The sequence below is a fragment of the Schistocerca gregaria genome, chromosome 3, assembly GCF_023897955.1.
Source record: "Schistocerca gregaria isolate iqSchGreg1 chromosome 3, iqSchGreg1.2, whole genome shotgun sequence".
NCBI classification, from domain to species: Eukaryota; Metazoa; Arthropoda; class Insecta; order Orthoptera; family Acrididae; genus Schistocerca; species Schistocerca gregaria.
Window position 1 is genome coordinate 793,470,335 of NC_064922.1, and position 144,179 is coordinate 793,614,513.

Consider the following 144,179-nt stretch of genomic DNA (forward strand, 5'->3'; position numbering starts at 1 on the left):
ACTGCGGAGCTTTGATTGAAACTAAGTGCGAGGCTGTGCTGTTCACACGAAAACTGAAACATCTACACAAACACCAAACCTGCAGAAAAATATCACTACACACAGGCCTAATACGTTTCTGTATGAAAGTGAGAGATCTCGGTGTCTGTCTGGAGCAGAAACCAGAGATGGGGGGACCACACTGAATACGTAACCAAACGAGCAAAGGCGAGGCTCAACCAGCTTCACCCCATGCTCAACAGGCAAAGCGAACTGAATAGCAGGGTGTCGATGTCCACGTACACAAAACTAATTAGACCAATGATGACGTATGCAGCTCCAGTTTGGGGATATGCACTTCTAACACATCTGAGCCGCCTGCAGATCATACAGAACAAAGTGATACGTATCATAAGCAACATTCCACGTCACACACGGACCGCGGTTCTTCACAGAGAATATCGCCTTGAGGTTCTCACTGAGATATACAAAAAACTTGCCACACAACTGAATAAGAAAACGAGACACTCGAACAATCCTGTCATCCTTAACCTGGGTAACTACGATCACAACTACAGCTGTAAACACAACTGCCCAATGACACTACCACTTAGGGACAATTAACCGTCTATGGATACCACCAAGACACAAATATGGAAAATATTGGTGAATCCCTGCAGCACGGCTAAATTAACTGGCAACGTCAGTTGTAAACTAGCAAACCAACAGGCAACGGAGGTAAGTCATATTGCACACAAACAGCAAACAAACCCGACCAAAACCCTTAAACAGTGATCGATTTATGACCAATAGTGACCAGTAGACCATTTATGTAACAATCTTGGGGTACAGACGCTGCAGATGACCCGGGAGACTTCGCAGGTGCCCAGCCCAGCAGTAACCCTCCTCGAAAGGACTAACACTCTTTATGATGACCTAAGCTATGACAACAATTGTCCTATACCCAAAACTAATAACCACCATACTCTTGCATGATTCGTTGCACACAGCAAGAAACTGCTGCTGTTCTTACTACCTGAACAGACCATCGCAGTTTTTTTCCTTGGCGCTTGACTTGACACTTTTTCCTCTGTCCTTGAAACTGCTACCCTTCGTTCGTTTTTCTTCCACTACTTATCTCCTCGTTGCGACCATGTTAGTGGGTAATCCAATCCAGATGCACGGATAACATCATGGTCCTACATCCCATGAAATCCTCGATGAGTAACTACCGATACCGTGGTGACAGTATATATTTCGAGATAGCCACCATGTCGGTGTGAGCGTGGAGGGTCTCCACCCTTAACAAAAAATGTCCCAGCTGACAGCTGCTGTTGTTGTTGCTGCTGTTGTGTTACAGGTAGGAACTTTTGTGTGTCCTCATCTGTAACAATCATAGCAAAAAACTAAACACAAACGTTGTTAATTTATTAAAATAGGTCCGTGTATCTGTAAAATATAAGTGCATTAGAGCGGTATAACTGCAGCGTCGCATTGGAGTGCGGTGCACACGTACTCACAAAAGTGGCTGGTTTCTTACTGATAATAACCACAAAGTCAAGTCATAACAAATATATATATATATATATATATATATATATATATATATATAAGAAGTATTAGCCTTATATATATATATATATATATATATATATATATATATATATATAAGAAGTATTAGCCATATATATATATATATATATATATATATATATATATATAAGAAGTATTAGCCTTATATATATATATATATATATATATATATAAGGCTAATACTTCTTGGTAGGCTTCTGCTTCGCTGCTGTTGTTGGTGGTGCTTCAACTGGAATGACTTACGGATGGTAAATTATGTTGCTTGTGAAATAAACCTGTTGTTGTTGTTGTCTTCAGTCCTGGGACTGGTTTGATGCAGCTCTCGATGCTACTCTATCCTGTGCAAGCTTCTTCATCTCCCAGTACCTACTACAACCTACATCCTTCTGAATCTGCTTAGTGTATTCAATTCTTGGCCTCCCTCTACGGTTTTTAACCTCCACGCTGACCTACAATACTAAATTGGTGATCCCTTGATGGCTCAGAACATATCCTACCAAACGATCCCTTCTTCTAGTCAAGTTGTGCCACAAACTCCTCTTCTCCCCAATTCTATTCAGTATCTCTTCATTAGTTATGTGATCTACCCATCTAATCCTGGGTATCCTTCTGTAGCACCACATTTCGAAGGCTTCTATTCTCTTCTTGTCCAAACTATTTATCGTCCATGTTTAACTTCCAAACATGGCTACACTCCATACAAATACTTTCAGAAATGACTTCCTGACACTTAAATCTATACTCGATGTTAACAAATTTCTCCTCTTCAGAAACGCTATCCTTGCCATTGCCAGTCTACGTTTTATATCCTCTCTACTTCGATCATCATACTTATTTTGCTCCCCAAATAGCAAAACTCCCTTACTACTTTAAGTGTCTCGTTTCCTAATCTTATTCCCTCAGCATCACCCGACTTAATTCGACTACATTCAATTATCCTCGTTTTGCTTTTGTTGGTGTTCATCCTATATCCTCCTTTCAAGACACTGTCCATTCCGTTCAACTGCTCTTCCAAGTCCTTTGCTGTCTCTGACAGAATTACAATAAACCTATAGAAGCTAAAATCGCTCAAAGAGTGGGGGTGGAGCTTTCACGCCATTGGCCACTCAGTATTTTTGTAAAATGCGTGAGGCCATTGGCAACAGGTGGAGGGAGAAGGGGGATGCCAGGAATAATGTCACTGTCCCAGCGCCGGATGCTTGCGTGGGAAAAAAGTTGATGCTGATATCATCACTTTCAGGAATGCTGATGTTGACATCAGTGATTTCGGGCCAGAGCCTGAAGTGCCCCTCAACTTCAGTTCTCATTATAGCAACGTATGCATAAGCTGGGATTACATGCAGAAATATGGACGCTTGCCAGATTCTACAAGATCAGAACTTATGGCAAGCTGACAGTTCTGCAATAATAACCCAGGCACTGGGCCAATAACCAGCTTTTCGAGACGTTTCGACAGGTCTTGTCTTGAACAAAAGAAGGCCATCTGGGTTTGTCAACACAGCTGGGCTACGAATTGGCGTCCACTGTATGTTACCTTCTGCCAATGTCGCTCAGACATCTCACGGGGACCTTCTGCTGGGGTCCGGCTGCAGCCTGAGTGGTTTGGGGGCCACCAGTCGGTTGACACCTTGGACTCACCAGTCCAGATTCAGGCCCTGGGCCACTGCCGTCTACTGCTAAGGCAGCATGTCAGCTATTTCCGACTGCACTTACGAGAACGGAAGCATCCGCCCCTGGAAATGAACATGACCGAAATAAGCACTGCTAGCAAGGTCGCCACTTTGCACTATTTACAGGAACGATGACAATGGTGCCTCCTCAACTGTTGCCCCGATCAGAGTCGCTACCTTCTGCCTCCGTCCACCTCCTTTGGACACTGTAAGATGCCTGTCCAACCAAGAAGTCAATAAATTGTTTGTCTCCAGTGGCTGCCTTCATGTTCTTTACCAATGCTCCTCCATCACCAGAGAAACACTTGTTAGAAAAACTGTTGGAGGATTGGAATGATGACAGTGACATTGGAGGTACAGCAGTAGCATTCTACAAATATGTACAATTAAGATCTGGTTTTCAGTTTATTTTTATATGGGCCTGCTCGTTAATTTCCTGTCTTTCTTTTGTTTCTGTTTTGGAGTATATTTTACGCTCCCGGCAGTGATAGATGACTAAGAGGACAGTAAGTGAAAAAGCATAAACTTGCGAAACGAATCAGCAACTGTTGAATCAGTTATCTTACATTCGAGTTGACACTGAGGACTTGCTTAGGGAGGAAGACCGTCTACAAGCCCCCATATTGACTTCATTCTTGAGTAAATCTGGGGAGGCTCGTGATTCGTTTTAACATTCTGCGTGGTGTCTGTTGTTCTATATCGTGTCTCCCTACCACTTTCGCGCAACGACGCTCTGAACGTGTTTTTTAGGGAATTGACTAGTTTGAACCTGGGACCTGTTGCTGGTAAGGAGACGTCAGACCCCACATGACATGTAGAGTTCAGAAGAGTTCAGTGAGACTAGCGATGATATAACCAAATACCTAATGATTTCAGCATCAGATCCACTGTACTCCCTGTAAAAGAATCTTAATACTAACTAAATTTAGTGGAAGGGGTTCAAGGCTTTCCTATTTTTAGTTAGCTGGTAAAATAACGTCGAAAAAGCAGTTAAGTTTACCATTGGAAATTTTATTGTACTCACAAAACATAGTTTATAAATTGCACTATTGTTAAAAGGGAATGTTTTAATACAGGATGGTAAAAACCAACTGCGTTCAACAAAAATATGAACGAATATTCCCTGAGTGGGTTTCCAAGTTCTACAATGGGTCGAAGGATGACCTATGCCATATCACATTTATAATCTAGGTGTACATTAAGTTTCACAAGAGAGAAAACTATCAAAATGGTCTACAGTGACCCTCAATTATCTTTAATTACTTATCTAACTTGTCGTAAATTACAGTGGCTGATGTGGCTTCTCAATAACTATATAACAGAAAAATCATCGCGTTTCAGATTTTTACTTCAAGTGGCAAATGTGAACACCATGAGCTTTAATTGACGATCGACAGTAGTATTACACAAAAATAGGATGTAACAGATGAGAATTTTGCAGTTCTGAGTGAAGCTTTATGCGCTGTTATGCGGCATCGCGTGTGTTCATTACCTTGTCGGTGTTCGTCAGGGGGCGGCGGGCAGCACAGCTCAGCTCACCCCGCCATCTCGGAAGCAACTCTCTCTTAACTTCTCCTTACTACAATTTACTGAAGTTGGTTTAAAAAAACCTATCTGGCTGTTTTTTCATCTGACCAATCAGGGTCTCAATGTTAACCTTAAGCTCCATCTACAAAAATTGTCTATCCAATGAGAAACGGTATACTTTTCGTGGTGGGGCAAGGTTTTTAAAGTTTGCAACGTAACAGAGACGCGAAAAAGTTTTACGCTAAAACTTGCGGCTGGGGTGGCCCCTTTAGTGTTATAGTAAGATCTATACTGTTCTTCTGGAGGGCTCTAGCTTTCAACATGGGCTTCTTCTGGAGGGCTCTAGCTTTTAACATGGGCTGGGGGTGGTCCTAGCGGTTAGCTGGCGACGTGGGTGTCCAGTCCGTCCCTTATAGTAGGGCCTTCTAGCTTAACACGTTTCTGCTCTCGGCTTCTGTTCTCGTTTCTCCCCGAGGAACTGCGTCTGTCTCACCGTGGGAAGGTATGACATGCACTTAGGCATTATTGTGTTAGTCTGTGGTATTCCATTTGCTCACTCGTTACTCGTATTACTTTGGTTAATTTAATGTCACGATTTATTCGGAGCTATGTAACATACTACTGGATTTGGTTATCATGTCAGGGTTTCCATGGAAGGTGTTGGATTTGCCTGACACCTTACACCGTGATCATTTTTATCAAAACTTCCATACATCATAATCAGACCCAATTAAATTGGTAAACACAGGTAATCTAAATTAATTTCCATCTAGAAATGAAAGAACAAGTATTGATAAAGATAATGTCAGTTATTTCCATATCTAACTACTTAAATTCCACACTAATTTCTTCTCCTCGAAGGCTACTTAAATGAGTAGGTGAGAGTCCTGTTGAATTCATGTTGAGCGAGGCCTCACAGATCAGATACAGGAGAACCAATGTCGAACTATAAGTCCCGAGCAGCTACTAGTTCCTTTCAAAGTGCATGTGGCGCCGCCACAGAGGGAAGTGGGATGCCAGGTGGGAAGTTGCTAGGCCCACGGGACAGGCGTCGTCTGTGCTAACTCGAATGGCAATGGTGCGTGTGTTCTAAGCAACGGAAGACTATTCAGTAATAAAAGACTATTTTAACGTGGCATGCCCACCTGCCTTAGGGACACCTTCTGACTTTTCCCGCAAGTTAACAGCGACAGGACATGCGCAATTTTAAATAACCGGATTCTGAAGGGGCTCTGCATTCTGGGAAACGTTGGGCAGAGGCCGGTTCAGAGATAGGATGTAAGAGGAGGAATGAGAAGAGGTTAACTTGCACCTTTGTGTTTGGTAACCTGGCACTAGCAGCCAAGCTAATTAAAGTTATTGATTTTTGGTAAGAAACTATAGGAGCATCTACCATGGGTGTTGTTGTTGTGGTCATCAGTCCTGAGACTGGTTTGATGCATCTCTCCGTGCTACTCTATCCTGTGCAAGCTTCTTCATCTCCCAGTACCTACTGCAACCTACATCCTCCTGAATCTGTTTAGTGTATTCATCTCTTGGTCTCCCTCTACGATTTTTACCCTCCACGCTACCCTCCAATACTAAATTGGTGATCCCTTGATGCCTCAGAACATGTCCTACCAACCGATCCCTTCTTCTAGTCAAGTTGTGCCACAAACATCTCTTCTCCCCAATCCTATTCAATACCTCCTCATTAGTTATATGATCTACCCATCTAATCTTCAGCATTCTTCTGTAGCACCACATTTCGAAAGCTTGTTTTCTCCTCTTGTCCAAACTAGTTATCGGCCATGTTTCACTTCCATACATGGCTACGCTTCATACAAATACTTTCAGAAACGACTTCCTGATACTTAAATCTATACTCGATGTTAACAAATTTCTCTTCTTCAGAAACACTTTTCTTGTCATTGCCAGCCTACATTTGATATCCTCTCTACGTCGACCATCATCAGTTATTTTGCTCCCCAAATAGCAAAACTCCTTTACTACTTTAAGCGTCTCATTTCCTAACCTAATTCCCTCAGCATCACCCGACTTAATTCGACTAGGTAAACACAAATAAATTTTGGAGTGGAAGCATGGATTTCGCCTGTGTGTATATGGAGGAGGTCTCATTGGCTGGAAAATGGAAACGAGCGTACGGCATTGTGGGCCGAGAGCCCCCATTTGGGGAAGTTCGTCCGCCGACGGCAAGTACTTATTGCATTCGTCACCACATTGGTCGACTTGACCGTCGGAGATGGGGATGAAACGATGATGACAACACAACAGCCAGTCCCTGAACGGTGAAAATCTCCTGCTCCAGCCGGGAATTGGCGTGGCATTGCGCCGCGCTGACCACTTTTTTTAACTTATTTTGTTTTGTTATTGGTCGTTATATCCCATGGAGCTTGTTCAATTTTATCGATTATCCTTTCACTCGGTTTTTTATTACAGAGGGCATCTAACCCTCTGACCAAACACGCTCAGCTAACGTTTCGGCTTACTCAACTAACAGGGGCGGACATTGGCTAGAACACAAAATAAGGCAGATAGTGAGAATCAGATGTTAATTGGTTCTGAGCCCTAGCACTGAAAACCCCGCTAAAGGGTAATTATATTAAAACTGAGAATGGAAGGGCGACTGCTGACTTATTAGAATGTATCTGATCGGTTGGCACTCGGAAGAAACATACACAAAACCATTCGCATTGCTCATACTCAAAAAGATAGTGAAAGTTAACTTCTTGCTTGGAGTGCTCTGCAGAACATTTCAATCTGAGACTTGACAAGTGACACTTCACCCGAGAGACGAACTTCAATTCTATGGGAAGCGATCTGTTTATCAGTACAGTCACATGATAAAATTCAGTCTGTCACTATTTGTCGAGAGACGAATTTCGATTCTGGGCTCTGATGCAGAGTAGCCTTTGATGCAAGACAAATGACTTACGATTTTCAGCAGCCACAGCAGCCACTCATAGCCTCCGGTAACTCCAAGTATGATGAGAAATAACAGCATTGGCAGGCCAAGCTGTAGGATGTACGTGAAGACCACCAACCAACGTTAGGATTTACACATTTTAAAAATGAAGTACGCTTTTTAATAACCACAGGCTCGACATGTGCTCAATCGAGGCAGCAGGTGCATGCATGGTTCTTTCTGTTGACCTTTCCTTCCTTCTTGATTATAAAAATAATGGTTCAAATGTCTCTGATCACTATGGGACTTAACATCCCAGGTCATCAGTCCCCTAGAACTTAGAACTACTTAAACCTAACTAACCTAAGGACATCATACACATCCATGCCCTCTTGATTATCAATCAGCAGTCACTGTTTGCTTTTTGTGAAATTAACTGCTTTGCTTAATGCGTGCTGATTTATTTATTCCAGATCCATTATCTGCACTTTGCCAAGAAGCTGTCTCTTTAATTCAGTTGTAAATTGTATTAATATTTCATGAACGTAGCTGTTGAGTGTCATTTGTGCACTTTGTGTTTAATTTGAAGACTGCAAGAACTTGTATTAAATAGGGCTTTATAGTCACCATTGTTTCATTTGGTTTGATGACTCCCCCATTTCTATCATCTTTGTGAATTACAGCAACCGTGTTTCATGTATGTAATGGCCACATTTGTTTAATTAATTCATTTAGTTCAGTTATCCATTGCGAAACACCTGTAAAGAAATTCACATGAGCCTATGGGAAACGATCTGTTTATCAGACAGTCACACGATAAAATTCAGCCTGTCACCCACAGGGGTATGTTAATTGTTAATCCATGATCTCTCAATAGCATTTTTATGTAATCTTCCTACAGCTGCAAAATAAGGGAACTGGAATGACGAGCACTTATTAAGTATGGTTAGACTGAAACTGGTAGTTGATGACAGGCCATACATGATATGTCACGAAAAACAGCGAAATGCTCAATCCTTCCAGGTTTTGCAGGAGTAGTGGAACATTGTAGAAGAAAACACAGATCCTGATACTATCGAGACCACCTTAGTGGGATAACTCATGGACAGGGAGACTCTGTGATGAGTTATGTTGATCACATAAGAATGATAAACATTAATGCATACAACTAACAGATGATGACAACACCAGTAAGACTATTCCACAGGAGGCAGAGCCAAGAGCACTGTCTTTGTGTGTCTTTGTGTGCCTTTGTGTGGGTTGCCTACTTAGATGTAGCATAAAGCATATATGGAGTTTCCTCAAACAGTAAATGGTACTGTAATGTCCATAGCAGCATTAGCAGAGGTTGATGCACATACGAAGCTTAGGGAGAGGAAAGTGGTTTTTAATACTGAATTCATGTGTTGTATATGTTTTCAGCCAGGATTCTATGTTACTGTAGGAAGTCTCAAACAAAAAGTGTAAACAGGTCGGACTCTCTGAATGTAATAGCGAGCGCTGCGATATCTGAATACAGGGTTCAAGTCTGCAGGATAGATCTAGCACCCAAACATTAAACAAAACAGAGAACGCTGCAGCGACTGTGCTGCATTCCAATTGAAGGTTAGTACGAGGCACCTAATGCAGAAGTAACGGCAGACTATTGGTTAATTGGCTTTATAGAAGGAAGAGACTGCAAATTTTTGCTAGGTTTAGAATCTCAATCTTGCAAGACCAGTCAGATCATACTTAATGTAAAGATTATGAACCCACCTCAGTGCAGATTGAGTGGTGTGGGTGGAGGTATTATTCATCCACTCAGATTGGTAGAGTTAGAATTATGAATGCGGGAATAGACTTTCAGGCTTGCTTAGAAGTTCTCCCTGGTGTAGGCTTAAGCTATGTCTTCGTACTTGGGCTACGTTTTCTGATTCAACATCATGCCAAAGTCGATCTGCAAAAACACCTAGTGGTGCTGGTTGTGGTGTTGTTCCATCTCTGTTCTACTCTCGAAAGAACTAAAAAGAGGTAAGGCAAACGGCATGCACAGGGTAGGGCAGCTAAACTGTGTTCTAGGTCTCTTAGACTCGACTCATAGGATATAATAAGGAGAGGTGCAGAAAAGGTGACCTGAGTTCATGTAGGAGCAGATGTGTCAGTTTATAATGCGTGTCTAGTTGAGCCATTTCTGGAAATTGAAGAAATGGATACGGCACAGTGTTTTATTAACTGCACTCTATATGTAAAGAGTAACACAGCCAAGCGGTGCCTAACAGGTTGGACAATTTCAATTCACCAGAAGTGGGGCATCACGAAGTCTGCCGGTACCTAACTTGGAAGTTTCTGGATAGGAAGAATTAGGTACAGATTTTACGAAAGAATATTCGAAGTCTTTATACTCTGTCAGCTGAAACATATCGTCAGGACCAATGTGTCACATTTGGAATGGAGAAGATGGACAGATTATTAGAAAAATGTGCACAGTTGTTTAACATTATTAGGCTACTGAAGATGGATACATTATTAGAAAAATAAGCAGAGTTGTTTAACATTCTTGGACCACTCCCGTACACCGTTCGTGCAATATAAGATTCCCAATGGGAAACAATCACCATTGCATAAGAAACCATATCGAATCCACTTCATCTGCCACCAAAAACTCCATTGCGTTATTATCAAAGAGAGTGCCAGTCCGAGGTCAGCACCAACAATAACTGTACCGAAAACGAGCCCAGACAGGTGTGAAGCTTTGTAGAGATTACAGATATTTAAATCAAAAGCTAATCACATACATGTAGCCAACACCTAACATCACAGAAACGAAAGATAACCTGGGGCATTACCATCACTTTACGACCACAAATATCTGGAGTGGGTACCATAAGCTGGAGGTAGCCCCAAAGAATTGACTCAAGCCGACATTTACCCTCGCATCTGGTCATTTTAAGTAGAAGCAAATCCCATCATCATTGAAGAATGTGTCGGCAACATTCCAGTGCCTATTGGACATTATACCACATGGTTTGTATTGTGTTCTGCCCACTCGTCTAATACAGAGTACCTAGGAAGCTGTTTTCTCGGATCGCTAGGCTACAATTGAAGCAAATCGTATTAATTAAGTTTATTATAGTAAGTTAAATTGGCAGTACTCCTAGAGAGGGATTCGTCAGTGTACTATTGTCTGACGACGTCTCACAGCCCTCTCTACTCTTCTGTTCTTAATCGCCGTGCCAGCGCTTGTCGTTATACCGGAACAGTTTGAAACCAAAGCACTATGTGATGTACCTGGATCACACTGCAGTCTTCTCTACAGACTTTCAGGAACTCCTGGTATGATTACGTGACGTATCAGTATGACTAACGCTTAACTTAACAAAGGGTCACTTTGTGCTAAAAGACGTTAGCTGTTTAGGCCATATTATCTGTCAACATGGAGTGTGAACTGACGCTCAGCTTGTAAAAGCCATACTGCATTAGCTACATCTAGAACAGGGACTCTGATGGAACTATTTAATTGATTGATAATGTTGGCAAAAATTAGTGTACTAACAACATTTTATTTTTTTCAAACAAGACAAATTATACTAAACAAGTTATAGATTGAATATCCTAAACAACTAACAGGTTATGTACTACTCCACTGGTTGGATCCTGGTTGGCAAAGATAGTTTACCTAGGTGATCAGTGAGTGAAGTACTCTGGTCCTAAAAATGTGGATAATGCAAGGTGAATTGGTCAGACACTAAGCAGACTTTGTTTGATCAAACATACTGAAGTTTCTATACACAGGTGCAGCTGACAGCAAGTGGCGATTGAGATCTGTAGGCCCTGACAACGCCGGAGCTGCAGTACGTTACACTTTTTTTTTAAAAAAAAAAAAACTTCTTTATTTCCAGAAAAACGTATTAATTATACAATCTAGCCCACTGCCTTATCTGATTAGTGGGCCTAAAATAGTGATACAGTGATATAAGTTGCAGCTATTCTAAGTTATATTTTAGTAACTAGTTAGTGGGTAAGCTATGAGGAGAAAGCAATGGGCAAAAATTAATGTGTTAATTTACTACAAAGCAGGTAACCTAAATATAGACTAGTCACTAAGTCCTACAGCGTTACAGATGTGTCAGCTGAATAATATAAACCTACTATAGAGCCTTGCTCATTGAGCTAACCCCAGAGAGCGTGCCCCTGACACTGGGCAGGCCAAGATGTTAATTGCTGCAGGCTTCTAAGGATAATGTCTAAAAACTAAATGCTACAACTAACTTATCCTAAGGTCAAATCAGGTGCGTTGTCCAAATCAGTAAGGTTGTACCCCACTCCCCCAAAAACCCCGAGGCGCGGCGGATTCAAGACTGAGGAAGTCGGCCTTTCCGCGCCCAGGCGGTTTGGGAGTAGAGTACCAGACTCTATGGGTGTTTAGGTAGGTCTCGTACAGGTGATAATTTAGTTCTCTCAGATAGTCCTCTAAGACTTTTTGTGATACCGCGTTCGCCAGTTCATTGATAATCTGAAAAGTGTCGTGTTGTCTGAGCAATATATATGTGTCATTGTGCGGTAGTTGGTCACGTAACACTGAAGCCACATCATTGAAAAGGGGGCACTCGTAGACTACATGGTCAGGAATACCCTCCGGAACACCACAGTCACACACAGGTGTCGCCTTTTTCCCAAATCGACATAGGTATGTCGAGTAGGGTCCATGTCCAGTGAGAAAGTGTATTAGTCCCCTGGTTGGTTCTAAATATGACATTCCCATCCTTTCCCTGACATCTGGTAAGAAATCAAAGGTTCGACGCCCTGTTTCTTCGCCTTCCCACGAATGTTGCCATAGCTGATCCCCGTTTTGCCTAATATCAACCTTGTTCACAGTCCTGCTGCCTAGAATTTCCTCTGTTTTCTCCAAATTCCCCTTCTTTGCCCAGTACCAAGCGGCCTGCTCCCGAATTTTGATATCTAACGGGCAGAGCCCCATTATGAATAACAGGGCTCCTCCCGGTGTAGTCCTGTATGCTCCCACTGATCTCATAATCATATTTCTTTGCACTCTTCTCACTGTCATGGCGGGCATTACCCTCGTGAGCCTGTGTGCCCAGACTCCCGAGCCGTAACCCACTATTGAGGTGAGTATGCTATTGTGATAAAGTTTGATGAGATGTGGTGGAAGATGAAATCGTTTGTGTCCAATGGAGATGAGGTTGTTGAGTACTTGTAGGGCTCTTTGAGTTACGGTTTCGATGTGCCTGCCGAAGGACCACCTTTCATCAATGATGATACCGAGATAGCGAGTCTCACGTCGTCTGAGAACTAGTGAGCCCTCTATCCTGACGGTTGCATTTCGAACTAATTGTCCCTTTAGAAGAAGGTATGTGGACTTTACTGGTGAAATTTTCATCTTTGTGTTTCGGCATCAAATTTGTAGTATTTCTATTGCTCTTTCAATTTTAGGCTCTATGTCTTCTCGGCTACAGCCGCCGACCAGTAGGAGGAGGTCATCCGCGTAGGCTATCACCTCTAGCACTTCACCACTTTGCTGTAGTTTGTTCAGTAAGGGATCCATGTGGATGTACCAAAACAGGGGACCCAGTACGGAGCCCTGGGGACATCCTTTTGTGATAGTTTTTCTTACTCTAGTACTAGGGGATGATAGCCAGACCTCCCGATCTTCGCAATATCTCCTCAGACACCCATATAGCGGCCCTGGACACTCATTCTCCCGTAAACAGGAGAAGAGCGAAGGCCACCACAGGTTGTCGAAGGCGCCACTTATGTCCACCATGATGCCGACAACGTACTTGTACGTGGTAGAGCCGCAGACCTCAGCCGCCAGGGCAATTGCATCAGATGCCGATCGCCCAGGCCTGAAGCCGAACTGCCTGCTGCTCATCCCGCACAGCACTCGGTGCGCAGCCAGTCTGTCAGCCAGTAGTCTCTCCAGAACCTTCCCAAGCAGATCAAGCAGGCAGATTGGTCGCTAGGATTTTGTTTCTGCTGGGTCTTTGTCAGCACCTTTCTTGATAATTACGACATTTGCCCTCTTCCAGATTCGAGGGATCTTTTTCTGCCTGAGACATTCATTGTATAGGTGAGTTAGAGGGGCGACTATCTGGGGGGCCAGGAATTGCACCACCTCCGCCACAATGCCGTCTGCCCCGGGAGCTTTCCCTCTCTTCAGGGATTTTATATGGGCAGCTACCTCCTCTTCAGAGAATGGGTAAACTGCCGTATCTTTTCCATATACGTTGTTGTTGTTCTCACGCAACTGCCGTTGTTCGTCTGTCTCTCCATCCGAAGTGTCGTTAGGCAGCAGGGATTGGAGAAGGACCTCAGCAGTTTCCTGCCAAGACTCCGTCATCCCATCCCCATGCCTGACGGTAGAGAGCTCCATCGGAGAGCGGATTTTTTCTCGGACAAGCTCGTAGGGGACTCCCCAAGGGTCTAAAGCTAGTTGGTTCAGAACAAAGTGTTCCCAACTTTTTGTTCTTACTTCTCGTAATTGTTTTTGGAAATTGTCTTTAGCTTCCCAGTAAAGCTGCACCCATCTTTGTCTTTCTAGTCAGACGACACTGCGCTGGTAGTGCCTCCTGAGCCTTCTAACAGACTGGCGCATCCCCTCCAGTTGAGCTGACCAAGGTGACGGAGAGGCCACCATGGCCTTCCTCCTAGTAGGTACGGCGGCTTTAACCACTCGAGTTATTACTGTCACCAGTTCCTCGGCTCTGTTGTCTACGTCAATGTCCAGGTCTCTGACACCTTTTGGCAATGCAGGAATGTCGTACTCCCTAGCAAGTCTTTCCCAGTCGGCCCTTTTGTAGTTGTATTGTACTTCCACCCCATGGCCCAGCGGCTCTCCTTGTCTCCAATACTGAAGGTGATGAAATTGTGATCGCTAGTGGTGGCGTTCTCTACTACTTTCCACTGCTGGATGAGGTGCGCAGCATTAGGTGTAGCCAGGGTCACATCAATGTTTGTGCCTTGGCCGCCTCCTGCCACGTAGGTCGGAGGGTTGCCTGGCTTGTTTGCCACCACCAGCTGCAGGGCCATGATGGCCTCTTCTGCCTTCTCTCCATTAGGGTCCCTGGTGCCGCTGTACCATAGGGGGGATTTGGCCTTTATATCTGCAGTTATAATTGCTTTTCACCCCCGAAACACCGTGATAACTGTGGTAAGGTGTGCCAAGTGTCTCTCAATGTCGTCACCATATTGAAAATAAATGTTGATGAAGACAGTTGCTCCTGATGGAGACTGCAGCTCCACGACGTTGCAGTGGCTAGTTGTGAACTGTGCTAGAACTGTGGCCCTTATAAGTTTATTGGTTATTATTATTGCCGATCTTGGGTCTTCCCCTCTGCTTACTACTTGCCAGGTCGCAGCTGTGAAAGCTATTTTCCCATTTAGGGAGTACGGCTCTTGCACACAGACCACATCTAGTCTCCTCTCCTCCACTTCCTAACGTAGCTCCTGTATCACTAGTCTTCTGTTGTGAGTGTTAAGTTGGCCAATGGTGATTTTCGTCATGTAGTTATTTATGGAAAGTATGTATGGATTCTGTCATTAGGCCATGTCTTATTCCAGTCAAATGTGATGCGTCCATTTGCCAAAACTGCTTGTTGGTAGATATCGTCCAGATCGAATTTTTCGCCACGTCTTTCGAAAACTTTCTTTAGTAGGTCTCGCAGGGCTCCGAAGTCGGTGGGGAGATTCACTGACTTGAGTTGAATTCTGTCCACAGCCTCCATTACCGAGAAGGTGACTCTCCTACCATATTCATGTCCCACCCGAACCACGTGTCTCAAGGCAGTGGTCAGGGTAGTCGGCTGCTCTAGTCTTGTCAGTTGCATCGTGAATTCAAGATTAGGATGGACTCTGACTGGGTCGACTGGTAGCAATCTCACGACACGATCTATTGTGGTAGCTGATTCACTTGAGCTGGTTATTCGTTTTCCTGAACTTGTTTCTTTGTAGTTCTCTTTTCCTCTATTGACACTGCCACAGTCTCTGTTACAGGATGCCATTTTCGTTGATCTTTAGTCGGCCTTGTCTCCCGGCTTTGGGAGGAGGGGAACGTGACTGCAAGAGGCTCAGTTTGAGTCCCTCTGTCCGTTGTGGTGGAGTCCGTTTATGTGCCTGTGTCATTGGTTTTGATTGTGGCGACCGTGAGCGACCTCAAGAATGACTTGAAGGCACTTGCCCTCATGGCATCCCTCCTCCTTTTGCTCGGGGATATTCTTTTGGGCATACTATTGGCTTTAGTTTGATCAGCCATAGTCTATCCTTGAAATTAGTCTTTGTTCCAGGAGTCTAGGTGGGGCAGTTACGTCCAGTGGTGCCACACGGCTTTTTACCCCGTCTCTTACAAGGGATGCAGATTGCTGCAGCCCTACAGTCTTTCCTCACATGACCGTCCTAGCCACATTTTGAACAGGCCGACCCCCTGGTACAGTGCCTCAGAACGTGGTAGAGATCTCAACAATTGTGGCAGCGCGGTACCACAAGATAATCTCGTGTATTTATGGCGTGAAAGCCGATGTATAATTTGCCCATTGCAGTTACTTTTTTCCACATTTGAGCGGAGACCCCGGCGACGTGATGTACCACATCTCGGTCCCGAGGCCCCGTTTTGAATTTCAGTTTGAAATTTCCTTTGAATTCTTCATCTGTTATGTCCTCAAAGTTTTGTGCCTTGACAGTGTCTTGCAGCTCCTCATTAGTCATGATCGTTGGTATATCATATAAGATGACTAACGGGTTTCTTTTCCTTGGTGGCTCACATTTGACCACGTAGTTTAATTTGGCATTGTTTAGTAATTTATCTTTGTCCTCTTCCGAGGCAACTTCAACGATTACTGAATTCTTACTTGGTTTAACTTTGTTGATTTTGATTTTATCCTTAGCAGGATTTATTGTGGTAGTGAGCAGCTCCTGTATTTTTTTCACGCTAGTTTCCTAACCACGCAGGGTCCTTAGAAAGACCGTTGTGTCTGATCGTTTAGTGACTCTGGCAATAGTATCCTTAGTTGTTTGCGGTTTTGGTGGCGCTTGTGCGACCACTCCCGCCCCGGTCTTAACAGGTTGTTTCCTTAATCTTTCATTTTCTTTTTCCAATTCTTCTACGCGGCCCTCAAGTTTGGCGTTAGCGATGGCCCACGCCGCCAGCTCGTTTTTAATTATTGTTAATGCCGCCTGACTAATCTACCCATTTTTTATGTTTTGCTCAAGGAGCAACGTGATTCTCGTATGTCTTTGTAGCACGTTTTCTTCAGTTGCCTGTCCCAACTCGTCCTGAGGAGCGGGTTCAGGCATCAAAGAATCTCGCGATGGCGCACTCAAATCACTCGTCTCTGGTGTCGCCATATTGAACGAGTGATAAAAGAGGGGTGGGAGCCCGTCTCTTGCCCCGGAACGGCTCCTCTGGAATGGGGGGGAGGGACGACGACGACTTGTGCAGCTCGCCCACCGACCTCGCCCCTAGGTCAAGTGCACTCCAGAGCTGCTGGGTTCAGCGCACCGTTCCCAGCGCACTGGTCCCCCTTGGTGCCTCCGTCATCGACGATTTCACGCGATGCACCCCGCAACTGCACCCTGCACTCCGGAGAGGCGGATGCACCTCTCGCCCTTCGCCGCCTACTTGCCCGAGTTTCCACCTCTCGGCCAGGGACCCACTCCTACTCAGGTGGCGGGCCGATCCCCCAGACGTTCGGCGGTCTGGACCCATCTAACCTGGCCCAGGCGATGTTACCACCACCTGGGTTTGGCAGAACACGCCCCGGTTACCCAGGGGCGCGGCGAAGCACCCTTGCCGAATCGCGCCGCGATCCCACGCCGACAAACGAGATCGCCGGCATGCAGAGCACCTGTTGGTCTGTGCCCTGCGAATGGAAGGGACTGGTGTTCGGTCCCTCGACACAGCTCCCCCTGTGCCACGCACACTTCGCTTTCGCACCGGGTTGGGTCGCAGCTCTCCCTTTTGTCGCAAGGCAGAATGCTAAGCTTAACATCTAGCACCACGGGAAGGCGGAAAGAGCCACTTGGGAAGGAGAGGCTATGAGAGACGCATCACTTCCCCTGCGAGGACGGCCGCGGCACGCCCTACTGGAAGCGATACGCCCCAGTGCGAGCTTCCGTGCCTTACGGCGCGCCGGCAACGGCCGGCCCCCCACCTAACGCGCCGTCAAGCGACCGACCTCACGCCAGACACGTTACACTCTTTACTTCGTGACTCGTGACTTGCAGCTGGCGAGATGTGAGCAGCGGAGTAGGTGAGACATGGAGGCGGCACCTGTGAATCGATCGCGGCCACGAAACAAATGCAAATATCTCATGGTCTAGCGATCAGGCAGATGGATCGCAATTTACTCTCTACCATAGCCCTAAAATCACGCTAGATTTCAGTGTGTTACACACCCATTCGCTGGTAGCACTTATACGACAGAGCACACAAGGATACCAACCATCAATACTGGTAAACAAAAAAAACGGGTAAGAGTGCCCTCAACAACCGAGGAGTCTGAGAAGTTTGAAATGGCTCTGAGCACTATGGGACTCAACTGCTGTGGTCATTAGTCCCCTAGAACTTAGAACTACTTAAACCTAACTAACCTAAAGACATCACACACATCCATGCCCGAGGCAGGATTCGAACCTGCGACTGTAGCAGCCTCACGGTTCCGGACTGCGCGCCTAGAACCGCGAGACCACCGCGGCCAGTGAGAAGTTTGAAGTCACTCTGTTGGTACAGTAAGAACTCCACAACAGGCTCCCACTTCTAAACTACTTGCAAGTGAAGTCATTCTCAGGACAGGTCTGAAGTAGCAACCATACATGCCAGAACTTCGACCAGAAGTGTTAATAGACCAAAGTCCCACACCTGAGTGGTTCGCATGTCTCTAGAAAAAAAAAAATTCCTTTTTCTTACAAAGTGCACGAACGACACAGTCTTTACAGTCTTTACACAGTCTTGAGGCGCTAAATCTCCCCTCCCACACGACAGCACAAACTCATGTTTAACCAGGGCAAGAGTTCAGAAACAAGTGTCTCTAAAAAAAAAAAAAAAAAAAAAGAAACCGTTAATTACTGGCTTTTTTAAGTTTTCGTAGAGAGGAAGAGATGATTCTTTTCGAAGTCGTGTCTCTTCCCACAGCAACAAGCAAACAGATACCATCTAAAAGATCTTTATCTAAATCACCTGTGCCTTGGAGCTTGTTAGTCCCAGCTATGAGATGTAATAAAGATCCTATCACTAACCGTTTCTGAGACACCGGGTTTTCTTATACAATCAAGGCAGCCAAGGAAAGTGGTTTACTGGCCTATTTGCACTATCTGCAAACATAAAAGCATGTGAACTTTTATTACACATGACTCTGCACACAGTGCCAGGTTTATGACTCCACTGTCTAGATGTGTTCTTTTAGACCATTGCCCCAGCCCAGACTTGTGCTGGCACTGCGGCAAGTATCATGGCATTGTTCTGCTGGAGCCCTGTTTTGATGAGGGGCTACCCTGTATGGTTGTGGGCCTGTCCATATGATTTACTAAGGGATGGACTCACCGTCAAATGCTTTCAACTCCCAACAAGCCATTTCTGTGAGTTAAGAATCATAAAAATACCTCATGCTTTTAGCGCCCTACCAGGTTCCATCAACGTCAGCTCAGGTCGTTAACTTCCTAGAGACTCGTTTAAGGTGTGTCAGGTTGTAATGAAATCTTTAATAATTTTCCGCATGTGAAAAATATGTGAGAGAGTAACTTGTCCTCTCTCAATGGTTGTAGTCCTATCTTAGGATAGCTAATTATTATAGGAGATTTGTGCTGAAATTTACAGAACTAGGAAGACTGCCTGATACATTTGCTGAAAGGGGGTTGAAGTTTCAGTGGGCTTCAGAATGTGAAGGAGGCTTTGTATGATTAAAGATTTTGTTGGCAACTGGTCACAATTTCACATCCCTGGTTTGTAGGAAAGAATTTATATCATTGTATGATTCAAGCAACCATGCCTTGGGTGTTTTCTTGAGTCAATAAACAGATCGAGCAAAGCACATGGTACCTTATTTCTCTAGCCAGTTAAATAAGCCATTGGAAACCTACTCAACCACAGCTTTTTCTGATCTATGGAATCACATATTTCCATTACCATTTTAAAGTTACAACAGATCACGCAGCAGTGAAAAGGCTTCTGGACATTAAGGATCCTTCTACCTGCCTGACATGGTGGGCTTTACAGTTAAGTGAGTTCAACACCATAGCCATAAATTGTCCTGGAAACAATCTAGTAACGCAGACAGTCCAAGTTGGAAGATACACTCTGTAGAATGTGTTGGTATATCTGTGGATGAGTGGTGAAAGGCTCAGGCCATGGACAAAGACTGTCAACAATTCATTATGCACATTCAGTTCAGTGCTGATTATGAAGTATTATACAAACAAAGTGTGGTTGATGAATAGTCATGCTGGCAATTTTATGTGACGAACTATTGAGGAAGGGCCATGACTCTATTTTAGCAAAACATGGATGTTGATGAGCTACGAAATGATGTGTTGCACAGTATCTTTGGAGGAAATCTGGAGACAAGATATGATACACTTCGTAAAAGAAAATGCATTCCATGTGCACAAACAGTTAGTATATTCCAGTGGCAAGGTTGGCTGAGGCTAGTAGACGATTCCAAATGATCGCTAGGGACATTCTTGGTCCCTTTGCACCAGCAGGGAATCGGTATGTGTTGACTATAATTGATTATTTTTCACAGTTTATGTCCATAACTGCAGTATTGAATCAGCAAGTGGAATCAGTAGTTTAGGCAATGGTTAACCACTAATTATTAAAATCTGTGACACTGGCGGCGTCATAATGGATTGGAACACTTCTGACGAAGCAATTTTTGTTGAATTTAGAGAATCAGGAAGCTGCAGATTGGTGCACTATCTCCATAAGGCAATGAGAGAACAGAAAAAAGAACATACAATGGTAGGGAAAATGTTAAGTTATTATGTGTGAATATTCATCATAGGGATTGGGATAATTTATGACAATATATGGTAGTGACCTATAATTCGAAGGTACATGAGAGTAAGGGGTTGTCGACACGTTAGGTTGCTTCTAGGCAAAGGATTCCATCCCCTGTTAAGGTTTGTAAACTATCCCCTGGAGAAGATGTATTCTCCATACAGAATTGTGCTACAAGACTGAAGGGTAAATGCCAGATTCACAAGATGAATGTGAAGGCGTTGGTGGGTGATGCTGACAAACTCCTGCCTACCAAAAGAGAAAACTAATAAGTCTGTTATATAGTACCAGGAGCCTTTTCAAGAAATTGAAATGATTTCTCCAGTTAGTATAAAACTGCAGCGCCCACCTTTCACCACAGATGTTCATGCAGGGAGAGACTATGTGTTTAAGTGCACCCCAGAAGCACTTCCTCATTTACCAGCAGCTCGTTCGCAAGAGGAGAGGGAAGAGGTAAGGAAGGTAAGATAAAATGGAAGTCACAGGATACTCCTGTGGTTAGTGTAACATATCCTGTAAGGCGTCCGAATTTTACAGACCTTACATGAACTTGATCTATAACGACAGGACGATGCATTATGAGATACCCAGAAAATAATAATTACATTATATCAACAAAAGGCAATTGCAGTTAATCTCATGTACCGAAAACTATCAAACCAATACCTAACAATATATGCACTGACGTGAACAAACGAGTTAAAGTCAAACACATTTTGGAGACGAATCGAGCAGGTGGTTAATGATATCATAAAACTCCCATTTAGCAAGAGAACGGCGAGCTTCAGCGCAGAAAGGGAAAAGGCCAGAACAATACATTATTCCTTTTAACGTAAATAAGGCTGGGACCAACGGTAAGTGGCTGCACGTCATTAACAGAGCTAGGCTGCGACCAAGCAAGAAAAATAAAAGTGTTTATTCACCTTAGGGAGACGGTGATTGGCTGAAGCCATACTTCGCGACGGAGACGTGACACAGTGGAGAGATCCCCATTATATAAAAGTATTTTGAGACCTTACGACTCTATCTCTGTCTCTCTCTCTCTCTCTCGTCTCGCAGCGGAAGCACAAGTATGTGGAAATAAGTGAGGGCATTGAGAGCTTCGCGTTCGGTGAAGTGAGAACGATACGCTGTGATGAAAAATTTTCATGTCTAGAGATAACGATTTTAATAATCGTCATTTCAATATGTCCAAGACTTAAATAATTTCTTATTGTGTGTCAAAAGTAATTGAACATGATTGTTGTTTATCACTTAACCCCTAAAAGCAATAATTGATAAATTATATGTGGAAAAAAGGGAATAACTGTGCTTTATTTCTAGAATAGACCCCAAACTCTCACTTTTATTAATTCATGCATTCTAGGTACGTGACAGCAACATTTCTAATGGTGTTCGTACGATCCGCGCCTGATATTAGCTGCTTTATAGGGCCAGTGTCATATTTATTTAGGATGTCGGTTTGACACCCTGGGTTTGAGAAGACAGTTCAGATGTTTTGTCCATTTGTGCGCTTAGTGGTAAGCTAAGTTTGCACACATTAGTACACTCACTGTGCAGATACAAAGGTTTGACATACAATCCATATGCACTAATGTCACCCAACAAAGATGACCGCTCCTTTATGCACAACGAAATCATAACAGTAGCTTATTATTTGTCTATGAAAAGGAAAACTCATGTTGGTTTTAGCTAATTCAACATTCAATTAAACGCAACATATTGTAGCCCACTTTGAAGAATAAAGCCATGCAGTATTCTAGGTGTGAACATCCTGTTGTAGTCCACTCAGAAGAATAGAGCCATGCAATATTGTACGTGTGTATATCCATACTCAGACGAAAAAATAAAACATCGTTTTCTGCACTGGAAGAGAAATAAAAAGGGCTAAAAAATCAAAGTCGAACAAATGTGCTCTCCTTCTCATAATCTATGAGTGCACACGGTCACAGAGGTACGGATTCTGCGTTCTGGTGCTGGGCTGCACTTTACCTAATTAACCCAAAAAATGTAGCATTCAAAATACATTTTGCTGAATTTCAATTATGCCAGTCAGCACCAAAAACAGAATCATCAAAATAATGTAATAAATCCTTGAAAATGAACAAATGTAAAGTTTCAAAACAAAGTATTACAGATATTATCAAAGCTGAATAAGGATTTTTTATTCTCTGTAGCTTTACTTCATAACTGTTTCGATGGCCTAGATTTAATGGTATGATCATGTAATTTCAGATCGTCGAATCGAAAAAAGGTGGCATCCATATTCATGCAAATAATATAAAAAGATCTACTTGCATATACTATTGAATTATACATACTATTTTCTACCAAAGTGATCTATTTAAATAATACTAAATAGATAATTGTCAATATTGTGAGATACAGTAAGTTTTCTGTACACAACTGACAAATTAGTTCTTCAGGCATAACATATTTTCAAACTTATGGCATGAGTTACATCAAGACAGGCAAGTTTTGAATTTTGTCCCTCCTGGAAAAATTCACACCAACGCCCATGACGTCAGTGACTGTGATATTACCCTCAACAGCAAAGATATTTTTCCCCATGGCTAATACTTTTGGGAAGGTCACTCATGTATGAAGGTAAAAAAATAGTACCTCTAAAATGTTATGTGAAAACTCTTAAAGCTTTTAAAACTAAACATTTTTTTAACATTTTCTATATTCTTCGTGTCTACAAATTCATTTCCCAATATAGTCAGCCTGACGATGAACACATTTCTCTGAACGAAAGACCAGTTTTTGTTACCATTATTGTAGAGTGGCTGATTTTGTTGGTGGAGCCACAACGTCACCTCTGCTTGCACTGCTTCATCACAATCAAAGCGAAGTGTTCAAAGGTGTTCTTCTAGATTTGGAAAGTGATGGCAGTCGTGTTGGCCAAGTCATGACTGTATGGAGGATGATCGATGACAGTGAACCCAATGTGGCGGATTGTTGCGGATGTCGCAACACTTGTGTGGTCTGGCATTGTCATAATGAAAGAGAGCGTGCTTCATAAGCGGACGAAGTTTTCTGTGGTTAGAAACTCTATTACAGCACGCTGTTTATCAAGCACCAATATAGTTATGGTACGAAACAATGATACACGCTACAATTCGGATCCCCCTTGTGATAGAGGCTTGCAACCTGCTTCAGAAAAGTGGGAAAGTCGATCGAGTGATATGCATGACATGTAATGTCTCAATTGATATTGAGAACAGAGTAATAGATTCGGAGACATTACTCTTCAGCACACTCTCGTACATCAGGAACAATACTAGTCCTGATATGTTACCACAAGAAACTCCTATACTGGTGTATTGTGGCTCTCATAAGTGTTTCACTGACAGCTTCATTTACTGTTTGTGTTATAGATACTCTTCGTAACCTATATGCTAAGTACAACCAGGAACCAGTAATTAGCTATAACATGAGTACCATGCGAATGTGGAATCGAAGGGTTCAGGTAGGCTGCACTCAATGCCATGCAGTATCCCAGTTTAGCTTCATGACTAGTCCTGAGAGAACAAGCATATTGTTCATTCGGCCATAAGGAATCATACAGTGACACATGTGTCCTGAATAATAAACTGGCCCATTTTCAGCTAGATAGCTATCCACACTGATGGCATCTGTTTTAGCTCCTTTGGCCCAGCTTCAGAGAGAGGCGTGTCAACAGTAGTGTACCCGATAACGACTCAGAACTGGCACCATGTCATCTTTTCAGTTGAGTCCTGATTTGGCCACACCTCCATAATAGATGTGTCCATGTATGGAGACACCAAGGAGAGTGAGCATTGTTGTGCAACATTCGTCATTGTTATACAGACCCAGCACCTGACATGATGCAATGGGATGCCATTGAGTACACAACACCATCACCTCTAGTCCTGAGCTGGTAATTTGCACATGTAGGTTTCCGAGTCGTCACAGGAGGTGGTTACACTCTATCTTCCTTGTGCCATTATTGTTCAACAAGGTAACAGAAGACACATGTGACTGTGATGTACTGCTCTACCTCAGTAAAGAGGCTGCTCCACTGTTGCCCTGGTCAATATATTCCCCAATTTAGTTCGATTCGTTAGACAGCCGGATTAGAGCCGTTGTTGACGCCAGAGGTGGTAGCTCTGTGTACTAACTTTCACTCCTTGCGTACCCCAACTCACCTACGAATTTAATAATGTATTCTTCCCCGTACTTTTTATGCACATTAAGTAAAATTTCCTTATTTGCTGTCCTCCTGTGTTACAAATTTCAATGTCAGGCTTTGGCTACAGTTTAGAACAGTCACATGTGCGATCAGCTTCTGTTTTCGTAACATCTCAACACATTATTCATTACTGTTACCGCTGATGCACTAAATAAGTGATAAGTAAAACAGCTGTTATATCTTTAAATGTTTTGTTATAATCAAAAAGGGCAATACCACAAGATGACCTCGTGTACCATTAGAACTGAAACTTAGGAAATAGGCTCTATTGATTTTGTAAGTGTTTGTCAAGGGGAGAATGTTAATGTTTTAAATTAGGTACCAGCATACCATTTCAACATGCCATTTCTCGTTATCGTAAATTACATCACTAAAAGATGTTAGTGATATAAACTGTCTTTGTTATTCAATGATTATCTTGCAAATTACCTTATTATTAAAAGTGATCATATCAAAAGAAAGGGTATTAATTTTTTAAGTGAATCAATAAAGCGTTAATTTAATGTTGATTATAAACCATTCTGGGCAACAAGTGTTTATCTTCATTGGATCTTTAGTTTATTCACATATCATACTGTTGAGAAAAAAGTATTATTTATTAAGACAATATGTAACGATGCAATGGAAAAGTGTATCGAAAATACAGTCTCACTACTGTTTGAAATACTCATGGCTGTGTGGGCTTGATGCTAGGAATATTAGAGAATGGCATTGACTTTTCTATTACAGCACAAATACTGTGAAGTTTTCCATTGAAATCGTACTCTTAACAGTTATTTCTCATTATATATGGCGTATTTCAATGACCTATTTGTAGCTTCAAATAATTTTCACCTATTGGGACTTATGGATTACTAAGTGAGTAGTACAAGTAAGCAGCTAGAAGCACAGAGGTAATTTAGCCAGGAAACCTACACTGTTAAGTTAAGGAGTAACTGTATCATAGGGCAAACAACTAAATATAGAGTGGCTGGAAATTCAAACAGTAATGTGGCTGGCAAACTGTTCTCCTTATGTAAACAAACCATCTATGTGGCCGGGCCTCATTTATGTCCATTACGTAAAGAAACTGATCATTTATACACTAAATCAGTGATCATTCAAGTCAAATGTATTACCTTAATTATTAGAATTTATGACCCACTTTATCTTAATAACTGGTTGCCCAGACACTTTGGAATTACAGTGTACGTCAGAAAAAGTTAAGAAAACCAGCACCGGGCAATTGCACAATTATAACTTTTTAAAGGAAGTATAGAACTTGTTCCTGCATAATCAGTGTGTTAAAATACACTGTACTGCACTCATACTATGTGTAGTACTATGGTAAGACTGGAAGAAGTATTTACTTACGTTTATTAAACATTTCCATTTCCAGATCATGCACTGCGGCACATCTTAAGACGTGTGCTTGGTATGCAAAACTTCTCACACCAGGCCGCAGCTGCTGTTACTGACACTTGGCCTCCAGTTCTGCCTCACCATCACTCACTGCTGTCACCACCTATCATGGCTAAAACTCTCACATTGTAAGCTATGCTAATGCTGCTGGATTATAAGTGATGGCGCGACCACACCATGTGAAATGAATGACTGCAGCACTGTGCTAGGCTACAGTAGAAGGCACCCATGCACTTGCATAAACATATAAATCACCCACCACCCCACCCAGAAACAGAAGATAAAGTGCATCTCTTCCCTCCACATGCCAGAGGTAGCATCTAAGCCAAATGCTGATGCTCTGAACGATCTATAATGCTTGACGAAACCATGTCTAGATATAAAACTTATTGAAGAAGTGCGCATTTGCTGAGTTGCTTCCACCTTAGCAATGAGCGATCTACATAGTGCATACACTATCCTATCAGAGGTATCTGAACACCTACTAGTTGAAATTAATGTTGGATTCATCTACTGGTCAAATCGCACATCGTACTGAAGAAGAAAATTGATACCGGCAAAGTTGAGATATGTGCGTGGAATTTTTGAAGCACATTATGTTTCATTTCGAGGTATAGTAGCAGAATATTCTTGGAGATTCAATCGGAATCCCATCATGAAGCAACAGTACCATTACATTTCGAAATTACTTTTTGTATGTCCAGGTCTCAAAACCCCGATACTTCACCTCATTCTGAATATGGAACCGAATTGCAGCTTATAGCTCTAGGAGATGTGTTCATACAAGAGATGGTGTGCATTACAACTGTCAGTTCCGTTTAGAGTGCTAAGGCCTGATACTGCCTTTCCCTATATTCTCTGGTACAAATGGATGGTAATAGCCCTCCAACACTGTTACTTAAACAACTGGTGTGGTAAAATACATGTGAAATTATTACTGACACATATAACTGTAATTATGAAGCGAACGTCTGTAGCAGAGTGATGGCGAATTATTTTGTAGGTAAAACTTAGCGATCAGTAACATTTCATTTTAATTAGCCAAAACTGAATATAATCACGAGATGTTGGATGAATTGGCAATCAACTTTATCATTAACCCTCTCCACTCTAACGTCGAGTGCAGTACAGAATTGGATGAACCACGTGCTACCCTTATGCCACACATACAAACCAATAACTCGAGAACGAAGTTAGATATCGCTTTACGGTAAACTCTAAATAAAACTTTGATATGTTAGCTAACATTTCAAAGCCAATAATGTATGGCCTAACTTAAATCAAAAGTAAACTAGTAGCAACGTGAAAAATTCACTGTAAGCACATGCAATGGTTCACTTTATTTCAAAGCTCAACAACAAACGTAACGAATTGCGGACAGCTTGTCAGTTCAATGTCAAGATAATATATTTTAATATGAGATGTCTAAAGTTTCACTTTTTTGTATTGAATAGTTTCCTTAAAAACGGATGAGTATTTCTGAGAGGCCGTCATTTTTGCGCAAGCGAAGTTCTTGCTGTAAAAATATCACACCATGAAATGTTTTTTTCTGTAATGATTCTGTGAATAAATTTGAATGAAAGCGAACTTCTTGTTTTAATATATACCCTAACTGTGAGACGGTGGCCTCATTGTTTCCACAACGTGATCCGCTCAGTTTCCTGCAGCACGCGGAGATTTAAACAAGAGTGCACGATGCCACCCTGTGTCTGCTTTACGGAGTTCAAATGGTGAAATATAATATTGTCTATGTGATCTACAAAGAGGAAACTGGTCTCATCTCAAAATAAAAAGCTGCCATTGTCAAACACATGTCATAGTGACGCTCTGATTTTGTAACTATGGAAGGAGTTTACCACTATAAAAATAACAGAGAATGAGTATACTGTTGGACAGTTGCCAGATACTGATGTAACAATTACAGGAAAATATATGCTGATGACAATAGGCAAACTGCATTTCAAAATCACGAAGGCAAAATTTGAGGGACGTTGTGTGTGGTATATCATGAAGACTGTAGTGTTAATGGAACGTTTATTAATGGTAAGAACACAGTACGTCTCAGACTTTTGGGTCACATTGGAACAGGTGATACTAGATTCATAATCAATTACACTGACATAGGGAACCAATGATCGGAAATGCATATTTATTGTGTTATGGGCATACACAGCATACACCACATAATACCAATGCAACGCATAGTAATTATTTATAGGGACGAGCGCCAGTCTCAATACATGCGCTGAAAAAGTGCTTGCAGTTGTGTTGCACTCTGGAAAAGATCCTATGTGTCTGTTGTGCACGGGAACAGGCAGCAGGTGATAAACAGCATAATGTACATACTGTACACAACTTACCTCACAGCACGTGTGTCATGTGATAACCAAATGCTGTACACTCTGACGCATTAACCTATGCTATACACAGCCACTATCCCCAGTGTCAGTTGTCCATTGCTTCAGACGGCTTGTGATATGTCAGTGGTGAGGTATGTTACTGTTTACAGTGTATGGCGTGTAGCCAATGATAGAATGATAATTGTCACAGATTTGGCAGACAGCCATTTAATGTACAGTTTGGTAACATGTAGTGGCCATAACGCAGCATGAATGAACAGAGAATGTTTCTCTAACAGGCATCATCCTAACTGGAAGAAGTTTATCACTGTGGCTACAAGCTTGTCAGAGATGGAGTCATTGAGGCCACAGAGGACTGGGATAGATTTCCTCCAAAGATATGTCTGACCATTCGACTCTGAGGGATGGTATTGCATCATGTGGCCAACACCCAGCAATATGCACTCATCATCTTGCCTATGAAACACACACTTTGAAGGCTAGTGTGGAGAGTGCTGGTGGAACAGGTGTTTGTCATAACAAAAGTGTGCAAGCACTGGGACCAAACGATTCTGAGCACCACATTCACTTCTGTCTGTGGATCATCCACCACAGTGCTGTAGTGCTAAACTTCATATTGTTTACAGTGTTCATGGATAAAGCCTCATTCATCCAATGATGGTGTTTTCAAGAACTGTAATATCTATGCCAGGAGTGAGGACAATCCCCACGCCACCCACACAGGTGGCCTCCAGCAACGATTCTATGTTAATGTGTGGGTGGGCATTGTCCAAGATCACCGATATGATCTTATTTCCTGCTCCCTCTTTTGACTGATCCACATTATCTAGTGTTCCTGCAAGACATATTGCCATGTTTCTTGGATGCTGCGCTCAATGTCAATATCCACAAACACCTGGGCAGCTTGTATCCTTGTTGTTAGGTTGGAAGGGGAGGTCATGTCCCATGGCCAGTGCAATTGCTGGCTCTCACACCTCTAGAATTTTTCCTGTGCTGTTATGTCAAGATATTGGTGTATGAAACCCTAAGAAACAGATGAAGATTTGCTTACTAGGTTCAAGCCGCCTGTTCCCTGGTGCAGCAGACACCAGTGATCTTTGAGAGAGTGTAGCATAACTTCATGCCTCATTCTCATGCAGACACTGAGAGTGGCGATTGTCATTTTGAGCAACTACTTGTCACTAAGCGGTGTATGCTGTATATGTTGATAGCACAATAAATATGCATCTCTGACCATTGGTCCCCTATCTCAAGATAAGCTGTTGTGGACCCAATATCGCCTGTAATAGTTCGATCCAAAAGGCTTGAGACACCTGTATAGAGATAGGCCAGATTAACTGTTCTTTTTTTACGTGTGACGAGGGCCTCCCGTCGGGTAGACCGTTCGTCTGGTGCAAGTCTTTCGATCTGACGCCACTTCGGCGACTTGCGCGTCGATGGGGCTGAAATGACGATGATTAGAACAACACAACACCCAGTCCCTCAGTAGAGAAAATCTCCGACCCAGCCGGGAATCGAACACGGGCCCTTAGGATTGATAGTCTGTCACGCTGACCACTCAGCTACCGGGGGCGGACATTAACTGTTCTGCAAAGCGATGATCAAAGAACCGTTGCTGCTGCACCTTTAATTAAAAATTTCCTAGTAAAACATCTGCAGACCAGTATTATTCTTACAACAGTATCTTTCCATGAGGTATCTTTCCATTGTAGAGCTACTTTAAGAGTATGGAAAGATTTAGGGGTCTAGTACATGCATTGTTGTTTCCTTCATTCTGTTCCAGAGTGGAATGACTTTGATGTCACATTAGGCTAGAGTAGCGTATGCCTCACCCCACATGGGCTGTACACATGCGTGCAGTGGTAGTTATGTTTGGAATAAACATGTCACTTACATTGCTTTCTAAAGATGAAGTCGCATTATAGTCCAGTCCTTCTAGATGACATGTAGGTGCATCTATGTATTATAAATGGATTTTGTCCATTTTAATTGTTTTGTGTCGTGTTACATTCTTGGAAACTGACCATGATGTAATAGATCCTTTCCATTACATAGTACACTGTTTGACCAGCAATCTGTGTGGACTGATATCACAACAGGAATAATAAAACCAACTGTCTTGAAGCATCAACCACAGGAGTCACCGTTAGGTGAATGATCACTCTGCATTGGGTAGTCTCTTCATTCAACTTGGTATGGTTCCAAAGTTGACAAGAAATATCCAGAAAAAAAAAACAGACAAATAAGTGATTTGTAAACTGCTTCTTTATGGATGAGTTACATTTCCTTAAGATTCCTCTGAATGAATCTAAGCACTCTGAGTTATTCCACTTTAGAACACTCCTAGGTTTGTATGGCAGTTATTATGTTCACCGATGGTATAAATATACAGACAGGATTTCTTCTCCAGCGTGTGATCGGTAAACGATATTCATTCAGACCCAGTCTCTGTACCAACCGTTTCGCAGTACTTTACTAGTTTCTTCTGATGATTCTATCTGCTTGTAGACAGTGGTATCGTCTGCAAACACACTGTATGTATGCGCTATAAATGGAATTCAAAAATCTTAGGAGTAATCCACGCGCTTTAAAATCGAAACTGAAGAGTTTCCTCAAGGGTCACTCTCTCTATACTGTTGAGGACTTCCTTAAAAAATTAAGCCGATTCCTATATTATATTGTTGATAGCGTTTACTCAAGCTTATGGTTTGACTTTCTTTGGATTCACAAACATTTTATTTTTACCTGTTATTACTTTTATGTTGTAATTTCATGTACTGACATGTTCCATGACCTTGGAGATTTGCTCTTCAGTTTGGTCATACGGACCCTGCCGTGTAAATAAACAAATAAAACATCTGCATTTAAACACATGCTCTGCAATCCTCTGTACAGTGCGTGGTGGAGGGTACATCGTAACAGTATTGTCGGTTTTCCCTCCTATTACACTCTCACATACTGACTCTGCAATTCACTGTACAGTGCGTGGTGGAGGGTACATCGTAACAGTATTGTCGGTTTTCCCTCCTACTACATTTTCACATACTGACAGAGGAAAAAATGTATGTCTGTATGCCTCTATACAATGTGAAGAAAGCGGCTCTCATAGATCGACTTTGTGTGATTTTGAGTGCGAAATTTGATTATTTATACTCGAAAATTAACCATTTTACTTTCAAAATTAATCAAAGAAACCAAATCATAGTTTGGTAATAAACTCCAAAAGAACATAAAACATACAAAAATTCCAGAAATAATTTCGTAAACAGTGGGGCTATAACTTGGTTCAGTTATAAATGAACAACCAAACAGACTGGCACTTGGTCACGAGTATGCGGTCTTATGACGTCCTACTAACTGTAAAGATAGTTTACATAGCTGATAGCTCTCAGATTTAAAAGTCCCGCCGTTAGCGGGTCGTGCACCAATTACGAACGAGCAGCCTTGCTATGATTGGCCGGCACTCGGAAATCCAATGACGGACGCCACATGTTACACCACTCCACAGTGTCAAACTGTCCAAACACCTGTTCAAACATCTACCACAGCTCACACCATTGAAATCTTCCCCCTCACTGCGTATAATGTGGCGCAAATCATAAAACTGCAGAGTGCACCAGACAATACAAGATAATCCAAACCTGTGCAAGCTGTAGCATTGAACACACTGCCAACTGCAGAAAGTGTCCCAAATACCTAGAAATCCTAATTGGTAGGAATTAACGCTGGACGACCCAGCATGCCCCACTATCACAGCTATAATTTCGGGCTACAATGGTCAAAATTCAGCCCGTGTAAAGCAATCCGGAAATGTACCAAATTTTGCTCCATCCACATCAGACAACCGCAGTACCCGACAACAAATCCCCATAGCGTCCTCAGTCCCAACAGGAGCCTCATTCAGTTTCCCAACTAAACATCCAAAAAGTCGTCACCACAGTGATAGAGACAGTCCAACGACTTTGACAAGCACCAGACCTATTTTTAAAAATCAACATTATTTATTCAGCAGCCATGAAATTCTTTGATGCATCAGATTAATTATAGCAAATCGTTCATACTCACGAACTGGAATGACAATGGCATTCATTATGAACGTTACATTTTAAAAGAATTCCTCGACACACTTAGAGTAGATGTCTCGCTCACAGAGACGCATCTCCAGCTACAATAAAGGTTCAAAATACTGAAATACATAATGCTCAGAACCTACCAACGTGACAGAGAATGCGGAATGGCAATACTTATAACATACCGGTTTGCACATATAGTGATGCCAACCCTGACAAAAGTGGAGTCAACAGCCATAGAGCTGCAAATAAAAAAATACCACAGTGACATTAATCGCGAAGTACAGTTCACCAAAATGACCCAGTATCCAAGGAGATGACCTTCAAGTCCTGACAGTCCTAGCATGAAACATCTCAGTCGGTGGGGGGTTGAATTCAGAACACCTCAAATGGCACTGTATGGCAAGAAACAGAAATGAACAGATCCTGCATGGCTTCCTCCATGATAGGAGGGAAGTATTTGCACTTCTCATGAAATCACCAACATAGAGCCGATATCTTCTAATTTTTATCCTCAAGAACATCTGCTGGAATACCAACACATTGTCATAAACAACTTTGATTCCGACGACAACCCTGTACTCCTCACACTGGGAGGAAATGTCCACCATTCTGCTGATTGGCGAACAATAAAATCATCCCATACAAACTAGGACCCTTTCAACACATCTGTGAAAAACAACATCCCAGATATTCCTAATGTAACAAACAATGGATCAATAAACCAAGCTATCCAATCACTTACAGACACCATCACAGAAAACAGCAAGAAAACCACCACACCGGTAACCTGTCATACCAAATCCTCCCTCCCATAGCAATTACAGAACCTCCCAGCTCAAAAGAAGTACTACAGATGTCGATGGTAGGCATATAGGGTCTGTGGTTGGTAGCCCTGGACAAGGCCGCACGTATGGAGACAGGGCTGTCGTGAAAGAGTCTTGCTTGGAAGTCTTGCTTGGTTCTTTCAATCTGAGATCTGTCATTAATTTTCCTACTCAGGTAGTAACGAACAGCAGCACATTGATAGATCACACTTTTATAAACCAAGATAGGTTTAAAAACATAAATTCTTGTCCTGTTGAGAATGTGATTTCTGATCTTGATGCTCAGCTAGTTACAGTATATGACATAGCTCCATTCAGTAATTCAAAACTACGCTCCAAAATTGTGCATTCAATTAATGACTCAGCAATTAGAAATTTCAGAAAAAATCTTCAGCGGTTAGACTGGGATGAGGTGTACAGGGAACCCAATGCTAATTTAAAACATAATTTATTTCATGATACACTTGTAACAGAATTCAAAAACTGTTTTCCCAAGAAAGTAGTTAAATCTAATTATAAGAAGCCATGCAAAAACTTTAGCTTACTAAAGGAATAAAAATATCTTGTAACCACAAAAGGGAACTGTATCTAACAACAAGAAAGAGTAATGACCCGGAAACAGCAAAATATTATAAAAACTACTGTGCTACATTAAGAAAGGTTATTAAAAAGTCCAGAAGCATGTGCATCATGTCTGAGATTAATATCTCTGATAACAAAATCAACACAATTTGGAATATTATGACAAGGGATACAGGGCAACCAAGAGTACAGGATAACGGCATCACCATCAAAGTGAATGGAAACTTGATAAACAACAAGATGGAAGTCAAAAACATTTTGAATAATCATTTTTTAATGTTGTAGAGAAAATAGCATCTAAATGTTCATTAGAAGAAGCAAGGCAGTTAATGGAAGAGGCCTTACCCACACCACTTGATACAATTGAAATTCCACCCACCTCTCCTTCTGAAATTAGGGATTTAATAAACTCTCTCAATAATAAAAGCTCACATGGAATTGATCGCATTTCCATCAGGATAATAAAAGCTTGTTCCCAAGAAAGAAGTGGAATTCTTAGCCACATATGTAATAGCTCTCTGAAGCAGGGTATTTTCTCAGATAGACTGAAGTATGCCATTATTAAACCACTGCATAAAAAAGGATACGTCTGATGTCAACAACTACAGCCCAGTCTCTCTTCTGACTGCCTTATCCAAAATTCTTGAAAAAGTAATGTATTGTAGAGTAGCTTCACACCTTTTTAAAAATAAAGTTTTAACAAAATATCAGTTTGGTGTCCAAAAGGATTTTTCAACGGAAAATACTATTTATACTTTCACTAATGTAACATTAAATGCTCTGAGTTACTGGAAGTCACCTGTTGAAATTTTTTGTGATCTATCAAAGGCTTTTGATTGTGTAAATCATGGAATACTTCTAGATTAGCTCAAGTACTGTGGTATGAATGTGACAGTGCTCAAATGGTTTAAATCATACCTGACTGGAAGAGTGCAGAAAGTTGAAATGAGCAGTTCACATAATATGCAAAAAACTGGTAAAATTGTAAACCATATTTTTCAGAAAATCATTAAGTGGTTCTCTGCAAATGGGCTCTCATTAAACTTTGACAAAACACAGTAAATGGAATGACACCATTAATAAATATAGGCTTCGATCAGAAATCGGTAGATAAGATAGAATATTCAAAATTTCTAGGTGTATGCATTGACGAGGGGTTGAACTGAAAAAAAAAAACTCACTGAGGATCTGCTGAAACATTTGAGTTCAGCTACTTACGCTATCAGGGTCATTGCAAATTTTGGCGATATACATCTGAGTAAATTAGCTTACCATGCCTATTTTCATTCCCTGCTTTCATATGGCATCATATTCTTGGGTATCTCATCATTGAGTAAAAGAGTGTTCATTGCACAAAAGCGTGTAATCAGACTAATTACTGAAGCCATCCAAGATCATCCTGCAGAAACTTATTTAAAGAGCTAGAGATCTTCACTGTAGCCTCACAATATATATATATATATCAACACTAGGAGAAAGGATGATTTTCACTTCTCAGGGTTAAATCTAACTTTGGCTCAGAAGAGGGTAAATTATGCTGCAACAGAAGTCTTTGGTCACTTACCTAAGAGCATCAAAAGTCTGACAGGTAGCCATATAGCATGTAAAAGGAAATTAAAAGAATTTCTTAATGGCAACTCCTTCTACTCATTAGATGAATTTTTGGATATAGTAAGTTGGTAATATCCCCAAACCCCACAAAAAATTATTAAGTGTCATGTAATATTTTGTGTAATGTAATATCTTGTATAGACACATTTTATTAACCTGACACGTTCCACATCATTACGAAGTGTCGTATTCATGATCTATGGAACAAGAACTAATCTAATCTAATCTCTAGCCGACTGTCAATACACTGACTGACTGGGCAGACTAATAAGATCAGAGCTGCAGGAATATAGGATAAACTGTTTGGAGGTGACCTACAGTAAGCCAAACGATATCCTGAAAAATTCTGGACAATAACAAAAGCCAGAAAATACCAACCAATCTGTACCAAACCACCACATGGCCCAGTGAGCTGGTATATGACTCAGACAGCAAGGTAGAAGCAATAGCCGGCACCCTCAAGTTCCACTTCATCGACCTCGTCCCTTCGCTTATAATCCCAACACTCCGACACTAGGAAAGAGGCTGAATTGTTCCGGGCCTTGAAAGGCAGGGGTCTGGTACCCGTCCTAAGCAGTAACGACGATCTTACACGGACTGCCACTTACCACAACAAAACACGTAAATTTACATCACAGATACACTGCACACGTGCACAAAAACACTCATCTCTCCAAAATATACGTTTAAACACATGCAATAACAGCCAAAATAAAATAAAAAAGAAATTTGGAAGTAGCAAATAACAAAGACTACTGTTTATGGCAAATCAACTATGTCAACATAGAAACACTCATTGCCGAAACTATATGTAGTTTAAAGAAAATATATATTAAGAAAAGTTTGTAATATAACAGAACGAAATTACAATTGATTCCATATATAATGCTTTGAAGCTTTACGGGGGGATAGCTCTTGGCGTTGCACCTTATTTGTGTGAGTGATCTTTGCACAGTGACGTCGACGGCCGCTCGTTGATGCTGGTGGTGTAATTATTGTGGCTCCATTAGCCATAAATTTCCATGGATACATCCTCTTGCTTAGTATATGATTCTCCTGTCATTTCTTTTGTCATAAGTCGTTGTTGTGTAGATCCAGTTTCCTATGTGCAAAAAAAAAAACGCCTCTTATACACGATTCCGTTATCGGTGACCCGTACACAGCTTTAGAACAGTATGAAATTCACCTTGACTCCGATCAGTCCAGGCGCTTTTAGCAGTCACGATCTAGAGTTCACAGTTCTGGTGAAAGCAGTACCATATGTCATAAACAGCTTACGAGTCTCCATGACAAATGTTTTAATTCGAGCGGCAGTTCATTGACTTGAAACAGGACAAAAACTTTAAAGCATATTAGTCTACGCAACTCAGTTATATGCAAACAGTGCGGTTGCAGCAATGGCAATCACTGTCCGATCGCGCGTACTTTGTCACTACTAGAGCTGCACGAAGCTGCACGAAGCTCACAGTATTCACAAAGTCTCACATTTTGTTTCATAACTTCCTCTGTAGAAATTTAGTTTAAACCGTGGCCAAACAATAAGAACGTGGGCACAAATTTTCGTGTGTTTCTATATAGCATGATTACACAACACGTACGTCCACGCAGTAATTTACATGAATGATTGCCTGTCGAACGCGCGGGCTACTAACGATATACACTGATCAACCAGGACATTATGAGCATCGATATACACCCGTCCACGCGATTGCAGCGTCAGCTGGCGAAGAATGACTGCTAGTCAGACACAAGCACGGTGCATGTAATACCACTGAGAGAGCTGACCGAGTGTAGATAGGTGAAAGCGCGCTATTGCTGCACATGCTGAATGCTGACACAATTTCGCTGTCAGTGTGTAAATTAATATAACCTGTGTAAAAGTTTGTGAAGTGATATACCAACTGACCATCAAAATGGAAGCAGACAGATCTACACTAACGAAAAAAGCCGTCCATACTGTCGCACCCCGGCACCCAGAATTATGCTAAAAATAATGATGTAACCTCTAGAAACCAACTGAAGATGAACCCGATGAGGTTCGAAAACCGGTTCATGGAATAAAACATAATTATCCAAAAAAAGTGACTGGTTGCAGTTTTATGTAACTTATTTACATTTAATTAACAGACACGGGCTCTTAAATATTCGTAATAGATCAGGTTAACATTTGTTTAGGTAACATATTTCAGTGATTAACATTGCTGGATCACAGGTTAATGCAAGTGCAAGGTAAGTCATTGTAAATATGAGATGCTAGTGCTTTAATAACCTGAGAAACCACCACAGGGTTGACTGCAAGCATGCACACATGCATCTGTTGTGTTTTACAGGTGCCGGATATACGTTTGGTTCTACCATTTGTAGACTTAGAGAAAGTTTTTGACAATGTTGACTGGAATACTCTCTTTCAAATTCTAAAGGTGGCAGGGGTAAAATACAGGGAGCGAAAGGCTATTTACAATTTGTACAGAAACCAGATGGCAGTTATAAGAGTCGAGGGGCATGAAAGGGAAGCAGTGGTTGGGAAGGGAGTGAGACAGGGCTGTAGTCTCTTCCCGATGTTATTCAATCTGTATACTAAGCAAGCAGGAAGGAAACAAAAGAATAATTCGGAGTAGGTATTAAAATACATGTAGAAGAAATAAAAACTTTGAGGTTCGCCGATGACATTGTAATTCTGTCAGGGACACCAAAGGACTTGGAAGAGCAGTTGAACGGAATGGACAGTGTCTGGAAAGGAGGGTATAAGATGAACATCAACAAAAGCAAAAGAAAGATAATGGAATGTAGTCGAATTAGGTTGGGTGATGCTGTGGGAATTAGATTAGGAAATGAGACACTTAGAGTAGTAAAGGAGTTTTGCTATTTGGGCAGCAACTGATGATAGACGAAGTAGAGAAGATATAAAAAGTAGACTGGCAATGGCAAGGAAAGCGTTTCTGGAGAAGAGAAATTTGTTAACATCGAGTATAGATTTAAGTGTCAGGAAGTCATTTCTGAAAGTATTTGTATGGAGTGTAGCCATGTATGGAAGTGAAACATGGACGATAAATAGTTTGGACAAGAATAGAATAGAAGCTTTCGAAATGTGGTGCTACAGAAGAATGCTGAAGATTAGATGGGTAGATCACATAACTAATGAGGAAGTATTGAATAGAATTGAGGAGAAGAGGAATTTGTGGCCCAACTTGGCAAGAAGAAGGGACCGGTTGGTAGGACATGTTCTGAGGCATCGAAGGATCGCAAATTTAGCATTGGAGGGCAGCGTGGAGGGCAAAAATCGTAGAGGGAGACCAAGAGATGAATACACTAAGCAAATTCAGAAGGACATAGGTTGCAGTAAGTAATGGGAGATGAAGAAGCTTGCCCAGGATAGGGTAGCATGGAGAGCTCCATCAAACCAGCCTTAGGACTGAAGACTACAACAACAACATACAATCCAGGGCTGGTTAGTGCTGGTTGTGGATAACGCTAGTGTTGTTGTGTGATGATGTCCCTTACGTGCTCGAATGCAGATAGATCTGGTGATAGAGTAGACGAAGACAACATGTCGACTCTCTACAGAGCATGTTGGGTTACAACAGAGGTATGTGGACGAGCCGTTATCCTGTTGGAAAACACCCTCGGGAATGCTATTCATGAATAGCAGGGCTACAGGTTGAATCACCAGACTGGCGTACAAATTTGTTCCCAGGCTGCCTGGGATAACCAGCTGAGTCCTCCTGCTGTCATATGAAGTCACACCCCAGACTATAGCTCTAGGTGTAGGTACAGTGTGTATAATGCAGACAGGTAGGTTGCTGGCCGTCAACTGACCTTCTTCTAATCAACACTCGGCATCAGTGGCACCGAGGCAGAAGCAGCTTTCTTCACAAAACACAACAGACCTCCACCTTGCCCTCCAAGGAGCACTCGCTTGATACCACTGAAGTCACATATGGCGGTGGTTTGGGCCAGTGGAATGTACGCTATGGGGATTCCAACTTGGAGCTGTCCTCGAAGTAACCGATTTTTAACTGTTCGTTGTCTCACTGTGGCGCCAAATGCTGCTCAAATTGCTGCTGCAGATGCATTACAACGCGCCAGAACCATACGCGAACATTGTAGTCTTCTCTCTCGGTAGCACCACACGGCTGGCCGCCGCCATGGTTTCTTGCGACTGTGCATTCTCGTGACCACCGCTGTCAGCAATCATGTACAAGGGCTACGTCTTTCTGCAACATCGCAGAAAGAACATCCAGCTCCTAGTAGCCCTATTTCACGAACTTGTTCAGTCTCAATGAGGCGTTGATAATGGCGTCTTTGACGCTTAAAGGCGTTCTTGACTAACATCAACCCACCAGTCTCAAAGTAACTAACGCTCTCGACCGTTACAGCGTGTATTTCAATCAAACCTGATTAGCCTCCTCACGGTGGCTCTACTAACGCCATTCTTATGCGACTGATGAGAACACACGGTATTTGACTGGCATGCAAGTAAACTTTCCACACAATCAAGAACGGGCAAAATTTATAAACTATGCTCTGGCTGAATATAGTTTTAATTATTTTCCTATACTGTCCATGGAGATTGGTAGCATAGGCTCCAAATAGTCGCTATACGTATTATACAGAAGTGCTCTATTAATGGCGCGCAGGATTAGCCGAGCGGTCTTGGGCGCTGCAGTCATGGACTGTGCGGCTGGTCACGGCGGAGATTCGAGTCCTCCCTCGGGCATGGATGTGTGAGTTTGTCCTTAGGATAATTTAGGTTAAGTAGTTTGTAAGCTTAGGGACTGTCAAGTCCCATAAGATTTCATACACATTTGAACATTTTTTGCTATGTTAAAGCTGGAGGAACATATTTTTCTAAATTACAGAAAACTGTTCTGCACAACACTGTCGAATATAAATATTACCTAATTAGGATTGATTCGTACAAACAATGTTATCCCACAGGTCTTAATAAAAAGAACCAATGCAGGATTTATGGTACAAAGCACATGTGTAACACTACTGTGAAACTTAATTGTTCTATAAAAGCAAAAAATACACATGGTTCACGTATTGCCACCCCAGGGTAGCAGGTATCAGCTCATGCACAATGGTACTAATGTGACATTGGCGATATGCATTAGCTTACATGATGCTTCAGACATGACATACTCACATATAAATTTAAGCAGATAAACCCCAATACTCGTCTTCCTAACTAAAGAGCAAGGTATTAAGCTAGACATGAAATATAGCATGCATCTAAAGCTGGAAAGAAGTTTACCAAGTTTTTAAAAACTATGCAGTAACTAAAAACCACTTGTTTTTTGAAGTGGTTAACTTAGATGTAAATTTTGTGGAACTCAGTTACACGTAGACTCCAACACCATTTAAGATTCGGTTGCCGCCATGCCAAATTTATAAAGTGCCCTGACTAAAGAACATGATAGTATTAAGCTATGATTTATAACTACAGTGTTTTTCTTTATTTAATCGGATTGATGATGTCGCTGTTTTAATTTCCATTGCTTGAAAGTAACACTAGCTGAGTTGAAGGAACTAATGGATACAAATTCTATGAATCACTGATGTGGAATCGAAAAATGGGACATTTCTAGCCACAGTCTAGCACTTGACACAGTTGCCTATACTGTTGAGGTTCAAATGGCTCTGAGCACTATGGAACTTAATTTCTAAGGTCATCAGTCCCCTAGAACTTAGAACTACTTAAACCTAACTAACCTAAGGTCATCACACACATTCATGCCCGAGGCAGGATTCGAATCTGCTACCGTAGCGGTGGAGCGTTTCCAGACTGAAACCCCTAGAACCGCTAGGCCACACCGACCGGCTAAGTATGATTCGGGTTAGATGATGGAAGTACTCTCCACCTTATGGTGGCATCTGATTTCCGGTACAGCATACGTTAGCACTTCTGGCAAGAGGTTTGTGGAGTTTACCTATGATGTAATCTATTGTAAACGGCATAGGGAGTGGAAGTATGGATTAGGTAAGGCCGTGATTCTTTAAGGAGCCATTAGAACACTTTACTCGTCAGTCACAGAACCCTGTGTGGGATCACAGCCATTGAATATGTCGCAAATAGATCGATGTTTTGGTGTATGCACCGTTTTACTGTGCAATGACACAATATAGCTGTGAAGCTACAATGTAAGTGTCACTTTAGTACATGTACACTGCTAAATTTACTACCTAATAATGTGTTTCGGGGCAAACAGTAGTGATGTGTGTATAAAAAACATGTGTGACGTATATTGTAAAATGCAAAGGCTGTGGTTATCTATGAAAAGAAAATAGTGCTTGTAGACTGTAGCGAACTGCAAAGGATCAAAGACTGATGCAGAAACTGGCTGTAAATGAGTATAACCTATTGTTCAGACATAGGAGAAGAAATTCAGTCTACTTTATTACACTATTGCTGGACGCAGTAACTACCGTAAAATACATAGGAGCAATCATCTGGAGCTACAGATTTGGAATGACAACACAAATAAAATTTTAAGGAAATTCTAATTCACCCACGAAAGAAGTTTACAAAACACTACTACTGTTAAAATCGCGTTAAGTGATTGGCTGTGGCCGACTTGCGAAACAGCTGCATTAATATGAATGGTCCAGTGGGTAGTATTGAAGTTCCATGAGGCTGCTATTACAGTATCAGGTTCGTATACCTCATTCAAAAACACGTAACAGAAAGCTGTGAAAGCAGGCGTCATAATTCTGGTGTAACACTCTGGAAAATTTTCTAAAAAACTGCATTTAAGGAAGAGTAAGATACCGTTGTACTGCCACCATCATGTGTCCATCGGAGAGATCATAAAAATAAAATAAGAGAGATTAGAGTATGCGCAGAGGTATGTAGACAGTCATTTCTTCCTTTATCAGTATCTGAGAATGGAAGAGGGGAGAAAATCGATAATACTGTTACAATGTACTCTCCGCCATGAATTGTACAGTGGCTTGCAGAGTATGTGTTTAGATGTAGATGTAGGCCGTTTCCAGACGATTCCATTGTCTACACAAAGATAGAAGTACCAGAAGGTAGTACTGAACTGAAGAGGATCAATGATTGGTACAGAGACTGGATCTAATTAAATATCGTCTACTGTTCACACAAAGAAGTATTGTTATATTATTGGCGAAAAGAGTAACAGCCATATAATACCGAGGCGTAACCGCTTCCTATGATCAAAACTGGGATGACTACATAAAGCGAAAGCATGTGTTTGGGGGGGGGGGGGGGGGGATACATTCAGTTGGAGGAATATTGATGGAATGTAGCCCAGTCACGACTGAGGCACTCTGTAAAACACTAATTCGACTAATTTATTTGTGAGTATTGCTTGTCAACTTGGGACCAATACCAGGATGAATTAACAGAAGATCCAACGCAGATTGACAACTTTCTGTCTAATGGAATGATACTTTTGCGCTGTGACCGGAGTCTGAGAATTTTGCTGAAGTATCTACAGTTCCTCATTGACAACGGCACACAACTAGTTACAGCGGCGGTCTGCGGTGAGCTGAGTACTGGAATTACACAATCGAGAGAGAACATTAACTGCAGAACACAAGTCCAGATAGAGTTGGATCACATGCTACATCGTCCTATAGTGACACCTAACTATACAGTCTTTGAGCCGAATGTTCACCTGGCACTGGTGATGCACTGGAGAGCACTCACTGCTCACTGTGCCAATGCGGTCGAATGAAGCAGGCGTCCTCGTATTGCCTTCTCATGAAATGAGATAGTGTTTGGCATCTGTGGCTGGGATCCCCCTTCCGGGGAGCGCGGCCGCCTAGTGAAAGTCCTTACAGCTGACGCCACTTAGGCCGCTTGGGCAACCTGGATGTCGATGCTGGTGAAGTAATGATGAGGACGACACATACACTCCCAGTCCCCAGCGACGAAATTCCCCGACCCGACGGGGAATCGAACCCAAGGCCTCCATATCGAGAGTCAGCAACGCTAACAGCAAGACAACGAGCTACTGATGCCTTCTCATGAGCGACACCGAATACGAACGTTGCGGTCGTGGTAGCAGCATATGTAGGCGCACCACCACAGTTAGGCTAAGCAAAACAGGTAAAACGCACAGAATAGCATTTATAATGCATAGAAGAGAAACCAACACTGGAATTCCATATTTGTATGTCAGAACAACTCTCAGGTCGACTTCTGTGTACCAGGCAAATAGTCGTAAATCCAATCTGCATGTCACCTAGAGGCCTTAACTACAGTTCGATTCCATCTTTGGAAATAAGTGTAGGTAATGGGGTTGTTTCTAAAATAACTGCCTCTAGACTCTTGTGCACTGCCTACGGCAGGAGAAACACGCTATCCTGCCGTAAATATGATATCGAAGCCATTCCATAGCATCCGGTCTGTGCGTGATTTACTAAGCAATGTGTAATAGAAAGTGCAGAAGCAAGGTTTATTTTATCATTTCTCAGGAGAACATTTAATCTAATAGATATGAACTGATGGCAATAAGCAAACACGATTTCAAAATCAGGAAGACGACAGTTGCGGAAGGCCACATGTTGTATATCTTGAAGACTAGTTTTAACCTAACATTTATTATTGGTAAGAACATGGGAAAAGGAAGATTAACTGTTACACGAATAATTAGGGTGAAAGGAATGGAAAGGAAATGGACGTGCCTGACAGAGCAGAAATCACTCATATCGGTAATTCTATGGGTGTGACGACTGTTTTAGGTAAAAGTCTCAGTACTGATGCACAGCCAACGTCCGAAGTCATATGGGAATCAGAAATCTGCGAGTAGGGGATTAATGGGTGGTCCTTGTGGTGCAGCAAGCGGGAAGTTGGGAATTTGGGTCTGGCAGAAAGCACGTCCGGATGGATGAGACAGGGAAAGCAACTGTCCTAAAGAAGTAGAGTAACAGGGTTCGACACCTGATCTAGCACAAATTTTCAACTCTCGCCGTTGCATTGCAGCTATGTCCTGTGTGGCTGGAAGTCATTATTTTCTTCTGTTGGATATGCGCGACAGGACAGACGCCACTCTTACCTATAAATCTATGGACATTATGGCAGTCTGATGAGATAGTTTCAGGGCGGATGCACAGCCTACGTCCGAACCCCTACGGTAATCAGAAATGTGCGGTATGGGTTTAATGGGCGGGGGTCGTTGCACTGCGGCAAGCAGGAAGTTCGGAATTTGGGTTTGAAAGCCAGTATATCTGCACAGTCGAAACGGTTCTGTAACAAAAAACTGAGTAAAGTAATAAACGATCACCTTGAACGGATGTCTTGTGACTTCCTCCCAGACCAACCGCAACGAACAAATACCGGAAAAAAAGGCGGTTGAGCAGCCATGGTAAAGAAGTGGAGCATCTGAGTTCGAGTCCAGGTCTGGCACAAATTTTCAACCTTTGCTGTTGCATTGCTGCAATGCCGTATGCAGTTGGAAATCGTTGTTTTCTTCTTTTCTCTTTCCCAAGCCATTTCCTTTCCATTTCTTTCACCCCAATTATTTGTGAACAGTTAATCTGCCTTTTCCTATTTTCTCACCACCAATAAATGTTCCTTTAAAACTACAGTGTCCAAGGTTTACAGCATGCGGCTTCATCCAACTGTCTTCTTCCTGTTTTGGAAATGCTTTTTGCTTATTGTTATCAGCACATATTTTCCTGTAGTTGTTACGTCACTTTTTCGCCGTCGTCCAACAGTGTACACGTCCTCTATTATTTCAATAGAAGTAAACTCCTTCCATAGCTACAAAGTAGGAGGGCCCCTTCGGCATATTACTGAACCCTAAGTTTTACTGGAACAAATACAACGCTGTCGCTATTTGCTGCACATTCGCTTCCTAACTACGGTTACTGCACGTTTAGTCTATCACACCAGTTGCTTAAATAACTACCTAATTTTGCCAGAGGTCATAGGGAAAAGCAGTACCACTCGTCACTACTCTGGATGGGGACTGACAGGTGTATTGTAGTCGATCTCTTCGGTGCACCTCATCAAGAGGCCGTAACGTGCAATTCGGTTCCTTCTTCGGGATGAAGTGAAAGCATTGGGCTTTTTAGAAAACGAAACACACTAAGCAGTTTCGAAATGGAATGGTATTATTGCATGGCGACCGGATTCCGATAGAATCGCCGAGAATATTTCGCTACAATACCTCGAAACAAAACGCTTAAGACGCATTACAAATACCGCACACAGTCCCAGACTTGCCAGTCACGATTTTCTTTTTAATGGTATGCAATTCGACCTGTTGATGTACCCACATTGACCCATTAATAATCCCCTGCTAAAATACATGTGTTATGTCAGCTTTCTGAAAGGCTTAGAGGACCACGAGCACGTCTTCGTTTCCCAATATCCATTGCAGTTCGCCAGCAGTTATTCTGCACCTCAAGCTACACAGCGCCCACATTTTACGAATTTTATTCGATTTTTATGTTCAATCCGCAAATAAATCATTCTTTCTTTGGTATCTAATCAAGGGACGATAACATATTGTCGTAGATTATTGGAAAAAATTGTTTTTTTTTAATAACTCCTTGTCCAAACACATACGCTATTCTGATTGATTTAACATTTGGCAGTAATATTTTTCACAAATATTTTTCCGTCCTACTAAATAAACTTATTTTTCTGTCAGAATGGTTCGCATTAGAGAAAGTGAAAGAAGGTCTGGCAGTCCTGAACCCATCCCACCAACTTCCTTAGATCCCATGCCTTCGGCGTTAGCACCCTTGCTCTAGACTTTCACTGTTCCCCCTTGGACGTTTTCTGTAGCAACCAGGTTTGTGAACGTGCAATTTTCAAAGATTATTATTACTTTTTTGTATTCTGGCTGGCGGTTTATGATCAGAGTGAACCAAATACTCGGATGGACAAACAGATAATATTGCAGTTGTCACAAAACCACATCCTAAGTGTTCTATTCCTATTTGTACTCTATTCTTATTAGTGTCTTTTATTGTAGGTATTTAACTTGAAAAATATTAACTTTTTTTGTAAATATGGCTGGAAAGCAAGTATTTGTTTCGACTTCCTTACTTTGGATCCGATTTTGCAGGCTATTATCTGGAATAAACAAGTCTGAATTTACGGATGGGCTTTAACGTATGTTCATTTATTTTTGTTTAGTTCCAAACACAGAAGAGTTGAAATTGAGGACCACATTGTGACGAAAATTCTCACTGACAATAAACTTTTGAGGATCGCGGGAGAAGACAATTAAGAGAACATCCTGGGAAACATCAATGACGACGATGATGAGAAGTTCCTTGAGGAGGAAAATTTTGTTTTACTTCCTGAAGGGGACGAGGAATCCAATGAAGATGACGAATCACACGTACCTGACTCGGCACCTCAGGTAAGCGTCCCTTCAGCCCCCCCAATCCGACCTCCTAGACAAAGGAACAGGCAAGCAGTAACACCACTGACGTAAAGTCCTGGACTAACTGTTGACATTACTTATCTAGATACCCCATTAGAATTCCTAAACCTCTTACTAACCGACGAACTCCTTGGCTGTATTGAGACACAAACAAATCTTTATGCCCAATATTTAGGTAGAATGGCCACAAATTCTAAAGCAACAGTAAAAGATGGAAGTTTCTGGATGTGGATGGATTCATGATGTTTCTTGATTTACTATACCATATGGGAACACATTACATTGAGCAGAATGTCTGATTATTGGACCACTGACCCTGGAATCTTTGGATTACCATGCTTTTGTCGAGTTATGAGCAGGGATAGATTTTTTGGACTCTCGAAAACTTTGTATTTTGCAAAAAAAAAAAAAAATCCAAAATCCAATGAACCTCATCCTGATGACAGGCTGTACAAAATTCAATCCATGTGAGGCATTTTTTATAGGACTATGGACAGACTTATGTTACCGTCCAAAAATTTGACGATCGATGAATCCATGGTTCAGCGGAGAGGCAGACTCACATTCCGACAGTATATAAAGAATAAAACTCACCTTTATGGAATTAAACTTTATATGTTGAATGTGATGGCTAGAGGACAAATGTAAGGATGTAGAGGCTTACCTCACTAGGGGTAAGATAGGTACTGTCTACAGGAAAATTAGAGAGACCTTTGGAGATAAGAGAACCACTTGTATGAACATCAAGAGCTCAGATGGAAACCCAGTTCTAAGCAAAGCAGGAAAAGCAGAAAGGTGGAAGGATTATATAGAGGGTTTATACAAGGGCGATGTACTTGAGGACAATATTATGGAACTGGAAGAGGATGTAGATGAAGATGAAATGGGAGATATGATACTGCGCGAAGAGTTTGACAGAGCACTGAAAGACCTGAGTCGAAACAAGGCCCCGGGAGTAGACAATATTCCATTAGAACTACTGACAGCCTTGGGAGAGCCAGTCCTGACAGAACTCTACCATCTGGTGAGCAAGATGTATGAAACAGGCGAAATACCCTCAGACTTCAAGAAGAATATAATAATTCCAATCCCAAAGAAAGCAGGTGTTGACAGATGTGAAAATTACCGAACTATCAGTTTAATAAGTCACAGATGCAAAATACTAACGCGAATTCTTTACAGACGAATGGAAAAACTAGTAGAAGCCGACCTCGGGGAAGATCAGTTTGGAATCCATAGAAATGTTGGAACACGTGAGGCAATACTGACCCTACGACTTATCTTAGAAGAAAGATTAAGGAAGGGCAAACCTACGTTTCTATCATTTGTAGACTTAGAGAAAGCTTTTAACAATGTTGACTGGAATACTCTCTTTCAAATTCTGAAGGCGGCAGGGGTAAAATACAGGGAGCGAAAGGCTATTTACAATTTGTACAGAAACCAGATGGCAGTTATTACAGTCGAGGGACACGAAAGGGAGGCAGTGGTTGGGAAGGGAGTGAGACAGGGTTGTAGTCTCTCCCCGATGTTATTCAATCTGTATATTGAGCAAGCAGTGAAGGAAACAAAAGAAAAATTCGGAGTAGGTATTAAAATCCATGGAGAAGAAATAAAAACTTTGAGGTTCGCCGATGACATCGTAATTCTATCAGAGACAGCAAAGGACTTGGAAGAGCAGTTGAACGGAATGGATAGTGTCTTAAAAGGAGTGTCAACAAAAGCAAAACGAGGATAATGGAATGTAGTCGAATTAAGTCTGGTGATGCTGAGAGAATTAGATTAGGAAATGAGACACTTAAAGTAGTAAAGGAATTTTGCTATTTGGGGAGCAAAATAACTGATGATGGTAGAAATAGAGAGGTTATAAAATGTAGACTGGCAATGGCAAGGAAAGCGTTTCTGAAGAAGAGAAATTTATTAACATCGAGTACAGATTTAAGTATCAGGAAGTCATTTCTGAAAGTAATTGTATGGAGTGTAGCCATGTATGGAAGCGAAACATGGACGATAAATATTTTGGACAAGAAGAGAATAGAAGCTTTCGAAATGTGGTGCTACAGAAGAGTGCTGAAGATTAGATGGGTAGATCACATAACTAATGAGGAAGTACTGAATCGGATTGGGGAGAAGAGAAGTTTGTGGTACAACTTGACCAGAAGAAGGGATCGGTTGGTAGGACATGTTCTGAGGCATCAAGGGTTCACCAATTTAGTACTGGAGGGCAGCGTGGAGGGTAAAAATCGTAGAGGCAGACCAAGAGATGAATACACTACGAAGATTCAGTAGGATGTAGGTTGCAGTAGGTACTGGGAGATGAAGAGGCTTGCACAGGATAGAGTGGCATGGAGAGCTGCATCAAACTAGTCTCAGGACTGAAGACCACAACAACAACAACATGTTGATTGTGTCGTCTAGGTTAGTCCTGAGGGTTATTGTATATATGGGTGCCTCACATCAAGAGGTTGGTGGAAGAGGACATTCTAGTTCAGCTGTCCATAAATCAATAAATGAAATTTTGAGGTTGGACATTCATTATTTGCAGATAATTTTATAATGATATCAACCTCGTCCAAGAACTTTGGAGGAACACGTATGTTACAGCAACTCTAAGGAAAACCAAGGAGATATTCTGTTACAAGTGGTTACTTCAGACCCAAAAAAGGAGGAAGTATTATATGTTTATAATGAAGGGGGAATTCGTGTATTCAGATGGAAAGACAAAAAGGAGTACTGATCATCAGCTCAGATTTTACTGGGAAAATAATTTATACCACGACTTGTCGAGGCGTTGTAATTCAAAAATATGAGATGGTTCCGAAGCACAACGAATCAATGGACGGTGTCGGCCATTTCTATCAAACGATAGCGTATTACCCGATTCAAAGAAAGAGTCTCAAATGGACGAAAAGCTTGGAATACACTTTCTCCATTTATTATGTAATGCGTATGCAACATATGACAAATACAGGCTAAAACGAAACCTTTACAACTTTCGTAATTCAGTAATAAAATCCCCACTACTTCCAGTTACACAAACGCCAACAAAGAGTCGACCTTCAAAACGAAATGGATCAACGGACTCTCTGATCATTTCCACACAGAGATTGTCTGCACAATAAGAAAAGGCAGGAAACTTACTGTTATTGCCCTATCTGCACGGATATGCCAGCGTTATGCACAACAACCTGTTTACAGCATTATGATAATGCAGGATATATATTTGTTAAGATTTGATAACGACTGAAGTAAATTATAATTTTTGAGATATGATTTGCCTTTTTAAACAAAATCCTTATTTCAGTTTCTAAAAGACATATGTAATAACTGGCTCAATGGTACTTTTTAATTCATAAATTTGTACATTTCAATTGGACTACGTATTTTCGATGAAGAGTCAAACATAACGCCCTAGTATGCAGGACTACAATTCAGGTCACAATCCCTCTCAGATATGGTGAGTGCACGGGACCGCTGTCTCAGTCATTGAGAAGGTGTGTGTGTGTGTGTGTGTGTGTGTGTGTGTGTGTGTCAGTGGGAGTGGGCCAATACACCCTCCGTTACTGTCTAGGGGCAGGAGGAGCATGCTGCCGAACTCGTCGTATTGAATTGGTTTACTGTTAACCAGTAGACATCTGGATGCTTTTGATCCGATAGTGTATGCATATTGCAGACTGCGCACCACTGGGATGTAAGCAGCCTCACGTACCCACACTTCTCAGATAAGTTTTATAATTAGATGAGGTGTTGCTAAGCAGTATACATCTTCCCAGACTATCTGCGTTCGTTTTTGATGCCGCCTGTCGCATGTGGAACAAAGCGATGAGCTACATCTGTTACAGCTGGTGACTGAGGTGGTGGGCTGTTTTTGTATTTACACCCATGCACTCGTGGCTTCTCCCTTAGCCTCACACTGCACTGTAATCATTCATTCTACAGTGGATGGGGGCGCTATCACTCACGCTGCAGTAGCCTAACTGAGCTTGTAGCAGGAGTACCCTGTACATGATAAGCAGTGGCAGCAGCGAGCAGTGGAGGCTGTCGGTGGTGGTGGCTGCAGCCTAGCTTGAGAAGCGTTGTGTACTCAGAAAGTGTCTCTTGACATGTGTGGTGGTGCATGTTTTGCGACTTGCAATGTTTAATAAACGCAAGTGCATCCCTCTCATATTTCTGTCGTACTGCTACACAATATAATGATAATACAAGAACAAGTTCTATACATTGTGTATTAGCAGTGTGCTGACGTGTTTTTTTCTTTTAACACAATACTGGTAGATGCATGCTATATCACTTAGAGTTTTGGAATTTCCCGCCGTTTTCTCATATTCACTATAATGCCAAAGTGTGTGGAGAGCCATGTTTGACTGTGACGTCATTTTAAGTTACAACTTATAATAATTAAGATAATTGGATCCCACACAGTGAAGGAAACAAAAGAAAAATTCGGAGTAGGTATTAAAATCCATGGAGAAGAAATAAAAACTTTGAGGTTCGCCGATGACATTGTAATTCTGTCAGAGACAGCAAAGGACTTGGAAGAGCAGTTGAACGGAATGGATAGTGTCTTGAAAGGAGGATATAAGATGAATATCAACAAAAGCAAAACGAGGATAATGGAATGCAGTCGAATTAAGTCGGGTGATGTTGAGGGAATTAGATTAGGGAATGAGACACTTAAAGTAGTAAAGGAGTTTTGCTATTTGGGGAGCAAAATAACTGATGATGGTTGAAGTAGAGAGGATATCAAATGTAGACTGGCAATGGCAAGGAAAGCGTTTCTGAAGAAGAGAAATTTTTTAACATTGAGTATTGATTTAAGTGTCAGGAAGTCGTTTCTGAAAGAAAGAAGCTTTCGAAATGTGGTGCTACAGAAGAATGCTGAAGATTAGATGGGTAGATCATATAACTAATGAGGAGATATTGAGTAGTATTGGGGAGAAGAGAAGTTTGTGGCACAACTTAACTAGAAAAAGGAATCGGTTGGTAGGACATGTTCTGAGGCATCAAGGGATCACCAATTTGGTATTGGAGGGCAGCATTGTGGGTAAAAATCGTAGAGGGAGACCAAGAGACGACTACACTAAACAGATTCAGAAGGATGTAGGTTGCAGTAGGTACTGGGAGATGAAAAAGCTTGCACAGGGTAGAGTAGCATCGAGAGCTGCATGAAACCAGTCTCAGCACTGAAGACCACAACAACAACAGTCAGTGGGATACCACACATTTGAATTTCATGCCACCCCATTGTTCTAGTAGGAAGAGGGAGGGAGGAAGGGGAGGGAGGAGAATGACCTTGAATGTGAGGCTGCCATTTTGCATCATAGATTATAGTAACTAGGATAATACATTCGACTTAAATAAACACTGGATAAAAATGTAAATGGTCGGCTTGTCTACATAAGGATTGTAATTAGGCTTTTTGCATGGTTGGTTTGTTTACACAAGGAGGCCAATGAGCCCGTATTTCTGATCCCTGCTCTGCCACACGACTGTAAGAATTTCTTGCCTTTTTACATTTATTAGGTGCCCTTACGGTACAGTTGCCTCTTAGTTTAAACAGCATGTTGCCTATCTACAGTACCATCGAACGAAATGGCGCAGTGGCACACTGGACTCGCATTCGGTTCAATCCTGTGTCCAGCCATCTTGATTTAGGTTTTCCGTGATTTCCCTAAATCGCTTCAGGCGAATGCTAAGGTGGTTCCTTTGAAAAGGGCATGGCCGACGTCCTTCCCCATCCTTCTTTAATTCGATGGGACCAATGCCTAGCAGTTTGATCCCCTCCCCAAAACCAACCAACTATATAAATTACCACTGTAAAACACTTATTCAAGAGCGCCATGAGTTACAACGAGTTCATAATTTGGCTAGTCAAGAATGACAAGAAGTAATCTACTAGTAAACATATGTCTCTCTTCAGTCCAGTTCAGGTTGATTTTTTCACATACTGCTCCAGCTTTCCCTCCGACATTACTTGGACTCTTTGTAAAAGAACTTTCATTAAAATCTTAACCTAGTAATTGTGGAAGTGTGGTTTTCTTTAATTAATCTTATTCCAGTGCTAAATATTAGAAGAAGGAACAATTGCTGTTTAAGTTAAATCTGTTCAAGTGAATGGAAAAAATGAAATTATGTATTTCTGTTTCTTTTTATTTAAGAATGAAAATTTTCAGTTACATAACTTACAAATTATATCACTTCCCATCGGAAAAGCTGGGACATAAATACGAATAGTAGCATCTAATTTTACACTGGTGTTGTAAATAACTGAAACTGTTTAACTGCACAAATTTTAAGTTACATGAGAACAAGAAGTTACTAAATTTCAGAAAATTTGCTACGAAAGTGGTTGAAAACTGTTCAAAATGTTAAAAATTTTAATTTATGTTACTGCAAAGGGAAACACAAATTTATGCATGGTACAGAAGACAAATATAGTGTTAATAAAATGTTGTGTAGTCAACACACCGAATGCTCCTTTAACAAGTACACATGTATGGCCTATAAATTGTAACATGTTGTTGTTGTTGTTTTGGTATTCAGTCCAGAGACTGGTTTGATGCAGCTCTCCATGCTAGTCTATCCTGTGCAAGCTTCTTCATCTCCCAGTACCCACTGCAAACTACATCCTTCTGAATCTGCTTAGTGTATTCATCTCTTGGTCTCCCTCTACGATTTTTACCCTCCACGCTGCCCTCCAATACCAAATTGATGATCCCTTGATGCCTCAGAACATGTCCTACCAAACGATCCCTTCTTGTAGTCAAAGTGTACCACAAATTTCTCTTCTCCCTAATTCTATTCAATACCTCCTCATTAGTTATGTGACCTACCCAGTGGTGGCTGGTAACCGCACATTACAACATATATCTCACTCTTCCAAAATCGTTATGGTTCGTTTAACAATACATGAGGAACACCATTAACCATCATCACTTTCATGAACTCCCAATGTTGCTTATTATCGCACAAACGACTAGTTTGAGCACACATGTTTCTATTATCATATAAAAACACACGTGTCAGTTTCTGCTACTAGTTATGAAACACCGTGCGCAAAAATTTTGCACTGGGGTGCCTCTCATTATGGCACCCCCAGTAACGGCTCCTGACGCTTGGGTCTTTGGGCTTAGACCAGCCCTGATTATCTGTTCACTCACTTCCCTCTAGCTTTCTAACAGAAAAATGCATTATCTATGCTTCAGCGGAACTTCGCAAACCATGATGTGAAGTAACACGACCGCTGTTGACCGGGAAAGATGTTTCCAGGAAAGAGTTCCTTACACGGTGCACTCGGTACTTAACAATTAACCAAGCAGTATTGGTTTCAAGTCCTGGAAATTTATGTGATTTTATGTGCTCCATAGGTATACCCGGTGAAATTACTTGTGCATTAATCTGAGATGCCTCCAAAATGTCCGTTTTTCACGTCAAACACAGTGATCTTGTGCAGCACATCGAAAAAAGGCGCTTTTAATTGTCTAGTACATTTTCGTCAGAAATGTCTTGAACATTGCAAACTGGAACTGTGAGATAGAAAGTTGGGGATTAGACAGCCTCAGTGCTACTTTATGTACAGACAAACTTCTTGCATACCGACACCTCATTTTTTCGTCTAGTTTTGAACGATGCGTGGGCACGAGTTTTAAAGTTATTTTAAGCTCAGACTGTTGGAAGACTTAAAAGTTGAATTAACTAATGAGGGCATTGCAAAATAAACTGGAACATGGCTGAGTACCGCATAAAGCTGTACGTGTAGGAAGTTCATCAACCGACCAGAACTACAATGGTTACACGAACATTGTTGCATAGACAATGCTTTACGTTGCTTCAGTTGCACTATAAACAGCGGTAGGCCATGAAAGTTACACCGGACCTGTTTTGATAGCGTGGTGATATTGCTGTCAATTACAAAAAGTATTTGTGATCGATGATCAAGTCAATACGACACAAACGTTCTACAAAATATGCGGCTTTCAGACATTTGCGGAGGCTGTAAGTTTTCCATTAAACGTCCATACCATATGACGAATAAAGAAAAGGACATTGTCTTAAAAACAGACACAGGTAGCTCTTAAATTTCAGATGGATGTACTGTTTAGAGATTTATTGAGAAAATAGTATTGTCTTCAACATATACATTAAAGGAACCCAAATACAAATCATCAATGACATCATATAAGTTTCTGATGCAACATTGTGACAGGTGGAAGCAATGACATTCGCACAAAAAAGTAGTCCCACATAACAAGCGAAACTTGTATTTTTGGCATGCACTTAAATGTTTCATATAATTTGCTGTAATAATTACACATTTTTCATCCGATCATTTTTGATTTTGGGAAGCTGTTAAAGTAGTATTTGCCACGAATACTGAAGTAGCACGCGGAGGAGGGTCACTACATATGAGCGCTTTAGTATTCATCCACCCATTCGTCCCCATGATACGATACAAGAAGCACGTGAAAAATTTCTCTCGTTCTATATCGCCGTAAAAATGGGGAACTAGTCGCTCAAAAGCGTCGCGCACCTAGTGTGCAGGAGAAAGTTTACGAAAATGGAGTAAGTATTGCCATTCCACGAATTTTAGTGATAACATTATTACTGTGCATACTGGTGCGTCCTTCCGCGTATGCCATCAGGAAGGGTGCCCTCTGTAAGTATGTGTACTTTCGAAAAATTTTATGTGATGGAGGTAAGCAGTTTATAAAAAAGTGAATATTTTCATTATACTAACATGTTACTACATTTCTGTTCGCACTTACCACACATATATCTTTGTTTGCTGCTTACAGTAGATGCGTCTTGTGTTTATGTGATATTATGGTTGCTGATTCGAACCCTATGATTTGACAATATTTCGTTTCAGGCGAAAACATGTTAGTGTTTGTCATAATGTGTTCGTTTTTGTCGCTCTCTCAAAAAAATACAGGCTTACAAAGATTTCGTAGAGTATGGCCTGTTGAATTAAATATAAACAAACCTAAAGGCGTGTCTTTGTATTAAATTTTCTTTGCGTGTATCTTGAGAATACGGAACTGAGTGTTATAGAAACATAGTTGATAGTTGGGTTACTGATACAGGTTGGAAAGGTATATAGAGGGATTTTTATAGGATTGTTAATAATATTCTTGTTGGGTATTAAAAGTTTAAGCAACACTAAATATTTAGAACATAATTCCATTACCTTTAACATAATCTAGGCGAAAAACTCGAGTGCAGCATTTAATAATGCATGACATGTGACGCGCAGTCTTGGTAATTGATGTAATGACAAACGAAATAATCCCGTTCTCAGCCTTCTACTGATATGTGACAGCTGAAAACTGTGTACTTGATTGGGTTTGAAACATGGATTTCTGTCCTCTGTGTGCATAACAGTAAGTCACACCCTAAAGCACAGCCCACATTGATCCAAAGCTGCAGCTTGTCAGGGACATGTCCCATTGCTTTACAGACTCAGTAGAGGTTCACAGAACATCTGTTAACGATTTCACAGTTTTCTGGGAGGCATGTTGTGATTGCACACTTGCCAACACATTACCTGCAAATTAAAATGATCTTGCTTATTACACATTCTTCTCACATACTTTGAGTGCAGCATATATTTTGCTTAGGGTACCTTGTGTCCTTTTTCTTTTTACTGTTGAGATGGTGTAGATTGCTGCGAGTTCTTGTTCAGAGAAGTGAAATTTCATCCAGTTAGTGTGTGGCCAATTGGTTGGTTGTTCTGCTAGTTGTACTGTTAGCTGTTCATTTTAGTGTCATTCCATTGTAACTATTCTGTTATTTTAGAATGATAATATTATGAGCAATCACATTGAATGTGAAACCCTTACTGTAAAAGAGGAGAATGGTTCAGTTGCCATACATTAAAGCATGGGATAGTTATATACCTCTTTTAGTGGATGTTTGGGAGATGACCATATGTGTGCTTCAAACTATCCAGATTTCAGTTGTTGTTTGATTACCCTCAAATAGTGCTACATTCAGGACGCGTGGGAACAAACGTAAACATCTTAGTTTTTGTTTACAAGCTACCAGATTTAAGATATAGAATCCCGGGCACATGGTGTGGAATACACGACAAGGGCCTACATACATAGCTTTGAGTGGAATTCAAAGGCATTCCTTTGATTTTCAAATGTGGAGGACATGATAGTTATATGCTCTTACTTTATACACTGAAATTAGGGCTTCTAATAGTCGCAGCAAAATTTAAAAGAGGGAAATTAACTAATCACTGGGATGCTTCATGCAGAGATTAAAATGCAAACTGCTGTCTCAGTTAATGGGACTAAATCAAAGAATAGCGACAGTGCCTGTCAGGATGCCCATATATTGACAATGTGTTACTTTTATATAGCAAATTGCATGGATTCAGTATGGTTTGGAGTACCTTCCTTGCAGCTGACCATTTCTTGAGATATATATTAGTGCCTAAGGGTTTGGAAACTAGGACAGAATATAATTGTTTTGTTTTTGATTTTGCACATAACAATGTTACTGTACAGTTGAGACATGTTATTTTCAATTTGCTGCTCTGTAATATGCAATCTGCCTAATACTCTCTATGTGGTTAAAAGGAAATAGCAAAAAACAACAGTTTTGAAGTGTTCCCATGCTTTCCGCTTCACACCTTATGACAAGTGCTGCGAAGATTGTTCTGCCAGCATGTAATAAATATAACTTTCTGTTTTCTCCACTTCTACCAGCTGGAACGTCGTGGAAAGGGAATGTGAAGAGTATCATGAAGAGTCACATCCACATTACAAAGTTTCGCGCCCAATACAAATATGTAGTGTCACCATACTGTTTATCAATATGCAGTATAGAAAGAGATTACGGATTTCTCATCACATACTTGATATGTGGTCTGTGATTAATAGGCAAACTAGATCTAAGTTACATGGAGACAGTTACCACAGCTGTGTAAACAATAAGTGTGGATTAAATTATTGATGAGTAAAGATTTCATCCTTATAATTTCTAGATTACTGTGTGCCTGTATTACAATTTATGTTAACTTCAGAAGAAGTTGTAAGTGAAGAATTGCAAATTTTATTCCTGAGAATGTTTTTTTAAGTTGCTAGGTCTATGTGAAAGATTAGTAATCCATAACAATGAAGAATTTGTAAGATTAGTGATTTGGTTGTCTGGAAAGTTGATTGGTGGTGGTAAATAATTTTTTTTTCTTTTTTTTTTTTTTTAATTTGTGTAAGGTTTTATAATGGCTAAAAGAGAACTAGAGGCAGTTGGAATCTACATTGATTTAACAAAAGTGTTTGATTATATTTTATATTCTTGTGTAGTCAGAAAAATATGGTACTACGGTCCCCCCATGAACCATGGACCTTGCCGTTGGTAGGAAGGCTTGCGTGCCTCAGCGATACAGATAGCCGTACCGTAGGTACAACCACAACGGAGGGGTATCTGTTGAGAGGCCAGACAAACGTGTGGTTCCTGAAGAGGGGCGGGCAGCAGCCTTTTCAGTAGTTGCAAGGGCAACAGTCTGGATGATTGACTGATCTGGCCTTGTAACAGTAACCAAAACGGCCTTGCTGTGCTGGTACTGCGAACGGCTGAAAGCAAGGGGAAACTACGGCCGTAATTTTTCCCGAGGGCATGCAGCTTTACTGTATGATTAAATGATGATGATGATGGCGTTCTCTTGGGTAAAATATTCCGGAGGTAAAATAGTCCCCCATTCGGATCTCCAGGTGGGGACTACTCAAGAGGATGTCGTTATCAGCAGAAAGCAAACTGGCGTTCTACGGATCGGAGCGTGGAATGTCAGATCCCTTAATCGGGCAGGTAGGTTAGAAAATTTAAAAAGGGAAATGGATAGGTTAAAGTTAGATATAGTGGGAATTAGTGAAGTTAGGTGGCAGGAGGAACAAGACTTCTGTTCAGGTGACTACAGGGTTATAAACACAAAATTAAATAAGGGTAATGCAGGAATAGGTTTAATAATGAATAGTAAAATAGGAATGTGAGTAAGCTTCTGCAAACAGCATAGTGAACGCATTATTGTGGCCAAGATAGATAAGAAGCCCATACCTACTACAGTAGTATAAGTTTATATGCCAACTAGCTCTGCAGATGACGAAGAAATTGAAGAAATGTATGATGAAATAAAAGAAATTATTCAGATAGTGAAGGGTGATGAAAATTTAATAGTCATGGGTGACTGGAATTCGGCAGTAGGAAAAGGGAGAGAAGGAAACATAGCAGGTGAATATTGATTGGCTAAGAAATGAAAGAGGAACCCGCCTGGTAGAATTTTGCACAGAGCACAACTTAATCATAACCAATACCTGGTTTAAGAGTCACGAAGAAGGTTGTATACATGGACTAACCTTGGATATACTAAAAGGTATCAGATAGATTATATAATGGTAAGACAGAGATTTAGGAACCATGTTTTAAATTGTAAGACATTTCCAGGGGCAGATGTTGACTCTGACCACAATCTATTGGTTATGACCTGTAGATTAAAACTGAAGGAACTGCAAAAAGGAGGGAACTTAAGGAGATATGACCTGGATAAAGTGAAAGAACCAGAGGCTATACAGAGTTTCAGGGAGAGCGTAAGGGAACAATTGACAGGAATGGGGGAAACAAATACAGTAGAAGAAGAATGGGTAGCTTTGAGGGATGAAGTAGTGAAGGCAGCAGATAATCAAGTAGGTAAAAAGACGAGGGCTAGTAGAAATCCTTGGGTAACAGAAGAAATATTGAATTTAATTGACGATAGGAGAAAATATAAAAATGCAGTAAATCAAGCAGGCAAAAAGGAATACAAACGTCTCAAAAATGAGATCGACAGGAAGTGCAAAATGACTAAGCAGGGATGGCTAGAGGACAATTGTAAGGATGTAGAGGCTCATCTCACTAGGGGTAAGATAGATACTGTCTACAGGAAAATTAGAGAGACCTTTGGAGATAAGAGAACCACTTGTATGAACATCAAGAGCTCAGATGGAAACCCAGTTCTAAGCGAAGAAGGGAAAGCAGAAAGGTGGAAGGAGTATATAGAGGGTCTATACAAGGGCGATGTACTTGAGGACAATATTACGGAAATGGAAGAGGATGTGGATGAAGGTGAAATGGGAGATACGATACTGCGTGAAGAGTTTGACACAGCACTGGAAGACCTGAGTCGAAACAAGGCCCCCGGAGTAGACAACATTCCATTGGAACTACTGACAGCCTTGGGAGAGCCAGTCCTGACAAAACTCTACCATCTGGTGAACAAGATGTATGAAACAGGCGAAATACCCGCAGACTTCAAGAAGAATATAATAATTCCAATCCCAAAGAAAGCATGTGTTGACAGATGTGAAAATTACCGAACAATCAGTTTAATAAGCCACAGCTGCAAAATACTAACACGAATTCTTTACAGACGAATGGAAAAACTAGTAGAAGCCAACCTCGGGGAAGATCAGTTTGGATTCTGTAGAAATGTTGGAACACGTGAGGCAATACTGACCTTACGACTTATCTTAGAAGAAAGAATAAGGAAAGGTAAACCTACGGTTCTAGCATTCGTAGACTTAGAGAAAGCTTTTAACGATGTTGACTGGAATACTCTCTTTCAAATTCTAAAGGTGGCAGGGGTAAAATACAGGGAGCGAAAGGCTATTTACAATTTGTACAGAAACCAGATGGCAGTATTTGTATGGAGTGTAGCCATGTATGGAAGCGAAACATGTACGATAAATAGTTTGGACAAGAAGAGAATAGAAGCTTTCGAAATGTGGTGCTACAGAAGAATGCTGAAGTTTAGATGGGTAGATCACTTAACTAATGAGGAAGTATTGAATAGGATTGGGGAGAAGAGAAGTTTGTTGCACTACGTGACCAGAAGAAGGGATCGGTTGGTAGGACATGTTCTGAGGCATCAAGGGATCACCAATTTAGTATTGGAGGGCAGTGTGGAGGGTAAAAATCGTAGAGGGAGAGCAAGAGATGAATACACTAAGCAGATCCAGAAGGATGTAGGTTGCAGTAGGTACTGGGAGATGAAGAAACTTGCACAGGGTAGAGTAGCATGGAGAGCTGCATCAAACCAGTCTCAGGACTGAAGACAGCAACAAGGACAAGGCCCAGGAATTACAAAGTTGTTCATTGGCATCAATCATGGAACAAATATGAAGATTATTGACATAATTATATTTGAGATGGTGGAAACTGGATTTTGAGAAATGCGGAATTTTTTGTGAAGGATTTAGTTACTGTAGGAGCATTAGCACATGAGGTGCCGGAAATGTTATGTTCGCATAGTATTTTTGGCGAAGTTTTTTGTTTGTGAGGTGTTACCATAATTAGATAATCAAATAAGTGAAGGCACATTTTGAATTCCTGGCACTATACCTTAACTGTATAACAAAAGTTATTGACATCTGGTTGTTTATGGTACAACTATCAGTGCACAAGTGTGCCCTATTGCCAGTGTGACAGAATGTCAATCCTAAGGGCCCGGGTTCGATTCCTGCCTCGGTGGAGATTTTCTCCACTTAGGGACTAGGTGGTGTGTTGTTCTAATCATCAACACACAAGTCGCCAAATTGGCGTCAAATCAAAAGACTTGCGCCTGACGAACAGTCTACCCGTTGGGAGGCCCTAGTCACGTGATATTTACATTTAGGTACCAGCCAGTTGAGGCCAATAACTGTGGCCTTTAATGTAATTGTTGTGATTCTTTCTTGTGTATTTTAGGTTCCTTTGGTTGGTACATGTTTCTTTTAAGGAATGTATGATGTTAACCATCAAATAGTGAAGAAAGTCTTAAGACAGCTATAAAGTCTTAAGACAGCTATAAAGTCTTAAGACAGCTATAAAGTCTTAAGACAGCTATAATCCTGCAGTGTGAACTTAACGATGCCTGTTAACAGAAACATGTGACCTTATTCTTGTTATATTTGTGATAGTTGAAAATGGTCATAATGGCTAAACACTTTCAGTTCAGAAAGTAAATATAGACAGTATAGTATGAAATTCATTCTTCCATCCGATACTTGGTTTAGGTTTGAAAGGAGTATATATTTGACTACCTGCTGACTTGCTAGACCTAACACTGGTGAGGATTTTCTTTCAGGGTTTACTCCCTTAGTCTTTGAAGATCCCTCTCCTGCACAAGGCAGGGGTGTCCTCTTCTAATTACCCTCAGGCAGGATGGGTTGCCTCTTCTGCCATATCTGCCATTCCGAAGGTCTCCTGCTCTGCCAGAGATACTATTAAGGTCTTTGCCCTCAACCCAGGGCAGGCTTCCAGTTTACACCCCATGAAGCTGCCTTAACTTAGCCATCCTTTCACACCAGCCTACTGATGTGGAGGATGCCCACTCCACAGCGTGGATGCACCAGGCAAGAATTACTGAAGTGGATGATAGGGAAAGTGACTATCTCCTTTGATCCTTTGAGTTGGCTTATTGATTGTGTACGATGCCACAACCAAGGCAGAACAGAGGAGAAGACTGTCGTTATGGGCGATCTGATTGCTCGAGGTGGTAAAGAAAGACAGAAACCCGGAAGGAGAGAACCTAATTGATTTCTGTGTGAGAAACAACTTAGCCATACACAACACACAGTATCAAAAGAGGGAAAGTCATAAGATAATCAGATACAGCTGGGATGGCAAGCTCAAGATTACGAGTAGACATAATCATCACTGATAGAAAAGCTGGTCAGTATGTTACAAGTGTTAAAATGTACCCAGTGAGTGTCTTAAGTAGCGGCTATCGGGTATTAATTGCTGACCTAAAAGATGTTCAAATGCCAAATCTGAAACAAAACAGAATGTCAGAGATTAAGACTTGGTTATTAAAGGACATAGGAAAGCAAAGAAACTATAGAGCACGAATAATGGCAAAATTATCCAGAACAAAAAGGGAAGGAGAAGAACAGTATTCAAAGAAACCCTTGTTAAAGAAAGCCATGGATATCTGCGGAAAAATGAGTGCCACACCAAAAGAGAAGAAACGCTTTGATGGAATGATCAGGTAAAGACATGAATTAAAGATAGGAACATACTGAAAAGAAATGGAGACCATGAAAGACAGAAAAAAGAAGATAGACAAAATGAATTGGCAATTGAACATCCAGCTCAGGAATACAGGGGAAAGAAACTAGCTGTAAAAAGACTGATCCAGGAAGAAGAGGAAAAGTGCTGGGAACATTTTATCACAAGGTCAGTGGACAACTGTCAGGGAATTGGGAAATTTCTGTAAAAAGTTCCAAAAATGAAATGCAGAGGAAATAGATGATGGTAACTTACATGAACAGGGGGAGGGATTAGGGATGAAATGGAAAAAGTGCTTCAACATGCTGCTAAATGAAGATGGGGACACCACAACTATCAGTGGTTGTAGACTAATTAATGAAGTCCAAACCAATGGACACCCATTAACATGATGTGAGGCAGAAACAGCATTAAAGAGCATGAAGAATAGAAAGTCGACAGGCTTTGATTATCTCAGTTTAGACATGATAAAGATAGCTGAAATGTTAGGCTTAAGTTGGCTATAAAATGTGTTATCACAGATTTTTGAAGAAAACAATTCCCAGAAGATTGGAGTAAGGGTGTCATCATCCCTGTGTTGAAAAAGGCAATTGATGAAAATGTGTAAATTACAGAAGCATCATGCTGCTGTCACACAGCTTGAAGCTGTTAGAAAAGATCATAGAAATTAGCCTTAAAACGATAGTAGAACCTTTGCATGAGGAAGAACAACATGGGTTCAGGAAAGACCGAGGTACTATTGATCTAATTTTTACAATAAGAATGCTGACAGAAAAGTACTGGGAATATGGGGAAAAAAAATCTTGTGATTTAATTTGTAGACACCGAAATAGTGTACGATAGTGTTCCTTTAAACAAAATATGGAAATCTTGCTGTACAAAAAGTATTACAGCTGTGTCCAGATAGGCAATCAAAATGGTTTGAAACAGAGAGATTTCCAACAATGAAGTGACCTACACTGCTCCTGTTTGTAATAGTAATGGAAAAGATCACAAAATCCATCAAGAAAATAGTCAACCAAATGCTCCGGTTCTTGCAGGTAATTGGATAGTATGGGCAGAAGCTGAAGCACGGAAGAAACTTAATGATTGGAACATTACATACAAAAATTTTTGACTAAAAATAAGTAAAACAATGACAGTAGAAATGACCGTCAATAGTCAAGGAACGACGACTAGTATATTTCTAAAAGGTTTCAAAAGTAGAATCTGTTTCCCATTTCAAGTACCTAGGAAGCATGATCTCAAGAGGCAACTCGAGTAAGCAGGAAATACTCAGCACAACACAGATAACATCCAATTTTTTCGATCAAATCAGAAATCATCTTCTGAAAAAGAAAAGCGACAATATACCGCACCTATTTCATACCAGTCCTAACATATGGTGTAGAAACGTGTACCCTACTAAGTAAAGACCTCTGTAGAATTCAGGCAACAGATATGATATTAATTAGCACTATGAACCAAACAACTAGAAAGGACACAATCAGGAATGAGGTGAATAGAAAAATATCTGGATTAAGGTTCATGTCAGCAGTGTCATAAAGAAACGCAGGCTTCAGCGGTATGGGCACATAATGAGTATGAACAGCGGGAGATCTGCCAAAAGGTATTCCAACGCAAATCTCATAGCAAGAAGACCACAGGGAAGACCAGGAAAACACTGGATAAAGACTGTACGATAAGATGTGGAGGAGAAGGGACACAAATGGGAAGCTGTCCTGGAATAGATGATGTATAAAGGCGATGGCGAGTGCTTGTACACAACACCTGGGAAACTGGAATTGGGAAATGATGATGATGGTGTGAAATTCTAATTACCTGCAAGGCATGACTGTGGAAAACACACTACAGAACAAGATATGAGTCTGGTCTAAATTATAACTACAATTCAATTACAATACTTTGTGATTGACATGTCAGTTTTGGGGAGTGGAGTTGCCAGCTCATACACAACATGCCACTTCCTCATCTGATCAACAGTTGTGTGCACACCAAGAACTTGTTTACCGAATTTTGTCACTATGTTCGTGGTGGGGAGAGCAGTCGTTGTGGCTGCAGCAGTGATGTATTTGGTCTCCATCCCTTCCCCTCCTGCCATGTGTGGACAACTGCAATTGGTCCACTACAATTCAACCTACTGACCATGACCCACAAAGTTACTGTAATTGAAGTGTAATGGTGCTTTTATGCTACAACAACTTGTGAAGGTGGGTTGTGTAAACCTCTAGCTTTGGTGCAGATAGTTAAGAGGGAGGGGGGGGAGGGAGTGCCATTAATTTCTGGGGAGTTGATTGATTAAGCAGTATCCTTTCTGGTTGTAGAGGCAATACAGACTGATCTAAGGGATTATTTTGTTTTGTTGCTCATACTAATTCTGATTTTATAATATCTTCTGTGCCATTTGACAAGTAAATTACCACTGAAAATATATGGGAAATTTGTATAATATATGCAGTGTTCTATTTAGATATCTCATTCGTGTAATATGGTATGCTTGCATCTAGCTGAATTTAATTTACTTTTGTGTAATGGCTGCGAAGGAGTCCAGCACCAGTTCACGATAACTTTTCACAAGGTACATTGACTTTATTTATGTACAAGCTACGAACGTTAATTATGAATCAATGATTACCCCATAACATGCTTCTGTGAGATGTAAAGTGTGTATAAACATTGCAAAGAAAGCTGCGCATTTCAGTATTGGAGACGGTATTCTGATGTAACAGCAGATTAAAGATCAATACCAACGTTTGTCAAGCAGGACTCTATATTATATTTGAAAAACACTGGTGTAATCAATCAGATATTAGGTAAGCAAAATAAGATGGACAGCAGCTGTTTGGTCTGAGGATTCTACAACTTTCTGTGTATTTTACTCAGTTTAAATTTATCTATTTTATGCATGAACATAAAGCAGTATAGTGATGGTTTATTGTTGGATTAAGTTCCAACAAGTAGCTTCTCTTTTGTTAATGAAGGGGTTTACTCCGATTTGTTCCACACCCTCACAGTTTTTTCTTCTTGTTCTATGAAACACTATGTATGAGTAGATGAGTTAGGATTACCTCTGTTATTATACTGATAATGTATGATTTAGCCAAAATGTCTCAGTGTATGTGTAGTGTATGGCTATCTTTTAATGTGATATAAGAATGGTAAACAGTTAAATGTAGGGTGTCTGTATATACCAGATCATCAATCCATTTCACTGATCACCGTTAGCTCTGAGATGTAGAACATAGCAGTAGACCAAAGTTAATTTATTGTTGCTTGGTTGAGGGAGACATAAAACATTTGGTTTTATTAAAATGAATGCCACTTACAATTCTCATCAGTGAGTTTAAATATTTTATTAATGTTGTAGTTATACTGAAGATTGTTACAATAAGAGTCTTAAGAATAGGGCTGTGGCTACCTACGTGTTTCATGCAGCAATGTTGTCAATGGTCACTGTGAGATGTCGTGGGAAAGAGAAGGGTGTGTCAGCTACTTGTTCTCTGCAGCCATTCTGAGAGCATCAGACAGATGTGTTTTGAAGCAGGAGACAAAGAAATGTTACTTAAAAACCGTTTTGATTGCAATTTTTTTTTTTTTTTTTTTTTTTCATATGACGGTTTCGGTTCATTCAGAACCATCTTCAGATCTGTAAAATTAATGATACTAATTTACTATTTTACGGAAACAAATCTTTTTCATCCTATCTAATCAACATCAAATGTACCAGAGCGTACCTGATATTTCAGTTACAGGAGTAACCCGTCCAAATCCAGCAATTTTCACATGCTACGTCACATAAAATTGGTTGGCAGAGTGCACGTCATTTATATTAATTATAACACTATTACCGACAAGTGGCGTCTGATACATTTGTTACATTCCATTTGCACATACTGTATTCAGTAGATCTTTTTTTTTATTAAAATATGTAGATGTCAAGGTTAAAATCTGTACTGGTCAGCATTAATAAAAAAAACAGTAAAATTTTAATTTTTATACGATCTAAAAACATAGGGCGATTTATATATCTGTGGTGATGGTGTGAACTTTTTTTCCTCTACGGTCTGCTTCCGTATTTCCCGCCATTTCGGTGTTGTGCCGTGGTCCGCTCAGTCGTCTGACGTCCATCGCCGCAGGCAAGAGGGCCGCACAGGAGGGCCCCATCAACGATGCCAGGCACTGCACGCGTTTTCCGGCTTCTCCACCGCGCACCATCTCTCATCCCTCGGCCTGGATCTCCACACACAACAGTTGTCATCTTAGTAGGTCGTCATAAATGCTAAAATAGGCATTATGATTCAATTCGCTTTGCTCGTTGAGGATTAAATCCGGATCTTTATTTTTGTGGGTGTATATTTCAATTTCTTCCAAAGTGTTAAGGAACCGTCCCTTATGAGCTCTATGCAGGATGTCTAAATTGTGTTCAATGTTCGTGACTGAGTGCTTTGTTGCAGCCATATGCGCCCCGTACCATCGAAGTAAAATACAGATAGGCATATTTTACTATGATGGTATACAGGCTACTAAGATTGCCAACAGGAAGTAGAACAGGAGTTAAGTGTTTTAAAACAAGTGGCCGTAGCAAACGGATATACGTGTAAGCAGGTGATGAATATTTATAGGAAGATAAAGAAGAGGTAAATGGAACAAATAAAAGGAAGTCAAGTAGCAGTTAAGAGGAACAACAAGAAAAAATATGTAGCTCTGACTTACAATGGAAGAATTACAGATAAAATTGAAAGATGCTTTCGTAAATCCAACGTTAAAATAGGGTTCCGAACAAATAACACGTTAAAATTGAAGCTCCGGCATAGAATATGTAATAGTAGGAATAAATTTCAGGATTCAGGTGTATATAAGATCAAATGTAATGACTGCTGTAAACAATATATGGGGCAGACTGGTAGGAACTTTGAAACCAGATTCAGGGAGCACACCTACTCTCAAAACAAAACAGCTTTTGGGGCACATATGGCTGTGGCAAAGCACTCAGTCACGAACATTGAACACAATTTAGACATCCTGCATAGAGCTCATAAGTGACGGTTCCTTAACACTTTGGAAGAAATTGAAATATACACCCACAAAAATAAAGATCCGGATTTAATCCCCAACGAGCAAAGCGAATTCAATCATAACGCCTATTTTAGCATTTATGACGACCTACTAAGATGACTACTGTTGCGTGTGGAGATCCAGGCCGAGGGATGAGAGATGGTGCGCGGTGGAGAAGCCGGAAGACGCGTGCAGTGCCTGGCATCATTGATGGGGCCCTCCTGTGCGGCCCTCTTGCCCGCGGCGATGGACGTCAGACGACTGAGCGGACCACGGCACAACACCGAAATGGCGGGAAATATGGAAGCAGACCGTAGAGGCACACCATCACCATAGATATATAAATCGCCCAATTTTTTTTTAGATCGTATAAAAATGATGATTTTACTGTTTTTTTTTATTAATGCTGACAAGTACAGATTTTAACCTTGACATCTACATATTTTAATAAAAAAAAAGATCTACTGAATACAGTATGTGCAAATGGAATGTAACAAATGTACCAGACGCCACCTGTCGGTAATAGTGTTATAATTAATATAAATGACGTGCACTCTGCCAACCAATTTTATGTGATGTAGCATGTGAAGAAAATTGCTGGATTTGGACGGGTTACTCCTGTAACTGAAATATCAGGTACGCTCTGGTACATTTGATGTTGATTAGATAGGATGAAAAAGATTTGCTTCCGTGAAATAGTAAATTAGTATCATTATTTTTACAGATCTGAAGATGGTTCTGAATGAACCGAAACCGGTCATATGAATAAAAAAAAATTGCAATCAAGACGGTTTTTAAGTAACATTATAAAATCACTGATTGCTGTTATCCCATAAGACATTATGTCTGTTTTTGCAAAGACAAGGAAATATCACCACCTTCTCATGTGAATCTACCACAACCTCAGAAATAACAACTCATGCAGAAAGAAATGATCAAATATTTTTGTCGACCTTAATCATAAATTGAGTTGATCTTTGTTTCACTCACAGCAATTTAAAATGTGCTAATATCTCCCAAAATGACAACAGGCTCATAATTCATAGTATGTCCAGAAAGAAAATGTGAAATATTTGATAATAAAGTGTTCATTAATGTAATTACTGCTCATTTCACTTGAAGCAATATAAGATGTTTTATTAGGTCCGCGTCTATCCACACACTCATAATTTGTGGCATGCTTGGGAAAAACAAATGAAATATTTGTTATGACAAATATTATTAATTTAATGTTTTCAAGTCAAACTGTCAAATTTAAACCTAACTGCATTCTTGTAATTAGTGATGTAATAACAGAAACTGTCAAATATTTGTGGAAACCACTATGGTGAATAGAATTGATGCGTATTGTAGGATTGAGAATCCTGAACAGAAGAAAGCAAAAATTAAACTGAAAGAAATTTTATTCCTGTAAACTGTAAATCAAAACAGCAGCACTCAAAAAACATAAAAATTGATCCGAATCATTTTGGTTCTGCTTCCTCCACACGTGTTTCAACAAGAAGCCTTAAAAATGTCTTACAGTTCCTTATGCTGCACAAGGACCATTTAATGGCTGCTAATATTCCCTCTGTGGTATGAATATGTGCTCGTGTCATCCTTAAAATTCAATTTGTTGTTGACGGTGAGATGCTTAAAAGCTTTGTTTTTCAGGCATTTACACATTGAAAAAACTCAGAAATTATCGTTCTCTCAAATGATTTCCAGCATAACAGCTTTTGACCACATGGCACAACATGAAAGGAACTTCGTTAAGATCCTCTCTGTGTGCCTCCAAACACTCGGCAATGTTTATTTGTGTCCCCCATCCCGAACTTTTTTTTTGCCAGACTGAGGTTTGTCAATCTCAACCTTGTTCACCGCCAAGTTTGTCATTCTGTCACGGGCACATTTCAACACAAATATCCCTACAAAATTGCCTCCAATCAACAACAGTTTGCTTAGCCAACTCCACTTAGTGGAATATAAACCTGGATCTGCACTTACACATAACACAAATATGTCAGCTGCAGAATTGCACAAATTTTTTTTTCCTGCAAACCAGGACTACTTCCAGATGGAACACTTCAGAAAGTGGCTACTTCTGCTGCATATCCACACTACACCATTGATAGTAACTGTAGACTCTTTTCAGAGCTGTTTTTCCACCACATTTCTTCCACAGTGATACTATGAGACACACACCACTGCATCATGTCGCCATGGAGCACAAAGTTATTGACCTGATTCCATTCTCAGCCATGATCAGAAAAGATATAGGAACAAAACTACAAATAAACGATGAAAAACAGTGAAGAAGAGAATGGTTTTGGCTGCATGAAATGGATGCATTACCAACTTACGAGCAGCAGCAAAAATACTGCCATAACTGCCACTGGCTCTGATCTAGACTTCAGCAGATTTTCACATAAAATATGTTTCATAATTGTGTATAATTTATTTGTAGCTGTTAATGAATGACTTACGTACTTGAGAACTCAGCGACCTAATGTTAAATATGTGCAATCTGCAAAATAGCAAGCAGGTCTCTGAGGAAAAAGTCATTCACTGGATGCAAGCTGACATTATTATTCCAGTATTACACATTTCGGACATTGCCATCTCGTATATCCGCAGAAAACAATATAAAAATACATAGCTACATATAAAATAAAAATGAGTTGCAAAACCAGGATAGTGGGCACACAAAAAATATATAAAAAGTCATTAGAAGAAATATTCCTAGATATGAAAGTTGTATGTTGTAGTAGTAACAATCATAAGCAGACTGATAAAAGGTTGATGGTTGCCATAATAATTTACAAATTTTCAACACCAGGTGGCGTTGATGTGGTGAGAGCAGTACTAGATAGTGCCAAACTGTAAACTACATATAATTCACAAAAATGATTGAATATAATAACAGATGATAAGTAACAAGCAATGTAATACAGGGCAACTGGAAAAGTACAATTCATAACCTATTCCAAATAGAACCTAACATCAACAAATGTCAATGCGGGTATATTAATCAACAGGTGGAAAAAAACAATAATGTAATAATTATGTAAGTATTATACAAGAACATTATGGGCACTGCAGTACTATCTGAGCTGTGCAAACCAGTGATGACATGCATATTGGCAAAAGGTATGAGTCAATGAATATGAACGGGATATAGGAGCCTTACGACAGTATTTTTTTGCATGAAAGCAACATACCCGAAGTATATTGGAATATTATAATAAAAAATTATTACATTATACAAAGAAAATAGTAAGTGCCACATTGCTGCCCGGCATTGCAAACAAGAAATAGTCTGTACATACTTAGGAGATATTAAAAGAAACAAAACAATGCTTTAAAACAGATCCTTGCGAAAAGAATAAAATCACCATTAGGAAAATTCCAATTATAAAGAATAAATGCATCATGAAAAGAAGTAAAACACATGCAAAAGGATTTGTTTCTAATATTTTTTCAAATATATAGAAAATAAAATAGGCTGTTCAGTTACAGAATCACACCCTAAAAAGAACTATCGGCTCATTGTGGAAGTACACAATTAAATTGTAAAAAATGTGAAGAGAGGGACTTGGGAGACGAGCAAGGGGAGTGTCAGTTAACAGGCTAACACACTGAAAGGTAGTCACTGACTTGGTGTGTACATTACACATATACAGCAAATGAGGTGGATTTGGGGGAGGGGGGGGGGGGGGGGGCGAGTGGAAAAGGTGTAATACAAAAACAAGGGCTGTGAAATATATATAAAAAGAAGAGAGAAACATACTATGCTGTGCATCCAACAAGTCACTAAAGATCATAAAGAACCATTTGTGATTAGAGTTGATTTGCTCATTCAGGATGTTATGCAGACTGTCAGCATTTTGCAGGCTACACATATTTTCCAAATTGGTTGCATACCTCCTTTGTGACTTCATGATGCAGCTACACTCCTAATATCAAAACAATTTAAATAGCAGGAAGCTATAGAAATGCCTTTTATTTACAGAGCCAATATGGCGTTTTATATTCAACCATCTGTCGTCCAGTCGGCAAAGGACGCATTTTACGGACCAAGCAGCGGATCAGGTGTAATTACCCAATACATATCGCAAGAAAATGGAGAACACAATGTCATTGTACAGTCTCGATTGGGAGTTGAAGCAGGAGCCCCTGTGGAAGCAGGAGCCCTGTTCGCCATCATATGTCACCCTTGATGGCAATGATGAGTGCTGGCTGCCCAATGATGATTTAGCAAATACACAAGAAGAGCCTTTCCATCAAAAACAACTTTCACGTGGGGAGGTTGCGGCTAAGTTACTAGAAGACCTAGAAGATCTCACAGAGTGGATCAAGTGTGGTAAGTCATTTTCAACATCTTTAGACCAAGCATTTTGGCTGATTTTCAAATAAAATGTTACCAATAAAGTTTTAAAATGTATTACTTCTGCTAAAAAGACATAGTGAATGTTATTTTTTACAGGAAGCATTGACTTGTTTTTGGAACTCATTCTTCAGTGTGTGTTTGTTCATTAGATAAAGAAACTAAATTTCAGCTGTTAAGGCTTCTTGTGCATGGAAAAACCACATTTGATTCATCAGAGTGAAAATAGCAGGTAGTAAGTTTGTATTCCTGCTGCATCACAACCAGTTTTGGATATTACTGGATATTCCTTTTTCTGTTAGCAAGGTGTGCTGTGGCCCTGATCTAGACTTAAGCAAATTTTTATAGAAAAATATGACTCAGGCTTGCAGAGAATTTGTGTGTACGTATTAATAAATAAGTTAAGTGAGATGGTAGCTGTGTAATGTGATATATACAATGTGAGGTGGGGAATATATTTTGTTGTGTGCTAAATGGGTAAATAGCCTCACAATACCTACACTAACACCAGTGCTAAATCAATCTGAAATACACCCCTACAGACACATGTTGCAGAATGACACTACTGGCTGGGAGTGCATTGTACATTGTACCACATGTTTCTTACGCACTTGTCACTTTAAAAGTTGGAAATGGCATCTTTCCAGAAATAACAATATATGTCACTTGTGTTTTACTGGCATTGGGACTTTATATGCCTCATCACATTCTATGTGGTATTTATCTTTTCATGTTCCTGCAAATGTGCTTCTGATTATTTTCAGAAATGTTGGTTCAAATGGGGTATTTGAAATGGAGATTTTAGTGATTTGCTAACATTTTGCATATTCAGGTACAGGGCTTTTTTGTGATTTTGAAAAAGCGAGACAGTGGACTGTGCCTACTTGTCAATTTACATCTTCTTCCAGTTAATAAGTTTTTTGATGCTGTTTAAAATCAATGAATTGGAAATTGTTTGATTTATCAGTTCTCTCTCTTCAGCAGTTACACTATTGACTAATTGTCTTACAATTCAAGCATTATGATATTTTGTTTCATTATAGTGTGGATGGTAAAAACAAAAAAAGTTTGTTCATTTCAAACCTTGGTGATTTTCATTTGTTCTAGAAATGTGAAAAGTGTTCTGGTTTTAATTTGATAACAAGTTAGAATACTGGATATATCAGTAATAAACCACCAAACTACCTGAACATAAAACAATGACTTTTGTTGTGAAGAGGCCTCATGAAAGTTTTTGTATATTTAACAATACCTGAATATTCAAATTGCAAATTGTGTTACTGATATACTTGACATAGTATATATCTAAATCTACAATAAATTTCAACACATCTTATGGCAAAACTTTTGTCAGTTACATGCTACTTAGATCATGCAGGCCCATTACAGATATTGTCTTCAGTTGAAAATATAGTTCTGTTTTTTTTCCTTCGTGATGCTTCTGCTGTGTAATGTCAGTATCCATCCATGGTAGTAGGCAAACGGTGTGTTTAAATCATTTCATTATGAATTCACTTGAAGTAGTATTCTGTGCTCTAAGGACTTACCATCACTTGCATCTTCTTTCTGTGGTGGGGAAGACCTCATTGCGTTTCTCTTGCATGTACCACAAAATATAAATCTCAGATTTGTAACTCTGTTCTTCTTAGCTACTCGGAAATTTTTTCATATAGAACTGGAATTTGTTAATGTGTTTGTTAACTGATACCAGCTGTAGACGAGTGCTGTTGTGACATTGTTTTCTTTCTTAGACACAGTTATTTGGGGCTTCTGCTACATGAAAGGTAATGAATGTGAAGTTTGTATGAAGCATGTAAACTGCAAACTCGTAGACTTCAGCAAACTCATGGACTAAGCAAAGTCATTAGCTGTACAGAAGCTACAATTTACCATCCTACATTGAAAGTGAGTAGATTGATTTGTTGATTGATAGCCACAAAATACAAACACTAATGAGCTAGTGATGATGGATTTAAATTTGAAATCAATGGCTAATGACCCTTCATCTGCAAATGTAGTACAGCCCTATGTTCCTTTAGTGACAAATTTGAAGGAAAGCTTTGTTTCAAGTGCATGTGGTAAATTTCAGAGTATTTGATTATATTGTTGCTATCCCTTCCTAAGATTGTTTCTGGCTGATTCTTCAACTTGTCAGTTAATAGGGGTCAGTGATAAACTAGCAGTTGATTATTGCACTCCATGTGCTCCTTGGACAATCTGTTTCATAGGTACAGAAGCTGTCTTGTTGTGTGTTGTAACTTACACCGAACAGTGAACCAAAACCACATCTGTTCATGAAGTTATATTTTTCTCTTACGCCTTCAGTTTTGTATAAAAATTGGAAAGTCTTGTTTTTGCAATAATTTTTATAAATGTTTATATTTCTGCAACAACTGTCACAACTCACCTGATATTTATAAATTAATTCTGTGGAAGGGACGTTGATATCTGAAATAACGTTCAACCTCATCCGAGATGTGTTCAATCAGAGTCAGATCTGGGGCCTTATTCTATATCGTTCATACCGATTGGTGCAGTAGGTTAATCTCAGTAGCGATATCATTTTCGGTTCTATATCCAAATTTTCTATTCAGTAAGCTTCTGAGACCTGTTACCAAACAGTCCTCCCGCCGATTTTTCAACAACTGTACTGAGATGTTTTGGATTTTGGTATGGCCCTGTCATTCAGTTAGCTGTTTTTTTTACACCTATAATTCATTATTTTAAACATATTGAGTGGTCTTTGCTTCGGATTTAGTGATTGTGTTCTTAAAGAATCACCACAGGACACCTCTGGTTGGAAAGGGAGTTCATAATAGACTATTTTCCTTTGTTAGAAATATGGTAAGGTTAGGTTGTTACTGTGAATGATTACAACACCCAGAAAAGAAAAAAGTTTTCGGTCAACATTCTCTCAAAATACCTGTTATTTTTATGAATACCTGTTATTTTTATGCAATTAAAGAGTTTAAAGATCATTGAATATCAAGACATCGGTTCTGCTTACGTATATTACATGAGTGTTAGCTGAAATTACTAATGACTTCATGTACTCTTTTCCGCAAATGGTTTACTTATTAATTATTGAAACACGTTTAAAACTTTTAAGTAACTATGCAAAAGAATTTTGTGAAGTCTGATAGAGGAAACCTTCCAAAATTTCATGCATTTATGTCTTACGTGCGCATAATTCAGCAATGAAGTCAACATGTGTGTCTCTCTAATGGAATTACATAAAAAAGCGCCATCAGCATGCGAGCTGTAGTAGCGTGTTGGTAAGGCGACAAATTGGCATGGTGAAGAGCATAGGTTTTTATACTGCTGGATGCGAAAATATTTTTTTTTTTCCTCTTCCTGTTTGCAACACATTCTGAGACTTTGTTCATCGTCAAAGTTAAGCATTTTTCTGAAATCTTTGTTGTAATTTACATGTAAGAGCGCACTTTCTCAGTAACAAGCATCTCCGATTTTGTGACTTCCATATGATTAAGAAATGAAAGATGGAGTTATTGTACATGATACAACTGAAAGTGACATTTATACTACTTCTTCCCACAAATAATTCACCATTTTTTTTTGTTTCGGAATACGTAGCGATTTCCAAGAGTGTGGCCAGACAAGAATCTAAGAGGGCAACATAAATTACTGCGAATAAAACCAGTAGCAATCATCTTTATACTCATTTGTCACAAGTATTTATCTGCGATCGAATCCTTAAAAACAGTAGACCGAAATGAAAGGTTCTGGCCACAATATTTTCAGACTATACCACCATATATGAAACATTTTGATTCATCAGATGCATGTTATGAATTAAAATGAACTTCTATAACTGCACTTGCCACAAGCTCTCAAAAAGGCGATTTTTTAAATGTTGTTTTTATGAACCAAATCGTTTGATCTATCATGTAGGGAAGTAGTCTACTTCATCATCTGGATCTCTAGTAGTGAACTGCAACCACATTCTATGCATCTTCTTATTCTTTGACAGTCTTTTAAACAATTTTTCGGGTTGGTGAAGATGTGTTCCTCCTATGCAGCTAATTGAAGGCAGTTCATTCCCATACACATTTCGCTTCTTTTATTTGTGAAGCATCATCATGAATAAAGGAAGTGAAATGCGTATGGTAATAAACAAACTGCCTTCAATAAATTGCATACATGGAACATACCTCCATGAATTTTGAAGCAACCAAGGAACTACTGTAAACAAAGAAAATGAATTTTTCGGGTGTTTCCATATATTTATTTGTACAATGTAGTACTACACTCCATTCCTAACTCAGATTCCAAAACAAGATGTCAATGTGAATGACAATACAATGAAATAATGTGACATTTATGATAGTTTCCAGAACAGAGTCAACATTCTATTGTTAGCATGCATTCATAGAAGCCCGGGGTCAGCTAAATTTGAGCAGTGTTACGTACTTATACCACACTTTTTGATACTGTGAAGAATGGCATGCCTGTGTCGGCTGCTAGCTGCTTATAGAGTTCATGGCGCTCCAGTGTACATGTGCAGATCTGAGGCAGATTGCTTTTCATTCGTTGGTGTGAGGAGAACTGACAACAGTGTTTTGGTTCGCTAGGACCATTTGGAATCTCTTTCGAAATGCTTACCGAATGGTGTTGGAGCTATGTTTCGAAAAAAAGTCCATTCGGTGCACTCACGTGCCAAAACAATCAGCTAAGTGGAGGAAAGATACAGAATATGGCCCATAGCAAGAAGGGAAGGGGGGGGGGGGGGGGGGTAGGCAGCCATTGTTTTCCTCAATAGCTTCGTCATACTCCTGGCCTTGTGACATAGCACAGATTATTTTGTTGAAAAATAACACTGTCGTTGGGAAACGTGGTTGTCATGAAGGGGTGTATGTGGTCTCAACCAGTGTACAATTCTCCTTGGCCGTCATGGTGCCTTGCCCGAGCTCCACTGGATCAATGGATCCTCGCGTGAATGTTCCCGAGATCATAATAGAGCTGCCGCTAGCTTTTATTTATCCCATAGTACAGGTATTAAGGACTGTTTGCCTGGAAGACATTGGATTTGCACCCTCCCATCAGTACAATGAAGAAAAGTATCAGGAGTCATCAGGCCTTGCGACATTTTGCTAGTGTGCCAATGACCACTTGATCATTTCAGTCATAGTTGCCAATGTCGTGCTGTTAACAGTGGCACATGCATTGTTTGTTGGCTGCGGAGATACTTCGTTATGAGTTTTTGGTGCACTGTATGTTCAGACACAATTGTACTCTGCCTAGCATTAAAGTCTGATGGTAGTTCCCCCACAGTGTGCCATCTGTCCTTTTTAACCAGTCGGCCCAGCCTAGGATGCTTGATGTCTCTAGAGAGGGTGGCCACTGGGTCCCACAACATCTGGACGTGGTTTCACCACGTGTTGATACCAAAGCATTTCTTGAACACCCGACAAATTGTGTAGTTTCTGAAATGCTGGTCCCTAGCTGGGTGGTTTCCATAATGCTGGTCCCTAGCCTCCGGGCTATCACAATCCACCCATAGTCAAACTCGGACATTGCGTGCCTTCCTTATTATACATATGGACAGCACATTCACAGATATTACATGCATCGTGCTTGTGTCTGACTAGCTATCATTTCTTGGCAGGTGATGCTGCTATTGCATGCATGGGTTTGTATCGACAGTGGGTCAGTGGTCATATTGTTCTGGCTCATTAGTGCACTTCCTCCGAAAGTCACCATATGGTGCTGCGTGGTGGAGGGTATTCTGTACCACTGCTAGTCATTTCCTTTGCTGTTCCACTTGCAAATAGAGCGAGGGAAAAATGACTGTCTGTATGCCTCTGTACAAGCCCTAATCTTCCTATCATTATCTTGGTTCTGATGCGAAATGTGTGTTGGCGGCAGTAGAATCGTTCTGCAATCAGCCTCAATGCGGCTGAACCAAGTTGTTTGAGGAGTTTGAGAATGTGATTTTTCTACTCCAAGTTCATATCAGTATGAACACACAAGAATTTTGAAGTTTCTACCCAGTTACATTTTCCTCGCCATTGTTACACTTATCATTCATGTAGCCCTACATTCTCTCTTTTCGAAATTGATGGTGAGACCATTTGTAGAAAGCCAGTCGGTGATACTTCTAAGAACTTTTGTTTACTATTTCTTTTGTTTCTCTCTGTATGCTTTGACTGATTATAACACTAGTGCGAATGCTGGAAAGAACTGATTCTTCCTGTTGTATATTAGACAGAAGGTCATTTACATATCTGGGGAGTAGTTGTGCACCTAAGATTGAACCTTGGGGAACCCCATATGTTATTTCACTACAGTCAAAATTATGTCCACAGGCTGTGTTGGTAGAATTACTAAGTACAACTTCCTGCATTCTTTTGATTAAATAAGAATTATCTGTTGGTGAGTATACCAACAGTCCCGTAAAACAGCAATTTATTTAGGCAAATACTGTGATTCGTGCACTCAAATGCCTTAGATATTTTAATCCAAAAGTCAGCTGCACTCTACTGTGACCTACAGCTGGATGAAGTTCTTCTCCTCCTACTTCATGTAATAAGATAATTCTCTCCCCCCCCCCCCCCCCCCTCCCCACCACACCTAGTTCAAATTGAGTGTGACCTGATTCATCATAAAGAGCACAAATTTTTGCCTCCTGCTCAGATACATCTGCATCTACATTGATACTCTGCAGTCCACCGTACAACACATAGTGCTGTTTTTCCGGTACCATTATTAGTGATTGCGTTTCCTGTTCCACTCACAAGTAGAGTGAGGGAGAAAGACTGCCTATATGTCTCCATATACCCCTGATTTCTCATATGTTGTTCTTGTGGTCCTTACGCGCAACATATGGTGGAGGCAGTAGAATTATTGTGCAGTCGGTTTCAAATGCTGGTTCTCTAAATTTTCTCAATAGTGTTGTTCGAAAAGAATGTTGCCTACCCTCGAGGGATGCCCATTTGAGTTCCCAGAGCACGTCCATAACACTTGAAATTTCTAACCTACCAGTAACAAATCTATTTGGTCACCTCTGAATTGTCTTGATGTCTTCCTTAATCTGACCTCGTATAGGTCCCAAACACTTGAGCGACACTCAAGGATAGGTTGCACTAGTGTCCTAGATGTCCTCCCTTGCAGATGAATGACAGTTCCCCCGAACTCACTCAATAAACCGAAGTCAACCATTTGCCTTCACTACTACAATCCTGCTATACTCATTCCATTTCATATTGCTTTGCAACATTACAACTAGATATTTAATGAAAGTGACTGTGTCAGGAAGCACATTTCTAATACTGTACTCAGGCATTATGGGTCTATTTTTCATACTCATCCACTTTATCTCACATCTTTCTACATTTAGAGGTAGCTGCCATTCATTACTCCAACTAGAAATGTTGTTTAAGTAATCTTGTATCCTCTCACAATCACTCGATTGTGACACCTTCCCATAAATTGCAGCATCATCAGCAAACAGCCAGTGGCTACTACATACACATCGTGTCTAGTCTTGTTGCTGCCTCCACCATCACCCTTCCCTCCACAGACAGAGGCAGTGGACTGTAATCATAGTGTTGTGTAGAACAGCATTTTTTTTTATCTGGGAAAGTTTATGCCTACAAGAAATTACAGTTTTTAAAAGCTCCTCCTCCTCCTCTTCCACCACACCCACCGCCACAACTATCACTATCTTGTATGGCAGGATCTGCTTGGAGCAAAAGCCTCCTCATATTGTTTGGGCTTCTCACCACTTTCACTACTCCAGCCCAGTGTTCCCCTCTAGTGTGAGTACTTTCTTCCACTTATTTTAACTGCTCATCCCTTGGCCTTTCCCTTGGTCTCTGTCCTTCCATCTTCATCTTGTGCATCTTCCTAGGCATCCTCTCTTCATCTATTTTCTGCACATGCACATACCATTAAAATGCCAGTTTACTCTGTCTTCTCTTCTAGGAATTCCTCATGGTTCTCTCATAACATGTCTTTCCTGTGTGTGTTACACCTATCCAATCACTCAAAATGTCCATTTCATGTACTTGCACCTTAATTTTTCTCTTCCTTTTATGACCCACATTTTTGGATCAGTTAACAGAAATTGCATATTGTATATTTGATGTGTCACTGTCTTACTTTTTTCAGATGCTTTTTTTTTCCACCCCCAGTGCAGTAATTATAATGCCAGCACTCAGAGTGTATGTCTTCCTGGTGCACATACTGCTCAGTTTGTGAATACACAATTCTGTCTTGTTGCTAGTTCATGTGAGTTTTTTTATCACAAAATGTTTTCCTGTTTGGTCTGTGTAATGTTTCTCACAATTATCAATTGTAATATTGTTAACATCAGAACTGGTGCTTATTATTTATAGTTTTAGTGTCACGTCAGAGACAGAATTTTAAGTTCCATCACTTTTTTGGAGGTGTAGCCTTTAAGCCATTTTCAAAGTGAATCACTTGGAAGATTTTTGATGTACTTCACATTGGGGAGTAATCTTGCATGCATCAAAGGTTATACTGTTGGTAACAAGATTTTCAGCCATAGATAAAACTTTATGTATCTAAGAATAAAACAAAGCAAGTGCAGAGTCAGCAAGTCCACAGTTCTTACAGAGTATTTGGTTCTTTTTTGTGGAGGGTATATTTTGTAATGCCAGAACTGAAGATCTTAGACCAATATTTCCTTTGACAGCTTTGAACTTTCGTCTCAGTTGAGCAGGTTGTCTGCTAATAGTGGTATATTCCATCTGCTGGGGAAATGTCAGCAAACACAAATTATTAAGTTCTATGTGGTTTTAAATCCAGTTTTAACTTTTAAAATCCAGTTTGGAATATAAACAGTTATGGAAAGGATTTATTCCTACTCATCATAAAAGTGACACATTGGGTTACAGACAGGCACAATGAAAACACTATTAGACATTAAGTTCCCAGATAAAGCCTTCATCAGAAATGACAGAGATACACACATTCACACAACCAAGCACATCTCACACGCACCTGATCACTACCTCTGGGTGCTCAGGCTAGACTGAAATTGAAAACTTTTCATAAAGGAACAACAAATTTTAGCGAAGGGGAAGGATACAACACATTTTCCCCTCATGAAATCATCCCCACTGAGCTCCAGTAGGCTAATGTCTCTACATCCTTCACCCAACAGTTTCCATATACAGTACATATGTACTGTTCGTGATTTCCTTTTCTTTTTCATTTGTAAATGTATAGCTATGGTGTTCTTTTAATCATTGACAAAGGTCTCCTTAGGCACTTGTGGGTTTTATTGTTGTTCTCAAGAAGGTGTAGTTATCTACACTGAAACCTGGGTTAACACTTAACGCTAGGTGCTTTTTTCGCAATTGAGGCGGGTTTTTAGTTTATTAATAAAGTTTCCACCCCCTTTGTGCTGTCATCTCCTCCCAACTCATGTACCCATCCTGCACTTCTCAACCGTTGCTGGAATGACTTGAGAGCCCAGACGACAGGCATTATTTGTTCCAACGTGCACCAGAGCCTGCAGCTGGTTGCACCGTGTTGCCTCAATAGCTACTACTTTAGCATGTTGAATGAGGCCCCCAGGCATACACAGTGAATGCACCTGGTGTCCTTTCCTTTCCTTTGCTGCTATTTCCCTGGAATCGTTTGCCGTGTGTTTCAGTTGCTGATGATTAACACTGTTCTGTGTTTGCCTCCTCTGACACCAAAACAGGTTTCCCCAAAATAGGTAAAGGAAGTGACACTGGCTCAGTATGAGTGAAAGACAGCACCTCAGACTTGTTGGTTAGTGGGATGCAGTGAGTCCTCCCTGCTTTGTCCATCCTCTACAGCCCACCATGACAAGTCACTTGCAGTCAAGTGGTTGATTAATGACAGATCCTGTGCTTTCTGCAGAGGAGACATGATACACAGGAGAGGATACTCCGCTCATGTCCAGAAAAAAACAGAAAATCCTGAATGACTAGAGACAGGACATTTATTTTTACAGGACATGTACTATAGTATGTTCTGCAGAAATAACTAGCATTTGAACCATGACAGCGTGCAGCATCAATACTGCAGCGCAATGCCACCTATCAGTAAAATGTGCCTACGGCTCTTATTGTTTCTAAAAACTGATGGTAAAGGATCAGTGTGACTTAAGCAGACATGCAGAATGCCTCACAATTGTATGCACAAACCGTACTGTGAAATCAGCGAATTTGACATAGGGTGCATTATTGGCATGAGAGAATGTGATTTATCCATCCAGGGAACTACTGCTCATGTGGGACAGTGTGTTTCGGCATTGCAAAGGTTGTGTGCTGAATGGTTCATGGAAGACTGTAGGACACAATGAGATACGACAGGTCGCACAACCCGTACCACCCCATGCGAAAATTGACACCTCATCCAAATGGCATTACAGGACGGATCTCCATCATCCTTAGTTCTGGTGCAACATTGGAGCATTGTAACACACAGTACACTATAGGGGTGACATTCTGTCGCTGTTTATTATGGCATGGGTTACATGCGCATTGTCCACTTCTCTGTCTAACTTTAATGGATGTGGAAGACGTCACTGGGGACAGGAATGCCATAAGACAGTGTTTTCAGACGAACCTGGGTTCTGTCTGTTTGAAAATTTTGGTTCACCAAAGATGTGCAGGAGCAGCAGCACTGTGACTGCATTCACACAAGAGATATGGCACCACCTCGAGACGTTATGGTGCTGGGTGCTATTGGGTAAAACCACAAATCACAATTGGTGTGTGTCAAGGGCACTGCGATCAGTGTGACCTACATGAATGACATCCTGTGACCAGTAACCATATCCCTTCTGCACAACACCTCGGACACCATTTTTCAGAAAGACAGTGAATGAACACATGTTGCTGCAGCTGCAGCTTTAACCTTTCCATTTTCTCAAAATATCTGCTCAATTTTACTGGATGCGGTTTCATTATATTTCATACTATTAGAGTATTTCGATGGTTTGTTCGGGTGACAGTTTGCTCCATAACAGCATTATCTGTTAGCACTGTGGCATTCCTGAAAAATGCTCAGCATCATCTTGCCCAATGACTTGTGGGTCTTGTCTATGTTTCTTTGTTTTGGAGTCATAGTGATATACCTCTCACTTGGGCATGATGATTGGAAAGATGTGGTAGTCGTCTGGATTTGCGTGGCATCCCTGCAACATTTATATTGCTGCTTTGGTCCAGAAAGCTTTTGCAGTGGGTGTGAGCAGTCACAGAACCCAGCAAATGATTACTTTTGTCATGTTCAGAATGTGTGCACACTGGAATGGTCTGCAGCACTTATCTACTGTGTAATAGGTTGGTGCATTGTTGTTGCATACTTCCACATCAGATTTTAGTAGATACAGCGTGAGCTGTAGATTCATTTTACTTTTCTTTGGTGTAATAATATGGCGAAAGAAATTTAATTTTCAACTGTTTGGCCTCTTCCTCAAAGTGGAAGTGATTGTTTTTAGCTACCATCTACTCCAGTCGATCAGGCTCTGAGTATTATCAACTTTTTCCCGACTTTATTAAGTAATTGAGCATGTAAAGTTATAAGATAAGCTGTTTTGTGCCCTAAAGCAGCTACAACAACAACAACGTGTTAGTGGTCAGTAGTACTTTTTTGGTACTAATGAAAATGCAGTTGTGATTCTGCATCACAGTCAGTTCATGCTCCAGTTCATGCTTGTGCAATCAATTCTTGCTAGAGAATCCCTCTCCCTCTCTCCCTCTTATGCAAAGCCACGATTGTGGAAAAATACCAAAGCTATTTCTTAATGCAATACTTGAGATTCCTTTATGCTATCCGTAACAACACAGCAGTTAATAAGTACCTTCACTGCATCTAAACTGACATAAAAGTCAACACTAAACATTCTGCACGCATCCTGAAGTGCACACTACAGAGGACACAGTAGAATGACTCGCTTAGCTGGAACGTCACATGGCACACTGCCTATTGCTACTACATATCGTCCCACCATGTCTCCTTACAGCTTTTTTGAATGCATGCCATTATGTTATTAGACTGTTGTGGCCTAGAGGCTGCTTGGTAATAATAATGAGCTTCATAACAAGATCATTCCACTATCTTTTGGATAGATGTGCAGCTATTGCACAGGGATTCTGTAAATGATGCATTTGTTTTTAATGTTCTACATGTACAAATATGGTTGATGCATGAATAGAACCATAAACACTGAGTTTTTATTGTGCCCCCCACTTAGCAATGAGAGTGCAGAACCTTGACAAAATGATAACAAAGCAAGAAGGAGTTTCTGTGTGTTGGAGAAGACTGTGAGAACTACCTCTTACCGTGACATGTTAGTTGTGGTTCTTTCCACAACTGTCTGCTGACACCGATAATTTCATCTTTCAACAAGACAGGGCATCCCCTCATTGAAGGATTGATGCTTGTCACCAACTACACAACAAACTTTCATATCACTGAATTGGGCATAATTGTGAGGATGGTGTGGCTCAGTTCTCTGGGCTCCCCAGGTCACCTGACCTAAAGTCTTGTGACTTGTTCCATTGGGGATACATTAAGGACTGTGTTTAGGTATCCCCACTGCCAAGAACACCAGAATAGCTCAGAGGATGCATTAATCCTGCTGTGATGACTCTTAACAGGCTGGTGCTATATAAGTTATGGAATGAATTAGGCCATCACTTGGATGTTTATGATATGACCAAAGAGGTAGTCATAGAACAAACTTGCTGAGTTAATGGTTCTGTTGAAGCATCAGTCATATTTCTAAAATGAATCATTTATAGTAGCACAGCATTTGGACCAAGAAATTCAGTACTTGGTTTGTTCCGAGAAACTTTGGTGCGGAGGGGGGAAGAGCAAGGAGAGAAAGTATATATTTCATTGCAGAACTAAATCGAACTAAAAAAACATTGACTCTTTTTTTTCCTAGTGAAAAAGACCATATTATAAAACAATTTTTCATTTGGCAGAAATGTCTTAGAGAGCAACATATCAAAAATCTACAACAGGTCTACATCCAGACTCTGCAAACCACTGTGAAATGCATGGCAGAGAGTACGTCCCATTGTAACTTTTATTATGGTTTCTTCCCTTTTCTTTCACATGCAGAGTGTGGGAGGAATGATTGTCTTAATGCCTCTGTGTATGCTACAAGTAATTATTCTAATCTTGACCTCATGATCCCTACATGAGCAATGTGTAGGGTGTTGTTGTATATTCTAGAGCAAACAATTAAAGCTGATTCTTGAAACTTTTGTTACTTTATGCCTATCTTCAAGGGTCTGCCACTTCAATTTCTTCAGCATCTTGGTAATGATCTCTCATGGGTCAAACCAACCTGTGACCACTTGCGCGGTGGCCAAGTGGTTCTAGGCGCTTTAGTCCGGAACTGTGCGACTGCTATGGTCGCAGGTTCAAATCCTGCCTTGGGCATGGATGTGAGTGATGTCCCTAGGTTGGTTAGATTTAAGTAGTTCTAAGTTCTAGGGGACTGATGACCTCAGATGTTTAAGTCCCATTGTGCTCAGAGCCATTTGAACCATTTGAACTACCCTTCTCTTCACATAAGACAAAGAACACAAAGGAATTAAGTGAGAGTGATAAATTCAACAAAAACATAATCTGTGGTGTCATTTTCCATTTCAGTATTGTGTCATTGGAAAAGATATTCATTAAGTTGTGGAAATATTGCAGTACCTATGCAATAATACTTCCTCGTTGTTCACCAGGTTACTGTGGGTTTTTAATCCGAACAAATTATGCTCTAAGCTCTCAAACTTGTTGACTGTCAAAAGCCCACGTGTTGTGAAATAAATTATTGTCAGCTAAACGTTTTTTCCCCTTGTAATAATCTTTCCACCAGTTATTGGAATCCAAAATATTGAGGATTCAAATTTTGGCACCCGAAACTCAGCACTTTGTTGTTTAATTATTACTTCATTATATGTGACAATTTCTGTAGTTGTAATCAAAATCTTAATTGCTGGGAAAAAGGGATGGTCTCAAATGGGAAAGCAGTGCATTTTCTTGTTGAAGTGTACACAGTCACTCGGAGCAAGACAAAATCAAATCACTGTGCAGGTTCCAGTTTTATCCTAAATAACCATCATAAACAAAGCAAAGATTATTGAAGGTATAAGGTAGAGATTCATTTGTGTGTTTGAACAACATAAGAACTCCATTGGCTCCTCCTTTTTCTCTTCAACATGATAACAAAGGAAATGTTAACCAAAACATTTAATGCTTAGTTGTTGCAGGTAGCAGAAGGCTGGAACAGAAATTTTTCATAATGGAAGTTTCTGTATAAAGACACATACGAGAATTTGTATGTCACCGTTACCTCAACGTAACTGTTATACATTGCAGTTTCCTCATAGAATGTTTTTGCTCTTCATTTGTGAACTAGCAGCTCTCTTTCAGGTATTTTGCTCATGGAATGAGACACTGAAATGCCTCCATATGCAGTAGGAGCTCTTCACATTTCAATTAGATATCAGAGTGGGATCAGCCAAACTACAGGTTAAAATTTTCATTTAGAGAATGAAGATAAAACTCATACATCACATAAGAGTCCATACACAAAAGAAAGAACATTTAATGAATTTTGTCAAATCTAACCTAGCATCTAAGTAGGCTACGTCCTGGGGACATAATTGCTTGAGATTCAGTGGAAAATACTCAGTATGATTGTGAATCTGAAAACAGATTTGCGAGCTTACTGTTCAGGATTTTTTTGTTACTGTCAGTAGTCTCTCTTGTTTTGTTACATTATGCGATGAAGTAAACGTTACTTTGTGTGCTTTAATTTTTTGCTGTTATTGAAAGTATTGTCAAGGGCAACTGGGTGATATTTTATAGATATGCTTTGTGACGTACTCTCTTTCAGATTAGATGTTTTGATGAGTTTTTGCTGGAAAATAACATGTTGATTGGCTTAGCCCAATTTCTCATCAGCATTTAATGTGGAGAAACACAGCATGTGACCCTCAGTCAGGATCAGTTGCTGTTGCTAGAAACATGTCACATTTCTAATGTTCATGTTCTTGCTCATTATCTCCTCTTTAGTGCACTTTCTACACAGCTTTCACTGTAGCTCATTGCAAAATGCACATACTCACACATCACAGCAGTGACAGTGGAATGTCTCATTGTAACAGCATGGTCTTGGAATGTTAATGATAATGTGAACGCTTTATGACCATTTTCTTTGTTTGCTTTCTAAATATCGTCCCCCAGTGTTGTGATACCAATTACTGACTGAAGATGCTGAGTTGCGGATAGGTACAACAAAAAGACTGCCAGAAAGTAAGCTTCCAGCCAACAAGGCCTTCATCATTTGTAAGGTGATAGGGAAACACAGGAAAGAAGAGAAAGGAGGACAGGGCACTGAGTATAGCAATGCATTAGAAAATAGCACTGGGTTATATGTTGGAAGAAAGGCCATTTCTGATGCATTACTATACTCTGTCTCCATCCTTCTTTCTTGTGTTTTCTTGTCACCTTACAAATGACAAAGGATTTGTTGGCCTAAAGTTTTCTTTCTGACAGTCATTTTGTTGTACTTATCTGCAACTTGAGTTGTTGCTATTTGGTGAATAGCAATTATCCTTTTCATAATATTGTTACATTCCATCCTGGATTTTCCATTGTTCAATTACTGACTAGTGTATAAAATGTGAGTTACCAACTTCTATTTTTCCTCCAGTCATCACAGTTTTCGGTAGATCTACAACTACCATATGAAACACCTAAATAGTATTATTTCTACTGGATGACCCAGAAATATCCAGTAGTACTCTGAAATGTACAGTAAAACTTGCTCAAAATGGAATTGCATGGGATTGAAATAATTTTCTAAATTGGACAAGTTTCCAGATTACAAAAAACTCACTAGACTACATAAAATTTGTCATGTATCATGCACAGAAGTATAAATTTGTAATTATGCAGATATTTACCTTCACTTCTATTTGTTAGATGTTTTTTTATTGTATGTTGTACATTAATTGATAAATAAAAAGGAATATCTGTGTTTTTACTCTAACTTTAATTTCACTTCATGTTGTGTGTACATTATCCCTGTGTTTATTTACTTTACATTTCACTCTTTTCACCATGTATCAAGTAGGGAAACCTGTTTGAATTTCCTGCTCAGAATTGTTTTTTCTATGCAGTTTTTCGCACTGTACAATAGTTGCAACAGCTTGGCAGAATTTGTCTGTACTGCAGATTGTATAAAGTCATTTATGCATGCAGTAGCTTCTTCAGGCATGTAAATTTTTATAGGGACATCATTTTGCTGCTCTGATCCTTCCTTTGGTTTTTCCTAGTCACCTTTTGTGTTTTGAATTTTTATTAAATCTGTTGCTGAAGTAAAAATGAAGTAAGTTGACAGAAAGTTGTCACTTCAAATGCCATCATAGGCACTACATCAAGTGTTTCACATTTTAATTAATGCAGCGATAGTGGCTGCATTTTGTTGGGCTTTGTTGGTCCTAGAAGCATCATGTTCATGTCCTCCAAATCCTGCTTTGTTGAAGCACTTGGTAACAGTTTTGGTCTTCATTGTTTCTTAAAGTATCACAAATTTGTGTTTTACCACATTTGAAATCAACATTATTTTGTGTGCAGAGAGATTCTCTCTCTCACCCACCTCAATTACTGTAAACTTTTTGTTAAGTATTAGTGACAATTTGTTCGACATCATGTTATCACTTAAAGTGCTACTATTCAAATGAAACTGCCAAAAAATAATGCAGTCCTTGGTTAACAGATTGTCCTTCAGTGTGCTGGCATATAATCAAAACTTCTGTTCCACGTAATAAGAACATGAGAGTTCAGTAGAACCTCTATGTACTCCTCAGTAAGATATATCAGTTACCTGTTCATGTATACTGGTGCATGTTCATGCAAATCCTGAAAGGCTGTGGATAGTTCTTAGTGAGCAGGTAACAATATTGAGAGACAAGGGAGAAATAGATGAACAGCTCATATCCAGTGATGTAACGTGGGAAGATGCTTTCGCAGCATAACACAATAATCTGTCAGTGACAATGGAAAACGAGAAATACTGACAGGCGGAGTGTTCATGAATGAACCATATACTTTGATGTACTGATACTGCATGTAACTTGTTCGTTGTTGCACAGAGCGGAGCGGTTTGATGTCCACACATGTAGCATTGTGCTGTACAGAGCCTTGTTTCTAGCTTTTGTGCCACTTAAATGCATTGTCAGGGCTGTACACTCTAGAGATGGGCAGACTAGTTCATCCTTGGGAACTAGTTCCCTGGTAGTCACTCTTTTTCGAGAACCGTTCATTTTTACTTGTTTGCCGTTCATATGTGCGTGGAATATGGTTCTTATGAAACATTAAAAATTAGTAGTGTAGGTGACTGAAGATGGAAGATGCCAAGAGATGGCACTTGCCTCCCCCCTGGAGTACATAGTTCTTTTTCATTACAGAATTCTCACTCACTTGTAGAAGTGATTTTCATGATTCTGCAAAACCTCTAATTTTGCAAACTGTAGCATTATGTGGCTGATCGCAGTGAAATAATATAAGGTGGCACATTAAAAAAAATCTGCCCTGGTCGCCAATTACGCACAATGTTTTGACCCCTATGAGCAGAGTAGATAAACATATAATGTTTAGGCAGTAAAGAAATAACAAGCTAATGCAAGCAACAACTTCAAAACAATAGATGACAATTGTTGAGCGACAATGAGCAGTCTAGACCTCGGAGCACCGCCCTGTTCCACTGAAATAATAATGTAGAAGTTATCATATTCTCTTCACAAAATGTGACACCAGACACTTGATTATGAAGTGTGGGCTTCGTTCGGTTGTAAGTCTGTTTGCCTTCCATAACAACGAACATGCTGTTTTACCTTGGATAGAAAAAAGGATGGAAAATGGCCACTCGTGTGTGCCGTGCCAACTTCCTTTGCATGTGCCACAACAAAAAAATCTTCCCTTTTTGTAAGTATGTCTTCTGCTGTTTATCAAAATTGTGAAGTAAGCTGATATGCCCCTTTGTTGCCTGAAAAGATGTATTTATTACATACCACATAATTTTTATGTAGTGTACGTAGTTATAAAATACATTTTAGTTACTGGTTGTGGATACTGAATAGAATACGTAAAGAACCGGAAGTCCAGAGTTCAAAATAGGTTTGAAACTGATCTAGACTGGGCATACACAGTGAACAAAACGAACAACAACTCAATACTGAACTAACTGCCGGAGCAGTCGGCAGGGGAACTGATGAGTGGCCATGTAAAGTAGGATGAGTCCGGCCGAGAGAGACAGAGATTCTGCAAAACAGACGGGAACGAGACTGGCCGACACGTCGCTGCGGGACCGAGACTGACCGTTTCTCATTCCCAGGAACTACAAGTAGAAAGTTGCAACCAAAGTGAACTATGGAAGACTTCCTTAGAATTCATTCTTTGCTCCTTCTGTTCATTTTGGTGAACCATTCCTTTGGACCAGCTAGTTCGTGAACAACCCATCTCTAGAACACTCTTATGCTAGTAGTAGCTCCGTGTACAGTTGTGAATAACTAATTAATACTGTAGTACTGTATGATAAATGAATTATTGTCTTAAAATTTGGAATCTGTGTCCCATGTTAGGCACATTCAGCTTCATACAAAAAATTTGCATATAAGGGGGTACTGAATGTGTCAGGACTGAAATATTTGTACGATATGTGTAGATTTATGAATTATACATGTTCTGCTTTGATCAACTTTACTGTATTCCAAGCTCATGTGGTTCCTGCAGTCACTAATTCAATTCTGTTGTGTCCAATGTGTTGCATGTTTTCAAATTTTATGATTGTGAGCGGCAACTAAATAAACTTTCCGGGTTCTTCTTCTTCTTCTTCTTCTTCTTCCCATATTTAAGCGGTACAAGTTAACGTTTTATTGTGGGCTGCCACTGTAGTTTAGGTATGACTCATTCAGCTCCGAGAGAGAGCGTGTGGACAGTCCATGGTTAACAGATTGGCCTTAAGTGCACTGGCGTATTATCGAAATCTCTGTTTCATGTAACAAGAACATGATACAGTTCAGTAGACTCTATGGCTACTTAACAGTTATCTGCCCATGTAAGCTGGACAAGTTAATGCAAATCCTGAAACGTCGTGGCTTGCTAATGGTTAGCAGGTAATGATACTGAGAGACATGAGAGAAACAGATAAACAGTTCATATCCAGTGATGTAGTGTGGGAATATGCTTTGCAGCATAGCAGCACAATAATATGATTGGTGACAAAATTGTTTTATTTTCGAAAGGTACTATACTAAGAGGAAAGATGGTGAAATTGAGCATGGCTGTACACTCATCTAGCTTGCGACATTGTAGTGTGTGATTACTAAGAGGCAGCTGTGTAAAGAAACAGGGTAGCTCTTAAAAATCATGTACACTTAAAATTAAAAGAAATGCCGTTTTCTGCAAAGTTTCGATGAAATGTGAGTGAACTTTTAAGACCATTGTGTTACTAAAATGAACATAGAAACTAATTACTAATGAATATTCGTCGCTTTTCCTTTTGCCAAATCATTAATACCAATTATCAGTTTTTAATTAAATTAATTCAGATACATAATTTGAAGTCTGTCAAAGGCCTCCTTAGAAGTTTCTTCTTGGCATTATGGGGAAAAAATTGTTCACACTTGCATGTGTACCAAGAGCATACAAAATTGTGGCTGCAACCTCCTAAAGCCAATGAAATTTAGGGTTGAGAAAGTGCAGGAAACTGTTACTGGTGCATATTTTCTCTGTTAAATGGGTGTTGTAATTAGTTAACTTACAGTCCTTAATTAAGCCTAATGTGTTTCCAGCTATTCACATCAATAAGCAAGGAAAATGACAATACATCAAACATTTTGTGCCATTCAGCATTTGCGGACTGACATTGTCAGGGTGCGTATACCACAGGAGAGCTGGGAAAAACACGGGAATTTTTTTCATCTGAGAGAAAATTGGGAATTTTTAGAATTTTTTCCGGGTATTTTTTTATTGTTTTAGTTTTCAGTTAAATTTTTGTAATTTTGAATTGTAATAACTGAGACTCTAACAAGGAATTTCATTTTTTTTACAACAAGACGTGGTGTATGCACAGCGTCTTCAGGCAGCAAAATGTGTCGAACACTTTAGGATGAAAATTACCCAATTGTAACAATAAACTGCTTTTGATGAGCATGACGTCAGAACTGTTTTCATTACTCTCATTTGACGAGTTGCCTGCGGGTTAACGCGCATGCGCAGAGCTGAAGTTACATATGAGCAGTGTCTTTTCCCGCTTCTGCCCATTTGAAGTGTGGTTTTAGCTGTATAAGCAATAGCAGCAAGCAGCCAGATGCTAGCTGGAAAAAATTATGTAACATGCCCAAGCTGCCAGATTCATGCATGTGCCAAGCAATCTGAGTTAGAGGAAAGGGGTAGTCTCCATGTGATCCGTGTTAATTTTTCATAATGTTTGCTGTCTTAGCTCAGTTTTGTCAAATGAAACCAAAACTGATTTCTGTGGCTGGAAGCTATCAAGTGAATGAAAATCCAGTCACAATCATGGAAGACAAAAATGGGATATTAGTTTCAGTTGTCTGAATTTATTTTATTTTCACATTATTGGCAATCAAGCATTAATCATGTCACAGAACGTTAAGTTATTTTTGTTGGTTTGCTGAAGAAATTTGGCTTTATTAATCTTTTCCACAAAGGCAGCCAATTTATTTGAAACACTATTAGCTAGTTCCAACTGTCTGCTGAATTTATATGCACATTTTCATCTTCTGGCATGTATAGCATAATGTTGTAATGAAGGACCAAACATCAGATAATACAGTTATGCTACTCACGAAGATTGGCATTCCAAAAACCACACTGAATAGCTGAGTACCAAGTAGGGGTCTACTAAATTGTGAAATAGGACATACAATTGCACGCTTTAAGCCAAATTATGCATTTTAGTATGGTTTACAAAATTCTGATACTCATTTGGTATTCTGATGTCCTGTTTCTTTTATCACATAACTCCATATACCTACAAAAACAAGTAAATTTTCACTTGAAGATGGCTACTCAGTCAAGTTTGATTAATAGTATTGAATAACATGTTTGGTTTCAAATATATTGACAGTTTTAGCAGAATTTTACAAATTGCCTGCCATTGACACAATGTTTTCTGATCACAAGACATGTGTCAACACTTCTCTAGTACCACCTCTAGGCTTGACATTACATCTTAATTTGTGTTGTTCACATCTTTAAATTTACAGAAAGCCATCTTCGGTAAGTTATAGACTGGCAGGACACCGTATTTTATCATTATAACTTCCCACAAGGCTTTACATTTACTCCTGAAGTTGTACAGTTTCTTGATTTCACTGAGAAACCTTGTGGCTTCACAGAGAAATCTTGTTAATTTTTTGTGTGTTGTTGTTGTTGTTGTTGTTGTTCCTGCTGCTGCTGTGGTCTTCAGTCATGAGACTGGTTTGATGCAGCTCTCCATGCTACTCTATCCTGTGCAAGCTGCTTCATCTCCCAGTAACTACTGCAGACTGCATCCTTCTGAATCTGCTTAGTGTATTCATCTCTTGGTGTCCCTCCATGATTTTTACGCTCCACGCTGCCCTCCAGTACTAAATTGGTGATCCCCTGATGCCTCAGAACATGTCCTACCAACCGATCCCTTCTTCTAGTCAAGTTATGCCACAAATTTCTCTTCTACCCAATTCTATTCAAAACCTCCTCGTTAGTTATGTGATCTTCCCACCTAATCTTCATCATTCTTACACCACATTTCAAACCATTCTATTCTCTTCTTGTCCAAACTATTTTTTATCCATGATTCTCTTCCATACATGGCTACACTCCATACAAATACTTTCTGAAATAACTTCCTGGCATTGAAATCTATACTCAGTATGAACAAATTTCTCTTCAGCAACGTTTTCCTTGTCATTGCCAGTCTACGTTTTATATCCTCTCTACTTCGACCGTCAACAGTTATTTTGCTCCCAAAATATCAAAAGTCATTTACTACTTTAAGCGTCTCATTTCCTAATCTAATTCTCTGCGCATCACCCAACTTAATTAGAGTACGTTCCATTACCCTCTTTTTGCTTTTGTTGATGTTCATCTTATATCCTTCTTTCAAGACACTGTCCATTCCGTTCAACTGCTCTTCCAAGTCCTTTGCTGTCTCTCACAGAATTGCAATTTCATCGGCAAACCTCAAAGTTTTAATTTCTTCTCCATGGATTTTAATACCTACTCCGAATTTTTCTTTTGTTTCCTAACATCGGGGATAGGCTACACCCCTGTCTCACACCCTTCCCAACCACTGCTTCCCTTCCATGCCCCTCAACTCTAATAACTGCCATTTTGTTTCTCTACCAATTGTAAATAGCAATATGCTCCCTGTATTTTACCCGTGCCACCTTCAGAATTTGAAAGAGAGTATTCTAGTCAACATGGTCAAAAGCTTTATCTAAGTCTGCAAATGCTAGAAACGTAGGTTTGCCTTTTCTTAATCTAGCTTCTGAGATAAGTCGTAGGGTCAGTATTGCCTCATGTGTTAGAACATTTCTATGGAATCCAAACTGATCTTCTCCGAAGTTGGCTTCTACCAGTTTTTCCATTCGTCTGTAAAGAATTCACATTAGTATTTTGCAGCCATGACTTATTAAACTGATAGTTTGGTAATTTTCACATGTGCCAACACCTGCTTTCTTTGGGATTGGAATTTTAAATCTGAGGGTATTTTGCCTGTCTCATCCATTTTTCTCACCAGATGGTAGAGTTTTGTCAGGACTGGCCCTCTCAAGGCCGTCAGAAGTTCCAATAGAATGTTGTCTACTTCCGGGGCCTTGTTTCGACTTGGGTCTTTCAGTGCTTTGTCAAACTCTTCATGCAGTATCGTATCTCCCATTTCATTTTCATCTACATTCTATTCCATTTTCATGTTATTGTCCTCAAGTACATCGCCCTAGTATAGACCCTTTGTATACACCTTCCACATTTTTGCTTTCCCTTCTTTGCTTAAAACTGGGTTTCCATCTGAGCTCTTGATGTTCATACAAGTGGTTCTCTTTTCTCCAAGGGTCTCTTTAATTTTCCTGTAGGCAGTATCTATCTACCCCTAGTGAGATAAGACTCTGCATCCTTACATTTGTCCTCTAGTCATCCCCACTTTGCTATTTTTATACTGTTTGAAAATAATGAAAAACTTCTTGTCCTTAGTTGTAGCATGTAGAAATAGAGCTGTTTTACAAGAAATTTTTGTTCTTCCTAACTAGCTTTGTGTAGTGCTGTGTTCATATGAACTCAGTTGGAATTGCTACGTAATTGTATTTCAGTTGTAGGATCTAGTTTTGAAATGGAAGTTATGCCAAAGTCTGCTTTCTTATTTTGCAATCCTCAGTGGATATGAATTGTTCCAAGTACAGTAACTGCGTGCTTACTCCCCGAACAATATGCTGCAGTGCTGCACCTGGTCATGTGATGCCCCATTATGCACAAAATTGCAAACAGAAATGCATTAAAAAGCATACAAGCAGGCCAAAACCAAGCACAGACCACCTGTGTAGTGGTAGATGCACATACGCAGTAATGCCTATTTTCTGGCGCTCTGTGGCAGTTTTGCAAATGAACTTACTGCTAACAGATCGTGGGAAAATATTGTTAATAGTGGTTTTAGAAATGTTACCTTCAGAGTAAATTTCCTTTTATACAAGATGAATTATTTTACGTGTGAGAATGTGTTATGAATTTGTTATATCACAGAGTGTTTGACTCTTATTCAAAATGTAACCCTTTGAGGACCCACCACTGAGAAAAATTTTGGGCCCAGAGGACCAGCCAATTTATGTCATTATTTAAAAATTTTACTGGCATGGTTGTGTTTGATATATGTTAAAAGAGCAACACACAAACAGGAACCAATATGACATGTGGAAGCTTAGCTATGCCTATAGCTATACTATGTGTACGTTAATTTAAACCATTAACTTTTTCTATTTGTGTGTTCGTGCTGCTTAACGGTGACATTGCTGTTAGCTGTGTACATCATGTATCATAGCCTCTGAATACCTGCTGTCATTGGCTATCAAGGTCACATGACATGAGCTATAATTGGCTGACAAAAGCAGTTTGCAATCTTTGTTTCAGTGCTTGGGAAGCCAGTTTTCTGTATGTAGTGGAATTCATGTTTATACCTTCATAATAAGAAAATGCGCAGTGTACATGTTGCTGCGCATCAAAGATCTTTCAAAAACACATTGTTTTTTCATTGCATTTCATTTCCTAAAGTGCTGAGAAGTTCTATGCTGATGTGTAAAACCTTTACCATTCAAAGGATTGATAGGTTTTTCAGCTCCAAGGGAAAGTATACTGTCACTCGACCCAGAAAACTGTTTTATCACTTTAGAATAAGTGTATTTTTACCCTTGTAAAGGTGTTTTTTTAACTGGGAAATCTGCAATTTTTTCCCACCCTCACATATACAACCTGTGTATGTACAAAAATGTAGGGCATTTAATAATTCCAGTGTTCCTTGCAAAAGCAACAAGTTTTCTGTTAAAAATGTATGTCACTACACTTTGGTATGTCATTACCCTTATCTGCGGTTCTGGGAGACTTTCTTAAAATAACCCTTTTCCTAGACCTCTCCGGTCCTTTTCCGTCACCTTCTTCCGTTCCTTTCAACCCTTCTGCCTGAAGAAGGATCCTTTAGCTCCAAAAGCTTGCCAATCACAACAGTGCGTGTTCTGCCATTGCTTGGTGAAAAGATTTTTTATCTCTCCAGTTATATAATTTTACCAGCATACTTTCAGTAATATCAGTATTTTTTTGGTACCTCTTATTTGGAAATTAGTCCATTAACTGTTGAAAAAACTACATTCAAAATAACATGTTGTGTCATCCTTAGAAAGAAATCCTCAGTAACGTATAATACAGTTCATCTGATTCCAGGACCAGCAAGGTATGCCACTTCTTGCATTGCAAATGAATACTCAGCTTTGAAATTAGTCTTTCCAAAAAAGCTTTGAAATTACTCTTTCCTTCATCAGTTTAAAACATTATACTCACCCATTCCAATGCTGAAAGAACATGTTTGTATGGGAATAAGTGGAAAAAGTCATGTTTTTGACCTAGACGCTTATATGTCTGTTGTTATTAGCAGGACTTTTATATGTCACTCAGTGAGTCTACCGAAAGCTCATGGGATGAATATGAAGTCGTCTAAATTTCAGAGCTACAGTGTCTCTAAAACACTCAAAAGATAACAGGGGTTATTACATTTGATGATACAAGGCAAGACTATGAAGTGGTGAACAAGATAAGTTTGGTACTATGAGGAATTTTTGGGAGAAATGGGTAGAGATATCTCCTTACAATTCCAATTTGTTTGTTATGGTAGATGAACAACTTGTAGCATTCAGGGAAACCACCTTTTCCACCTGTATATGCATAGTAAATTAGCAAAGTGTGATATCAGCCTGTCAGTGCTTTGTGACAGTGAAACAAATTATATATGAAATATTCTGTCATATAGTGGGAAATGGAAATATCCCTGAAAAGAACCAAGACCTAACAGTTTTAATTGATGTAGAAGGGGATAACATTACCTTTGAGAACTTTTTGACCACTCACGAGCTAGGACAGATGCAACTGAAGCGTAATAATGCAACAATTGGAACTGTGCAAAAAAGAAGCCTTCTAGCCCACAAAACTCTTGCAGACCATGGAGATTTATAATCTAAATGATTAATGGAGAATCTCATATAAATATGTAAAACGAGTACTAACAAAGAGATAGAGGGGCTGGCCAGTACATACCTGAGCTCAGTACAGCCGATAGATACACAAAACAGAACAGAAAATTTTTATCCTAGCTTTCGGAACTTTGTTCCTTCATCAGGGAGGGGAGAGGGGAAGAAGGGAAAGTGGGTTCAGTTACTTACAACCCAGGTTATGAAGCAACATAACCTGGGTTGTGAGTAACTGAACCCACTTTCCCTTCCCCTTTTTTCCCCTCTCTCCACCCTGAAGAAGGAACAACGTTCCGAAAGCTAGGATAAAAATTTTCTGTTCTGTTTTGTGTATCTATCAGCTGTACTGAGCTGAGATTTATAATCTCACATAAGCATTTGCTTTCACGAAAGGCGCAGCTCTTTTATATACATTCCAAGGGGGGAAAAAGTGTTATTCTGCAAATCTCTCTGCACTATACTGCAGAAGTCAGTGATAACAGCAAAGGAAAACTGCAAATTATCTTAAGCTCAAAAACATGAAAGGAGCTGTGGACACACTAGACAAGATGATGGTGAATTACACAGTAGACAAGAAAACAAACAAATGGCCTAGTGTTGTGTTCTCACATGTTGTTGACATGTCTGTATGAAACTGCTATTGAAGGCAGTTTATCCCCAGTGGTAAGCAAACACACTGCAGCGAAGAAGACTGCTCCTAGAAACTCTTGGCGAGAAGTTAATTAATGGAGAAATAGAGACGAGGACGTCCTCCACATCGAAAGAAAATTTATACGAGGAGTAAGAAGAGAGGCATATGTCATCTACAAGTAAAAACTGACAACAAAAGTTTAGTGAAGAGAGCTGAGTGTAAAAAATTCACTTTCAAGAAACATCTTACATATCCATGTAAAAACTGTTAGTAACAATGAGGCATAGGGTAGTAAAAATCAAGAAACACCTCATTTAATATATCAGTTATTGTGTCATTGTACTAGTCTGTATGCAATTGTAAGGTTAATTCATTATAATGTCTAAATTATAAATTTAGTTGTGGTTTCAATACACATACATTAAAAAGTATACCTACAGGCAACAGAAAGAAAATTGGGTCATTTTGACCCAAACACCTAGAAGCATGTACAAAATAAACACAGTAGCAGACTTAATGGGATGGTTCCTTTGGCGAGGGAAAGGCTTTGAGCTCACTCCTTGTACTACTGCCCAAGCCAACCTAGTGCTCATTCTTTACTGACCTTGTCATCGACATCATTTTTCTTCCTTTGACAATATAATTCTACAAGTAATGAAATTGTCCATATGGTCTGCCTGGTGAATTTTGGAAGTCTGTGTGTCTCCTTAGATAACAGATAATGAGGTGTAGAAATGGTATTTATGAGCTATTTATTCTGGTGCTAGCTATAGGCTTTATTTTGAAATATTACAATATTTTTCTTCAAATCCGTGAGTCCTCATTTTCTGACGGGAAGTCATTTTATTTTGGAAATTGTCCAACTTGCATTTTGATGTTTTAATTAAAACTGCACATATTAATAGTTGGAACCTATGACATTGTGAAGAGTGCAGTACGCTAAATATTTTAGAAATCATTTTTTTAAGCCTCTGGAAGCAACCAATGTTGTGGACTACTGTAGTCTAGTGCTTCAGTGGCTGAGTTACAGACAGTAACAAGGAGTGTGTTTACTGTGGTAATTGTTTGTATTATACATGCTGCTTTCATAAATAACAAATCCTTTTGAAGATATGTGGAATACTAGAATGAGAGTTGGTGAAGGGGGTGTCAGAGGAAGGGGGGGGGGGGGCAGAGAGAGAGAGAGAGAGAGAGAGAGAGAGAGAGAGAGAGAGAGAGAGAGAAACTATTGCAAAGATCAAAACAGTTTTTCAGTGACAAGGCATGTTGTCCATATCTCATTTTCATCACATTTGCAAAAGGATTCTTTATGCATAGTGGATTCATGTTAGTTCAGAGGAAGCTCATATGAAAAAAAACTTCATTTTGAGTTCTGATGGTGGTATCCACTTTAACACAAGCATATTATAATTAACAAATATATTTGACATTTTGTCTAGATACCAGCAAGGTATGCAAAATTTGACCTCGTGTACCACAAAATTCACCATTGAGTGGTCTTCCTTTATATGCATCTAAGGATCTTAAGAGACTGGGCCACATCAGTTTCCTTCAAACATTAAGGATTAGGAAGTCAGTACTCAACATAAGTTTTCTATAGCAGTGTAATGTTTATAAAGTACAGTATATGACATTGACAGTGCCAAAGATGAAATTTCATCTTTGTTACTATCATTGTCATCATTTACTACCGTACTTAAAACGTAAGCTTCCGTATAGTACAACCCGATCAATCTTTAGAGCTGTCAGTCAACTTTAAATGCCATGTTTAATGGTGTCATCCAACTTTCAACTGTATGTTCTGATGATGCTATTGTTCATTGAAGAGCGAAACCGGTAAATAAAAAAATACAAATTGTGACCTGTGATTATTTTCAATAATATGAATGTAAATTTAATAATCTGTAGAATGGACGTAAAATTTCACTAGCTTTCTATTATGTCTATGGGGAACAAAATCATTTTTAATTGTCATTGAGGTTAAATTAGTTACTAACTTTCGCAGTGAGGAACTGAAATTTATGTTAAAGGCTTTAAGCTGTGTCCCAATCACATTGGTGGTTGTAATATCACTATTAATGGAGCATTGATAAATATCTTGGCAATCTGGTCGATTGACTCCTACCAAAATTATCTTATTGTAACATATTAAAGGGCTTTCTATAGAATACTGCGTAGGAAAAAAAAGTGCAGTGTGTGGTGTGTCTCATGAAAACTGCAGCAGCTCCACACATTGACAGATAAACTGACCAGTGAATCTTGAGGTATGCTTTTTCAATAGCTGGTGGAGCTTAACAATTTCATGGGAGTTAACTGTGCCTTGTATTGGCTTGAATCTGAATACTTCGCAGTATTCTGTAATTTTTTATTTGAGTTCATACTGTGTGAATGTGATTGACTTCAGGAATATTCCATGTGCCATGTTAAACATTGTTAGCACAGGTCTTGACTTCTGAGTTTGTGTCTTCCATTTTGTATATACAATCATTGACCCAGAAGGGGAAGTGGTAATGTTGTGCTGTGCTTCTCTAGGTATGTGTTATCTTCGAAAAGGAGTATTATACTGATACATTTATGTTCATGTTTAAGGGACTGTGTTATAATGTTATTGGTATTGTTGTATTGTGTTCATTCAGTTACTGTATTTACATCCTATAAAAGGAAAGGAAAGAGGTACTGAAACAGGAAGGGCCCTATTATATGATCTCCAATGTTTTAAAGAAGAACAGCACAGAAAAAAACACACTTCAGTCAATTATGGGAACCAGTATTCCTTGAAAAAGAATTTGTACAAATATGATAAATTTGAATTTTTTTCTGTGTCCCAAATTTAACAGAAGTAATCATTTCAGTCATATTAATGAAAGGTGCTTGTATTCATTTTAACCAAAGGAATGTATATTAACCCATTTACTTGGAGTTGTTTGGGAAAAAAGTAGTTTCTGTGATTATCCAGGTTGCATCTAATTGATACTGGATGCTAATATTTATGTATATTAAAATCAAACTCTGCTAATTGCTGTATGTGAATCATTCATCCAATCTCTGTGTATGTGGTTTCTCGTGAAAAACTTTCCCAAAAGTACTTCATACTCTTCCCCTTTTATAAGATTAATAGAGTTACAGGCAAAAGTAAAAGGCAGTACATCCAATAACTGGTTTTGTAAAGTCCAAATAAACATAGGTTTTGATGTAATTTAACAAATTTTTCATTTATTCCACAATTCCAGGAGGAACTTCAGATTTGATTTGCAGAAAACAAACAATAATTCATCACTCTATAAGTACTTTAATGACAACAAATACCAAAGACAAGAAAAATAATGTGAACAAATGTTTTTATAGGATACCTCTGTGTCCAGAAAAATTCATAAGCCTGTAAAAATCTGAGAACTCCATTAAGCAGAACAGATTAGGCAAAAAGTACAGTCAGTCAGAATGCATCATAAGTATGCAGAGAGCCTGGTTGCATGATATACTGTAAACATGGTGTGAAAAAGTAAGGCTTCATTGGAATATGGGGACATGTGGTGATACGTTTTATTCATTTGTGATAATGATTACTTAAATTCTCATTCTTCCTTGTAAAATTTTAAAGAACAGGCTCAATCAAATAACTGCTTCTTTCGCTTAGTTGCAAAGTCTGTGCCACTTGAATGATGATGCATAAGGATATTGCGAACATGATAACCTCAATCACTTGACATGTTTACATTGTATCAGGTTCTATTATTGATTGTTGTTGTCAAGTAAGCTGCCTCCCCACTCCTCACCTTGAGGCAGCTCTAGAGGGGGGACACTTATCTCCAGTGGAAGGGAGGAGGCTCAGATAGGGCAGCCAGCAGTGGAGGCAGTCTGCGTCCAGCTGTGTGGCAGGACAGATGTGTTCACTGTGAATAGCCTGTTGCTAGTCGCATGTTGCACTTTTCCCATGTGTTCCTTCATTTACTATAGCATGCAGTACAATTACCTGTACTTGTGGGACCGTGAAATTATTGTAAATTCAGAGAAATTGGTGAACCGAAGGTGAACATTTAATTTCTTGGGTGCAGAGATTTCTTCTCCCCCAAATTGTGAACAAAGTGTTTGCACAAAATTAAGAAAACAGCTGTCAAGATAATTTGTAAAGAAGATTGTACTGTGGATAGTTACAAGTTATGGCTGCTGCATTCTTTGGTATGTAATGTTGTAATGGCTTTAAAAGTGAAAGTGTGCAGTATATATAATCATATATTTCTTTTGTGATTGATGCAACTATTTTTTGCCCTGGTGCTTACACACTTCATATAATGTGTAGGTACACAATTGAATTCAAAGATAGATGACTGATTTGTGTTATGTTTAACTCATACACTAAAGTTCAGTTTCCATTTGTTTTGTAACGTGTTAGCACTAGCTTCAGAATTGTTTAGAAAACACTGAAATCTCATCTGCATAATTACTGACAGAGGTGTTTAACATTAAAGTATTGCCTGATAACCACACATCAGATGTTGGTGTGACTATCTAATAGAAACAGCACAAAATGCATGCCATATAATCACTTCAGTCAATTTAACTTGGTAAACATTCATTTGAATAGCTGTTCTTCAGTATCTAGTCAGTTTACTGAGATGTACTGTTTTGCAGCTGTGTGACATCACAGTCTTAGTGTGTTCTCTAAATTGTTGAGCATTTTTATGAAATATGAGCATCATGATGTTAAGTGCTCTGAATGTAGTATTACACAATGAAACAAATATGGAGTACATTATCATCAAGAATTAAAACAGTTACTTTTATTTTTTGTGGTAAAATTATGAGATTAACAAAAGTGAAAGAAAGTTAAAAATAAAGAATGACTTTCAAAGTTTTAACACATTCTTGATAGTAATGGCATTTGTGGGGGCATAAGGAAAATTGCAGTAATTTTGTACCATGCAGTATTTTAATTTATGACATTCTCAATTGAAACACAAAAGTAACTAAATGATTTAATTCAACTCAGGAAATATTTTGTCGAATGTAGTTTTATCTGTACTGAAATACACACAAATTCATGCAGATAATTTCATATAGATAATGATTTTTCAGTTGACAGTGTTACTGAAATATTTTTACTTTTGTTGCGCAGAACCTTTCAACAATTGGTTAGAGGAGAAGACTGATCTACCTATTCTGGAAGATTTACCAGTGGAGCAACCTCGTGATACTTTCTATGGTGTCAGAGCCCCGCTACATGAGACTGTGAAACAACAGTCACTGGTGGCCGATGCCTCTCATATTTCCAAGGAGGTGCTTCAACCTTCACTGTCTGCCCCTGTCTCTCAGACAGAGACACTGCTTCAAGAATTCGAGTCTGCATTTAGAGAAGTTGAACTAAACAATGGAACCCTCACACCACCTCAGAGTCCCACAATTGCAAATTCTGTTACTCATTATTCACCAACAGATAGTGTTGTATCTAATGATGCCTTTCTCATTTCGGAGCCACACATTCTCCCCATCCATGCTACTGCAGTTCCAGTAAATGTAACAGCCGTTGGCCCATTCATAGAAGTAATTTCTGAAAAGAAAGATACATTTTTCACCAACCTCGAACAGATGGTCCCTTCTACTCCTGCGCCAGATATTGCAAAAGAATTAGCCGATGTAGATGAGCTGGTACGATCTCGAGCAGAAGACATGGAAGTCAGCAGTAATGCGTGGCAAGATGTTAACTGCGGGTTCACAAGTGATTCTAAAGATGGATACGAGCCTCATGTGTTACCACTGAGCCCTAGCACAAGTTCCAACAGCAGTTTTGAAAGCAGTGAAGAAAGTGCTGATGATCCTGAGTGGGTTCCAGCACAAGAGCAGCTGTCTTCACCTGGGCCACAGAAATCATCGGGAAGGAAGAGAGGTTCTTCATCTAAACCTTATGCTCGTCCAGGGGTGGAAGAAAAGAAATTACGTAAAAAGGAACAAAACAAAAATGCTGCTACCCGCTACCGTCAGAAGAAGAAGGCAGAAATTGAAGAAATCCTGTCAGAAGAGAGAGCCCTGGAACAGAAGAATTCTGAACTTACACAGAAAATAACTGATCTGTCACGTGAAATAAAGTACCTGAAGGGGCTCATGAGGGACGTGTTTCGGGCAAAAGGACTGATAAAGTAATGTATTTAATAATTCAGTGAATGTATCATTTGGTCTGAATTGTTAGCATTAGCTTCATGCCATAAGTTCTGTTGAGTACAAGTACTTAATTATTAGTTAATGATCGTAAGGCGTTTACCCAAGGAAATTTAAACTTAGTGCAAATGGAAAGGCTGTTCTTGTGTGAAGTGTTAATTCATCCTTTGGACAGTATTCTGCAGGGTGGTTACACTTTCTCCGCTGGTTCACTATACCATTGTGTGCGTTGTGATTGTAGATAGCTAACTTGCATTGTGATGACGTACAATGTACTGATGCTGAGAATAGCAGTTGTTATCATATCACTACCCACACAGTGGTATGGATGCAATGTATTTGCTTCATTGTTTTAATCTGTCATCAGTCAGGCATTTCTTGTGTGCTGTTAAAATATCAATGGAATATTAACTTAAACTCTGTAATGAGACACGCTGTTAGGTAAGTAAATAATTTTAGAATAGTTTAGTTTTCTTCTACTTGTGTGTGTGTCTCATACTTTATATTTTTTACTTGGAACTTTTAAGCCTTATTACTGTAAACACTGAATGAGTAATAAATGGAGAACTTGGTGGAAAAATGTTTGTTGTCACTTAAATGACTTCATGCTTTAGTCGTTCATAGAATTGTCATTTATAGAATTGTCATCATTCATTTAATTTTAGTTTTCCATACCTGTCTCACTTCTTAAGCAAGCATGACATCATTCTCAAATTTATATTTTATCATTTAACTTGAATTTGGTTTGTTCTGGTTGAAAATGAACTCAGATGTTAAGTTACTGTGTATTTGTTTCTATGTAGATGTTGGATACACTGGCAGCTCCCCCCACCCCCTTCTCTCTCTCTCTCTCTCTCTCTCTCTCTCTCTCTCTCTCTCTCTCTCTCTCTCTCTCTCTCTCTCCCCCTCTCTCCCCCCCCCCCAATGCGTGTGTTTATAAATATAATATAAAGTAACAGTTCCTGAAGAGCAGTTTTAAAGTTAAACCCTCAATTCTAAATAAGGGAGGGTCACTTTCCAGAGCTACTATTTTCCTCCTCCAACAGGAAGTGGATAACATAGCCTCCGATTTTAGTGAAATGGTGTTCACAACGCTCCGCACATGCTGTCATAGATTTTTTTCCTCAAAACTCATTTCACACTAATTCTGAAATGACAACATCTACTTGTAATGTAATAAAAAAGATTGAGGTGGTCAGCCAACTGAGTAATGACCTATTTTCTTATGATCACATTGTTTAAGATTATTAATATCTTGACTCTTCTAAGAACCACGAAGAAAACACAAACCCTATTATTTGTGGTACAACTTTAGACCAACTATTTAAACTAGATTTATCGTATCTAGTAAAGTCAACAACTCTTTGAAACTTCCTGGCAGGTTAAAACTGTGTGCTGGACAGAGGCGTGAACATGGGACCCGAAGCCCTGCCATGAGGTTTCAGATTGGTGCACACTTGGTTGCAGAGTGAAAATTCATTCTGGAATCGGTAACTCTTTGGTTAAATCTACTGTGCAGTTTTGCAGCAGCCAGAAATTGACAAATTGTAATTCTGCTAAAGAAATCACTCTTAAATTAGAGGAATGACCCTTCCACAATAGCATATTACCAAATATCAGTTAGTGCACATTGAAAAAACATTTTTGGACAAGTTGGTGCTGTGGGAAACATTAAATCTCATTTGGGAGGTGTGGAGTTCACATCCTTGTGTGCATCAACTTTGGGTTTTTGTTGCAATTTCCACAACCTTATTATATTCAAAATTCCTGGTCAATCTCTAATTACCCTATTGCTGCTGGGGTATTAAACTAATATTTTCCTTCCTTCCATCCTATTAAACTGTTATGTTGATGTACAGCAGTCATGTGAATATGTAAATGGGCACCAAATTTTGCAGAGAGACTTTTCTGGTATTTGAATTTTCCTTTATGGTGTCATGCTAGTCTCTCCTTTACATATGTGGCTTCTACAGCTGACAGGCGGCCGCGGTGATCTCGCGGTTCTAGGCGCGCAGTCCGGAACCGTGCGACTGCTACGGTCGCAGGTTCGAATCCTGCCTCAGGCATGGATGTGTGTGGTGTCCTTAGGTTAGTTAGGTTTAAGTAGTTCTAAGTTCTAGGGGACTGATAACCACAGCAGTTGGGTCCCATAGTGCTCAGAGCCATTTTCTACAGCTGACATTTTCCAAAGTGACGGAATCAAATTAAGAAACACATTTTACAGTGATTTTGAGTATCCAGTGTATACCTTGCTTACATGTCATCAAATACAACTGAAGGCAGTTATTTCTGTTGTATAGTATTGTGTGCCTTTATCTGTATAGTAGAAGTAACAATGCAGTCATAGACTAAAGAATAAGTTTTTGAAGCTAAAATTTCTCAAAGTTAAATAATGCATACTTCTATAAAACAACATAAGGTGAATATATTGCTGGTTCCTGGCATAGGAGATGTGTATTATATCTTTGCAGCACAATTTAAGGTATTAAGTGTTGGAAGTTGTTCAGGCATCATGTTAGTGAATAAATATTTACTATGTTGGCGTGAAGTTTCTGAACTGTAAGAAGTGTATAGACAGCTTAATAGTTCAGAATAAATGTGTGTGTGTTCATTAGAAAGTTGGAGTCAGTGATATGTAAAAGTTTCACTGGCCACAATAGCAGATAAATTTCATGTCAGACAAATGTGATTATTGGGTGAAGTACGTGGCCCAGTTACAAGTGAAGCAGTTTTGTAAGAAAGAATACATTGAACAGAAAAAGGCAAGTAATTTTACAGTACACGTTTTTATGTAGTAGGAGGAAGTGGGTGGATGATTCAAACAGTGTTACCAGTGCTTGTAAAAGACTCAGTATTGCTGTATCTAGGTGGTATACAGTGTTTGAGGGGTAGCTTAAGCTCTTGTTCATAGAAGACAATTCTTCCTGGTGTGCATGTAGCAACCAAATAGAACTACTATGTGACAACAGAATGTTAGAAAGTACTGAATTGAGTTTTGCCTAAGTCAGTTTTGATTTGCAGGATGCCAACTACTAAAAGTATCAGACACCAAATACTAGGACTTGTCTGTTACTTTCATAGAATGACTTCAGCATAGTGATGATTCAATGAAAAAGTTGCATTGACTGACAAGTTGGGACTGGTACTCCTTTACAATTGTAGGCATGCTCTCAGCGCCTACTTCGTGCAGTGCGACTGCTTTGTTTCACAAATAAAGATTTTACAAATAAATGACCATTTTCTACAGATTAGATGCACTGATAGGAATAGAGGACAAAATTTCAGCTACTAAAAGGAACTATATACTTCAGTATACTGGTGAACTTATTTCTCTTTATGTATACAATCTCACATCATAGTTTTACATAGGGGTTTTGCTCAAATGTTTTTGCTGTCATGAATTATGTCAGTCACATAAAATTGTACTGCCTTCAGTTTGTGAGGTATCAACTAAATGGTGTGAGGCAAGATACCTCAATGGATCTGTGTTAGAGATAATTTGCTACGCAGCATTATTAGTGGAAGAGATGATATGTATGACAAAGTAAATTTCTCAACAAGTCTCTTTGCTGTGTTACCGAAATGAAATTTTTTATTGTGACACTGCTCACCTTGATATGGGTAACACTAAATTCTACATGAAACTCTCCTAAAGCCCTAAAATGCAGTGTTGGTTGGCAGAATTAAGCACTTCTCTAGTCCTTGTGAAAGGGAAGTTGAAAGTAAACTAGAACTACCTGCGATGAGAAATCAACAGTTATAATTGTTGAAGATAGAAAACTGTATGAAAAGGATAGTTGCTGCTCACCGTGTAGATAACGTTGAGCTGCAAACAGGCAGAACAGAGAGACACACATGTGGGACCACAGCCCTCGTCTCCTTAGCTCTCAGGTAAAGGAAAAATATATGGTCTAGTCAGGTGCTTTTCTTTCAAGGAAAAGGGTAGGTATTACGCGGGTTCTTAACAGGGATGGAACTGGAACTTTTTATGGCAACTGACAAGTCACTAGTCTCTGAAGAAACAATACTGTGTAAGCAGTCGAGAGTGTTTATTTTTCTTTCAGTTATTTACGAAGAAAATGAAGCTGTAAGAATACTGTGTAAGTAAATAAGGACAGAAATTACGCTTAAATGAAAGAAAAACCCTTGTCTGTTAGGAGTTCCTGGAGAACGTTTGCGGGCGATGCTGCATGTAGGACCGACGCAGCACAAGCCTATCGGGATGCAGTAAGACGGCAGGTGATCGACGGTTGGAGCACTGGGCGGCAGCAGCCTTTGATCTAAAAAACAAACTTCCAGCTCATACGCTATTCGTAACTTAGCAACCATTTATTTTTCGGTGGAAAGATCGTTTTTTGAAATGCTGTCCATTGCCCATCAAAAGAAGCCTTGACTTGAGAACTGCTTTGAAATTCAGAGAGATACGTAACAAACAATAAGTGTGCTTCGGCTTCGCGAGCTTTTGCCTTTATGCAGCAAATACACACAGTCAGGTATGCAGTAAAATATCTATTTGCTTCACGTGATCTGATTAGGGCCATCAGGCCGCCTCTTACATGGGATATTACTACTACTACTGCTGCTGCTGCAACTAATAATATCACAGAAGGGGAAAAGTCGATGTTGTAGCTATACAATTAGTTTATTTTATAAAGATGAAAGTAAATGTAAATGTATTATTGGTTCTGCAGAAAAAGATTTTAAGAAAACAAAAGCCAATAATTCTGGGAAAGCGTATGCAGTTGGAACAAAACTTCAATGTGTTCTTGTGACAGCTGTGCATCACAAGGAGTACCATACGCAAACCACTGATGTATCAAATCAGTTGAATTTTCTGAACTTCAGCTGGATGACAGGTTGAGGCTTCATCACGTTGCCGGCCGCGAGGCATGGCGACTCGAGCGCACTGAGAATTCCTTGAGCTTCTGGTTTTCTGGCGATTCTCGAGAAACGACGCTGTGCTCGTAACTTGTATGTCTGAAGTTCATTAGAATAAAGCTTTGATTCACTCACATCAGTTGGATAAACGAAAGTCGTGGAACTGGCAATACCTTACGTGGGGGGGGGGGGGGGGGTTCAAAGGGCTCTGAGCACCATGGGACTCAACTGCTGTGGTCATTAGTCCCCTAGAACTTAGAACTACTTAAACCTAACTAACCTAAGGACATCACACACATCCATGCCCGAAGCAGGATTCGAACCTGCGACCGTAGCAGTCGCACGGTTCCGGACTGCGCGCCTAGAACCGCGAGACCACCGCGACCGGCATCTTACGTGGGATGGAGGTAACTTTTGTTGCAACATTTGCTATAAAAAAATTCCGTAATGTTTAAAAAAAAAAAAAAATAACAACTGACGTGATTAGATATCTTAAATTACACATTTTCTGGAGCAATGAAACACTGACGTCCGTGGATGTAGCTGTTAATTTTTCTGAAAATGCGAGTGTGACAGGATCCCAGGTATGTATGCTACCCATCAAAATCACACAAAAAAAATAATTCCGTGCAGAGGACTCTGTAGTGTGGTGGACTACCTTACTGACTACGTCTTTAGGTAATCAACATGTATCTGTATGTGGATATCCAATAAAGACTGTAAACTATCATTTGTTATGCAAGAATTTTGTTTATTAACGCTAAATTATGGCCCTACAAACATTCAAAATTGTGTTGGAATAGTGACATTTGTAATTTAGTTTTGTGACCATGTCAGATACGTAAGTAATGAAAGTCAAAGTTACCTTAAATTCTATTGTTTATTATAAATCCTGACAAAAAAAAAAAAACGAGTGCAGTAGTTGCAGTTGGAAATGTAACACAAACACGTTTAATAACATCCTATTCAATGACAAATTACTACAAGTACATGAAACAGTTACAAATAACTTAAGGTTGGCGGAGATTCAAGACAAGGAACCAATAGGTAGGAAATTACGTTATAGCACACTGATTCGTTTTCGCGATATGACATCTCCCACTCATTAACACAGCAACGTTTACTGATTACGTTTACGTTGCAATTTTTTTAAATTTTAAAAAAAAGCTTCATCGTGTTGTCTGTCTGTACAGCCGATGTGTAGGACGATGCTGTGAATCCCGAAAAGCTACGTAACTGAAACACCATGCTCCCGTTGGAGCTGCAACGTCACAAGACTATGAAGTGATTCTCTCACTAGCAGCGGACCATGTGTCCCCGTAGTTCCTTCTCTCTCTCCTCCCCCTCCCCCTCTCCCTCTTCCCTCACAACATTCGCCCACTTCTTTGAGATCCACTTCTCACAAGCAGCCATCCAACAACAAGGGTCAATTCTCATGGAGCGTCCTTCCACTTCTCAGTGATTTTACAAAGCTGCTGCCTCAGACCAGTCTGACCAATAAAATTTTCGTGCCCAGAGGCCTTCAGCTAAAGAAAGGAATGTGTTTTGGCTCTGTCCTGTCGATGCCTAAAAGGAGCGCATGAGCATTTTATTTCCTACGACCGCCTTAAGATTCCTATCTGCTTTATACACCACAGTGATAAATCGAAACATTGTTACCACCGCCCACCGCGACTTTGGATGCCGCCAGGTAGCGTTACGGTCACGTGACGCGGTAGCAAAAGTATGCATGCGGAGCAGAGACAGACCGGGGATAATCCTAGCGAAGGTACGAACTGTAAATGGGGTATCCGTTTGGACAAGCGACTTTGAAAAAGGGCGGATTATTATTACACAAGGCTTGTAAACGTGTATCTCGAAAAGGGTGGAGCTGGTCGAATGTGCACGTGCCACTGTCGTGAGCATCTCCGGAAAGAGATAAGACTGTAAAAATACCACTGGGCGCTAAATAAATGAACGTCCACGACTCTTCACAGGACTTGGGGTTTGGAGGCTTGTCTCCCCTGTAAAATAGAGGATACATGATGATCTCTGCCGAAAGAGTACAATGCTGGCTCATGCACAAATGTTCCAGAGCACACCATCATACATCGTTGAACATGAAAGTCCGCAGCAGAGGTGAACGGCGGCTCGGAACGTGCAGCACGCCACGGACGCAGGCTGTTGGAAGCAATATTATGCTACGGGACACACGCTTTTGGGCTTTCACGGGACCTGTGGTTTTGATTGAAGATACGCTGATGGCTTTGAACTACCCACAGCCCTTCAAAGCTTGATGTCTTCCCCGAGGGCGACGTCATATTTCAGTAGTGTAACTGTCCGTGTTCCGAATCCAGAACCGTCCGACAGCGGTTTGAGAAGCTTTATGGTGAACTCGTGTTGATGTATCGGCGACCAAATTCGCCTAATGTAAATCCTATCGAAAACCATCTGGGTCACTGTATGAATTACTTGATTGTTCGTAGACATCTAATTCCACATACCTTCACAAACCTAGCAACAAACTGTCGGATCTCTGATACGCAGGATCAGTGATGTATTTCATTCCAAAGACGGACAAACTACGAAGCAGGTGATCATAATGTTTTTAGCTCATCACTCTATTTGAGAGAGAGGCCAGCTACAGATATTTTTGTGGCGAGAAAATTTAAGTCCCACACTTACCTAATCGTCACACCTTGCCTGTCATGTTCTGCCAAGATCATAGAGCCTTAAATAGCTTTCACAGAACCTGCAAAGCGACCATCGGTGTATTGCTCACCTATTTGCAGACTGGCGATGTCTTCTCTATATTATCCGCCAAAGGATCATTGTTGCACTCCTTCTGGGACCTTTACTGTACTTTACAATGTCTGGAAGTAGAAAAATGCTTCAGGAACAAGGCAGCAGCGGTCATCTCGTGCAGAATTCCGACTCCTCTGCTGCCGTCTGAATGGCTACGGCATTATCTGCCGTCCGCATGGTGTCGACTCGCAGCGGGTAACAGTTCATCCTGTCCGGCATACACGACAAAAAAACCACCACATGCACTCACGTTATTTCGAAACACTTTTACTTGCACCTAAATATGAAAAAAATAAGAAAAGTAATCAATTTCACAATAACTATACATAATAAATCACAAAATCAAAATATTGTTTTATGAAAGTAAATATCTGAAATGAATTCACAAGTATACTAGTAATTTACAAAGATATCCAAAAAGTATTGAGTTGAGATTTCTGTCTTTACAACAGTTCAAACTTATAAATAGTTGCAAAACTGTATAATGATAAATTTGCAAGTAAATGATACGGCATAAGACTGAGAAACAATTGAATTACATACTGTTTAAGCAAATAAATGACACAGACGTAAAAGAAAAACTCTATAGAGAATTCCAAAACAGTCTTGGTGAAAAAGAACGAACGTTCGTCAAATAATTAACAAAACTATTTTTCTTGCAGTGAATTAGAGATGGCACACGATACCCAGGACAACACACTTATCTGTATTACTGAAGACACAGGGTTAATTCCAGCTTATCTGTGTGGGTGTCAAGTTGTGGAAAGGCATGACATTGTCCCAGCTTCTTGGCGAGGAGAAATCCGTCCTGTAGTTCACGGTATGGCACAAAGGGTGAGGTTAACACCGATTTAGGGTTATGGATTACTTTCGTTCCATTTCATGTGATACCAGCTCATGTCAATGCTTGTTTTCCGCAGCCATTTGCTGAGTCGTTTTTGTCGATATCTAAACTCTGCTGTCGGCGTCAGTGTCTGCCTTAGCAGGTGAGTCGCAGCACCTACTGTTGTCTGGACGCGAGGAAACCGGTATGTAGGGATGACACGCCGGACAGGGTGGCGACCCTGAGTGGTCCCGTACGACAAAAAATGGGTCAGCCAGCCCCTACTTTCACTTTCGTAGCTGCTGGACATCGCACTGTGGTTTCCTTCCTTTCACGCGAGCATGAGTGAACCCGCTCACCGGTTCTGCGTCATCTGTTTCACATTACTTCCAACTAAATATTAGATTCCTACAAAGATTTTGTGCGTACAAAGTACATAAAGAATTCGCCTGATAAAACCTTCACCGTATGCATTCCTCAGGAAATTATTTATGAAATTGTCTTATACATATAATGGCTTTATGTCCTTCAATATTTTGTTTTTCTTTTATAAAAACTTAAGTTTGGGTCAGTGGCCTAAAATTATTCCAAGAGATACAATAAATTCTATATTTATTTAGTACTTGTAATAACAGAAATAGTTTAGAGGGTGAATATTTAGTTGTTCGTGATAACTTATGAATACAATGAAGAATACTGCGCCAGCATTTTAATGATCTTAGGTGCCTTAATTCTTCTACACCAACACGTTGGTATAGTCGTAGATGTTTTCATGCCCCCTGTGTAATTTTAACCTAATACAATTTCTCTCACCTTTAGACTAGGAGCTGGATCAAACGTGTACCAATCATGCTTTTTAATCTACATCCGTTTATCTACTCCATCCAACTACCTTATTACTCCTCACGTGGTTCTTCTCTCGGAGTGGGTGCCCATTTTGCATTAAACAAACTCGCAACAAAGAAGACAGAAGCACAACCAAACAAATCCTCATCTCTGAATTATTCAAATGTGGCAGAGATCGAACGTTAGACAGAATCATTGTATATAAATATAAAACATAGAGACAGTTTCTCTGTACCTCTGTATGTTTCCTTTGTAAACCTTTATTTCCCGTGAGACGTTCCTCTTCTGCCGTCTGATTTGCCGTCAACGGGTATTTCCTTCCCATTTCATTCCTCCTTTTCTCTAACGTATTCATCTATCTAAGAAAATAAACTCATTGAAACATAAGTTATCCTTTGTTTAAATTCGTATACGTATGTTTATAACATAATTCTTGGTTGACTGACCTCCAACTTCTGTTGATCCACGTTGTACAGCCTCTGTTTCTAGCTGTCCTTGACGCTTCACATCTTCCAGCATCCACGTACACCTATATATATATATATATATATATATATATATATATATATATATATATATATATATATATCCACCCGAATTCCTTTAATATTCAGCACAAAGGACCTTGACGTGACCTACAAAACTCTTCTTCCCTCCCTACCTTTATTTAGATGCAAACGCTCCTCGGCATCCCTCTCCTGGTTTTTCCACTCTATTGATGTGTCCAGATGCATCCTCGGCGTGTACATTAATACCACAAACGCCAACATTATTTCCCCTCATTACAAGAACAGCCTTATGAAACATCAGCCGTATAGTCGTTCGCGATACTATGAGTAGCAGAAATCTCCCCCCTTTATACCCAATTATCACAGAAGATAATCCGGTCTTTTCGCTTTCTGTTGCCGTCTACTTAATTCTCCGAAATTCGCATTCATCGTGAAAACGCCATTTTTCTTCCTCAAATAAAAACATGTTACTGATGTCATGCAGTAGCGGTTCGCTTCTTTTACAACACCTCGACACATTTTACAAATCTATCAATTTTTTTTTTAGTGGCAGTGGCTGTTTTAATTACTGCATAAATGGCAGCCGCGGGGTTTGAGGCGCCTTATCACGGACCGTGCGGCTCTCCCCGTTGGAAGTTCGAGACCTCCCTCTGGCATGGGTGTGCGTGTTGGCCTTTGCGTAAGTTAGTTTAAGTCAGATTAAGTAGTTCGTAAGCTTAGGGACCGATGACCTCAGCAGTTTGGTCCCATAAGACCTTACCACAAATTTCCATAAGTGGCAACCATGACGGAACGAAATACCACAAAGTACAAAACTGGCCATTAAAATTGCTACACCAAGAAGAAATGCAGATGATAAACGGGTATTGATGGACAAATATATTATACTAGAACTGACATGTAATTACATTTTCGCGCAATTTGGGTGCATAGATCCTGAGAAATCAGTACACAGAACAACCACCTCTCGCCGTAATAACGGCCTTGATACGCTTGGGCATTGAGTAAAACAGAGCTTGGATGGCGTGTACAGCTTCAACACGATACCACAGTTCATCAAGAGTAGTGACTGGCGTATTGTGACGAGCCAGTTGCTCGGCCACAATTGACCAGACGTCTTCAATTGGTGAGAGATCTGGAGAATGTGCTGGCCAGGGCAGCAGTCGAACATTTTATGTATCCAGAAAGGCCCGTACCGGACCTGCAACATGCGTTCGTGCGTTCTCCTGCTGAAATGTAGGGTTTCGCAGGGATAGAATGAAGGGTACAGCCACAGGTCGTAACACATCTGAAACGTAACGTCCACTGTTCAAAGAGCCGTCAATGCGAACAAGAGGTGACCGAGATGTGTAACCAATGGCACCCCGTACCATCACGCCGGGTGATACGCCAGTATGGCGATGACGAATACACACTTCCAATGTGCGTTCACCGCGATGTTGCCAAACACGGATGCGACCATCATGATGCTGTAAACAGAACCTGGATTCATCCGAAAAAATGACATTTTGTCATTCGTGTACCCAGATTCGTCGTTGAGTGCACCATCGCAGGAGCTCCTGTCCGTGATGCAGCGCCAAGGGTAACCGCAGCCATGGTCTCCGAGCTGATAGTCCATGCTGCTGCAAACGTCGTCGAACTGTTCGTGCAGATGGTTGTTGTCTTGCCAAATTCCTCATCTTTTGACTCAGGGATCGAGACATGGCTGCACGATCCGTTACAGCCATGCGGATAAGATGCCTGTCATCTCGACTGCTAGTGATACGAGGCCGTTGGGATCCAGCACGGCGTTTCGTATTACTCTCCTGAACCCACCGATTCCATATTCTGCTAACAGTCATTGGATCTCGACCAACCCGAGCATCAACGTCGCGATACGATAAACCGCAATCGCGATAGGCTACAATCCGACCTTTATCAAAGTCGGAAACGTGAAGGTACGCATTTCTCCTCCTTACACGAGGCATCACAACAACGTTTCATAAGGCAACGCCGGTCAAGTGCTGTTTGTGTATGAGAAATCGGTTGGAAACATTCCTCATGTCAGCACGTTGTAGGTGTCGCCACCGGCGCCAACCTTGTGTGAATACTCTGAAAAGCTAATCATTTGCATACCACAGCATCTTCTTCCTGTCGGTTAAATTTCGCTTCTGTAGCACGTCATCTTCGTGGTGTAGCAGTTTTAATGGCCAGTAGTATATAAGTAACAATCACTACTCCTCTTAATTGCCAATGTCCTTTGACTCCGAAGTAATTTATCCAACCAAATGTTTTCCACGTGAGCTAAATGATACTTTCAAAACAAAATGTAACGTCGATTTTTGCTCCATTACGCAAGGCCTATTACCTCCAGTTTGTACTTAAATTCTGCATTTGGTTGTCCCACACAAAAACTCCTTCTTATTCCGCGCAGGGCTTGACGTTGCTGATACGCTCTACACCAGTTGATTATCGTGTTTTTATAGATTGCAGTTCCATCATGTTCTCGTGCGCATTTCTGCAGATTCGGTGGGTACTTCCTAGACTGAAAAGAATTTGTGGCACACCGCTTTTTATTTGTTCGATAGACGGTGAGAAAGTACTAACGCCTTCAGTCCTAATTGTAATTGTCTAATCCTTGCTTTCTTGTCTCCTCTTTCCTGCTTTTACACCGCTGCCGCCCTGAGATGGATTAGCGCTTGTTTGATGTTTTCGTGTCATTCCTTTTCTCTCGGCGCGTAGCCCACTTCTCTCATTCGATCTCGCGGTTGTCGGTTCTTCGGTAGCGTGATGGGCGGAAGTTTGGTGGAGCTGTGTGGCAACTCACTCGTGACGTCCTGGAAGCTTGCAAGAAAACGTCCCATGTCGTGTGCTGTTTCGAGCAATAAATCCTACGGAGACTTCCTAAATCACGCATAACACGTTCTACAGGGTTGGATGCAGGCCTGTAGGATGAAATGAAAATAGGTCTAATCCTATGCATTTTTAATGTTTCCCTCTATCGTTGTTATTGAAACTGTGGGCCGTTACCCGAAATAACCCGTTCCACATTACCCACCTGTTTCAAGAAATCCATACTGATTGCTTTTGAAACCGTCGTTACTGTTGCTTTGCGCAATAGCTTGAGTGTCACATATTTCGAAGTGAATTCTATAATTACAAAAAACAAAACAAAAGCCTTGTTTTGACCTGGATGGGGGACCTAGAAGGACACAGACCGCGAGCTGCTTTAATTTCTTCGGAATAATCGAGAACATAGGTGCCTGCATACCTTGTATCGAGGGTTTACCTCTTTTGTAGTCCTTCGAATTAGCCAACACGTTTCTAGTCCTGCATTCCATATTCTTAAAATGATACAATGTCTTTAATTGCAATAAATATTTTCTTGGCCCAAAGCGAGCGTAGCTCAAATGAATGTATCGTGTGGTCGATAACATCTTCTGGAAGACAGAGCAGCCACAGTGACTCGTCTGTGTTCCTTCTATAGAATAATATCTCTTTTGTCAGTAAATAGTACTGCCTAATATTCGCATGGTTCTTGCCCTTCCACTCATTCTTGATGGCGAGTAGTACTGGGTCATTATCTTGCCTTTAGTGACATAACTATGAGGTTTATTTCGGCTAGCTTTTTAAGATAAAACAGACTGAAATGATTTTCTTCTCATTCATTTCTTCCATCAACTCTATTGGAGACCATGATAATGCACCTGCCACGCTCGTTGAACCACGTAAGAGTGTTTCGAAAACTGAAACTCCTGAAGATATAAGGCCTATCTGGTCATACGATCGTGCCTCAGTTTTGTGGTAAGAAGAAACTGTAATGCTTTGTGGTGGGTATATACTCTTATTTTTCTCCTAAACATAAAATAATGAAATTTATGGAAGGCTCACACTACTGCCAATGCCTCTAGCTCTGTCACGGAATAGTTCTGCTCACTCTTAGATAGCAACCTACTGTCGAAACTGTTGATTTCCTAACCATTCTGCCATCCACTTCATATTCTTGAAAGACCTCCATACCGAGCCCCGTCCTTGCTGAGTCCGTGATTATGCAGAAATCTTGCGACAGGTCTGGATGGCCCAAAGTCGATGCATTAATCAGTGCTGACTTTAAGGCTTAGGATTCTGCCTCTGCCGTCTCGTCCCATACGCATGGGGTGTTCTTTTCTGTGAACGCACACAGGCGTAGGATCGCTAATGTTTCAATCTTCAGGTTCTGTTCCTTTTTCTGAGATGGTGTGTCCCAAAAACTTTACACGCAGGTGACGACTTGTCTAGATTGACAGTAACGCCATGACATTCCAGGGTGGAAAGGAATGTCCTCAATACCTCATTGTGCTCTCGCCATGAGCTTTCAGCTATCAACATATCATCCACGTAGCAGGTGACATGTTGCTTTAAGGTACCATCCAGTGCGCTACCCAAACAACAGAGAAAAGCAGCTGACGATATACGAGGGTAGCAACTTCAATCGTGGCAACCATTTATTTACAGCTAGTAAAAAATAGATACGTCTTTCAAAGTTTCCTTGACCTTCAAAGTAGTCACCAGCATTGTTTATAACCCGTTGCCAGCGATGTGGAAGTCGTAGGATACTCTTAGCAGCGCCAGTTGTGTTGACAGTTCGAGCGGCGCGGTCTACAAGCTGTTACTGATTTGTTTGACTGATGGGGCTGCTGAGTGCTATAGCACCTACTGCACTTCTCTGACTTAAGCCCTCGTGAGCTCAACTCGATTTCTAAACCGAAGGAAACACTTCACGGCATTCGCTTCAGAACTGCTACAAATTCGGCGGCAATAGACCGCACCTCTCGAAGTGTCAACACAACAGGCACTGCTAAGAGTATCCTACGACTTCCACGTCACTGGCAACGGGTTATACTCAATGCAGGTGACTACCTTGAAGGTCAGTAAAACTTTGAAACACATATCTATTTTGTACGAGCTAAAAATAAAAAGTTGGCACTATTAAAGTTCCAACCCTCGTATATCGTCAGCAACTTTCGTTCCCAGTGAGAGAAAGTTTTAAAAAACAGGATTGGTTATAAGTAGTTGACGCTAGTGTAAAGCAAGTCAGGTCCAACATCTTTTTCGATTATTGAACTTCGTGTTTTGCAGTTCTACATACCATTCGAAGACATACAGTGCTAAACTGAGGAGAGCGTGTGGCCATTTTACACACCATTCGAAGAAATGCTGTTCTAAACATAGTGGAGCATGTGGACTCTTTACACACCATTCGAAGACATGCTGTTCAAAGCATAGTGGAGCATGTGGACTCTTTACACACCATTCGAAGACCTGCTGTACTTAACGGAGTGGACCAGGTGGCCATTTTACATAACATTCGAAGGCATACTGTACTAAACACAGCAGAGCTTTGTGGCTGCAGGCAGACACAGGGCATCAGGCTTAAACCTGTGTTGTGTCCTCCGACAGCCCTGTGGTAAGGGCGGGCTATCATAGCGCTCGAGAAACACAAGTCGCAAAGACAAATTCTCAAGCACTTCGCGGGTATTCATGAGAAGCTGTCGACAGTGCACGTAGCCTCTCTCTGAGAGACTACGTGAAAATACTGTACAACGAAGCCACAGAATACAGAGTTTTTAATTTTTAAAAGTAAAAGTAGAACTTCTACCTATAAACTGATTCCTCGATTTGATGTAGCTTTGCTTCATTTACATGCAATTTTTTTAAAAAGTTGTATGAGCTTTTATTGTTTACAGCACAAAAATCGGAGAACTAGTTTTTCTTGTGTACTGCTATCAGCCGTTTCGTGAGAATCGCTCGATACTTTCCTGTGTGATCTTTTCTCTTACAGCTGCTCATCATATGTGTATGACCCTCACAGCACATCAAACAACTGCTTACTTCCAGAATGATATTGTCACTCTTCAGCGGAGTGTGCTGTGATATGAAACTTCCTGGCAGATTAAAACTCTGTGCCGGACCGAGACTCGAACTCTGGAGGACGGGGCGTGAGTCGTGCTTGGATAGCTCAGATGGTAGAGCACTTGCCCGCGAAAGGCAAACGTCCCGAGGTCGAGTCTCGGTCCGGCACACAGCTTTAATCTGCCAGAAAGTTTCAACTGTTTACTTGTAAATAAGCTCATCAGCTCAAGTCCACAACTAATAAAATAAACAAAACGCAACGGTTTGCCTTTGACTTGAAACACACCTGTTCTCTCGGTTTGAATATGGTGGACTTCGCATATGCACACTAAATTTTGGCGCATGTCTTTTAGCTGATTGGCCATTCTATATACTCTATATTCTGTTACGAAGTATTGAGCCGCAGTCTTGCTGTCTTCAGTACATGGAAGGAAGAATTTAAAATTACGTTGTTTACATGTGTATCAAGTGCAGTAACTTCATGAACTTTTATTGAAGCAGTATATTTCTCATAGAATTTTTATTTAAAAAACACAAATCACGCCCGAAACAAAAACGTTATTCTTACAAAAGAAGTATGTTATTGCAGAAAGGAAAAAAATTGTTATTCATAAGAATCCATTTTTACTCCCCGTTACCGCACTGCTGTGGATTTTTACTTTGAAATATGATTTTATTAAGCAGTTGCCAGTGAGCACACGGCTTCAGACGTGAACCACCTACTGTCTCTGCTAGCAGCCTCATGGCAGTCAACGTGTAAAGAGAGAGAGAGAGAGAGAGAGAGAGAGAGAGAGAGAGAGAGAGAGCAGCTGGGATACTCTACCTCACTGGTAGTCAACAACCTGGTCCCTGCCACCCATTGGTGGGCGTTCCAGCTTTCATGGTGGGCGGTAAGCTATATGGATTGAAAGAAAAGGAACATTTTCAATAAGTTTTCATAAAATTTTGACAAAGTACTTGGTAAGTAATTATTACTGAATGGTTTAACTTGCGATAGCTCTGCTTTGTAAAATTTATAAAATTAAATTACTACCGCACTTTATCAATCACCTTTACTGTGGAACCAGTGGGCAGTTAGAAAACCTTACAACGAAACTGGGCGGTATGTGAAAAAGGTTGACTACCCCTGATTTGCCTGATCAAATCGAATAGAAGCACCATTCCCAGAACAAGCTGTACTGGAGTACTATTGACAAATGTGAAGCTTAGTGAATTATATTTTTCTTCATACACTGTGGCAACAATATCAGGTCACGGGTCCAATAATCATAAGGTTCAACACGGATTATGATTTGTGTAGATGACCGATAGCTAGTATTACACTGTCAAAAGATTACTACTCCGTCCCTCACCCTACTATTTTGGGACCCTTGCTGCCCAGTATTCACTCGAAGCGCGATTTCACGAAAGTGGAATGTCTGCAAGGAAATCAATTACGAATCTACTGCTTGCCGCGGAAGGATCAGATACAGTGATCATGCCAACATGCAAATTGGTTTGCCGATCACCGAAGGGCTTTTGTATTCTACAAGGGAATATCGGAAAATAACGCACAGTAATTTTATTACCAAAAAGTTTAATAAAAAATAAAAAAATTCGCAAATGAACTTACATCTTTTACCTACTTTTCTACATAGTCAGCAACGTTCTCAACACATTTCTCCCATCGCGGTACCAGTTTCAGTATGCACTGTTTTTAGAAGCCTCTTTGGTTGGACTATAGCAATCTGTTGATTGCTGATCTCACATCCACAGCTGTAGCGAAGCTTTGGCCGGCCAGGAGTTTCTCCATGGGACCAAAGAGATGTAAGTTCGATGGTGCAAGGTCCTGACTGAGCTGGACGCTGAAGCACCTCCCACCCAAAATTGGCTACTTTCTCTTGAACAAGAGCATCAACATGGGTGTGAACAATTTCATGAAGTAGTTCGACACGTCTGCATTAATTTTGTGGCGTTTGTCACGAAGGGCACGACACAGCTTAACTACTGTTTTGATGTAGGCTGCAGCATTCACAGTGGTCCCGTGTTAGACGAAAGTCCACTATTAACACACTATGTATATCTCAGGACGATGTCACAAGTGCTTTCCTGGCAGATTGTATCAACTTTGAATTTTTTTTTTTCGTACTAGAGAAACAGCATGTCACTGTGCAGATGCCTGCTTGGTTTCGGGCTTGTAGTAGGGATGGGCTATGCTCGCGCTCGAGAAGACGCGCGACGCGAAGGCAATTTCTCGGGTACGCTCGAGAAATTGACAGTGCTTCGCTCTCTGAGAAATTACGCAAACCTTCAGTACACGAAGCACTGAGCCGCAGCGGTCGTACTCGTCGTACGTAAGTGCTCGGAAAACAAATTCTATGATTGATATCAACTGTACTACCGTTATTAATGTTTACTGAAGTATTAGTTTGTGTCTCATAAGACAAAAATCATAGAATTGTTGTTTAAAACAAAGCACAGAATTCGCATAAAACAGAAGCTTTATTCTTACAAAATAAATTACCTTGTACATTCTGCATGTATGCTTAAACGTGAAAGAGAGGTACTATAGTCTTTTATACACAGAAACTGCGTACATGAGTTTACTTACAGAAGAAACAAAGTAAACAAAAGTTGTTCAGCAGAAGGCATTTTTACATTGCATTGCTACACTGCCGTCGATTTTTGTTTAGAAATATGATTTTATTAACCAATTGGCCTTTTTGTCTGCTTCTTTGTTTGTTTATAAGTAATCCTGTTTTCGACAATATTCTTTCACTGGGAACAGAAGTTGCAGGTATTGCAAGATATTTTTTTGCCACGACAGATAGACCTTGGTAACTGTTTTCATTTTTTTCCCATTAGTGTAAAGGATTATCGTTGCGTTGTAGGTACCTCCAGGTCTATGCTGTCACAACCGCTTTTCATTAGATTTTTATTGGAAACCTTTCATCGAAAGAAGCCCATAAGGAACTACTAGCGTTTTGTACGACATGGTACTCGTGGCTAGTGTCGTTAGCAGTCGAATGAGTAGATCGTACGGTCTCTACCACGTTTGTGCACTCTGTAATTAGGCTTGCAACGGCATGTTTTGAATGAATGGGATTCGTAAATGGTAACGTTTTGAATCTTAGGTCGAGAACTGTGGCAACGGCATATACTTTGTTTCTATTAGTGAGTTGTGCAGACGTTGCTGTAGCTCTTGCGCTGTCGTGGTAGCCTACTTCCCATTGCATACGGTTATGATTAGCTGTCTGATTATTGGAATAGCTTTCAAAAGAGAGGTGTAGTTTTCAGTTGAGATTTCACTTGTTACCACTTCAAATGGCTCTAGTACACAAACATTCGCTCAAAATTCGCCACTCGTCAGCTGTGAGGTTCTCTACACCTGAATACCAAGTTGATAAACAGGCTGCAATGCATTTCTTTTGCTCCACTAGACGTTGTAGCATATAAAACTTACTGTTCCATCGGGTTTTGGTTTCCTGAATCAATTTATGAACAGGTTTTTTTCATTAGATCCTGGATCTCATGGAGTTTTTCATTAGCATTGCAACTTGTTTTAAAATAGCTAACATTTTTTGTGGCCTTTTCTAGCATTATGCAGAGCTCTCTGTTGCTGTTCAAAGAACTTTTCACAACTAAATTGATAGTGTATGCTAAACAAGGCACATGTTGCATATCTATGTTGCCCCTCTGAATAAGTTGTACGGCCGCCGTCATGTTACTGGCGATGTCAGTTGTGAAGCTTACAACTTTGTTTTCAATGTTCCATTTTGAAATCACGTTATCTAACGCCTCACTAACATTTAGCGCTGTATGCTTTCCCGGGAAACGAAATGTCTCGAGAGCTAAAGCTTTCAGACTCGAATTGACCAGTTACAGCAATATATGCCTCACTATTGAGTAAGGTCCAAATATAGGTCGTTAAAGAAACACAAGTAGAGTCTTCCACGGCCAATTTACAGCTTCTTTCTGTTTATGGTAATCGTCCTCAATCATGAGGCGCAACTGTTTTCGATTTGGTATCGAGTATTGTGGGTCAAACAGTGAAACAAAACGTCGAAAAGCAGTGTCCTCGACGATTGAAAGCGGTTAAAAATCGTCTGTTATGGCCACTAGTGCTTCATCTAGCTGTTGCTGCCGTTTACTTCCCGCTATGAAGAGAAACGTAAGATTTAGATCAGTGCTCCTGCGAGAGGATACGCTATGCTCGACAACTAGTCTAATAAAATTAAATAAAATTACATATCGTATCGTGCAAAAGCTAGGATAGTATAGGTTTGATTTTGGGGTATGTTGTAGATTATCTTTTTTTTTTTTTAAGCGTGGCGGACCGCTTCGGACACTATCCGAACTTTTGCACGGAATTCACGTTTTGTACCACACGTACCTGGATATTTTGTCTGCCTGCACTATTAGAAGAATGAGCATCTGTACCCACGGACGTCGCTGTTTTATTGCTCGATAAATTGTGCAGTTTAAGATGTCTAATCATGCCCGTTGTATTTTTTGATACATTACGGAGATTTCTACGACAAATGTTGCAAGTAACGTTATCTCCATCCTCCGTAAAGTATTGCCAGCACCATGACGTTCGTTTTCGAGTGTCCATATTGATTTGAATAACAACTTTACTCGAATGAAACCTGAGACATACTAGTTACGAGCACAGCGAGCAGCGAGCGTGTTTGTCTAGCTGCGGTATTCAATTCATAAACAACAGCGACGCGGAGTATGTTGTCGCAGCCAATTGGCGCGCAGCGGCACACGCCGCCTAGCCATTTCTCGTGAGATTCTCGAGAATTGCTTGAGAACTAGAGGCTCGAGAAATTCTCGGTGCGCTCAAGTCGCCGCCCCTCGCTATCCCACCACTGGCCTTTAGTGGTACGCCCACGAGTCGTCACCACTGACGATTCCTTTCAGAAAGTCACGCCCTCCAACGGTGAAACGCGTCGAATGTTACAAGCTTGTCATCATTCGCTTGCCTTGTGGTGTAACTCAGGTCATTAGGCACCCATCGAGCACTAACTTCACGAAAGTTCAACGTGTCATAAACAATATCGACACCGCACCATACGTAATGTTAAACTGAAGCGAACAGGTTCGCATTTGCACTTACCGGTCGTTCAAAATTGCTGCCTCGATGGTTTCGACTTTCTGCGGGTTGCAGCTATTATCGGCCGCCTGGAGCATGGCGAATCACTTAAGGTTCAGGCCCTCTTGGAAGAATGCTCACCACTTGGAGACATTACCATGGCCCGTACATTCGTCCCCATACACGCCCCGCATGTCCGTAGCAATTTCACTCAGTTTATGCGCTTTGGCCCACAAATATCGGACTACACTTCGCTTCTGATCATAGGCTGACGACAGTAACATGGGCGCCATTTTTGTTTCGTAGATTAGGTTTCTCTAATTAGAGCTGCACATGAAAACAAAATACCCTTTTTAGCGCGAACTTAAAACCATATCGTCGTGAAATTTCAACCGTCTGACTACGACTCTAGGAGAGAAGCAAATTATTGTGTTTTACTTTTCAATTCTCCCTCATACTATGTGTCTAGGTTTGCTTGCAGATTAATAGCGGACAGCTCTATGAAGAATGTTCTAGAAAGGGATGTGTCTGGATGTGGCAATGTGTGTGGTAGCTATACACACGCATACCTTAACGCTCACCTCTTAGTCTTTTTTTCCAAACAGAACCGCAGAACCGTCACTGCAGGTGTGTATATACTGTGATTCTGGAACGTCACACATCTGCATTCTTATGCTGGTCCAATAGAACGATAATTCTTTATAAAAAAAATTAATACTTGATCGTTGATGTGTCGCGGTCAGTCAATATTCTTCAACTCAGCTCGAGCAGGGGATGCTTTATAGCCCAGAATTATACCCAGTGCGGTTGTTTGCTAACATGTGAAATTGATAGACTCGCTATTTCTTATAAGTTACAGCTCGCAGCAGAACCTTGTGTCTGTATCCGCTTTTCTCACCATGTCAGATTGGGGCGATCTAGAAAAGGGGATTATCTGAAACCTAGGTTCTCTAGACACACACTCAAAAGTGTCTTCTTAGTGGGGAAGACAACGGAGGTGGCACAGCGGTTGCAACACTAGACCAGCATTCGAAAGGAGCGGAGTTTAAATCCCCATGCGGCAATCCATATTTAGATTTTCCGTGATGCACTTAAAGCGTTTAACGGAAACGATGGGGTGGTTGTAGCAGCTTTTTTTTAATCAATGCCGAGCTCAATCTCCATGTTTAATGAACACTTCGTGGACAGAACGTTAAACCTAAATATTTTAACACATTTTTATTAGGTCGCTTTCTTGTCTGTTCAGTACAAATTCCCCAATTGATTTCAAACTAACTTCCCGATGAGCTAGAGACTTGAAACTTGCAACGTAACTCAGAACTGGATGACAATGCAATATTACATCTATTTCTTCTGTGGTGTGTGGCGCAGGACGGGAGACCAGGTGAGGTAGTTACATTTTCTTATTTCAATTTTTTTACGCCGTCGGGGTTGCTTGTTAAGTGTTAATATTAAATGAAAAATACAGGTGTTTGAAGAAACAAAATCCTTTCTGCATTCGTATAAATTACATCAAGCCAGAGGAACATTCAAGATTCAAATATAACTATTCTATTTAACACAAATAACATAAAGACAAGCGTAATGGTTCTGAGTATTGTACACAAAAAGTTCAGCAGTTCAACATACATAAGGAAAAAAATAACTTAAAAGCTAATATCATAGGCATACAACAATATCCTACACTTAAAACTGTTCATTGATAATACCCCTAAAATAAAAATTGTTACTACTCTACAAAATCAATCTGAAAAATCAGTCTGGCAACTTTGACAAACAACATGGGCGCCTCCTGACGTACAGGTATCATGGGCCCTTTTCTTGCAGTCTTTACATTGTACCTACGTTTCCCTTGATTGCCTATTTGCGAGTGGATGAAGACGCACAATACAAAAATAGTCATCGTCTTCACTGTCTCGTCTTTGAGCTTTCTTTTATTGTTTCTGCTTTCCATTTTCTTCAGATAGGAAAAGACGCTTCTTGGTATTCTTGGAACCTAGCTTTTTTTTCCTTTGGAGTTTCTCTTTCACCGGAGTGACCGTGAGGACAGCCGAGCATCTCTTTCGATTCTTGTTGTTCCTTCACCGTTTTCTTTCTCCATCTTTAGGGAAAGACCTGATGTCTTTAGGAGAAACAATGGTAGGTCTAGACTGAAAATCCTCCAAGCAACTGCAAGGACGCCGGGACTCAGTTTTCCTGTGTGACTTTAATTTGGTTCGTGGAGACATCCAATGTTTGAATTTGATTGTCATCTCCTTTTATCGTGTCAGCACGTATAGAGGTAGGCCTATGAGGATTTCATCGATCTGTTACGAAACCAGGAGCAAATTACTGGTAGTTAAAATCGTCTCTATTGCAGGTATAAATGCCACAAAGCCTTGAATCGTACTTTGGTATTTGATGGCGTAAACCCAAGAGGATATGCAGAAGATTCCTGAAATGTCATCAATTGTCATCTTGGAACTTGGATGATGTAACATCCACGAATCACTTGCAATGTTCACGTACTTCTTCAACGTTCCGTACACTGTCCGATCCAATTGTTGCAATAGATTAGAACAGTGAGGAAGATTGGGTTGTTTGGGGGAGGAGACCAGACAGCGAGGTCATCGGTCTCATTGGATTAGGGAAGGACGGGGAAGGAAGTCGGCCGTGCCCTTTCAAAGGAACCATCCCGACATTTGCCTGGATCGATTTAGGGAAATCACAGGAAACCTAAATCACGATGGCCGGACGCGGAACTGAACCGTCGTCCTCCCGAATGCGAGTCCAGTGTGCTAACCACTGCGCCACCTCGCTCGGTAACAGTGAGGAGGAAATGACAGTAAAACAATGCATAGTCGCACAGTTGAGCCCATTAATCGACAGATGAGACCTATGGTTATCAAGGAGAAGAAGACACGGACTATGTTTAAAGCACTCTGCGTAAGCCACAAAGTGTTTCAAAATTTCACGAAAATGTTCTACCATCATCCATTAGAAGGGTTACACGGCAGCCACCTGGTCTATCACAAATAAAATGTTCTTTGGAGTGCACCGGGGAAAAATGAAGAATGGTGGAACAGAGTCCCCAGTAGCAGAAACAGCAGTAGCTAAAGTAACTTCCCTACCTCATTCTCCACATGTGACCGACTCCACTTACTTGAAACCTGTTCGTGAAACAATTTAAGTTGATTTTTGGACTGTTGTAATGCCAGTCTCGTCCACGTTCCCAACATCTTTTGGTTCAAAGTTGTTTAGTTTAATTACAGCAGCTAGGTTATCTAAAAAGACGCCAACGTTTGTTTTACTGAATCTGGAAGCTTGGGCTAAGCTGGTAGCTTCAGCAGTCCTAAATGACAAATCTTTGTGTCTCTTCATGAACCCAGAAACCAGTCAGCACCAACTTATCGAGATTCAGTCAATTTTGCTGGTACTTTTAGCCCATTTGAAACAGCTATCTCACAAAACGATATTCGCACTTCTTTTGGACTGAGACAGAAGTATATATATCAGACGGAGCTTAGATATATTATGCCAATTCATTTTCAAGAGCAGCTGTCAGAACAAGTTTGTTAGGATAGCATCCTACATGTGGTGAAGGTACATTTACATCATTTCTTATATCCCCACCAGAAAACGTTTTACAGTGACGAGTCAGTGTCCGGTAATTTATATCGTAATATCTTATGGCAACACCGCTTATGGATTTATTTTCCAATTCTTTTAAAACACTCATCGTCAGTTTTGTAAAGGTCTCGTCGCTACTGCTGTGGAGGTAGAGTTGCCACTGTTGTTACGGTAGGCCGAGTTTATGAGTTTGTGAAACGGTTCGGTTTCTGGTACACCGTTAGACAATTTCTCCCTGCCACTATTACGCAGCTATGCCCCAGGGTCAGGTAACGGGATAGGAGAACGAAGGTTCTACAACGCTCCAAGAATTTAGTAACGAAGTCACACAAATCTGTTAAAAGGTTTACTTATCTTTGTGACTAGTGGCGTCATGAAGTTTGCAACACTGCTTGTAATATAACACAAAAAAGGCCCTCAATGGCAAAGTCGAAATAATCGTAGGTAAACTTCACAGTATGTAGCAAATGCAATTTACAACAACTGTCTCTTCACTTCTAAGAGTTCACTAAACGACGTTCCCTGTTTAAGTCAGCACTGGACCATGATCTATAACCAAGTGGGCGAGAGCTGTTCCTCTATCTTACGAGTAGGCTGCTGTCCGTAGTTATCCGGTCATTGGCGGATTGTACTTGGCCAGCAATTGGCCGAGGCGAAGTCGATATCTTTATCCTCAGCTGAACTCGCGCAAGTGACACCAACTCGCATCTTTTCTCCTGCGCTGCTTTTGCCTTAGCTGTGTCCTGTTCGGATGACACAGCAGTTTTCCTTTCGATATTTCTGGGCGTCTACATCCACATCTACATCCATACTCCACAAGCCACCTGACGGTGTGTGGCGGAGGGTACCCTGAGTACTTCTATCGGTTCTCCCTTCTATTCCAGTCTCGTATTGTTCGTGGAAAGAAGGATTGTCGATATGCTTCTGTGTGGGCTCTAATCTCTCTGATTTTATCCTCATGGTCTCTTCGCGAGATATACGTAGAAGGGAGCAATATACTGCTTGACTCTTCGTTGAAGGTATCTTCTCGCAACTTTAACAAAAGCCCGTACCGAGCTACTGAGCGTCTCTCCTGCAGAGTCTTCCACTGGAGTTTATCTATCATCTCCGTAACGCTTTCGCGATTACTAAATGTTCCTGTAACGAAGCGCACTGCTCTCCGTTTGATCTTCTCTCTCTCTTCTATCAACCCTATCTAGTACGGATCCCACACTGCCGAGCAGTACTCAAGCAGTGGGCGAACAAGCGTACTGTAACCTACTTCCTTTGTTTTCGGATTGCATTTCCTTAGGATTCTTCCAATGAATCTCAGTCTGGCATCTGCTTTACTGACGATCAACTTTATATGATCATTCCATTTTAAATCACTCCTAATGCGTACTCCCAGATAATTTATGGAATTAACTGCTTCCAGTTGCTGACCTGCTATTTTGTAGCTAAATGACAAGGGATCTATCTTTCTATGTATTCGCAGCACATTACACTTGTCTACATTGAGATTCAACTGCCATTCCCTGCACCATGCGTCAATTCGCTGCAGATCCTTCTGCATTTCAGTACAATTTTCCAACCTCTCGATACACCACAGCATCATCTGCAAAAAGCCTCAGTGAACTGAAATGGCTCTTACTTTCGAAGACTTCTCTCCATTGAGAATGACATACTGCGTTCTGTTATCTAGGAACTCTTCAATCCAATCACACAATTGGTCTGACGGTCCACATGCTCTTATTTTGTTCATTAACCGACTGTGGGGAACTGTATCGAACGCCTTGCGGAAGTCGAGAAACACGGCATCTACTTGGGAACCCGTGTCTGTGGCCCTCTGAAATGAAATGTCGTGTGACGAGGGCCTCCCGTCGGGTAGACCGTTCGCCTGGTGCAAGTCTTTTGATTTGACGCCACTTCGGCGACTTGCGCGTCGATGAGGATGAAATGATGATGATTAGGACAACACAACACCCAGTCCCTGAGCGGAGAACCTCTCCGACCCAGCCGGGAATCGAACTCGGGTCCTTTGGATTGACAGTCTGTCGCACTGACCACTCAGCTACCGGGAGCGGACTGTGACCCTCTGAGTCTCGTGGACGAATAGCGCGAGCTGGGTTTCACACGACCGTCTTTTTCGAAACCCATGCTGATTCCTACAGAATAGAGATCTAGTCTCCAGAAAAGTCATTATACTCGAACATAATACGTGTTCCAAAATTCTACAAATGATCTACGTTAGAGATATAGGTCTATAGTTCTGCACATCTGTTCGGCGTTCCTTCTTGAAAACGGGGATGACCTGTGCCCTTTTTCAATCCTTTGGAACGCTACGCTCTTCTAGAGACCTACGGTACACTGCTGCATGATGGGCGGCAAGTTCCTTCGCGTACTCTGTGTAAAACCGAACTGGTATCCCATCAGGTCCAGCGGCCTTTCCTCTTTTGAGCGATTTTAATTGTTTCTCTATCCTTCTGTCGTCTATTTCGATATCTACCATTTTGTCATCTGTGCGACAATCTAGAGAAGGAACTACAGTGCAGTCTTCCTCTGTGAAACAGCTTTGGAAAAAGACATTTAGTATTTCGGCCTTTAGTCTATCATCCTCTGTTTCAGTACCATTTTGGTCACAGAGTGTCTAGACATTTTTTTTTGATCCACCTACCGCTTTGGCAAAAAAAAAAAAGGTTCAAATGGCTCTGAGCACTATGGGACTTAAACCTAACGTCATCACAAGGCAGAGAAAATCCCTGACCTCGCCGGGAATCGAACCCGGGCGTGGGAAGCGAGAACGCTACCGCACGACCACGAGCTGCGGACCCGCTTTGACAAAAGACCAAAATTTCTTAGGATTTTCTGCCAAGTCAGTACATAGAACTTAACTTTCAAAAGTAAGACAACAAAAAGGTATGATGGTATCATCCCCGTTGGTTGTGTGACAAGCAAATCCGAAACGCCATTTCGAAAACATTAGCTAGTATCCAGCATTGTGTGTTTCATAACGATTTAGAAAGACCATACATAATATATTGAGTTATACGCTACATAACTGTAGAATCCCATCGTCTGTACAGCAAAAAGTTCTGTAGTGGAATTTGACGATAGTAATGCGTTAAATTTTACTCCCCAATACTAGTAACAGAAAAATATGGACAGCTCCTCACTCACTCGGCAAAAACAACTGGAACTTACACAATAGATGCAGATAGTGCTGTCACTCTTAACAAAGCCATTACGGTACATTGTGACATCTGGTGGCTTAGTTATTAAATAGGAGACAACGAACCCGTGTGACTATCGTGTCCGGTCTCTGCTACCATTTATATGTACCCCTTTTCTGTTACAGTCGCAAATGTTATGTGGTAGAACGATCTCTGGTAAGCTTCCGTGTAAGCCTTTTTCTAGGCAATACAATGGCTCACTCAGTTGAAGACAGACTGCAATAAACTTGAAATTTACATGTCTTTTGTATTGTCATCAAAATGTTTGAAATCGTTCAAAAAGTTTCACACACATCAACCGCAGGAAATAATTATTTGAATAAAAAAGTTTTTTAATATAACACATTTTTAAAGCGGACCAAAAAGTTTAATTTCTCCTAGCTTGCTGCAGATACCTAACTCCATAAATATAGTCCTCAAAATTTGTACTTGTGAATTTTTAAACTATGACAACGCTTGTAAAACATAAAACGAGAAACTTGGGACGCTTGAAACAGATAACAATAACGCATGTGGAAAGTTGTTGTTGTTTAGAAAAATTACACAGAAATTCATATCATTTGTAGTGAAATAAAATCGCTGGTGACGTAGATGAACAATTTGTGGATGAACTGGCTATTGCATGTGCCCGCCGTTACGCGTTTTAAATTTTAAATGTATTGTCATAAATGTTAAAAATTCACAAGCACAAATCTTCAGGGCTAAGGAGAAATTATTTTAAACTTCAGTCTCTTTTAAAAATGGGTTATATTAAAACTTTTTTAATTTAAGTAATTAGTTTCTTTCATGGATAACGCCCGTAATCTTCCTAGCAATATGGCAGGCCTAAACATGCCCTGTAAGTAACTGTACGTTGCTATTCTTCAGTTTCTTTCGGCATGTTTTTGATCAAACAGTCCAAAGATGTACTGCTGGTACATGGTGTCCAACGGACACAGTTTTGAGGTCAGGTCATCAGCGGATGTAACTATGGCGACGTGTCTAATTGCCGAAATGTTGTGCCCATTGGGCACTGTAAACTGAAAGCACTCCCATGGACTATTCGAACAACTGTGACAGTAATTAAATGAAGCTATTTGGTTCCAGAGACTTTTCAACTCTCAAAAATCTCTACATCAGACTGAAGCGACAAATGAATATCTGTCCCAAGGCTGTAATTCGAACGTGGGTCTTCTGCTCGCTAGGCAGATGCTCTAACCACTATGCCATCCCGTTAAAGTGGTTTTGCACATCTGATGAGCTACCCTAGTACACTCCCTCCTCGATCAAAATTCCCATTCGTGCCTCAATCCATTTCGTATTCCCTCTAAACTCTAACGACATTGCAGAGGCTCTCCAAATGTGTTGGAATGGTACCTGAGCATCGAGCGAAATGGGGGATCCTGCCTGAAACCCAGGAGTAGGTGCTTCAATCAAATGAAACTATGTGGTTCCAGTAACCTTTTCAAGTCTCAAACATGTATGATGTATATGTGCGTACTGCAATGGGTGAAAATTTTTAGCAAGGCCACAATTCGAATCTGGATCTTCTGCCCACTAGGCAGATGCACTGCCCACCATGCCACCTTGGCACAGTAATTTTGCACAACTGCGTGGACTACCGTAGCACTTTGTTTCGTTCGATGCTGAGGTGCAATTCCAATACAGCTGGACAGGCTCAGAAATGCCCTCAGGGCTTAAGAGGAATGCTAAGTGTGCTGAGGTGTGAACGGGAATTTGGGCTGAGGAGGGAGACATGCTAGAACAGTCCACGCCATTGTGCAAAACCACTCTGCCAAGGTGGCGTAGTGATTAGCACATCTCTCTTATGAGCAGGAGACTCATGTTCAAATCCCGGCATTGGTATAAATTTTCATTTGTCGTCTCAGTTTGCTTACGTACATCATAACTGTGATGGTGATTGGCAGCTTTTCAGGTTTGATTATTTTGTGAGATAGGGAAGAGAACTGTTTCAATAATATGATGAAGACAGTTTGATATCTGTCATTGTACCAATTTTCTGTCAGACCCTTATGAACCCACTTGCCTCCTTCCTACTAATTTATTCAGATGCATATTATTGACTCAACACAATTTCGTAATGACAGACAGTGCCGAAGTCCAGTGGCGCTGAAGTTCAGTGAAGGAGCATGTGAGGATGAATCAAATATAAACAGGATTTTATTAAAAATTAGTTAGTGAAAGATAAAAGGAAAATATAATGTATTTTTTTACTTAGTTTCCTGTTTTAGAAACACATTTTTCCCAGGAAGAAGGGAGTCTTTTTATTCCATCCATCGTAGAATGAAGCTGGTTGCGTCAGGAGTCAATTGTGCATGAATCGCTCCATGCCCTCGTCTTCTTCAAATCGTTGCCCTTCTACAGCTTCTCCATGCGGCCTATAGAAATGAAAGGCGCGGTAAGATAGGTCCGGCTGTAGGGAGTATGATCAAATCGAGTCCAGTGCATTTCTTGAAGTTTTAAACCGTTAGAGCTGCAGATTGGGGCCTCGCGTTGTGAAAGAGGATGGCCTCTCGAATGGGTTGGTCTTCTGCCACAAGATGCTGCCTTTACCTCGTTCAACAGCTTGCACCAAAAAATAAATTATCAGAATGCCTCACCAGTCGAAGAAAACAGTTTAAAGAACCTTGCCAGCTAACAGTCGTGTCTTAGCTTTCACTGGGGCTGTACCCTCTTTCCTCTGTCAATTCATACTATTTTGTTTAGATTTGGGAGTGTAGCGGTGGATCCACGTTTCATCGCAGGTGACTCAGAACTGCATCACATTCTTTCACGAATCTGGTTGTAAGCCTCTGACAGACCTCTAAACGCTTCAATGTCTGATTTACGGTCCAAAGGCGAGGGACCCATCTGACAAACAATTAACGAACTTAAGATCGTTTACGGTGATCACTGGACAATTCCCATAACCCGACCTGTTCTGCGACTTCGGATGCAATCACCCGTCGATCGTCTTCAAGGATGTGTCGAACCACGCGACTGTTCTCATCCGTAACGCTGGTACAAAGATAACTCGTTCTTGTCCTTCCTGGAGCTCCTTATACCAGAAAAACACAAGAGTCCTTAACAATATTTGGTCCCCGAACTGTGTTGTGATCTCTGACAAATTTCCGTCGCTTGAACTCCTTCAGAAGCAAGACGTTTTGTAAGTTTTCAGTTCGTAATGGAGGGATACACTTGTTGCTCCGATATCGTGAGTGCGGGATGGCCGGCTCTCCCCACTCGAAGGCGTCTACCAGGGATACTGGAAGCACAGGCCCAGTGCTACCAACCATATACTCTCAGGACCCAAAATCTCGTTTATGTTTGATTTGTCCTCGAATAAACCAGCGCACACCTGTTTATGTTTCTCACATTCCAGCAGTCATGCTACTGATTTTTAAGAATAAAAAATGAGCCCCAGTACGTATTACTTTTGTTATGGAGTTCTAGTCTTGATTACATTGTTGTATTTCGTTTAAAAAATAATGGTTCAAATGGCTCTGAGCACTATGGGACTTAACTACTGTGGTCATCAGTCCCATAGAACTTAGAACTACTTAGACCTAACTAACCTAAGGACATCACACACATCAATGCCCGAGGCAGGATTCGAACCTGCGACCGTAGCAGTCGCGCGGTTCCGGACTGCGCGCCTAGAACCGCTAGACCACCGCGGCCGGCTATTTCGTTTAAAATACCATTTTCTTCTTGAGCATGTATACACTTTTGTCCTACAATCTAGGACAAAAAAAAAGACGCACCACGTAGTAACTATCCGAATGGGACAGAGATAGGTAGATGTGATGAACACGCACTCAGAAACAAATGATTATAGTTTCAGAAAAATGTGATGATTCATTCGATAGAGATACTTCACAAATTGAGCAAGTCAGTAAAGAGTTGGTCCAACTCTGGCCATTATATAAGCAGTTATTTGGCTTGGTACTGATAGACAGAGTTGTTGGTTGGCCTTCTGAAGGATATCGTGACAAATTCTGTCCAATTGGCGCTTTAGATCATCAAAATTCCGAGGTGGTTGGAGGGCCTTGCCCACTATGCTCCAAATGTTTTTAGTAGGGAAGATGTCCGACGACCTTGCTGGCAAAGGTAGGTTGCCACTGTACGTGTTGTTATTAGTGTAATTTGCATTCGTGGGCCCCACTGGAACGATAGGCAGTGAGCGGTTGTATATCCATAGATTCCTCACATAATACAAGTCTTGAAACTTTGTAAATAGGCTTTCAAGAGTTAGTGTGTCAAGTGTCTGCCAGTTCAAGTTTTTACCTCAGTGACCTGTGGGGTAAAGAAGCCTGTGACCATGATTGGTGCCCATTTTTTGTATACGTTCAATATCCTGTTTGTCCTATTTGATTCCGGTACGACACACATGAATAATATTGTTGTGTGGTACACGAGCGGTTTGAAAGCAATTTCCTTTGTAGTCTGATTGCGTTTTCCAGTACCCTACCAATGAACCCAAGACTACCGCCTGCTGAACTTAAGTGATCATTCAGTTTCATTTCCCTGCAAATAATAATCTGACTGATTCTATTTTTGACTCGTTGATATTGCAGTAATAAGACACTACACTTCTGCTTTTAGTGAAGTGCGAAATTTTACGTTTTTGATAACATAAAGGATGTTGCGAATCTCTTTACCACTTTGAAATGTTACCAAGATATGAAGCAATAATGAGGCAGCTCTTTTCAGGTAGTTCTTCATCACAGATAACTTCTTTATCAAGAAGCCTGCAGTTATTGTTAATGCTTCTGCCAGATTATTAATAAACACTGCGATCAGCTAGGGTCCCAATATATTTCCTGGGTTGCTTCTAATGTCATACGTACATCTGTTGATGACTCCCCATCCAAGATATGTTGACCCGTCCCTCCTCAGTCCAGTGATCTCCTGAGTCCTGTCACGAATTTCATCTTATACCTCATGTGATAATACACTCCTGGAAATGGAAAAAAGAACACATTGATACCGGTGTGTCAGACCCACCATACTTGCTCCAGACACTGCGAGAGGGCTGTACAAGCAGTGATCACACGCACGGCACAGCGGACACACCAGGAACCGCGGTGTTGGCGTCGAATGGCGCTAGCTGCGCAGCATTTGTGCACCGCCGCCGTCAGTGTCAGCCAGTTTGCCGTGGCATACGGAGCTCCATCGCAGTCTTTAACACTGGTAGCATGCCGCGACAGCGTGGACGTGAACCGTATGTGCAGTTGACGGACTTTGAGCGAGGGCGTATAGTGGGCATGTGGGAGGCCGGGTGGACGTACCGCCGAATTGCTCAACACGTGGGGCGTGAGGTCTCCACAGTACATCGATGTTGTCGCCAGTGGTCGGCGGAAGGTGCACGTGCCCGTCGACCTGGGACCGGACAGCAGCGACGCATGGATGCACGCCAAGACCGTAGGATCCTACGCAGTGCCGTAGGGGACCGCACCGCCACTTCCCAGCAAATTAGGGACACTGTAGCTCCTGGGGTATCGGCGAGGACCATTCGCAACCGTCTCCATGAAGCTGGGCTACGGTCCCGCACACCTTTAGGCCGACTTCCGCTCATGCCCCAACATCGTGCAGCCCGCCTCCAGTGGTGTCGCGACAGGCGTGAATGGAGGGACGAATGGAGACGTGTCGTCTTCAGCGATGAGAGTCGCTTCTGCCTTGGTGCCAATGATGGTCGTATGCGTGTTTGGCGCCGTGCAGGTGAGCGCCACAATCAGGACTGCATACGACCGAGGCACACAGGGCCAACACCCGGCATCAGGTGTGGGGAGCGATCTCCTACACTGGACGTACACCTCTGGTGATCGTCGAGGGGACACTGAATAGTGCACGGTACATCCAAACCGTCATCGAACCCATTGTTCCACCATTCCTAGACCGGCAAGGGAACTTGCTGTTCCAACAGGACAATGCACGTCCGCATGTATCCCGTGCCACCCAACGTGCTCTAGAAGGTGTAAGTCAGCTACCCTGGCCAGCAAGATCTCCGGATCTGTCCCCCATTGAGCATGTTTGGGACTGGATGAAGCGTCGTCTCAAGCGGTGTGCACGTCCAGCACGAACGCTGGTCCAACTGAGGCGCCAGGTGGAAATGGCATGGCAAGCCGTTCCACAGGACTACATCCAGCATCTCTACGATCGTCTCCATGGGAGAATAGCAGCGTGCATTGCTGCGAAAGGTGGATATACACTGTACTAGTGCCGACATTTTGCATGCTCTGTTGCCTGTGTCTATGTGCCTGTGGTTCTGTCAGTGTGATCATGTGATGTATCTGACCCCAGGAATGTGTCAATAAAGTTTCCCCTTCCTGGGACAATGAATTCACGGTGTTCTTATTTCAATTTCCAGGAGTGTATTTTCGATATTAATCGTTTCATTTGTGTAGTACTGAGTCAAATGGTTTTCAGAAGTAAAGAAATCTAGCTGACTGTCTTCATTTAAGTCTTTGAGGATGTCACGTGAGAAAAGCACTTGATAGGTTTCAGGTAACCAAAGTATCAGAAATCTACTTGGCGAGCCCGCTTTTTGAGTAGTCTGCAAAGTCATAGTAGAGACATATTATAACTCTAAAACAGAGCAGCTCTGTAAATTGGCTTTCCACTCTATTATAGCTTTCGAAACAACGCCGCTAAGTCAATTAGCTTTTCTGCTGAATATTTCCTTAGTCAGCCATCAACTAGGTGCAGGTTCTATTAATGACATTGTCTATGTATCGGCCTTTCGTGACAACACACTGCCAATCTTAGTTTCGAGAATTTTTGTGTCTCCAAATAACCGCACAAACCTGCTTGTGAACTCTCGCAAAGGTATTCATAAGACTTACAGATCTATGACCCTTGTGTTCTCGATTTCTGCCGACTTTTTTTTGTCTTCCATGCTGTCAGGATTCTTACCAACGCCAGGCAATCATTGAGTTATGCAGAGAATAATCTCTGAATCTCCAGCTAAATTTCGTCTGTAACTGAGCCCCTTAAAGCTTTTAGTTCAATTAGTGCTTAAACACTTCCCCTTGTATACAACCATTCAGATATGGATCCACCCTTTGCTATGGAAGCTGAGCATGGCGCTCTCCTCTCACAGCTGTCTTTGTCCCGTCTTATTTATGTAAGGCAGTGAAAACAGTGGCATTACGTTAATCGTAAGTACGCTGTAGGACATCAGTGCAGTCACACACACACACACACAGTGTCGATGTGCGCCTCTTAAATATCCATTTTGTGGTGCAAGGACTGTGCGTTGAGAGGCTGCATGAAGCGGCTGTTGACTCTTCAGGTCGAACAAATGTTTCTTTATCATGCCACGCTTAGGCGTAGCATGCAGTGTCAACAATTGATGGACTCTGACCACCGCTGAGGCGGTGTGATACGGGAAAGTAGGTTATCCGAGCACCAGAATGGCGCAGCACGAGTTGCGTCGCATAACACTGCCGAAGTCGTCGTAGTTGAAGTGCGAAGCCATGTCTTCAGCTTAGAAGTCTAAGAAGTCGACAGTTTGATCCACTGCAGCAGTCATCTCCAAAGCGACTTTGTGCTTGTTAAACTGTACTCGAATTAAACCAGGCGATAGCGAGAGAACAGCATTAGGAAATAATACATAAAAGAAGTAGATGAGTTCTGTTAAATGGGCAAATGTATCATGAACGATGGCTGAAAAACTGAGAAAATAAAATGCAGACTAGCAGTAATAAGAAAATCGTTTCTGAAAAACAGAAATTTAGTGACATCGATTGTATATTTAAGTGCCAGAAAGTCTGTTCTGACGGTATTTGCGTTCGGCGTAGCCATGTGCAGTAGTGAAACGGAGACGATAAACGATTCAGACAAGAAGATAGTAGAATCTTCTAAAAAAAAAAGTGTTAAGGAATAATGCAGGAGATTAGATAGACAGATCTGACAACTAATGAAGAGGTACTGAACTGATTTGGGAACAGAAAAAAAACTCGTGGCACAACTTGACTGAAGGACGGGATCGAGTGGCAGGACGTCTGCTGTGGAATTAAACATTTGTCAGTTTGACAGTGTAGGGGAGCGCGTGGGGCTAAAATTGTAGGGGGAGACCACAATAAGAAGGTGCAACTGAGTGCAGACTGCACTAGTAATGCAGAGATGACACATGTATAAAATATATGACCGTGGAGAGCTGCATCAAACCAACCTTCGGGCTGAAGATAACAAATACAACATACTATAGCCCGAACAGCCCCAGGCACATGCACCATGTTGTATGTAGCAGATCAAGTGATATGTACGGATATTTCGCACTCATATGATGCTATATATCAGAGGAGAGAAGTGAATAGATCGTTTCCGTTACTCTTCACTCTTACAATTAGTTACAAGCCATATGTTTCATGTTCACAATAAACATTACAACGTGGATTGTATCGTCCAACAATTTTACACATTTCGAAAAAATACATGTGTACAGGGTGTTCCCGTAAGAGCGTGCAAAAATGTAATAGGACATAGAGACTGCTCCACAGAACAATTTTGAGGTTGGCAACCTGGGATCGGAGAAACCAGCTTAAGGAGGTACTGAAGTAAACTTGTCTACCGCTTTCTCTAGCTTCACTGTTTTCCTTCTTATTTACAACTAACATGAGTGCAAGTTTACACACACTGAGCTGTTGATTTACATGTACATTCTTCCTTCAAGGAAACAAGGAGGATGAGCCTGATTACTCAAAAAATGTTCAAATGTGTGTGAAATCTTATGGGACTTAACTGCTAAGGTCATCAGTCCCTAAGCTTACACACCACTTAACCTAAATTATCCTAAGGAAACACACACACGCACATACCCGAGGGAGGACTCGAACCTCCGCCGGGACCAGCCGCACAGTCCATAACTGCAGAGACCTCCCCCCCCCCCCCCCCCCCCCCCCGACCGCTCGTCGGCTAATCCCGCGCGGCCTTATTACTAGGAAGTCATGTACTTACTGTCATGTACTTACTGTCATGTACTTACTGCAAGCCACATATTTCTGAATCAGCTTAGTGTATTCATCTCTTGGTCTCCCTCTATGATTTTTACCCTCCACGCTGCCCTCCAATGCTAAATTTGTGATCCTTGATGCCTCAGAACATGTCCTACCAACCGATCCCTTCTTCTGGTCAAGTTGTGCCACATACTCCTCTTCTCCCCAATTCTATTCAATACTTCATCATTAGTTATGTGATCTACCCATCTAATCTTCAGCATTCTTCTATAGCACCACATTTCGAAAGCTTCTATTCTCTTCTAATCCAAACTATTTATCGTCCATGTTTCACTTCCATACATGACTACACTCCATACAAACACTTTCAGAAACGACTTCCTGACACTTAAATCTATACTCGATGTTAACAAATTTCTCTTCTTCAGAAACGCTTTCCTTGCCATTGCCAGTCTACATTTTATATCTTCTCTACTTCGACCATCATCAGTTATCTTGCTCCCCAAACAGCAAAACTCCTTTACTACTTTAAGTGTGTCATTTCCTAATCTAATTCCCTCAGCATCACTCGACTTAATTCGACTACATTCCATTATCCTCGTTTTGTTTTGTTGATGTTCATCTTGTATCCTCCTTTCAAGACACTGTCCATTCCGTTCAACTGCTCTTCCATGTCCTTTGCTGTCTCTGATAGAAATACAATGTCATTGGCGAACCTCAAAGTATTTATTTCTTCTCCATGGATTTTAATACCTACTCCGAATTTTTCTTTTGTTTCCTTTACTGCTTGCTCAATATACAGATTGAATAACATCGGGGAGAGGCTACAACTCCGTGTCACTCCCTTCCCAAGCACTGGTTCCCTTTCATGCCCCTCGACTCTTATAACTGCCATCTGGTTTCTGTACAAATTGTAAATAGCCTTTCGCTCCCTGTATTTTACCCCTGCCACCTTTAGAATTTGAAAGAGAGTATTCCAGTCAACATTGTCAAAAGCTTTCTCTAAGTCTACAAATGCTAGAAACGTAGGTTTGCCTTTCCTTAGTCTTTCTTCTAAGATAAGTCGTAAGGTCAGTATTGTCTCACGTGTTCCAACATTTCTACGGATCCAAACTGATCTTCCCCGAGGTCGGCTTCTACTACTTTTTCCATTCGTCTGTAAATAATTCGCGTTAGTATTTTGCAGCTGTGACTTATTAAACTGATAGTTCGGTAATTTTCACATCTGTCAACACCTGCTTTCTTTGAGATTGGAATTATTATATTCTTCTTGAAGTCTGAGGGTATTTCGCCTGTCTCATACATCTTACTAACCAGATGGTAGAGTTTTGTCAGGACTGGCTCTCCCAAGGCCATCAGTAGTTCTAATGGAATGTTGTCTACTCCCGGGCCTTGTTTCGACTCAGTTCTTTCAGTGCTCATTCAAACTCTTCACGCAGTATCGTATCTCCCATTTCATCTTCACCTACATCCTCTTCCATTTCCATAATATTGTCCTCAAGTACATCGCCCTTGTATAGACCCTCTATATACTCCTTCCACCTTTTAGCTTTCCCTTCTTTGCTTATAACTGGGTTTCCATCTGGGCTCTTGATATTCATACAAGTGGCTCTCTTTTCTCCAAAGGTCTCTTTAATTTTCCTGTAGGCAGTATCTATCTCACCCGTAGTGAGATAAGCCTCTACATCGTTTCATTTGTCCTCTAGCCATACCTGCTTAGCCATTTTGCACTTCCTGTCGATCTCATTTTTGTGACATCTGTATTCCTTTTTGCGTGCTTCATTTACTGCATTTTTATATTTTCTCCTTTCGTAAATTAAGTTCAATATTTCTTCTGTTACTCAAGGAGTTCTACTAGCCCTCGTCTTTTTTCCTACTTGATCCTCTGCTGCCTGCACTACTTCATCCCTCAGAGCTACCCATTCTTCTTCTACTGTACTTCTTTCCCCCATTCCTGTCAATTGCTCCCTTATGCTCTCCCTGAAACTCTGTACAACTTCTGGTTCTGTCAGTTTATCCAGGTTCCATCTTCTTAACTTCCCACCTTTTTGCAGTTTCTTCAGTTTTAATCTACAATTCATAACCAATAGATTGTGGTCAGAGTCCACATCTCCCCCTGTAAATGTCTTACAATTTAAAACCTGGTTCCTAAATCTCTGTCCTACCATTATATAATATATCTGATACCTTCTAGTATCTATAAGGTGACTCTGTTATATTTACATTCTCCCATTGCTATGAATCAACAACATGACGGTACACCGCCTCACTTCACTGTGGACGGCCGCAACCATATCAGTGCTGTATTTCCTGGTCGCTGGATTGGACGTGGAGGTCCTATTCCACGGCTTGCGAGGTCACGGATCTGAACGCCCGTGGTTGTTTCTTATGGGGATATCTAAAGTCACTTGTGTATGAGGCCGCAGTGAATACGGAGATGGAATTAATTGACAGAATTGTAGCTGCCTGTGATGTGATTCGATGCACATTACAGATATTTGTGAGGGCACGTCAGAACCTTATTGCTGATGTTGTGCTTGCA

The 144,179-nt window shown here is 40.6% G+C and overlaps 1 protein-coding gene across 2 annotated transcripts; it reads left to right on the forward strand.

Annotated features, from left to right (window-relative positions):
- The first annotated feature begins 55,276 nt into the window (after nt 1–55,276).
- Nucleotides 55,277–105,672, forward strand: LOC126354301 (activating transcription factor of chaperone). Of its 2 annotated transcripts, XM_050003854.1 has the most exons (3): nt 55,277–55,660; nt 72,171–72,521; nt 104,056–105,672. In XM_050003854.1, the coding sequence occupies exons 2-3, from the start codon at nt 72,281–72,283 to the stop codon at nt 105,075–105,077; spliced, it is 1,263 nt and encodes a 420-aa protein (XP_049859811.1). In that variant the 5' UTR covers nt 55,277–55,660; nt 72,171–72,280; the 3' UTR covers nt 105,078–105,672. The 2 variants fall into 2 exon arrangements, with proteins under 2 accessions (XP_049859811.1, XP_049859812.1); XM_050003855.1 differs by lacking the exons at nt 55,277–55,660; nt 72,171–72,521 and adding an exon at nt 102,750–103,118.
- Nucleotides 105,673–144,179: the final 38,507 nt, after the last annotated feature.

Coding starts and splice junctions, on each gene's coding strand:
- LOC126354301 (XM_050003854.1), top strand. CDS start 72,281: ATGGAGAACACAATGTCATTGTACAGTCTCGATTGGGAGTTGAAGCAG. Junction 72,522..104,055: donor CACAGAGTGGATCAAGTGTG/GTAAGTCATTTT, acceptor TTTGTTGCGCAG/AACCTTTCAACAATTGGTTA.